General features: G+C 38.3%; 1 long non-coding RNA gene and 2 pseudogenes across 2 annotated transcripts; 1 reads left to right on the top strand and 2 right to left on the bottom strand.

The window, feature by feature from the left end:
• Positions 1-37,035: 37,035 nt before the first annotated feature.
• LOC140625087 (V-type proton ATPase subunit e 1 pseudogene) lies at positions 37,036-37,320 on the bottom strand (annotated as a pseudogene).
• A 4,137-nt stretch (positions 37,321-41,457) lies between these two features.
• LOC140624675 (large ribosomal subunit protein uL30 pseudogene) lies at positions 41,458-137,394 on the bottom strand (annotated as a pseudogene).
• LOC140625240 (uncharacterized) lies at positions 66,850-71,809 on the top strand. 2 transcript variants are annotated; one of them, XR_012024604.1, is made up of 3 exons: positions 66,853-66,982; positions 67,296-67,668; positions 71,671-71,809. It is a non-coding gene; the product is annotated as an uncharacterized lncRNA (long non-coding RNA). The 2 variants fall into 2 exon arrangements; XR_012024605.1 differs by lacking the exon at positions 71,671-71,809 and having other exon boundaries at positions 66,850-66,982; positions 67,296-67,681.
• Positions 137,395-141,156: the final 3,762 nt, after the last annotated feature.

Genomic DNA, 141,156 nt, shown 5'->3' with positions numbered 1-141,156 from the left:
CTAAAGCACTGATGATGGTGATGATAGTGATGATAGTACCTCAAAGTTCTGTAATAAGTAACTGAGCATGATTGGGTCTTCAATTGCAGCTATTGTTATCATCTTTAAAATCATTGCTGGGCACAGGGGGGATAAGGGCAGAAGGAGAGGAAAAGAAAGAATCTTAAACAGACTCCACACCCAGTATGGAGCCCAACATGGAACTCCATCTCACAACCCTAAGATCATGGCCTGAGCTGAAACCAAGAGTTGGGACACTCAACCGACTGAGCCCCCAGGCATGCTGGGCCTTTCAAATAAAGGCCAAAAGCTTACACCTATCACCAGACACACTGGATTCTGTACCCTCGTTGCCCTTTTGCCTCCCTAAACCCCTGCTCCATGGTAATGAGTGCACCCGTTTACTGGTTCTGGTCCCATCATGAAAAAAACTGCGCTATAGGCAGGACTCCAAATCAGTGTAGCTACTGAGTTAACCAAGTCACAAAAGACTATAGAGCAGGAAGGGGTGGGTGTACACAGGAAGAGGTAGAGGCATAGAGGTATTCTTGGAATGCCAAAAAGGTAGGGCAATTGCTGAGGATAAGGCTAAATGGAGGATTGAGACAGGAGAAAATAGCAGGGAGTGGGAAGAGAGAACAAAGGAACTCTTATCCTCAATTATCCTGACAGTTCTGGGCTTGGCCTACATTAGCAGAGTCTTTGTTTAGATGTTCATTTTGCTTTGGCGGTAGAGGCCCCTCCTGGTGGGATTGCGGGGGGTTTGATAACCCATCGTCCCACTGCTCTCTCCCGTGGTTTTAACTGATGGGGAGGAAGGGAAGGACTCAGTACAATTAGGTTCCTTCCATACAACACAGCTGCTTTTCTTCATAGAGATCTACTTTTGACAAGTAATTTATGTTGCTTTCAATTACTATGGGCTGTTACGGGGGGGGACGGGGGAGGAAAGGACTGGAGACGAGATTGCTGGGAGTGTTCTGAGGTCGCTTGTTGTAACAGGTGGCCTGAAGAAGTGCTGACTTGAAGCGGGGCCACAGCTGCTCTCAGCTGGCTTGACTGATGCAGAAGCCTAACTGGAGCCGGACCACGCACAATCCAGGTGCACTACGGGAACAGCTGTCTCTATTTTAATTGGGGGAAGGAAGTGGCACAGATTTGAAAAATAATATTGTAAGAACCAGAGTGCAAAGGGGTGGCTTGATTCCCCTCCATTTTTTTTATTTGCTATAAATAGTTTATTTTAAAAAAATACTGAGTGAATTATGGTGTCTCTTTAGAGGGTTTTCACCAGTGCTGATGGCCAACGCTTCTCAGATTTTACTGTGCTCATAAATCACCTGGGAACCTTGTTAAATTTCAAATTCAGATTCAGTAGGTCTGGGATGTGCCTGAGACTCTGCATTTCTGACAAGTTCCAGGCAATGCCAGGTCCATGGACGACACTGAGTAACAACATTGTCAACTACACAGCACTTCGGGATAGAAGATTACTAAAAACATCGGGAAGCCGTCAAATGCTAGAAATGGACTATCAGCAGGAAATGAAAGTAAACTACATACTGATGAGATTCTAAAGGAAATTGAATGACTAAAGAGGTCATTAATATTAATAATCTAAAATTGCTCTTTTGACCTCTTAGACTCCTGATCATATACTGTGGGCTTAAAAGTACCCATTACAATTGTATCAGAAATGGCTTAGCGTATGAATATTTCAATTTCTGAGAAATTTAACTACAGCTTTTTTTTTTATTACTCTAACCATACAATCAAGCAACCAAAGGACTCTTTAAATTATTGAATTCTGCAATTTAACTATAAGCAAAGTTTTGGAAAGGCTTTTCCTCCACTTTGGCAAAATGCTTGGTTCTGATGCCAAAGTCAGTAAAAAAAAAAAAAAAAAAAAAGGACCAATATTAGTGAGAATGCACAGCATGGAGAAAACTGGGAGCAGAGACCACTGCAAATGATTCACTGCATGTGCCACAGCTGACAGGAGAATAACATCTGGCAATATTAAGCCAAGGTGCTTTCAATCTTCTCCTGTCTCCCATTATGAAATTTCACTATCACTGCTCTGTAAAAGAGAAGATGTAAGGAGAAAGCTGCCATGAGTCAGGAGGAGGAACATAATTGTCAGGCACTGCACCCCAGGGAGTTTGTGAGAGGAAGAAAGCAAGAGCAAACATTTGCCATGCCCTCCCTTCTGGCCAGTGAGGGAGCCAGGTTAAAGAATGGAGGGTCAAAGAGCAATACAGAGAACTGGGGGTTGCCAATGGGGAGACTGATGATGGATGGGCAAAAATAGGTGAAGGGGAGTGGGAGGTACAGCTTCCAGTCACGGAGTGAATAAGTCACCAGGAACAAAAGACACAACATAGGGAAGACAGTGGAAACACCATGGTGTGGCCTGGTGACAGATGGTAGCCACACTAGTGGTGAGCATAGCATAACATACAGAGTTGCCGAATCACCAAGCTGTACCCCTGAAGCTAAGCTAACATAAGTAACATTGTGTGCCAGCTATCCACAAAAAAAAAAAAAAAAAAAAAAAAAAAAAAAGTTTTAAAGAAAGAGATTGGGGATCACGCCAAACATCAGCTTGCTTTGACCTCACTTCTCCTGAGACAGAGACGTGATTTAATTGGCTGCCATCAAATCAACCTGGGGGGTGGCTCTTCCAAGGGAAGAGCTGGTGCAGTTGTTGTTGTTCACAGAGAGCCTGTGCCTGACTTTCTGGAGGCTTCCTCCGCTCCTAAGAGGCAGGGACAGTAGGTAGAGGTCTCCACGTGCATTGTGGAGGGACACCAGGCAGCTAATAATGCTGACTGGCGAGAGAGGTCAAATGGCCCAGAGACTAAAAGCACCAGGTAAGACCAGAGTTGAAAATCAAATTAGTTGCAAGCAGATTGCTGGAAGGCCCACAGGGCCATCAAAGGCAAGGGGAAGCTGGCTCTTCAGGATAATCCTCAGAAACATGACGGAGCAGAGAGACCTCAACCAGCCCTGCTCAGACCTTAGCGGCAAATAAGAAAAATTGCTAGCAGAGGAGGGGAGGCAGTACTGAGGCCCACTGTTCTTCCCCAGCACCATTGGACCAAAACACATCCACCTCCATATACCCCAATATTGTTCTGGAAAGAAAACACAAAGGGGTGGTAAAAATCTAAAAGACTAAAATTTTGGGATCCCTGGGTGGCACAGCAGTTTGGCGCCTGCCTTTGGCCCAGGGTGCGATCCTGGAGACCCGGGATCAAATCCCACATCGGGCTCCTGGTGCATGGAGCCTGCTTCTCCCTCTGCCTGTGTCTCTGCCTCTCTCTCTCTCTCTCTCTCTGTGACTATCATAAAAAAAAAAAAAAAGACTAAAATTTTATCTAATAAGAGTCTGCATAAGTTATTGCATTAAAATGGCTAAATTTAGGTGTTTTATTCCTACCCCCTCACTAACTAGACAGAGGGAGGTTCTTAGGGAAGGTCGAATCCACAGAAAATAAAGCTATTATTCCTTTGCTCTGCTCAGTGTAGTGTAAGCTTGATTCACAAGTCTGTTTCAGCCATAATGAATCATCACATTTTTTTGTATGTTTATTTATTGGGAGTTCAATTTGCCAACATATAGCATATCACCCAGTGCTCATCCCGTCAAGTGCCCCCCTCAGTGCCCATCACCCAGTCACCCCGTCTCCCCGCCCACCTCCCCTTCCACTACCCCTTGTTCGTTTCCCAGAGTTAGGAGTCTCTCATGTTCCATCACCCTCTCTGATTTTTCCCACTCATTTTCCCTCCTTTCCCTTATATTCCCTTTCACTACTTTTTATATTCCCCAAATGAATGAAATCATATAATGTTTGTCCTTCTCCGATTGACTTACTTCACTCAGCATAATACCCTCCAGTTCCATCCACGTCAAAGCAAATGGTGGGTATTTGTCGTTTCTAATGGCTGAGGAATATTCCATTGTATACATAGACCACATCTTCTTTATCCATTCACCTGTCGATGGACACCGAGGCTCCTTCCACAGTTTGGCTATTGTGGACATTGCTGCTATAAACATCGGGGTGCAGGTGTCCCGGTGTTTCACTGCATCTGTATCTTTGAGGTAAATCCCCAGCAGTGCATTGCTGGATCGTAGGGTAGTTCTGTTTTTAACTCTTTGAGGAAACTCCACACAGTTTTCCAGAGTGGCTGCACCAGTTCACATTCCCACCAACAGTGCAAGAGGGTTCCCCTTTCTCCACATCCTCTCCAACATTTGTTGTTTCCTGTCTTGTTAATTTTCCCCATTCTCACTGGTGTGAGGTGGTATCTCATTCTGGTTTTGATTTGAATTTCCCTGATGGCAAGTGACGCGGAGCATTTTCTCATGTGCTTGTTGGCCAGGTGCATGTCTTCTTTGGTGAAATTTCTGTTCATGTCTTTTGCCCACTTCATGATTGGATTGTTTGTTTCTTTGCTGTTGAGTTTAATAAGTTCTTTATAGATCTTGGATGGAAAAACATTCAATGCTCATGGATTGGAAGAATTAATATTGTGAAAATGTCAATGCTACCCAGGGCAATTTACACATTCAATGCAATCCCTATCCAAATACTATGGACTTTTCTTCAGAGAGTTGGAACAAATCGTCTTAAGATTTGTGTGGAATCAGAGAAGACCCCGAATAGCCAGGGGAATATAGAAAAAGAAAACCAGGGCCAGGGGCATCACAATGCTGGATTTCAAGGTGTACTACAAAGCTGTGGTCATCAAGTCAGTGTGGTACTGGCACAAAAACAGACACATAGATCAATGGAACAGAATAGAGAATCCACAAATGGGTCCTCACCTTTATGGTCAACTAATATTCGACAAAGCAGGAAAGACTATCCACTGGAGAACGGACAGTCTCTTCAATAAATGGTGCTGGGAAAACTGGACAGCCACATGCAGAAGAATGAAACTAGACCATTCTCTTACACCAAACACCAAGATAAACTCAAAATGGATGAAAGATCTAAATGTGAGACAAGAATCCATCAAAATCCTAGAGGAGAACACAGGCAACACCCTTTTTGAACTTGGCCACAGCAACTTTTTGCAAGATACGTCTATGAAGGCAAGGGAAACAAAAGCAAAAATGAACTATTGGGACTTAATCAAGATAAAGAGCTTCTGCACAGCAAAAAAAAAAAAAAAAAAAAAAGTCAACAAAACTCAAAGACAACCTACAGAATGGGAGAAGATATTTGTGAATCATCACATTTGAGCCAGCAGATTACCTCACTCTGAGGTGGAAACATGGAGATCTGCATCTCTGGTCTGTCCTTGTCCCTCCCCCAGGTCTGCTCGTCTGTGCACTATGCTCAAACCAAGGCCTCCCCACTGCTAATCATTAGAAACCTTCCAACCCTGTGCATGAACACTCAGGAGTGGTCCCACAGCCTATGCTTATCCAGTCGGAGGCCACTCCAGGATTTGCCCTCGTTTTGAAAATTGGTGTGACTTTATTTCCTGCACATGTTCAGTAAAAAGATTCAAAAGAGTAGGAACTTTGGAAAGAGACTCCATATTGGATTCCTCTTTGGGCATGTATCATCCACCTGGCCGTGAGCAAGCCACTTTTCCTTCAGAGACTCCTTCAAAAAAGTAGAGTTTGTAATACCTACTTATAGGACTTATAGGACTATTATAAGAATTAATTAATAATAAATCAATAAATAAGGGTCAAATTATGCTATCCCAATTATTCCATTGTGCCCACAGCTCTAAAATGGCCTATGCAACTGGGAGCATGTACGTCCACTCCTCACCCCACACAGAGTTTATTCCAAGACCCCACACATTTTCCTTTCTCCAAACAGGCAGATGCTTTCTTCTGCCATCCAGACCCGGGCTTCAGAACCCAAGGGTGGATATCTCCCTGATGGCAGACACTGTCAGCCCTCTCCGGGAACTTCCTCAGCCAAAGTCACACTCTTTTTCTGGAGGGTGCCCCTGTATCCAAAGACTGGTGGGTGCAGGGGAACAAAGGCCAATCCTATTGGCAATGCCAGCAACACTTCTGAAAGGTCATTCCAGCATCAGAGCAGGGCTGGCCAAGGGAAGCTTTGTGGTGACTGTATCACAGTCCATCTTCTCCCTCTGCTCTGTCCTATATCCCCACCTTCTTCCTATATCCTATAGGTATAGGATATCACAGTCCATCTTCTCCCTCTGCTCTTCCTATATCCCCACCTTTGGTATCCTATAGATACCAATCCTAAGAGCCCTCCTTCATAAACATCCTGCATGGTAATCTCTGCTTCAGAGTTGGCCTCCTGGGGACCCCATCTGGTGAAAATAACTTAGACCACATCCCCTGCTCAAAACCACTCACTGACCTATTATTGTTGACACTGTGTAATCATCTTAACACAAAATTTGGTAAAATAAACATTCATAACCCACTTCATCACTATTTTTGGACCACTGCTACGGGTCATAGTCAGGGTAATCCTTTAGTCCTTATCCTAAGGGTCTTAGCCCAGCCAACACAACCCAGAAAGGCCACTACTTACACAATGGCTTTAGAATTCTTGCCACACTGCAGTGCTGGCCAACACAGACATAGCCTTTAGCCTTCCTTTGATCCAGAACAAAAATTTGCAACTACCACAAGAAGGTTTTTATATCATTGTCTCCATGCTATGTGAATAAACAATGTCTAGCTGTAGGAAATTGTCAATTCCTCTATACAAACTAAGCACCTGCTTGTATTTTGCCCTGCTGTATACAAATGGACCATTTTAGGAAATGAGTAGAACAAATATGCTCTAGAAACTGCAATACAAGCAGTGCCCAATTTGCAGATAGGTTGTGTTGCCTGAGTTGATTTGCAAATTGGCTATTTGGAACTCAGACTGCATTATCCCAAAAAGCAGTGTTATAAATGATGGCCAGCATCATGTGTTGCCCACCAAACCCTAGTAAATTCACAACTTTTACACTGCCTTTAATAATGGACTGTTCTTCACGGGGAAAATACCCTTTTTCCCGGGCATAAAAAGGAAACCATGTGGCACCGGGAACATGAATATCTCTCTCATTCACAGCTGTACTCTCCTCTCTGCCACACGTTACTGTAATCACCTGTTTCGAGGTGGCACTGAGGCCCGACAATGAAGGAATATTAAAATGTGGGATGGAGTGCAAATCAATGACTCTTTTCCTCCCTTTCCTCTAGAACTTGGGCACAAGTATAATGTAGACATTTTTTGCATATTTTTTTATTGGAGTTCAATTTGCCAACATAGAGTATAACACCCAGTACTCATCCCATCAAGTGCCCTCCTCAGTGCCCATCACCCAGTCACCTCACCCCCTCGCCTACCTCCCCATCCACTACCTCTTGTTCATTGAAAATGAGTGGGAAAAATCAGAGAGGGTGACAAAACATGAGAGACTCATAACTGGGATATAATGTAGACTTGATGAGCTCTGGCTGTGAGTGAATGATTAGCAACATACAAGGGCTCTAAGAATGTTTTTGATCCCTAGACCACAAGGAGAATCTTCTTTAGTGCAGTATTGTACATTTGTAGATTGAAAGTATGAGTATATTTACAAAAGAGTAAATCCCAAATCCCAAAGGAACATCATTATTTTCTATGTATCACCCTAACAAAGAATATTGGAGGCCAGGAAGCCTGACTGACCTCTGGTTTGACTGCATTCCCCAACAATACTGTCTTGTCACATATTTGCAAAACAATATCCTTCTTTTTTTTAAGATTTTATTTATTTTTTCATGAGAGACACAGAGAGGCAGAGACATAGGCAGAGGGAGAAGCAGGCTCCCCATGGGAAGCCTGATTCAGGACTCAATCCCAGGACCCTGGGATCACACCCTGAGCCAACCACTGAACCACCCAGGTGTCTCACAAAACAATATCCTTCTAAAACACTTTTACAAGCCCCCCTCCCAAAGCAGAATAAGTATATCTGTAGCCTAATGCAGCATTCCAAAATGTAATCCTTTAATCAGTAGCATCAGCAAAAGAAGCACACTTGTTAGAAATGCTACTTTTGGATAACGCCCCACATCTATTAAATCAGAAATTTTGAGATTGGGGCCAAGCCCTCTAGGTTATTCCATGTACACTAAAGTCTGAAAACAGTGACCTAATGATTTTTTTAAAAATGATGTAAAAAAATCAAGATTAGTTTCTTTTTAAAGAAAAGTGGCTAGAAATACTGTCAATCTAGTTATTCTACATATAACATAAAATATTACTTTTAGAAGATGCCCAACAATTCAGCTCAAAAATATGTTTATTCTATGTCTAATATGTGCAAGCTATACCTTGTCTGCTAAGGAATATTAAAATGTGAGATGGAGTGCAAATCAAAGAGTCTTCAACCTAACGAGGTTGAAGGGAGACAGGAAGAGTTAACAGGAATTAACTAATATGAAATAGATTTTTTGTAGTTTTATGGAAAATGTAAAATAAAGTGTCATGGAAAAAATAAAGAAAATATTTTTAGAGGAAGAAATCAAAAAAGGTTTTGAGCTTATGTCAGAATCATGCCTTGAAAGATAGGTATATATTTTGACAATAGAAGCCATGTTGGGAGGAAGGGAATGAAGGGCCCCACAAAACTAGTGAAGGAAGAAGTTTCCCAGGAAAGAGGCCAACATGAGCAAAAGCAGGGTACAAAGGTTCCTCCGTGGTGTAGCATAAATAGGTTATGCTTGTGATTAAATAAATTTTCCTCAACTCTTGGGACATCTGGGTGAAGACTGGAACAGCCAAAGATCAGAGACCAATTACTGTTGTCATAAGTAATTAAGTGCAGCTACCCCAGTGTGACTTACTAATAATGTTCTTTCTATGTGTACCATGACACCAAAGCACTTGTTCAAGGAATCAGGATGAACACAGATGGCTTAGACACTGAGCAGATAAGGTGAACAGATAGGTGGGGCATGAGTACCTTACTCAGTAGGCTGGATCTTATTTAGAAGGCAGCAGTATGTTTGGAGCCACACACACACACACACACACAGACACACACATGCATGCACACGCACACACAAAGGCATGACTCTCCTAGCCTGTAAAATTATTATTGCACAATATGTAGATGGATAGACTAAAATAGATGGAGTCAGGCAAATAGGTTAAAATGTTATCAAATTAGGACAAACAGGAAGTACAAGAGCACAAGAGCTCAAACTCCTGTGGAACAGAAAAGGAAAAGAAGGGGAACCCCGGGTGGCTCAGTGGTCTAGCGCCTGCCTTCAGCCCAGAGCGTGATTCTGGAGACCCGGGGTCAAGTCCCATGTCGGGCTCCCTGAATGGAGCCTGCTTCTCCCACTGCCTGTGTCTCTGCCCACCCCACCCCTCTCTCTCTCTCTGTCTGTCTCTCATGAGTGAATAAATAAAATCTTTAAAAAAAAAAAAAAAGGAAAGGAAAAGAAAGAGTTGCAGGATGATCAGTTCAGTTCACTAATATCTAATTGTCTATGATAGACAAGATATATATTGCTGCTTTAGAGAAAACCAAAATTGCATAGATTACCCTTTATTTTAAATAAATTAAAATCTGTTATGCAGGAGTATAAGACCAGTATAAAATTATAATAAATAATAAAAATAATTCTAACAAAGGAACCATAGTGCCATGGAGGTTTAAATGGTTGCAAGGTCACATTTTTATGGACATATCAGGAGTTATTTCATGGATAAAGTATTGGTATGGCCATGAGCCTTGAAGAATTAAAAGTGTTAGCAAAGAGGTATAGATAGGGCTTTCTAGGTATGGAAAAAAATAGGTTAAAAAAATCAAGGTGGGGCGCTTGAGTGGCTCAGTGGTTGAGAGTCTGCTGTCATTGGCTCACGGTGTGATCCCGAGGTTTCGGAGATCTAGTCCCACGCCAGGCTCCCCGGAGGGAGCCTGCTTCTCCCTCTGCCTCTGTCTCTCCCTCTCTGTGTGTGTTTCTCATGAAAAAAATAAAATCTTTTTTAAAAAATAAAAAAAATAAAGGTGAGATGCCTCTGTGGCTTAGTTGGTTAAGTGTCTGCCTTCAGTTCAGGTCATAATCCAGGAGTCCTGGGAGCCTGATGATAGTCTGCCTCTCCCTCTTCCCCTCTCCTCTCTAGCTCGCACACATATGCTCTCTCTCTCTCAAATAAATAAATCTTTTTTTTTTTAATGAAGGCAAACTTGTACTGAGTTAATAATGCAATATATTTGGAAAAGGTGGAAGATGAGCTTGAACTCCTTAAGGGAAATGCAAGTCAAAACTTCAATGAGAAACCACTTTGTGAATTCACAAATTCACAAAATTCACTTTGCAAATGCATAAAAAGTTCTACATTAAAAAAAAACTACAAGTGTTGGTGAGGATGCAGAGATAAATCTGAACTTTTATATGCTGCTGAGATTATAAAATAGTGAAGTATCTTTGTAAAACAGTTTGTTAGTTCCTTAAAAAGTTAAACATAGACCACAGCCAATATCATCCTTGATGGGGAAAAACTGAGAGCTTTTTCTCTAAGATCTGGAACAAGACAAAGATGTCCACTTTTATCACTTTTGTTCAACAGAGTACTGGAAGTCCTAGCCTCAGCAATCAGACAAGAAAAATAAATAAAAGGCAACTGGAAAGGAAGATGTAAAATCTTTTGCAGATAACATGGTACTGTATGTAGAAACTTGAAAGACCACCAAAAAATTACTAGAATTGATAAATGAATTCAGTAAAGTTGGAGAATACAAAATCAATATATAGAAATCTGTTGCATTTCTACACACTAATAATGAAGTAGTATAAAAGAAAGTAAGATAATAATCCTATTTACAATTGCACCAAAAAGAATAAAATACCTAAGAATAAACTTAGCCAAAGAGGTAAAAGACCTGTACTCTGAAAACTATAAAGAACTGAAGAAAGAAATTGAAGACAACACAAATGGAAAGATATTCCATGGGATCCCTGGGTGGCGCAGCGGTTTAGCGCCTGCCTTTGGCCCAGGGCGCGATCCTGGAGACCCCGGGATCGAATCCCACGTCGTGCTCCCGGGATCGAATCCCACGTCGTGCTCCCGGTGCATGGAGCCTGCTTCTCCCTCTGCCTGTGTCTCTGCCTCTCTCTCTCTCTCTCTCTCTCTCTCTCTCTCTCTGTGACTATCATAAATAAATAAAAATTAAAAAAAAAAAAGGAAAGATATTCCATGCTTATGAATTGGAAAAACTGATATTGTTAAAATGTTCATACTACCAAAAGCAATCTACAGATTTAATATAATCCCTATCAAAACACCAATAGCATTTTTCACAGAACTAGAACAAAAAATTCTGAAATTTTATGGAATCACAAAAGATCACAAATAGCCAAAGCAATCATGAAAAAGAACAACAAAGCTGGAGGTATCACAATCCTAGATTTCAAGATACATTACACAAAGCTATAGTAATCGAAACAGTATGATGCTGGTATAAAAATAGACACACAGATCAACAGAATGGAACAGAGAGCCCAGAAATAAACCCACAGTTATATGGCCAATTAATCCATAGCAAGGGAGGGAAGAATATACAATGGTAAAAAGACAGTCTTCAACAAATGGTGTTGGGAAAATTGGACAGCTACATACAAAAGAATGAAAATGGACCATACACAAAAATAAACTCAAAGTGGATTAAGGACTTAAATATGAAACCTAAAACCACAAAAATCCTAGAAGAGAGCATAGGCAGTAATTTCTCTGACATTGGCCATAGCAATATTTTTCTAGGTATGTGTCTTCAAGCAAGGGGAAAAAGAGCAAAAGTAAGCTATTGAGTCTACACCAAAATGTGAAGCTTCTGCACACTGAAGGAAACATTAAGGAAACAAAAAAGCAACCTACTGAATAGAAAATACTCATTTTCTATTAGGGGTTATATCCAAAATATCTAAAGAACTTATGCAACTCAATACTAAAAATACCCCAAATAATCCAATTAAGAAGGGGCAGAGACATGAACAGACATTTCTCCAAAGAAAACATACAGATGGCCAACAAAAATATGGAAAGACACTCAACTTCAATTATTGTCAAGAAAATCCAAATCATTGGGCACCTGGGTGGCTCAGTCAGTTAAGCATCTTCCTTTTGCTAAGGTCATGATCCTGGGGTCCTGGGATCAAGCCCTGCATTGGGCTTCCTGCTCAGTGGGGAGTCTGCTTCTCCCTTTCCCTCTGCCTGCACTCTGCCTATTTGTGCACACTCTCACTCTCTCTGTCAAGTAAATAAATAAAATCTTAAAAAAAGAAAAAAGAAAATGCAAATCAAAACCAAAGCTGACAGCTACAGTTATAACATAAAACATGTCAGGGCACCTGGGTGGCACAGTTAAGTGTCCAATTTTTGGTGTCAGTTTGGGTTGCAATGTCAGGGTCATGTCGTGAGATTGAGCCCTATGTTGGACTCCACACTCAGCATAGAGTCTGCTTAGAGAATCCTCTCTCCCTCTCCCTCTCCCTCCCACTCTCTTGCTCTCTCTCTCTCCTTCCCTCTTTCTCAAATAAATAAATCTTAAAAATATATATATCCCCTATTACAAAGGGAAAAAATGGGACAGAACATGCAAGTGGATAAGAAAATCTTTCAACACCAGAAAAAAAAAATGTTATACAAAGAGACTCCATTCTCATAGGATGATGAATCCTTTCTATCATTGTATATGATTGACAGCACATAATACAATGTATTGTTTATATAGACTAGTATTATTGTGACATTTGAAAAAATTAATCTTATTTCTTATATAGTGACAATGACTAATTCTATTTAAGAGAATTAGTAAGACTTGTGGGAGCAAGAAAGAAAAAAACTTGGAATAAAAATAAAAGATTAATGATATAAAATATAAAAAAGACCAAAACTTCTACTCATTAAAAATAAAGGTCTAAGGATGGATAGGTCTTTTTGGGAGAGAGAAATGGTGTAATGTTAATAAATAACTAAGACCACAGACCTTATCCAACTCCTAGTTTTCTTCCATTTTCACCACTGAAATGAATATTATTTTAATGATACTATCAATGAAATGAATGATACTATAAAACATTATCAGAAAGAATAGTCTGGTATAATTAAAGAAAGAAGGATATGTACATAATTAAATAAGAGTATATCTAAATGATGCAAGTCCCCATATTGATATTATATTACAAAGCATAAGATACAGAATTCATATAGTGTTAATAAATCTCAAATGATAAAATACAGGCAAATTTCTTAAATGGATATAGTGGTTCCAGAAACTATGAAGTTTGACTTTAACTTGGAGAAAACTTCAAAAAATGGCCTATCAGACTACTGAAGAAAACAAGAATATAATAATAATAATCACTGGAAATAAGATGAAATACAGTCTTCCCAAACATATGGCTTTAATTTTTACTAAACCATAAATTAATATAATAATAAACTCCTCTTTTAGGATTTTCAAAACATCTTAACAACCATAAACCAATTGCTGAGGAATAATATCATATATAGCAGGCAGCAGAAGGAAGGCAATTATTCCCATGTCACAGGTCAGTTCATAGAATTAAAATGCACAGTGCATACTAGAAAAGATGCCATATTCTCATTTCTCTTTGTTCCTTCACACTAAGCACAAATACAAACCCTAGAAATAATGCAGAGGTAACTAAAAGAGAACCCCGAACAAATAAAGAGGAAAATACACTGATTATGGAATCCAGGACCAGAGAAATTTAATAGTAGGGTTTCTTATGACCTCCAAATCTACAGAAGAAAATAACCCAGGCCTAGTATTTCCCAACACCCTACCTATCAACAAAAGGCAGCCCATACGGGTTCATTTTTCACCCACATCAAATAGGAGTCCTAACAACAACATCAAGAGAACCCAGCAAAACTGAAAGAGGAGATTGGTCAGAAAACCCATGGACAGTAAAAGGCTAGAGAACGTACTCTCCTCTGCTGAGTCTGAGGCAACCCTCCCCCACTGAGACTCCCTACACAACACCAGGAAGGGGAATCCTACCCTGTCCAGTGGCCCAGCTCAGGAAGCACCTTAGAGAATCTCCTCCTTCACGTAGCACCAATAAAAATAAGTGCCTGGCCTAGAAGCTGCTTTTCATCCTTGTGAGTCAGAACCCCTTCTCCCAGCCAGAGGCACCAGAAGTCTGTACTGCGGAAGTTGCTTGATGCTTCAGGCAGTGCCTTCAGGAACCCATGGAAGCCAAGCAGCACCAGACACTGAACAGATGAAAACAGCACCATTAAAGTTCTGAGAATTAAACATCCACCAAAATCACAACCCAAAAAATAGGCCAGGATCTGAAAACTAAACCTTAACAAGACAACTGTATACTAAAATAAAGATTTAAATAGGACCCAGATTTCCTAACATAATCAAAATGTCTAGAATACAACAAAAGAAAAAAATCACTTTTCAGACCAAGAGCCAGGAAAATCAAAACTTGAATGTGAAAAAAAATCAACTGCACAAACAACAAGGTAAATTAGATGCTGGAATTATCTGACAATGATTTTAAGGCAGCCATCATAACAAATACTTTGACAAATTACAATTTTTTTAAAAAAGCGAGAGAGAGGAGTAACATGAAGCTTCATATAAAGAACATGAAAATGTCCCCAAACAGTGACAAAAAAACATTTCAACAAGCAATTACAAATTCTTTCAAAATAAATGAAAAAAAAGCAAAGTCTCAGCAAATAATAAATTTGTAAAATACTAATAATAATAATAACCAAATAAAACAGAACTGAGAAGTTCAATAACTGGGGTAAAAACCTCATGAATGGGCTCAGTGGTATAATGAAGATAACAGATGATAAATTCAATGATCAATGGAATTTACACAATCTGAACAACAGAGAAAATAGAGACATCCCTCCCCCCCCCAAAAAAAAATGCCTCAAGGACTTGGACAAATAGCAAAATATCCAACATTCTCGTCACTGGAGTCTCCAAATAGGAAATAATGGGGCTGAAAAGGTGCTTGAAGAGATAATGACTGAACGCTTCCCAATTTGACAAAGGGATAAACCTACAGATCCAAGAAGCTGAGCACACCCAAATATGATAAATCCAAAGAAATTCAATCCAAGATACATTATACTAAAGACAGATAAAAAAGCTTAAAAGCATCCAGAGAGAAATAACACATGTATAAGGAAAACTAATTTGAAAAATAGCCAATTTCTCATATAAAACCATTGAAGCCAGAATAAAGTGGCATAAATTTTTCCAAGTGCTGAAAGAAAATACTGTCAACTATGGATTCTATAACCAGAGAAACTGTCCTTCAGGAATAGAAAGAAAAAAAGGAAATTCTCAGATGAAAGAAAACTGAAATAATTTGTTGTAGCAGACAGAATTTTTAAAAATAACTAAGAAATTTCACAAACAGAAAGAAAATGATGAAAGAAAAGAATTTTGAAGCACTGGGAAGGAAGAAGGAACAACAGAAAGAGCACAAATGTAAGTACATACAACAGACTATCTCCTCATGAATTTTATAAACTATATTTGATCACTGAACAAAAATTGTAACATTCTCTGGTACTCAAGACAATGACATTTAAAATAAAGGAAGTAAACAGGGGATCCCTGGGTGGATGGCTCAGTGGTTTAGCGTCTGCCTTCAGCCAGGGACATGATCCTGGAGTCCCAGGATCGAGTCCCACATCGGGCTCCCTGCATGGAGCCTGCTTCTCCCTCTGCCTGTGTCTCTGCCTCTCTCTCTCTCTTTCATGAATAAATAAATAAAATCTTTAAAAAAATAAATAAATTTCTAAAAAAGAAAAAGAAAGGAAGTAAACAGCAGTAAGATATACATTGCAAAAAAAGTGATGAAATATTGATATCACTATGATAATAAACATATGTACATTGTAATACACAGAAGAACCACTAAGAGATCTATACAAAGAGATGTGTAGAGATGTGTTTAAAAAAAAAAAAAAACACTAACAATGAATCAAGATAGAATCCTAAGAAATGTCCAAGTAACACAAAGGAAGGTAAAATAAAACATAAAAATGAGAAACAAAGGAAACAGAAAACAAGGAAATGACAGACATGTTCTAAAATATTAATAATTGCCTGAAATCATCAATTAAAAGGCATAGTAGATAGAAAATATGATGCAATTACATGCTGTTTATAAGGAATTTACCTCAAATCAACATAGGTAAGTTGAAAATAAAAGAATGGATAGTGATATGCCATACAAAATTAATTTTTTTAAAAAGTCAGAAGTGGCTATATTAATATTTGATAAAATATACTTCAGATAAAGGAAAATTACTAAGGAATTACCAGGGGTGAAGAGGGATAATACATTATGATAAAAGGTAAGTCCACTAGAAGGAAATAATAATCTTAAATGTCTACAAATCAAACAGGCATCCAAATACATGAAGCACAAACTGATTGAGATAAAAGTAGACAAATGATAGTTGGGATGCCAACATCCCATATTCAGCAGATAAAAGAACTACTAGACAGAAAATCAGCAAAATATCTGAACAACACAGGAAACCAAAAGGATCTAATTTACATATATAGAGCCCTCCATTCAACAACACAGAATACACTTATTTTTCCAAGTGCCCATGGAACATTCACTGAGATAAACCAATCCTGGGTCACAAAACAAACCCCAAAAGTTTAAAAGAGTTAAAATCATACAGGGTATGTTCTATGATGACAATGGAATCAAACTAGAAATTGATAACAGCATGTCAACATAAAATCTCTATGTACATGAAAATTAAATGACACATCTTAGTAATCCATAGGCCAAAGAGGAAGTCTCAAAGAAAATTTAAAATACAAAGAACTGAATGAAAAACTATGATACAATATATCAAAATACATAGGATACAGCTAAATATTGCTGAAAGGAAATGTTATTTTTTTTTTAAGATTTGTTTGTTTTAGAGAGGGGGAAGGGTAGAGGAGTAGGGAGAGAGAGTCTCAAGCAGACTTCACACTAAGCATGGAGCCAGATGTAGGGCTCAATTTCACAACCCTGAGATGACAACCTAAGCTGAAACCAAGAGTCCAATACTTAACCAACTGCACCACCCAAGCAACCCAAGAGGAAAATTTATAGCACTAAATGCTTACATTAGAAAAGAGAAAATGTCTTAAATTAAAAACTAAACTTGTTACTTCAAGAAACTAAAAAAAAAAAGTAAAAAAGAAAAAATATCAAAATAAGCCCAGCTCAAGTAAAAGAGAAATAACAAAGAGCATAATCCAATGAAAGTGGAAATAACAAAACAATAGAATGAAATCAATAAAACAGAAAGATACTTGCTCCAAAAAATTATATTAAATTGGCAAACCTCCAGTAAGACTAACAAAGATAGAGAGAAGACACAAATCCACAAATTTAACATAAAGAATAAAACAAAGGATATCAAAACAGATCCTATAACTATTTAAAAATAATAAAGGAATACTATAAACAACTTTGTGTTCATATATTTAACTATTTAGATGAAATGTACCAGTTCATCAAACACCACAAACTACCAAATTTTAATTGACTAAATAAAAATCTGAATAATCCTATAACAAAATAATAACTTAAAACTTCCAAAAAAGAAATCTCCAAATTAAATGTTAAACTCCACCAAATGCTTAAAGAAGAATTGCACAATCTCTTCCAGAAAATAAAAGAGGGAACACTTCTAAGCTCAATTTATGAGGCCAGTATTACCTGAATATCAGTCAGACAAGGAAGGAACAAAAAGCATAACTGCAGACCCATATCTCTCATGAACTTAGATGCAAAAATCCTCAAAAACATTAACAAATCAAATTGTGTATAAAATGAATTAAACAACACAATCAACTATAATTTATTTCAAGTATAAAAGGCTGTCTCAAAATTTGAAAATCAATGTAACCCACCAGAGTAACAACTAAAGAAAAAAAAAATTCTCAGCAAGTTAGGAATGGGGAAAAGTACCTTAACTAGATGAAGGGTATCTACAAAAAAAGTCTTAGGAAACAACACACTTAATAGTAAAACATTGACTGCTTTCCTCCTAAGATTAAGAACAAGACAAAGATATCCACTCTCACTTCTCTTATTCAACATAGTTCTAGACACAGCAATAAGGCAAGAAAAAGGAACAGAAGACATACATTATGGAAAGTCGGAAATAAACCATCCTTATTTTCAGATGACATGATTTTTTGTGTAGAAAATCCCAAGATATATATAAAAACACCTGCAGAGCTAAGAAATGAGTCCAGCAAAAGTGGAGGACACAAGATCAACACACCAAAATCAACACCTTTCTATATAATAAAAATAAATAAACAGAAACTAAAATTAAAAACAGAATACCTTCTACAATTGCTCCAAAGAAACTGAAATACTCAAGTATAATCTTATCAAAGCATGCACAGGATCTGTACGCTTAAAATTACAAAAGCATGTTGATAAAAGAAATAAAAAATCTAAAGAAACAGAGAGACATATCATGTTCATGAATTGGAAAAATTAACATAGTAAAGATGCCAATTCTCCCTATATTGATTTATATAGGTTTAAAACCATTCTTATTAAAATCTCACCAAGATGTTTTATATATAGATGAGCTTACTTTAAATTTTTTGGAGAGGCACAGGTTCTAGAATAATTAAACCAATTTTGAATAGGAGAATAAAGTAGGAAGAGTCACTCTGCCGATATTATATATATCTACATTATCAAGACAGTGTGGTGTGTGAAGCAACAGACAACAGATCAATGAAACAGAACAGGGAATCCACAAATAGACCCACATAAATACACATTTATTTTTGACAAGAGTGCAAAAGCAACTCAATGGTGGAAAAAAAGCGTTTTCAACAAATGGTCCTGGAGCAACTGAACATCCATGGGAGGAGGGGGGGAATAACTGAATCTCAACCTAAATCACATGCCTTATCCAAAATTAACTAAAATGTATCATGGACTTCAATAGAAAATGAAAAACCATACAACTTTTAGAAGAAAATTGGAGGAAATCATCTGGATCTAGAGCTAGGCAAAGGGTTCTTAGACTGGACACCAAGACCACAGCTCATAAAAGGAAAAACTGATAAAATGAACTCCATCAGAATTAAAAAAATCTTGCTTGCAAAGACCTATTAAGACTTTGAAAAGACAAGCTATAGACAGAAAACTAACCAAACCAACAAAGGACTAATAGCTAAAATATATATATAGGGGATCCCTGGGTGGCTCAGCAGTTTAGCGCCTGCCTTTGGCCCAGGGCGCGATCCTGGAGTCTCAGGATCGAGTCCCGCATCGGGCTCCGGCATGGAGCCTGCTTCTCCCTCTGCCTGTGTCTCTGCCTCTCTCTCTCTCTCTCTCTCTCTCTATGTCTATCAAAAATAAATCTTTTAAATAAATAAATAAAATTATATATATATATATATAAGTTCTCAGAACAAAAACCATAACAATCAATCCACTAAGAAAATGAGCAAAAGGTATACATAGATGTTTCACTCAAAAAGATATACAGATGGAAAATAACATATGAAAAAAGTTCAAATCTTTAACCATTAAAGAAATGCAACTTAAAACTATAGTGAGATAGTACACATCTATCAAAATGGCTAAAATTTTTTAAAAATAGCCACAATACCAAATGCTGGCAAGGATACAGAGAAACTAGATCACTCATGCATTGCTAGTATGAAACTCTGAAAAAAAGTTTGTTTCTTCAAATACAAAGTATGCAATTACCACACAACAGCAATTCTATTCTTGGGCATTTATCTCAGAAAAATAAAAATCCATGTCCACACAAAAACCTGTACATAATTATTCATGTTCATAATAGCCCAAAACTGGAAATAACCCAGATGTCCTTTGACAGATTAAATACAGTACATCCACACCATTTAAGACTCTCAGCAATAAAAAGAACAGACTCTTGATACACACAATAATTTGGAGTTTTATCCAGATAATTTTATTTAGTGAAAAAAGCCAGTCCCCAAAAGTCCACATACTGTATTATTCCATTTATATAACATTCATGAAATGACAAAAATTATAGAAATGGAGAACAGATTAATGGTTGCTGGAGGTTAAGGATGAGGTTAGGGAGGAGAGCAGAAGGAAAGTGGATGTGAAATATCCAGTATCTTGACTGTGAAAGTGGATATACACCTGTGATAAAACTGCACAGAACTTGACACACAAATGCAAAGGTGTGCAAACCACACTGGGATTTCTGAACAATGAATCAAATTAATATCAACATCCTGGTTATGATAATATACTATAGTTTTGCAAGATATTACCACTGGAAAAAACTGAGTAAAGGACATGTAAATCTCTGCATCATTTCTTACAATTGCATGTGATAAAATCTAAAATTACCTTAAAATAAAATGCTTAATTTTAAAAAATACATAATGCATATAAACTGCTTACCACAATGCCTATTTTAGAAAAAAAATGTAGGCTGTTAACTGTTCTTTTTTTTTAAGATTTTATTTATTTATTCATGAGAGACAGAGAGAGAGAGAGGCAGAGGGAGAAGCAGGCTCCATGCAGGGAGCCCGACGTGGGACTTGATCCTGGGTCTCCAGGATCAGGCCCTGGGCTGAAGGTGGTGCTAAACTGCTGAGCCACCCAGGCTGCCCTGTTAACTGTTCTTAACCGACATGTGCAGTTCTGGCAACAGTAATTTAAGACAACTGTGGGTATCAAGAGAAGATCTTAATGAGAGTGCTTTACAAGACCTCTAGAAACCATGTCGATATTTTGGGATTGAAGAAACTGCAAATATTTACCATGAAAAAAAAATATATTTACCATGGACTATGGAAGACCAAAGGGAACATATCAGTCATTAGAAGAATCAAAATGACAGAAGTTGCATACTCTACTAATTATTAGGGCATTCTAAGGTTTTGCTTTGATATAAAAATGGAACTGTAACCATTCAAGCTGTCTCTTAACTGAAAAGTTGATCTCAAAATGTTTGCAGTAACCACACAGATTCATTAGGTAGAGACTCAAATCAGGACTATCTGGCTGCAAACTCCAGGGAACACATTTACCATCCTGACCCAATGCCCAACTTTCAGAGATGCCAAGAGGGGATTCATGTTTGCAGTCAGAATCTGAAACTTTAAAGGTCATTTCCAGTCACAATTCTGTGATTCTGCATGACAGAAATCAGAAAACCTTGGCAAAACTACAGCTAAACCTAATATTAAAAAGTAAGAGAAGAGTGTGTGGGGTTAGGAATAAAACTTGTGATGAAATGAGTCATCTTTCAGAGTGAAATATCAATGAGTTTCTAAATATTATAGCTTAATTGAGCATCATGTATTCAAGTTAGGTAGTTATGAGAACCAAAAGAGATTGATTAAAATGTTAGCCTCTTGAAAAGTAACCTAATACTGGAGGAACAATAAATAAATACCAGCCATTTAGCTCGTAAGGAAATTGTGGTGATCAATGAATGAGTGACCACATAGCCTTTCACGATCTTGTAATAAAAGTAGCTCTACAAGCATAAATCGCCATTATGATCAGGTCTTGAACCCCACAATATTTCATCAGACTGTCTAATGGGCATATTTAGTAGCTGCCTACAGGAGCTGATAGGATTCTTGAATGTTGTAGTCATGTTTCAGCACCCTGGCCGGCATAATCATTTTGCAACAATTCACCACAATTAAGCAAATGGAAATTCTCTCACCTTAAAAGCTGGTCTATTAGTAGCTCTTGATATTTATTACACAAGCTTATGTATCACTAGATCCTAGAGCTAATAAGGCTTCCAACTAATATTTTCAATATTCACTAAGGTAATCGATTTGTCCAATTTTAAGCAGCAAGGCTCCATAAATGAGATATTTGGCATGGAACCTGATTTAAAATGCATGCTTTTCTCAAGTGATTGAATAGTTGTAATGAAAATTTATAATTTGTAGTATATTATAGGCGGAAGTGAATTGAATTTCTCTATCAAAATTATGCATGGTTCAAAATCTTTTGTGCTCTAACACACAGAAACTGGCAGACAAATGCAATTACATTAGATATGCTGTCATCCAGAACATCTGAAGAATGCTATTTATCCAATCTCATCAATTTAAACTTACTCTACTACCATAGCGGAGTACAAATACCAGGGCATGACCACTGCGTTAATACCATGAGGCTATCCCAAATGCCATTTCTAGAAATCAATGGAGAGAATTTTATTGGGTCCAGGCTATTTCACTTGAAGGCAATTGTCAAAATCAATCTGTGTCTAACTTAGATTTCTAACTTAATTTGTAAGTTGATTTATACCTACAACGCTTGCAGATTAGACAGCTGGTTAAGAAGCATTGATTTATTCTCAGAAAAATGGACCTTTCAAATAAATTGCATTATTACTTTGCACAAAAATTAACACGCAGTATTTCCAAAACATATAAATTATTCAGTAGAAGTAAAAAAGGACAGCACCCTTTTTGTTAAAAGCCATTTCAATGATGGTATTGCTTATGACAATTTCGTGGCATTTAGAAAATCCTTGACTCGTCAGAATATACAGGTTGTAAATTTATTTAAAAGATTCCACTATTGATGTAAGGTTCAGTTTCTATAAAGATAGATAAATATCATGCTACTTGAGCTTTGAAATCATCTCTAATATAAAAGCAATGAATTGTTTGTTAAAAGGCAAACATGTGGCTCATTTCACCTACCAACGCTATTTAGCTATGGTCATTATAAACCTGCATGTCATAAACTGAACTTTTTTGAACTAAAGACCTTCATGTGTTCTGTCCCAGATTATGGAAACCAAATTCTGTTCTCAACTTAAAAAGCGGGAACCCTAGCCCTGGAACCTAAGAAATAAGAAGGGTTGAAAAGACCTCAGATCATGGGTTTCTTCTTAATAACTTCAACTTACCACTGTACTTTTGAAAATGAATACAAATTTTATAACTAGCTACAAATTAATTTTGTTTTTTATCCCCCAAATGATAGCACTAGAATTAACTGATTTTTTTTATTACAGTAAAAGTAGGATTCTATGTTAGGCTGAAATCATAAACAATGGTTAGCTACATCTTTTAAAAAATACTTTGGAACGCCTGGGTGGCTCAGTGTTTGAGCATCTGCCTTTGGCTCAGGTCATGGTCCCAGGGTCCTAAGATCGAGTCCCACATCAGGTTCCTCTCAGGGAGTCTGCTTCTCCCTCTGCCTATGTCTCTGCTTCTGTGTGTGTGTGTGTGTGTGTGTGTGTGTGTGTGTGTGTGTGTCTCATGAATAAATAAATATTTTTTTAAAATACTATTTGGATGTCTCCCAACTTGGTCAAGTGATCTCTGTCCTATCCCAACCAGAAATATTCACATCAGCAGATTAGAGGATGGGGCAGGTGTCCTTCCAGCCCTGTGCCTGTTAACTGTCTGCTTTATACTCACACAATGTATCATTTGAAACATTTATCCCATCCCTTTATTTAACAACCCCTCCTCTGGCATCAATATCTTCGCCAGAACCAGAATCTGGAGTGCTACATCACATCCATCTCCTGCAATTATCCTCACCGCCACAGCTCCTTTCCCCCTACCTGTTCTATTCTTTTATCAACCCAAATTCTAGCACTCCTAAAATAGATCAAACACTGTCTCCAAATCAAGGCAGACCCTAAAGACAGACTACTGGCTTATGATGTCCATTAATTTCCAACAGCATCTATTCTAATGTCTCTCCGAGACCCCATCTCACTTTAACCCACTCTGCTCTCAACGGAAAACTCTGGTCTGCTATTGCACATAGACAGTGAAGCTATGGAACATGGACTTTCTCAGTTTTCTGCCCATCTCACCTCCTTTCTACCCATAAGGGTAAAGATGGTCTTCCCAATTTTCCATTCTACTGCTCAGGATTAATTGCACTGCTTACGCTTTAAGCTCCCTCCTTCCTAACTGTTTAATTCTCTACTGTCCTGGTTATTCTATCCTGTGTCTCTCCCCACACCCCCCATTTCCTGCCTGCCTCCACATAGTCAAGTAGAAAAGCCTGTGTCAGCCCTCTTTTACCTACCATGCATCGCCTCCTTCTCTTGACAACCATATTTCTTGGAAGAACAGTTACATCACTTACCATTTGCCATACCCACATCCTCATTTCCAATTATGTTCAATTCACTCGAGCCATTTTTAGCACCTAGTTGCACAGAATGTACTTTGGCAAGAGTGAAAAATGACTAATCCCATCACCAACTACCATGAATTCTTTTCATTGTACATCCTACTTGTCCCCTCTATGAGTGTTAACATTGTAGAAGACTGCTTTCCATTCTTCCTTGAACTTGCACACACCACCTTCTCTTAGTTCTCCGCCTTTGGCAATTCCTTCTCCTCTTCTTGGGGCTGCTTTTATTTTCCTCAGTCGCTAGGTACAAAGATCTATCACTGGCTTTCTTCTAATTCAACTACAATAATATAATTAACTTCCGTGCCTTCATTTACCACATACGTAGCTCCCAAAATTATTTTCCCAAAAATCTACTGAACACCTTCTGTGTATAGGCTTTCTGCGGGGTGCTGGGGTTAGATCGTATGTCATCACTGGGATCTTTCAATGGCATCGCAAATCCAACATCACAAAAATATTTTGTCCTAATATCCACTTACTTTTACACTTCTTTTCTTGCACATTGCTACTACCCAGTTATCCTGGAAAAAAGAAAAAACATAATTATACTAGTTCCTTCTGTCTCACGCCCAGAAATCGCTAGCCAGTCAACTTAATTGTGTTTATATTTATTACCTGTCATTTCTTCATCACTCCTGCAATATCATGTTATTTCTTAAATTGCTCCTAAGATCTGCTCTGCATCTCTACTTTCACGACTTTCCAATCCATCCTCCACAGGACTATTTTGCAAAAATTAATGTAATATATGGCTTGCTGATCACATTCTTTATGAAGACCTCAGAAAAACGTGTAAACCTCTTGGCAGAGTATAGAAAACCTTCCATCACTAGTTCTAGAAAATAACAGCTACACTTTATCAGTGCTTGCTATATGCCAGACATTGTGCTAAGCACTAAAAACACATTACATTATTTGTTACCGATAATCTGCGAGGAAGAAGATGGAACTATTAAGATGGTTAATTTTTTGTCAGCTTGACTGGGCCTCACGGTGCCCAGATATCTGGCTAAACATTATTTCTGGGTCTGTCTGTGAGGGTGCTTCTGGAAGAGAATAGCACGTAAATTGGTAGACAGAGGAAACCAGACTGGGACTTCTGTCATCAGCACTCCTTGTTCTCAAGCTCTTGGATCAGACTGGAAGTACACCCCGGCTTTCCTAGATCTCCAGCTTGCCAATGGCAGATCATAAGACTTCTCAGCCACCACAAATACATGAGTCAATTCCTCATAATTCATTCTATCTATCTATCTATCTATCTATCTATCTATCTATCCATCTATCCACCTATCTTATATCCTACTGGTTCTGCGTCTCTGGAGAACCCCTAATACAATTTTTATCCTCATTTTAAAGATGATGAAATTGAAAGCAGACAATCTAATAAATCAATTGCTTGAAGTCACACAGTGACTAAATGGCAGAGGTAAAGTTTAACCAGCTGGTTATCTCCCAGAATGATGCTCTTAACTACAGGGCTATACCACCTCCTTCCCTGCTCCAGATTCACTCTGTTCTAGTACTCTGCATTCTGGTCTTTTACAAGATCCCACCACACTTATCCAGGTCTTCATCTAGAGTGTCTTTTCTTACTTGCACCATTTGAGAAAACGCGGACTCATCTTGAACTTGTCCACAAATACCATCTCTTTATGGCTTATAAATCTGCTCTGAAAGCAATTCCCAAACAGAAATTGCAAAAATGTCATTAACAGGGACAGGCTTTGGTATAACTCCATAGCTTCTCAAGGTATGGGATTTTAGGAAATGGCTTTTATTTGGCACAAATAGGAAAAGGATATTTTTTAATGAGCCTCATTAGTTTATATTTACATCTCATAAAGTAGGTAATAATTTGGCCAATACCTTGGAGATGATAATAGGACAGGCAAATAGCCTTCTAAAATCAACACATTTATATTTATACATTTACCAAAAAGTAAGAGTGAAACAACCTTGGGACAATATCTTCAAGTGAGAGAACATTGACTTTGGAGTCAGACCCAACCAGGATTTTAAATTATTTCTACCACTTACTATCTATGTATCCTAGAATACGATACTTAAACCTCTGAACCTCAGTTTCTCTATTTTTAATATAGGAGTAAAACAACTAGATCATAGGGTTTTTACAGAATTAAGTGAGAAAATGCTTATAAAAATCCACACAGAGCTGCAAGAACAGATAAATGTTAGTTGCCTGCCAATCCCTATTTATCCCCTTCCCTTGGTGCCGCTACTCAAAAACATCAGAATCAGCTATATTATAGGCTCTTTAATAAGACCTCACTGGACCGACCAACCCAAGTATTTGTCACATCCATTACTCTACCCTGACAAATCCGGACTACCACATTTAGGGACTGGAGACAGCAGGAAACTCAGGGATCATTTGAATAAACATGGCAGATCCCTTATGAAAAGCTGCCAGAGTTAAATATCACCACTGATTAACTCATGCTCAATTTATATCTGCATCGCTACAGAGGGAAAACCTCCCACTCAATAGTAGCATTTAAGTTAACCCCGTCATCCTTTTAGCAGGAAGCAACAGACAGGACTTGAAAAACACTGGTGAGTAATGTTGAAGCCATTCATACACTGCTCCTCTGCACAGACTCCAGAGGGGGGGTGGGGCACCACCACACAAGCGAAGCTAAAAGAGCTCTCCTCTATGAACCTAGAGCATGTAGTTCAGAAGCAGAGGAGGAACATGAGCTTGAGCATGAGACAGAGAAACAGAAGAGACAGAGAAACCAGACTCCCAGTTTTGCCTCTGAACTTGAAAGCAATCTGGGTGGTAACAACTGGGATGACTTCTGGCAAGAGAGGTGGAATCTTCAGGAGCTCGGAAACACAAAATTGAGACCAGTATGACTGTGGCAGCTGCAAGCCCCACACAATTAGAATGTTGGCAAGTCAAGCAGAAAACAGAGCCAGGAATAATACTGAGTAGCAGCAGAGTCTCTAAACCTGACCATTCCTCCACATGTTTTAAACATATGTTTAGCTCAGCAGGGGTCATGGTGACAGCTGAAAAGCCCCTTCAGAAGCTGTCAGAGATGGCATTCGTGAAAGCCTCTTACTGCCTTAATGTGCCAATAAGGGTGTTTTCCTCTCATGTTAGCAAGAAATATGCCTGAGAAAATGCAGCATACAGGCCCAATGGGGTGAGTGAGCCGTCACCGACAGGCCAGGATATCTCCCTTAGGCCAGGCCACTGGAGACCGCGGCCTCTAGAGACCATCACCTCATCATGACACTGTCTGACTTCCCCACAAGTCACCTAGGAAATACCCAAATGTCACTGGAACAGTTCGGTTTTCAGGTCTCCAAACAAAACACCACACCATTTGTCTCACAGTGTCTCTCAATAAGAGTATTTGGAATGGGTAATTTGCTATCCTGAAATGATCAAAAAATCAATTCCTGGGGCACACCTGGGTGGTGACATCAGTTAAGCATCCAACTGTTGGTTTCAGATCAAATCATTATCTCAGGGTCATGAGATCAAGCCCCACATCAGGCTCTTCGCTCAGCAGAGTCTGCTAAAGATGCTATCTCCCTCTCCTTCTGCCCTTCTCCCCTCTAAAATAAATAAATAAATCTTTAAAAAAATTTTTTTAATCAATTCCTGTTATTATTACATAGAACAGGAAAGCCTCTGGAATAGCTACATCAAGAGTCAAGAGCTACAAGGTCACAGAATGATCATCTTCCTTATTTGGTCCCTTCTTTTGCTTAACTATTTTACAAAATAATAACACAACATAGCTCTGGCTCTGCAAATGTATTTTTAAATTTAAATTTTATTAAAACAATTACAAAAATAAATTGAAATAACTGTTATTTCAATAAAACAAAACAAATAGATGTAATCATCATTTCATTTAATCATTTGAAATTAAAAGACGCTTCATAAAAATTCACAGCAACAAACACCACTAAGTCACTATTCCTATATCTGAATGAAAGGCCAAGGGCCACATTTCAACAAATTAGAATAAGATTAATTTTGCAAAGACGGAATTAAGGATCCCAAACTCTACCTTGTTAGTATCATCATGAAAATTCACAGTTATTATACAAACATCTGGAAACCTGTGCCTCTGGCCTCCTGTCTCCCCACTCCCAGGTCATTCTTTCATTCTCTGTTGTAGAGTTGCCATCCAAAATTCAGTCTCAAAAGCCAAAAACAGGGCAATTTATTTTAAAAACTTCATCAAATGTTGGGGTGATTTTGAAAAACTGGAAGACAGTTCCCTGTGGGAATACAAACATGATAACAAAGTCAAACCCACTGAAGGAAGTTAGGTTCTCACAGTCAGAACATAAAACGTTTCCTACAGCCCAGGACCACAATTCTGTCAACAGAATCACAAGAATAAAAGGCAAACCATTTAATTATTTGCCTTGAAATAAGCCTGAAAATTGAAGATGTATGCCCCAAGAGGAAAGATACTCAAATGTACATTTATTTCACTGAAGTTTTTCAAGGGGTGGAGGTTTACAGTATAAATCATTTACTGGGTTACTAAACTGAATAAATCCATCAAACACATTTCCAATTATTTACTAAATGTACCTCTTTCAAATATCAGAAAGTACTCTTATTCCTCACGTTCTAAAATTCAAACTAGACATCATCCTTTCCAAAACTTTGATTGATCAATTTTTTCCCATTTAAATATTTCTTTTCTAAGTCTTTCAATATTGAAAAGATGGCATATACTAGTGCTTAAAGCTATCCTATCTGGTTTCCAGTCCCAACTCTGCCACAGATTAAGTGGAGTCCTTGAACAGGTAATTCTCCTTCTCCTACATCAATCTCCTACAACCCGTCACCTTTAAAAAGACTAATAATAACAAAAGCCCATCTTGTTGTTGTGAGAGTTTTAAACAGATGAATTCACCATGTATTAACCACTATTATTATTATTATTATTATGAATATTGATCTCTTTTATCTGTTCTTAAATGGATCGCATTTTCTGGGAAACCAATCCCTTCTATTTACCTACTTTTATTTGTTTTTACCATAGTAGAAATGGGCTAAACCTCAAAAAATTTTAGATGCAATCAATCACTGGAAGCCAATTGAAACAGCAAAGTTCAATGAGCAGAATCTGTTCCAGCCAGACAATAGACGGGCAGGGGTGAAAAAAATAAAAAAGTTGCTAGAGACAGCTGATTGGTTAAAGAGAAGAGCCATTAGCAGGCAAGAAATCTTCATCTTCTAATATTCTTCCAAACAAACAATGGAATTTTTTTTCCTTTTAAGGATCCAAGAATAGCTTAGAAAAATGTCACATTTCATCATATTATAGTATTGGTTACTAAGCAAAATATTTTCTAATGACTGACAAGATAACAGTAGAAGTTAACAAGCAAGCTCTTTCCTCAAAGCTACAAATTTTTTTCTTTTCACTAATCTTATGATTCATAAATGTTTCAATTATATTGGGGAGATTTTTTTTTTCTCTTCGGTTTCATCTCCTATAGAGAGTGGTACAATATTTTTCCTGTGACTTATCATCATGGTGGTAATAGCAACCACTGGAAATCCTGCCCACAAATATTCACAAACATAACATTTACATACCACAAAAGACCCCAAATAACCAAAGTCGTCCTGAAAAAGAAGAATAATGTTGAAGGTATTATAATCCAAGATTTCAAGATATACTACAAAATTTTAGTAATCAAAACAGTATGGTACTGGCACAAAGCCAGACACCTAGATCAGTGGAATAGAATAGAGTCCAGAAATAAACCCACACTTTTACGGTGAATGAATCTATCAAAGAGGAAGCAAGAATATGCGAAGGGAAAAAGACGGTCTCTTAAGCAAATGGTGTTGGGAAAACTGGACAACTATATGCAAAAAAATGAAAACGGGCCACTTTCTCACATCATATGCAAAAATAAACTCAAGATGTATTAAAGACCTAAATGTGAGACCTGAAACCATAAAATTCCTACAAGAAAACATAGGCAGTAACTTCTTTGACACTAGAAGAGAAAATATTTTTTCTTTTTTTTTTTTAATTTATTTATTCATGAGAAACAGAGAGGGAGGCAGAGACACAGGCAGAGGGAGAAGCAGGCTCCATGCAGGGAGCCTAACATGGGACTCGATTCCGGGTCTCCAGGATCACGCCCTGAGATGAAGGTGGCGCTAAACGGCTGAGCCACCCAGGCTGCCCAGAAAATCTTTTCTTTCTAATTGAAGAATTACAGCTCAACACCTAATAATAATAATAATAATAATAATAATAATAATCTGATCAATAAGTGGGCAGAGGTCCTAAATAGCCATTTTTCCAATGAAGACATAGATTGCCAACAGATACATGGAAAGATGCTCAACATCGGTAATCATCAGGAAAATGCTAATCAAAACCACAATGAGATACCACCTCACACCTGTCAGAATGGCTAAAATCAAAAACACAGGAAATAACAAGAGAATATGGAGAAAAAGGAACCCTTTGCACTGTTGGTGGGAATGCAAACTGGTACAGCCACTCTGGAAAACAGTATGGAGGCTCCTCATAAAGTTACAAATAGAATTACCATATGATTCAGCAATTCCACTACTGGGTATTTATCCAAAGAATTCAAAAATACTAATTCAAAAAGATATATGCACCCCTATGTTCATGTCAGTATTATTTACAATAGCCAAATTATGAAAGCAGCCCAAGTGTCCATCAAAACATGAATGGAGAAAGAAAACATTGTACAATGGGATATTAGCTATAGAAAATAATGAAATCTTGCCATTTGCTACAACATGGATGGACCCAGAGGGTATAATGGCAAGTAAAATAAGTCAGAGAAAGAGAAATACCATATGATTTCATTCATGTGGAATTTTGGAAACAAAACAAAGAAAAAAAAGAGAAAAACAGAAAAACAAACTCTTCATTACAGAGAACAAATTGGCGGTTGCCAGAGGGGAGGCACATGGGAGATGGATGAGATAGGTGAAGGGGGATTGAGAGCACGCTCAACTTGATGAGCACTGAGAAATGTATAGAATTGCTGAAACACTATATTGTTCCCCTGGAACTCATATAACGATATGTTAATTATACTTGAATTTATAAATAAAACACCTTACATATGCACACCCTTCACATTTGTCAAGAGACTTTCCTTATATTATGCCATGTAATCTTCACAACAACCAAACAGAAGAAAAGAAAGTCTATTTCTCCAGCACATGAAGCCACTGAAGCCCAGATAGATGGTTTCTCTCATTTCTCATGCAATTCTTTCCCACCAGTGACCCTGGGCCTTACATCCAGGCGGTATCCATGACCACCACACATGCTACAGTGCTGCAACGTGGACCCCTGTATTCTATCTCCTTATCTCGTCTTGGTGACAAAGTTATCTGGCTTAGGGCTTATTAAATTCTAATCCAGCCCCAGTGTCCCAAATAAGATTGTCAAGGGTGGGCAGCCCTGGTGGCGCAGCGGTTTAGTGCGGCCTGCAGCCCAGGGCATGATCCTGGAGACCCTGGATCGAGTCCCACGTCAGGCTCTCTGCATGGAGCCTGCTTCTCCCTCTGCCTGTGTCTCTGCCTCTCTCTCTCTGTGGTGTCTCTATGAATAAATAAATAAATAATCTTTAAAAAAAAAAAAAGATTGTCAAGGGTTATTTAACCTCTGTCTTTCTACCAGCTTGTGGTGAATCATGTGCATGGCCATCTCCACCCTCCCCCCCCCCCCGTGAATTAGATTAGAAACCAAAATAACAGTAACAATATTAATTATAGCAACCACAAGGCAGCTCCACGACAGACCTTTTATCTACAATATATTTCATCCTCTCGACAAGCCTGCAAGGTAAATCATTATCAAATACCAGTTCCTTTAGGATGATATCAAATTCCAAAGATGATGTCTTTTATATTAATAAACAAAAACCTCTTGCGTGGCTTGTCTCTCATCAAATAAATACCATCCACTCTAGGTGAACATCTAAGAATAGAGAACTGCACACTAGCAATCTCTCTCCTCTGAGATTGGGTCCATTTCCCTCTTCTCTGATTTACCCCTAGGGGGCAGTACAGTTCTGATGATAGGGCTGTGGAGTCAGCATCCGGGGCTGAGATTTCCTGCTGTCAGTTTCAGTTACACAGACTAGGACAAGTTAGTTATCCTCAGCCTTAATTTCTCAGGCACAAAATGAAGAAACAGGACCTACTTCATAGGATTGTTATGAGGATGAGATGAGGAAATGACTAGTATATAACAAGGGTTCCATCAGTACTTGTTTGCTGTTATTATCATACATTATTGTTATTTTAGCCTATCGTGTAATAATTTGTTCAAATATATTTTAAGCACCTAATATTTGTTAGACAGTGGAGGTGGTAAATCTAAAAACACAACCCAACCCCTCATCTCTGTAAGTTTACAGTCCAGTCAGAGAAAAGACTTATAAATTATAAAGAGAATAGTGCAGTAAGACCAATATACTGAGTACTGCAAAGGTACAAGAAGGGTGGATGGCTTCACTTCCAACAGGGGAAGTAAAGGGCAGGGAGCAGTAAAATTTCTTGTCACTGTTGGACAATGAATAGATAAAACTGAGCTGACAATGAATGCTCACCTCCCGATCTCTTGCCACATCCCTCCCACACACCCCCTACCCGCCATTGGGCTGCATCCCTAGCTGTTTGGACAAACACACATGACGTGAGCTTAGCCAATTAGGTTTTCCTGACTGGCCCTTTGATTCTTGAGAGAGAGAGGTCAAGTGGATGAGCCGGAGAATATTCCTGTCCCCGACAGCAGAGGGTAGTGGCCAGTGGCGTGGTGGTGAGTACCCAGGGACATCAATGCTAACACAGCAGGAATAAAGACCAATTCTAAGCAGGCGGTGCCAGTGGAGTGATCCCAGCTGTGTCCTCAGCTGCTTAGCCTCCCTTGGTCCCCAGTCTCCTGGTGAATCAGATCTCCAGACCTCTGGCCAATTGTGAGAAACCCAATATCTTTCCAACAATTATTTCTTTGCCTCTGTTGGACAGAGGTTCTCTGTTACTTGAAACCAAGAACCCCAATTGGCACCTTGGGTTATCAAGTAAAACTTTCCAGCCTTATTGGAACTATGGCTTTGGTTTTCCAAGTGGCCTCTAATTACCATTTTCTTCTATGTTAACTAAGATACTATTTTGTTGCCTTTTTCAGGATAAACAGACTTTATTGTGAAACTCTATCTTAGCAAAATGGGTATCAAGGAAAGTATTGTCTGAATTTTCATTTATCAAAAGAACCAACTGTTCCTACTTGCCACAAAAAAAAAAAAAAAAACAATTCTTCTGTGATTCATCCCTCCACACAAGAGTCTTAATCTTTTCATTTTATCATAAGCAATGAAGATGAAAGCAAAAGATACACAGAAGAGCAATGTAAGCAAATGAAGAAATAAGAAATCATGTATTGATTTCTTGTAGGAGTCAACAACCCACTCCTATCCTTGTTTTCTTCTTAATAGCAGGTTGACCAAACTGGTATCTTTTATTAAAAGGCAAACAGCAGTTAGACACCCTAAGTGGAAGCTTCAGTCACAGACACAGCTGAGCCCGTGGGCTGAGGCCACCGCTGGAAGATTGATGAGGTGGAAAATGTTGATCTGAAAATGCCTACCCCTCTAGGAGGCCTCCGGTGGCCACCAGGTTGGTCCTGGTGCAAAAGAAAGAGATCTGGTACCGTGAACTACTGCAAAAATAAAAGAGAGAGAGAAACAGAGAGAGAAAGATTAGGTTTGCTTCTCTATTTGGAGTGTAGGGTATAGAGGCAACAAGACCCAAAGAGAATATTTAATAAGACCTTTTCATCACTTTCATATCCCCAAGCTTCTTCCTCCCCCCCTTTATCACTTCCCAGCTGTCTCCAGATTTTATTTTGTATCCACTTTAGCTATGAGGTCAGAGTTAAGCCTTCAGGAATGTGTCTCTCTATAGGCAGAAACCTGATTCCCTCTGAAAAAAACTCTCAGTAGACCTTGGGAAAACTGCAGTTGCTATCACATGTACAGAGAGAGCTTTTGCAGTCATTGGACTTTAAATGTTCTGTTTGTTGGACTGCCAAAAGGTTACTGCTCCCTGGAGAACTGAGCCAGTTCCTCTAAACCCCTCCCACTGACTCATATGTTTGTCTGGCTGCAGCTGCTAAAAAAGATGGGAATGTAAAAGCTGCTACACAAGTGCAAAAGCAATAACCCAAACAGTGGCAATATCCTCAGGTCTTGAATAGAAAATATCCTTTCCGAGACAAGCAAGGGTAGGGGAAGGAACGTGAGAGAGCAAACAGTGGAATACAGAACGGATAAAGATGAAAAGAAACAGGAAGGAAATCACGAGTTCTCAGGGCTGGAAACTATTTTGCTCTGTGACCTTGCTAAAGGCAGTCTCATGGATTTATTTTTTTCCTCCTGTGATTAAATTTTCTTTGACCTAGATTTATGTGGTGGTGGATATTGATAACTTATCCACTATCACAATGTTATAATCATACACTTCAGCAAAGCCTAATAATGCTCATTTCACTATTACTTCCATCCTAACAATATCCCAGGAAGCTAGGACAGAAGATACTTCCCACGCCAGATAGAAATTTCTTAGCTCTCACATCCTTGTACACAAATCCCATGTTTCATTCAGCAGAGCCCAGAAAAACAACTGGTAAACCCGCACCAACATATCCCAGGATGCTGACCCCATTTCTGCAGCCTCTGTCGCCCCCACCCCGACCCCCACCCCTATGCAGACTCCCCAGCGTTCTCAAGTTTTCCCATCCCCCTCATCAAACAGGAAAGTGATCTAATAAGCATTGATCCAGGTGTGAAGGAGATAACAGTGCTGCCATTCCCGGCCATTCCACCTTCAAAAAGAAACAAAGGGAAAGAATAATGTTCACCACACAGAAGTTGGCAATAATAGACACTTTTATTCCTAAGTATGGGAGTTAACAGGAGAAGAGAAGCCTTCCCTGAAATCCCTCAAACCATGTGGTTGAGATACCTTAAAGGTACAGTTTTCTAAAATCCCAAAACCTTTTCCACTGATGCCTACCATGACACAAATAAATCCTCAGCATCTGATCCAAAAACAGTTGTAACACTGCAGAATAAAACCCATGCCCACTGATGAGAAATGTCATCTTTAATGTTTGTTCCGAGATCCTCTACCTTACCAGAATCTGTCTCTTCCATAAGCTTTCTTCATCTGTTACCAAGAACAAGGGTGTTCTTACAGCTGATTCAGCCTAAGAGAGCATTTCAGAATTTCACTATCTGTAATCTCACTTTCTTGTTGTGGTTGCAGTCCTATCACCAAGCACCTGATCAGTAGTTTTGCATGAAGGTCTCTGATAATAGGCTACATCATCAAGTCCACTTGATTTTTTTTTTTTTTTTTTAAGATCTCGATTAGGTGGGTCTTGTCAAATGCTCCATGGATTCTTTTTCTGCTGGTTTCAGTAGATTTCCACAAAGATCTGAAACTATTTATAAACTGCTTCACTTCCTGGAAAGTTTTTGCTACTCTAAGGAAACTTCTAAAGTATTAGAACATCCCTTTGGAACTGGTCACATTGGCACTGATCCCATTCTTTTCACTCTGGGGGAAATGGTTTCAAAACTCATATTTAATCATCCTAAATTGCCTATTTTATTTTGTAAAACTGTACCTCCGCAGCAAAATTATAAACTCTTAGAAGGCAAAAAATATGCCTGCCGTTTGTTCGATTTATCTTCATAATTATTCCTCCCAGTGTCTACCACAGCTCCCATGCACACACAGGGTGTACAATAGCATTGAGATAATGAGTGCTGAACTAGGTAATTCAATATTTAATGCTGTGTTTTCAGTGGCCAACTTTTTCCATACAGACAGATGAACATGGAGATGTTAACATAGCTTGGGCTTTGCAATACAAACTGACACTTGTCTCCTAGCTAAGAAATGTAAAAATGTACTGCTAGGGAAGGAATTCTATCATTTGCTACCTGAAACACAAGCTAACCATCTCCGGCTTCTCAGTGAAGCCTTCTACATCTCAGGGAGCTCAGTACTCTCGCCCTTTAAATCACCAGTGAATGTGTGTAAGAAAACTCTGTGTTTTTACTTTTTTTTTTCAGATGCATTATGGCATCAGATTTTTTTTTCTTCATGTGTATATTATTTCTACTTTAGGCCATTACTTCCCACAGTTGTGTAATATATGCACACTAGAGTAAGTTAAGAGCTTATTATCTATCATTTTTTGGTGTACATTTAAACTTTTTTAGTTTAAATACTTATTTTATATTTATTTTTCTCCACAGAAAGCCAAAAAATAATTTATTCCAGTAGATGGCAGAAATAAGAAAGTCATCCTGAAAATATACTTTGGTGTAATTCTGTTGGGACAGATATTCCCTCTGAACATGCCTTGTCCTTTGACCGTTTTTAAACACTTTGCTGATTCCCATGTTGTGACCAGGCAGGAGTCATCTTTAAATTCACAGGTTCCAAGGACAGAGCAATGTAGTTCCCAGAAGAATAGCATCTTCTATCTCAGAAGAGTGCATAAACATTTTATGGAGTCAGCACAGTTTAGGTTAAGTAGGCACATAATTCATCGAAACGTATAAAAGGAGACAGGAAAAAATACTGCCTTGTGGAATAATATATTCAAATGTGGTGTGAATGTTTAAGGCAGCTGATAGCCAAAATAGGCGAGTCAAAGAAGGCGGTCTGGTTTCGGAGTTGATTCTAGAGGAATTCTCTTCTTGACCTCAGTGACTGAGGAATCTAGAGGAATTCTCTTCTTGACCTCAGTGACTGAGGCCTGGAGACCAGGTCTTCCTCCTCAAGGCCAATGACACTTGAGGTACCAGATGGTTTCATTTTTCAACTGTGGTCCAAAGAGTGAGTTGAGTTGGGCAAGCATTGCAATCAGCCCAAAGAGATAGCAGAAAATTGAACAGGTTATCAACATGATGATGATAACTCCCCAGCTGGGACCCTAAGGGATGAACCAGGGCATGCAGAAGCCAATGAAGCCCCAGAACACGCTCACCATGAGGCCCTTATGTGCCATGGTTACTGTTGGAGCTACGAAACCTGCCCAGCTGCCTCGCTTTGGTCCCAACTGGAAGTTATTTTATATTTAAATTACCCTTGTTAGAGTAACCTATGCATCAGCATTGAATACAGTTTTGCCTGCAAAATTATAGCTTCTTTTTTATTGCCATTAAAATCCAAATAAATCATTAGCCTTAATGGATACTAAACAAGTTAAATCAAGTTTTTATTATTATTATTACTATATTAAATTATATATGTTTTTATATATATATATATAATTATATTAAACACAAGTTTTTACCAAGTTATAATGGCTACTTTCAACAGTTATAATAGTTACTTTCAAGAGTTAAATGGGATTTGGAAGACTCTATGACCTAGGCTGGATCCTAATCTTGAGGAGTAACATTTAGGACATGCTTCAGCTCTCTTGGGCAACTTTAATAGTAAATATATATTCATGTATAAATATGTATACACATATTAATATTTATGTTCAATATTTTTTAGATAAGATCCTGTACAGAGTGTCTTTCTCCCTTATGTCCCAATCAGATCCAATTTCTTTTAATTTAAAAACAACAGAAGAGTGCCTGGCTGGCTCATTCAGTGGAGTGTGCTACTCTTGGTTTCAGGGTTGTGAGTTTAAGCCCCGTGTCGGGTGTGGGGCCTACTTAAAAAAAAAAACAAAAAACATGAAAACAATGGAAAGCAAATTGCTTAGGGAAACAAAACAAAACATCTGTTGATCACTTACCACATACCAATATCTTCTGTGATTTTCTCCTGACAACCTTGCCAGATAGCTATCATTTGTATTTTATAAATGAAGATACTGTTATTTTCTGCAGCTCTTATGACCAGCAAACAAAAGAGCAAAAGCTGCCCGATTGCTAAGCCAGTACTCTTTCCACTACACCAGATTCCTGGAGGACCCAACTGAGAATCACACCCAAGGCAGCTGTTTGCACAAAACTCTCTGACTCTACAGAGTGTTTGCAGATATTTATTTGTGAGATATTTTCTTAGAAGAATAAAACTCATTTTTCCCATAAATAAAATATTAATGTTTCTGTCACCAGCTAGTATACAGAGCCTGCTTTACATAAAATGAGTTTAAATAACTTACCTTTTGGGATCTTTTTTTAAGACTATTTTTTTTTTTTTTTTGAGAGAAAGGGTGGAGGAGAGTGAGAGAGGGAGAGAGAGTCTCAAACAGACTCTGAGCACTCAGCCAGATTCAGGGCTCAATCACACAACCCTGAGACTGCAACCTGAGCCAACACCAAGAGTCAGATGCTTAACCAAAGGTGACACCGAAGTGCCCTAGGATTTTCTTTTTTTTAAGAAGAAAACAATAGTATTGCTAATATACGTACAGTATTTTGACCTAAGTGTCTTATCATGTGGTCATATAAACCTTGTGACATACTCTTTCTCAATATACAATCAGATTAAAAAAGTGACAACAGGTCCAAAATAGAGTCACTTATGGTAATCCCCACATCACCAAACTGAGACTTAATTGCAGTTTCAGTTCTCAGGAATGGAATCTTAAATCAGACAATCACGAATTGCCTGATCGGCACTAGTTAAGTAACCTTCCTGACAGGCCCCTGCATTCTCCTAAAGGAAAGTCATCCTACAATAACCAACCTGCTTTGCCTCATAAAACTTCCTTGTTGCCACCCTTTCTGCCTATAAAAGTCATTCACTTTGTACAGCACTCAGAGCTCCTTTCTATCTACCAGATTGGATGCTGCCTAATTCATGAATTGTTCAATACAGCCAATAAGATCTTTAAAATGTATTCAGTTGAATTTTGTTTTTTAACAAATCATAGAAGATGAAGATTAGAAGGAGTCCTATAAATAGGCTGACCAACTCTCAGTCTGCCCAGCACTTTGTGGACTCCTGCGACAAGAGACTTTCAGTTTTAAAATTGGGAGTAAGGGGTTCCTAGGACATGGACCTCCAGTGCAGAAACTGGGCAAGTCCCAGGCTGACCAAACAAGTTGGTTTCTTTACATGTCATCTCACTCAATCCTTCATTTCACAGGTAAAGAAGCCAAGGTCGAGAGCACAAATCAGATCAAGTGGTTAGTGACCTATGACAGATTTTTTATCTTACTTACATATTTAATCACTAGTTTCATTGTTTCTCATGTATATACCCATTAGGATCTGTGTATCAGGAACCAAATCTCTGTTCCCTTTGTATTTTCAGCACTGGTCCAATTTCTGACCCAGTGTGCGCAACCTGATATATGCTTGTTGGCTGCTAGTGAAGAATGAAATCGTGTGGCTTAGGGGAACTGAGATCTTATTCAAGTTATATTGGACCAGAAAGACAATGATACATTACAGATAGAAATCTGGGAGCTTCACAGAGTAACAGCTTTGCCATTTTTTCCTTTATTTCCTAGATAATATATAATAAACATGTATTGCTGTATAATGAAAAACAAGCATTAAAAAAAATACTTATCAGTGCTTTGTGTTTTCCAATTAGCCAGAGAAATTGTTGGTCCAGCAGGTGAAGGATAAATGTCATAGGATAAATTCCTACCTCAGATTTCCTGGTTGCCGGGTTTCTTGCCAATAGAGCAGCAACAGAGCACCTTCCCATCCTCCCTCACTGTGCCTCACCTGTTGCCCTCACAAATTATTTGTGGAGACAAAAAAGGGCAACCAGTGAATAGACTCTGCTCTGTTTTCTTACTATATCAATAAACATCCCCTAATTCCTGTTCATATTAAAATCTGAACTGGCAGGAGAACATGCTTAAAAATTGATGTGGCGTTTGAGATATGAGATTTCAAAGAAGGGAGGTTTTCTCCAGCTGTGCTGCATCTCCACATCTGCCAAAATGCTCATGGTTTGACTTTGTGCATTCTGAGCTACATTCCTCCCTCTTAAAAAGATGAGAACCATGTGCCAGAACTCATTAAGAAATTACCCAGTAAACACTCTGGCTCTCAAGTGGCTTTCTGACACCAAATAACTTTCTTTGATCAGTAGAATGGTATATTACATTCACTATAAACCTTTAAGGGGGAATTACTGCCAACAAATTCCAACAGAGATGAAAATACAAGAATTTTGAAGTTGACCCACACTGCTTCTTTATTCCACAGTACACAGTGATTCAAAGAGTTTAATTCATTAATATTTAACTTTGCAAGCGTCTCTACACCCACTTAGAAACATCCTCTTTTATTTTTTTTTCCTCCTTAAAACTTACTGAGTAACACTGTCCTATAACTTGAAATGATACCCCGGGCTTACTTTATTATAGCGCAAAAGTAGATTTCCGGGGATCAGTAGGCTGCTGGTTGTTATTTAATGTGTGCAACAACTCACAAGTGGTGGTGCCTGTGTGGATTTCCCACTCCTATCCCTCTCTCATTTCCATACGTTAAAAATGAGCAGTTTGTGTATACTTAGAGAAAAATGCCTATCACCAAAGGGCAGTCTGGACTGAACGTTCCATGGGGAGCAAGGCTAACTCTTTCTTTAGGAGAGCCTATCAAGGATTTTCTCAACAAAGACCGGAGATGCTTTTAGCATCAGTTTATTACAGTTACTTTCTTCTGCTTTATTGGCTACTTTTCTTGGAGTTACTGAGCAGAACAAACCCCCAAACCATGATGCTTTTTATGACAGCCTTGATGAGCTCAATACCAAATACAGTTCTCACAGCACCATTCGTACTTTTTGGGAGAAAACACAGAAACAAACTCTAATCCAGTGGTGCCCATATCAGAATCACTCGGAGAGATTGGCCAAATTAGTCAAGCTCACTCCCATCCCCAAGATACTCGGAAAGGCACTCATCTTCATCCATCTGCACTCCCACTAAAAACCACTGCTCTTGTAGCCACAGCCTATTTACCAAGGATACCACAATCAGCTGTCGTCAGGAGGCCACTAGTTAACCTCCAGGTAACAGATGTCAACATCTGAAATGTGCACAGCCTGTGATCCAGCAAGCCCCCTTGTAGGAATTTATCCTACTGACACTTGCACAAGAAAGCAAAACTATGCAAATGGAAATATGAAATTTACCAGGTTATAGTAAATAATAAGAAAAACTAAATAATGAACTGATTAAATAAATTATAGTATCAAAGTGTTGGAATTCTCCTATTCGTTTTTTTTCCCATTTGAAAGCAGTCATTTATTAACTGACCAGATTACAAAAATAATCCTGGTAGATACCTTAGTTCATCCTTCTTTTTTTTTTTTTTAAAGATTTTATTTATTTATTCATGAGAGACACACACAGAGAGAGAAAGAGAGGCAGAGACACAGGCAGAGGGAGAAGCAGGCTCCATGCAGGGAGCCCGATGTGGGACTCGATCCCGGGACTCCAGGATCATGCTCTGGGCTAAAGGCAGGCGCTAAACCGCTGAGCCACCCAGGGATCCCTTAGTTCATCCTTCTAATAAGCCTATTGAACCAGTCTTCCCTGTTGCCAGCATCTCCACCTTCTACAAAATGAGTGGTCTTTTTCTTCATTCCACCGCGTGGAGAAGATAATTTGAAGGGCCATAAACAGTTGTTCACTTCTTTGAAATGTTTTCCAACAGTATAGATCTCGTCAATCAGATCCTCCATGCAGATGTGTTATATCTGTCAGGGCAATTCACTTCTTGTTGATCTTGCCATAACCATGCTTGTAGATCAATTCATTCGCTGACTTCAGGTTTGGGTACCCCCATGCTATATATGGTTCCACAATCCTTAGCATGTTAACCAAAGCCTTGTTGAGCTTAACAAAGGTGCCATTGAAGATCTGGCAAAGGCAAAGAAGCTGCAACACCTTTCGAACCTTTGGGCTCACACCATTGATACCTCTGATCCTGGTGACCAATGCCAATGTGGGGTCCGCAGGCACGTAGAAGTTGCCAGCTTTTCTCGCCATCCTCGCCATTCGAATCTGAGTTCTGCACATCTGCCTGTATTCCTTGTGGTAATGCTTAGCTTTTTCTTTTTCTTTTTTTTTTTTCTTAGCTTTTTCATAGATAAGCTTCCTCCTTGCCTTTCAAAGCATCCTTCGGGCAAACTTTTCTCTCAGATGCTTGATCTTCAACTCTGTGAAATTCCTTCGCTTTTTCTTAAGGGTTTCTGGCACAGCAGGAACCTTCTTTTTCTTCTCTTCTGCACCCTCCATGGTTCCAGCCAGAAAAGAGGCGGAATTCTTCTATTCAGCTGTTAAAAAGGAAGTGATAAATCTATATTAATTTATATGAGAAAAATAATTCTGTTTCTCAAAGATTTTGATTGTCTCCAAACAGGCTTTTGGCCATCATTATTACATAGGAGCAGCACTGAGAAAAGGGATCTTGGGGCTGGGCCTCTGTAGCACATTGGTAAGAACACCTAAAAGGTGTTCTTGTCACATCAAAGCCACAAGACTTGCAGGAGAATTTCCTGGCCTGTGGGGCATAGCACACTGGGATGATGCACATTTGTTGTAGCTGTGCCGAGATCTTGCCCCCTCAAAGTGGCCCAACAAGGCACAGGGCTGCTTAAGCCTGTTGCCTCCAGCAGTGAGCAGCCTCTTCCGTTCAGTCTGACTGTTGCACCACTATCTGTGGTTCCTTGTGTGTGGAGGGGAACACGGTTTTGGAAGTTGTGAATTTCAGGAACTGCAGAAGTTACCAGGATCTTGTGTCACTGTTTGTGTCAAAGGCTAATTTCTGAAGGAAAGAGAACAACATACTGACTGTAACTAGAGCATCCTATGCAAAAGAATGAAGATAACTGGGGTTATTTGAAACTTCCTTCATCTCTTACCTTAAAATCACTTTGAAATGCTAAATGAAAGAAGTCAGACACAAAAGATCATATAATACGTGATTCTATTTATGTGAAATGTCCAGAAAAGACATAGAAACAGAAAGTAGACTGGTGGTTGCCTGGGGCTGGGGGTAGGAACAGATTGACGGCAAATGGGCATGAGAAATCTTTCGGGGATGGTGAAAATGTTCTAAAATTGGACTGAGCTGATGGCTGCACAATGCTGTAAATTCACTAAAACTCAATGAATGGTGCAATTAAAACCAGTGAATTTCATGATATGTGAATTATATCTCAATAACGCTCTTAATAAACTTTGAAGTAATGGTAAACAATTTACAATTTTAGCCATATTACTTAGATGTCTATACAGCAGAAATAGATCCAAGTCATAAAAAGCAAATTGCATGTATTGATATCTTTTTTCATTTAAAAAAAGAAGATATAATTTAAAGAATCAAAAAAATGTATTGAATCTTAAGTATACACAGAAAATGACAAGGAGGAAATACAAGGAATGTTGCTTTTAGAAGGTGAGACTGGAATTTCCTTGAAGGGCATTTTTTACTTCTTACTTCGTGCATTTTTGCACCATTAAATATTTTTAAAGGCAAATGTTCCTTTTATTTAAAAATACAGAAGTTATCTTCAATGTCTACATTTTTCTTTTGCTCTTAAAAAAGTCTGTCATTGAGGTTCTCAGAATATAGGAATTTATAATTAAATATTTCAATTCCAGAATAAAAAAGTAAAGTATCTACTGATTATAGAAAATGTGATTAAATATAAGACACACTGTCTTTTGACAAGTGCACTACAGTAACATTTTACAGAGTGTGCTATGTGTTCTACCGACGGTATGGAGATAGTTTTAGGTCAGATGTTGGCAAGCTTTTTCTTAAAGAGACAAATAATAAACACATTAGTCTCTGTGCACCATTCTGTCTCTGTTTCAATTACTTTGTATGTCAAAGCAGCCACAGACAATTCATAAATGAACAGATGAAAAGAATAGATCATAATGATCACTGTATTAGGTGGGAGAATCGATCTTTTTTTATTTTAACATGTGCCTGAATATGTATTAGAAAAATATAACTGGCACACGAAGCCCATGTGTTAGAGATTTAAAGAAAAATATTAAGTAAATAATAGAACAGAAGGTACCTGGGTATGACAGTCATGGAAAAAAAAAGAAATCATAAAGATATCTGCCAATGAGAAATATTTGGGAAAACTGCATTTGGTATAAACAATAATTTCTTATTAACAATAAACAACGGAATGAAGAAAATCTCTCCAGACGAGATAACTCTTATTAGAACCCAAGCCAAGACAAATCTCCTGAAAGAAATATCAAAATGTAGATCAAAAAGCCCCCAAAAGTAGTGGTCCTAGACTAATTACTAGATCATAAGTTACAAACCTATTACCCAGAAAAAAATCCATGAACACTGTGCTTTCTGAAACACTTCCAAATTCAGAGACTTCAGCATGGTGAAAGGATAGAGTACATACACAAAGGCATCATTCCAAGATTTTTTCCAGGCACTTCAGTGCACATGACCCATGCTCAGCACTAAACTCAGCAAATCAAACAGGCAGACCAAGAATCCAGTGCCTTCTGGAAACTGTGCCCTCCTCACATACCAATTGTGATGACACAGCAAACTGTGTAGTGTCAAAATAAAGTAATGTTGTCTCCGACTGCTGCCCCCACTCAATTCAACATGCCACAATCCAGGCCAGAAAAAAGAACAGAGTTTTTAAACCTTTTGTTTCTTCATGCACTTTCCTAAACACAGCCATAATTCACAAACTGATAGCTAAACCATCGACAGAATGTTTTCTACTTTGGAAAATCTGAATCAAGAAAGGGCAGAGGAGAATAGATGGTGGAGAGAAAAAGGAGCTAATATTTTTGAGCATCTATGTGCCAGGTACTCTACATATCCTATTTTATGAAGTGCTTTCAGCAAATCCATGAGATACCTGTAATTCTCTTCATTTTAGGTAAAGGAAATGGCACTGTTTGCCTAGATTTATCTCCCGTGTCTCCTCTAGACAAAGCTTTTGTATCAGTAACACTGAATAGCAAATATTGATCTGTAAATATATTATTTCATGTTTCTTTTAGCTTTTCTTCATGCTGCTAGAATGTTCTTTCCATATCTATATTCAATTAAATTGTACCTGGCTTTGAGACTCAGCTTCACGAGGACTTTCCCTGAGAAGCCTTCCTAATGCCCTCCCCCATTCCTGATTCACACTCACTATAGTGTTAGTTTCACAGGACATCACCACTGTGCATAGCTCCATGGCACACTACTGTAATTGCTGATTTAGTTGCCAATCTCCCCTTGTAGATTAAAATCTCTGAACTTTCATTTCAATTTCATTTCATTTCAATTTGACTTCTCTCCTCAGAGCTTAAATGCTATGTCTAGCATAAAGAAGGAACTCTGTAATCTGTTGAATGAATGAATGAATGAATGAACGAACTGTATTGCCCAATATCTTACATGTAAATGGTAGAACCAGGATTTGAACCTAGTCTCTCTTTTCAATATACCACTATGCAAGTACCAAAAAAAAACAAAAAAAAAACAAAAAAAAACAATCAATTAATTATTTACTAGTTGCTCTTTAGGTTATAAAAGTATTGTCTACTCAATTGCTCCAAATTGCCTTGGAAGTCCTTCAGGAAGTACCATAAACTAGCTTACACGGGACAAAACAAGGTGTTCTAAAGTGTTCTTAAATTCAACGAAAATTTAAAAAAAAAATCAACGAAAATTAGAATTCTGTTATATAAAAAAAGCTAAAAATAAATAAATAAATAAAAAATAAATAAATAAAAAAAATTTAAAAAGCTGATTTTTTTTTCCTCAGGATTAAATTGCCAAAGAACTAGGAAGCAGTAGTGTGGTACTCAAAAATAAAACCACCAAAGTCAAATAAGTGTATCCTCGTTAAATCCCTCTAACCTCATAGCAGGCCAAAGTATTTCTGTCATTCCATTTTTAACAAACCCTCAGGAAGGTCCAAGGTGGAAGCTGGCTCATATCAAATTGCCTCTGAGATTTCCCTGGAGTAGTTCATAATCCTGAGCACCTAGGAATCTATATATACTGCACCACCCGTGTCTGACTAGGAAACAAGCTGAGCTCACCTTTCACACCACGTTTGTTTGTTATTTTGCTGCTCTTGGTTTTTTTCAGATAGTTTTGTGCTGTGGAACGTGGTGAGACCTGAAGGCCTTTGCCAGAGTGAAGCTCCATCCTGCAGGGGCATAAGCACCCAAGTGCTATGGGCACTACCACCACACTAAGCTGTGTGTCCCAAACAAAAGTTTAGGGACTGATATTGGGCAACAAGAAGCTTTTGCAAGATTATAATCAAAATAGTGATCAGACTGATATTTGAAATATTCTAACTGGATCATTATTATTGTTATTATTGTTATCATTACTGTTATTGTTAGTATTATTACCTCCACAATAGCGTGTTCTCATGCACATTTGCCCCAGAATGGGAAAAAGAAAGTACAATTACAGTTGGTGTACATGAAATAACCTTGAGTAGACATGTAAAAATGTACTTAAAAGTTGAAACAATATCTATCATGCCTGGCGTGAAGAGAAAATGATTGGCAACTGTCAATTCCACTGTCAGTTCCACTGAACTGACAAAATTAAAAAGTATTTCTTGCATGCCCACTATGTGCCAAAAGCTGCTATATCTATCTATATAAAGAAATAAATAGTTTTGTTGGCTTCTCAGGCAAAATCTCTGGGGAAATTTTGGGGGGATCATCACCACTGTTTAATATTCTTAAGTTTTTCTGCTTCAATTTTTTAAGACATAGCACATTCATAAATAGTTAAATAGAATGAATCTTATGCTATGTTTTCCAAAAAATATACTTTTTCCATTGACCAAAATATTAGTATCCCCTCTCTATGGCACTGTCTTTTAAGTATCAAGGTATTTGAGAAATTCAATTAATGGTCAGAAGTTTGGAGAGCACATATCAAGAAATAAAGGAAAACTGGTTAAATTTAAAGGACATCGTATGAAAGTTTGAACCATATTTGCCCCCAAACTATCCCCAGACCAAATATGCTCATGCCTTTAAGTCACAGGGATCTCTCTTCTTGTTTTGTTTTTTTAATTAATTAATTTTATTTTATTTTATTTTATTTTTTATTTTATATTTTATTTTATTTTATTTTCTTCTTTTAATATTGATGTCAACTGCCTACACTCAAACACCCTTCATGAAATGTGACACAAATACCATTATACCATGCAATGTAAGCTGCATTACAATTAAATATATTATAGTTTTCATTTACATTCTCACCGTGCCTCCTTCAGGATATACCCTCTTCAACTTCATTGGACTTAGGCATTGCTCAATGCCTGTGTCTGTAACAGCAACACATTTAGAAACCAATTCTTAGGGGCACCTGGGTGGCTCAGTGGTTGAGCATCCGCCTTTGGCTCAGGTCGTGATCCTCGGGTCCTGGGGTCAGGCCCCTATCAGGATCCCTTGGAGGAGCCTGCTTCTCCCTCTGCCTATGTCTCTGTTTCTTTCTCTGTGCCTCTCATGAATAAGTAAATAAAATCTTAAAAAAAGAAAAGAAAAGAAAAGAAAGAAACCAATTTACAATGGTCGTAGATGCAGTTAATTCATTTAATAAGCATTTATTGAGCCTATGTGTATGCTATTGTTCTAGGTGCTAGGAACTCAACTAAAGATGTTGTTGTGGAAACAAAAAGGTAACAGATAAATTCAATCTATGTGGTATGGGTTATGATAGAAGACGTGAACCCAATCAGGCTTTCCTGGTCTTGAAGAACCTGTGTAAAGTAACCAGTTAAAAAATCATGCTAAGCTCATCCACACTGAGCTAATTAGAAGGAAAAATTAGCTCAATGGGCTGTTCCAGTCAGTGGGCAATCTTTTTCTGACCTTTACCCCATGGACAGGTCCTATGGGAGATACCATAAACAGCATATAGCCTCTTCACCCAAGGGCCTATCATCTAATTAAGGCAATAGGTACACATTTACAATGATGCTTCAGCCACAGAAAACGTGAGATCAAGTCCTAGACTTGCCACTTACTAATTATATGATTTGGGACAAGTTGGGTAGATCAAAGCCTCAAGTTTATCGGACCTATAATGGATAATAGTATATATTTCATACGATTGCAATAAAGATGCAATGAAATAATGCCACGAAAGCACTTAGCCCAAGCCTGAGAACTCAGAAACCATTAGCTATTTCAAAAACATCATTAACATGATTAATCTTACAGTGAGTGCTCAAATATTCAAAAGAACAAGCAGTCGTTTTCAAATGTGGTTTTTTAAAAAAGATTTAGCAGAAACACTGAGATTTGAGCTCCAATTTAAAGGCAGCATTAAAAAAAAAAAAAAAAAAAAAAAAACCTATCCATGATGGAGCAAGCTGCAGTGAGGAAACTCAAGATAATGTCAATTTGTCCAGCAGATAATGAGAAGACAATCTGAGCAGAGCTTGTGTCAGGAAGTGAAAGAAGGAGGACCTGAAAGGCAAGCTAGTGCCAGATCACAAGAGGGCTTCACTGCCAGACAAACAAGTTGGAGCTTTGTCCTGTACATGATGAGGAGTGAAAGATTCTGTCCAGTAAAGTAAAATGACCAAAGCAGTGCCTTCTAAGAAAAAAAGTGAAAGGGGGGGAGGGGCAAGGTAGATAAACCAGTTAGAACGGATTGTAGCCATCCTGCTGCATGGCAGTAAGGACATACCTTGCAGCGGTGTCAAAGGAGAAAGCTGGAGACTGGAAGCTTTTTGAAGGATTAAAAGAAACAAATAAAAAAGGTTGTCAGGCCACATTTTCCTAATGCGTAGATAAGTCTCTAAATTTAAGTTATGAAATTCCAGAGATACATTGATTCTCTCAGGTATTTTAATGACTGAGAATGGTACCTTGCTCACTATAAGCATTAAATCAGTGTTGGTGCTCACAACGATGTGCTCTGTATCTGTTCACTCACGTCGCGAGAAGCATTAGTCACAATAGCCAAAAGGTGTAAATAATCCAAACATCCACCAATGACTGCATAAACAATATGTGATAGACACATACAATGGATTATTATTCAGCCTTAAAAAGGACTGAAATTCTGATCCATACTACACTTATGGATGAACCCTGAAGACGTTAAAGTAAGTGAAGTAAGCCAGACACAAAAGGACAAATACACTAAAATCTCACTTTTATGTCCTACCACAAGTAGTCAAACACAGAGACAGAAAGTAGAATGGTGGTTGCCAGGGACTGGAGGAGAGAAGAATGGGATGTTATTGTTTAATGGGTACAGAGTTTCAATTTGGGATGATAAAAAAAAATAAAAGTTCTAGAGATAGGTAGTAGTGATGAATGTATAACAATGTGAACGTACTCAATGTCACTCAAGCATACACTTAAAATGGTTAAAATAGTTAGTTTTGGATTACGTGTGTTTTACCAGAATAAGAAAATGTGAATAGTATGAATCTGATGTCCTGAGAAACAGCATGTTCACTCAAAAACAAGATGAAGGTAAGGCCTGCCAACGCATTTAGCCTCACTGCCCAACCAAAAGAGACTACCCTTCTTCCCAGGTCAAACACCATTAGCTAGGATGTCCAACTGGAAAAATAGAAAGGAAAAACACCAACCATCACCTACACCAGAATGCTAATGGTAGCCCAATGGTGCATACCTCTCTGCTTTTTACCTGCCCTGGTCTGATACTAAAGAAAAAGTAAAGAAGAAAGAAAAAGGAAAGAAAGAAAGAAGAAAGGAAGAAAGGAAGAAAGAAAGAAAGGAAGGAAGGAAGGAAGGAAGGAAGGAAGGAAGGAAGGAAGGAAGGAAGGAAGGAAGTTATTTTACCAGTCAAAGCAACCCCTCACCTTGGCAATTCCACTTGACGACAAAAGAAAGGAAGTTTGAGGAAAGGAAAATAGCTTGCTGATGGCCATGACAAATGCTCTCTATATAGACAAATTCATTGAGTTTTGAGGGACCAAAATTACTTAATATACTTCTATCAATTAAAATTTCCCAAGTGGATACTGTTTTCAGCACTATGCTGGACAGAATGTAAATATAGCAGAAGTTTAAGCTATGGTCCTTGCCTTTTAAGATCGTATAATCTACTTGAGGGGACAAGAATCATACAGTGATATAATAATGAACATTATGAGACAGAATATAATTAGGTGCTAAATTGTGTAGTACAGATTATGAGTACTCTAGGAGGTCATAAAAATGTCTAACATCCTGTAGAAATGAATAATGGGTCAGGAAATCTTTACTCACTGCCCACTTGTAGGAGCAAGCAGAGGAACCTATAAAATGGAATGAAGGCTTTTAAAATATCTATTCTATTTCAATTTTATGTGTAATACACCTCCTCTACCAAACAGTCCTTTGCTTAACTTTTTTTTCCAAATTTGCTTTTTCTTCTCAGCCCGTTTACAAGTAATTAGAAAATGCCTCAAAGGAAAAGAAATAAATGTGCCAACCACCATTTGAAAGAATGTGTAAATTACCGTGAAACAGTGGTACTCGATGAAAAATTAGTAAATTCGGGCTTCATAAAAATAAACCTTTTATTCAAAGCTTGGTTTGCTCAAAGCCAAGAAGAAGTAGCTATACAGACTCCACTCCTTCCCACATGAGGGCTGATGAGATCCAAGGACAATTTTATTCATTTAGCTTCAGAATTCAGACCATCTGCTTTAAAATGGGAATTTCACATCCCTCTGCATGACATAGATCAAAACAGACAGGGACTTTGTTTCTATAAGGACTCAAACTGCGAGTGTGTATATCTTTTTGTTCTGGCCAACCTCACACGTTAAAAGTTGTATGGCTTTGTAGCTTAAGCAGTGAGCTGAAGAAGCGAGGCATTAAATTCTATTTCCTATAATCTCTCCTCACTTTCTTCATCCCTTCTACCTGAGTAGCAATCAGACATATTCTTCTCTATCAGAACTGAGCAAATATAGAGGTGTTTGGTATTTCACACTCAACTATTTGCACCACGTTAATACTGGCAAGCCTTGGGAGTAGTTCAGGTAATACGCTGCTGGGTAACAGGCTACTCCAATATTTTGTGACTGAAAACAGCCGTTTTGTTTCACCCATGATTTTGCAGATCAGGAATATAGGAGGGCTTAGCTTGGTGGGTCATCTCACCCACCTGGTGCCTGCTGGTAGCTGAGGCCAGAGGACCCATAGTCAAGACAGTTTTCTCACTTAAATGCCTTGCAGAGCTGTGGTGCTTCATGCTCACTCGTGTGCGCACATGCATGCACTTGCGTGCTGTCTCTCTCTCTCTCTCTCTCTCTCTCTCCCTCTCTTTCTAGTCGTCTCTCACTATATGGTGTCTTATCTTCCAGGAAGGGGTAAGGCAAGAAAAGGTGCCCTGGCCACAAAATTTGAGGAGGCACTCATTCCCAAGTGCAGCATCTCTAGTTGTCCAACCCTAAGAGTGAATGCCTCTTTAAAGGAAAATGACTAACGTATGAAATTGAAGGAGGTACTTACTCTCAGTGTTGGTGCAAATGTACCTGGGAGTGAGTCCCCCTTTATATGTTGCACCCTAGGCACCTCACTTGCCTCATCCTAGCCCTGGCTGATGCCAGGCCCTCTCCACGTAACCCAGTGGTGGTGGGGCTTCTCACAGCATGGTGATCTCAGAAGAATCATCCTTCCGCCATGGTGGTTATCTTCTAAGAGGTAGGGAGTTCAAGCTGCCAGGCCAGAAAAGGTCCATGCATAGAAATGATGCTATGTTACTTTCTGTTGGTTATTTATTCTACTGGTCAAAGGAATCACTGGCTCTGTCCAGATTCATGGATAGAGAAAGGGACACCATCTACCAGTGAGGGTGGAAGAAAGTCTCATTGCAGAAGAGCAAGTAGTAGGAGAGACACTGTTGTAGCCATCTTTGGAAAATGCACTCTTCCACATATTCCTTTATAAACTGCTTCATATCATTCCTGGAACACTACAGCATCCTTCTAATTAACACCACAGCCTCTAAACTTCACCTTTCATTTAGCATACTGAAACATACTGCTTGTTAGCAGGTCTTCCTGCAATAACCATCTTATTAGTACCCTTGCTTAAAATGTCCAGTGATCCCCCTGGCTTATAAATAAAACCCATATACTTCTACCTATCATTAAAGTGTCCCATGATTTGGTGCCACCTCACCTGTTGTTGGTTGCACCATATCCTCCCAAAAGATACGCCCAAATCCTACCCCCCAGTACCTGTAAATGGGCTCTCATTTGGAAGTAGGGTCATAACAGATGTAATAAAGTTAATATGAGGTCTGGAGTAGGTTGAGCCTTAATCCAGTGACTGCTGTCCTCATGAAAAAGGAAAGAGAGATCTAGAAGACAGGAAGACACAGAAAGAGACGGAGTGATGCATCTACAAGCCAAAGAATGCCAAAGAACTGCCATGAGCCACCAAAGTGGGGAAGAAGCCACGAAGGATTCTTTCCTGGAGCCTTCAGAGGGGACGTGGCCCTGCCAAAACCTGATTTCAGACTTCTGGCCCCTTGACTATGACACAACAAATTTCTGGTCTTTTAAGCTATAAAGTTTGTGTTAACTTGATATGACAGCCTGAGGAAATTAACATCTCACCCATTCAATTCTACCCCCCAGGGCCTCCTAATGTGCCCCCTTTACTTAGGCAGAGGTCTGTGTCTTCTCTGTCCCTACCTGCCTATTAATTACTACACTTTGTCTTTGTCCTTAACCTCAACTAAAAGGACAACGCAAAGCAGTGTACACACCTATAAACTACAGCTAAGTTATAACTGGCACCTTCTGGTACTCTGGCAGCCAGGCAGGGCTACTTGTCCCAAAACCTGAGTCAGAGTACACCTGGTATAAAGAGAGTTTCACACATTTGTTGACTTAAAAAAAATGTTGAGAGGATATTAAGGTTTTTTAATAAATGTTTAAAGTTAGAAGTAAAACAGTTCTTTCCCTGGCATGTTCTTTGTTCATCAAAAAAGAAAAAAAAATGTTTAAGTGAGAGACTAAATTACAGAAAGAGAACATGCAAAGCCATAGAGGTCCTTCCTTGGCTACTTATCTCTTAGCTCAGAAAAATCTGTGAATTACAGTGACTTTAATCACCTAGACCAAAAATGACTTACAATTGGTAATTCAATAGTCTGGAACTTAAGCAAGGTTGTCCTCATTATTGTTCCCATTTCAATTGTTGAAAACAGTGTATTAAAAGCACCGTGAGGAATTAGGGAGGTCATTTATCCTTTCCCAAAAACTACTGTATATGGTAACATGTGCAAAACAAATACAATTCTTGTAAATATGGTAGGAATAGGACATCTTATAGCACATGCTGATCACTCAGTTATGAACATAAATCATGCCAGAGATTGGAGGGACAGTATCTCAAGTGTAGGAAGTGATCTCCCTGCTGTATCCTGTTTTAGTCAGTTACCCCTGGAGCCCTGAAAAACCCTGGTGGGTATCACACATCTGTAAGGGAAATAGACAACCTGGAAGGTATTCAGGTGAGTGAGCAAGATGGAGAAGAGGCTTGAGGAAAAGTAGCAGCATACAGTGATGCTTAACTTGAAGATTTATATATATATATGAAAAAAATATATTTATATATAATATATGCATATATTTATACATATATTTATATATTTTCCATATATATATAAAATCAAACTTAGTTCTTGTGCTTCAAAGAGTAAAGCTAACACCAATAAATGAAAGTTTTAAGAGGATGAATTTTGAATTGTCATAAGACAAATTCCTAAAAATCAATTTAGTCATTGTGAATAGTCCCTGGATATGTTCGTACAAAGATATGTAACTTCTCAGCAATAGTATCTTATTTATCTTCAGAGCCCTAGTGCATTCTACAATTATTCCCATGTACTAAGTGATTAACACACATTTGATAAATAAAGAGAAATCCAAACCCAGGATTCTAACATTTTAGAATTCTAAAAGAAGTTCAACCATGAGTCAGTCACTGGGGGGTCACATAGTCATAAGTTTCCTTACGTTGGATGTGAATCCCTCAGGAAAATAAAGGAGGATCCCAAACACCTGTTAGGAACATTTTAGGCATTTTCACGCAGTACTTAGGCGTAAATTGTGAAACACTTAACAAATTCAAAGATTCAAATACTATTATTTACATATCCACCCAACCTGTCACTCAAGACAAAAGTGAGCTGCAATCTATCAAACCTTTAGCACAAACATTACCCTCAATGCTTTCAGAGTCATTCAAAAACATCTCCTGAATATTGACTGTGTGCCAGGCATGTCTAATACTTTCAAACAATTTAGCAAGGTAAGTATTAATAACTTCACTTGAAGACCAAGGGAGTTGTGTATGTTGTCCAAGCTCGGTTTGCCGCTAACTTGTAAAGAGCATTTGTGCAAATTTTTTTTAAAAAACAAGATACTTCTTTCTCAAGATATCTGACTTCCATTTGTCAGAAAATGCGTCATAACATACTAATTTTACGAGAGCAAGAAACTTTACTGTCCTCTGCCATAAAATTGCCACAATAAATACTCAAACTGATAAAATCTATGGTATAAATAGTGTACCCTTTAGATAGGTTTCTTTGTGCAACTGCACACTCTACCCAACAGTAAATGACAATTCTGTAGGAGCTCTGATAAATGAAGCACCAGGAATATTACTCCAAACTACTCCCATTGACTCTCAACTTAAATAAAAATGATCAAGAATTGACATGAATTAAATAACCCCCTGGCTGCATATGACTACTGTCTCCTTCAGCATTGTTTCATACTCAAAGCACTCATAAAATGTATTTATGTAGATATTAAAATGTATCACTGAATACACAGAAAGCAACTAATGCTGAATGAATAAGAAGGATTTCTCAGAGAGCCCACCATCAGCATCTTCCAGACAAGAACTGCTTCTCCAAAGCTTGTTTTTACCTAACAGGCAAACTGGAAAATATTCTTAAGATCAGTATAAAATAGCTGCTCTCATGTCAACAAACACTCATTCCAAACCTGAAGGTCTTAATTATTACAAAAACAACCTGAATCAGATTTCACGAAGATGTCAAAGTGCCTCAGATCAATATTCAGGCAAGTTCTGGAAGGAAGATATTTAGATAACAAAGGTTCCTGTGAAAAGATTTTGCCTTTTCCTAGGGGAAGATATCTCACAGTGTGAAATGGCCTGAACACCCAATGAAAATAAAAATTCCTTATAAAAAGCAGTGTGTGTTTATGCGGTGTTGTATTTAGCCAAACCACCCTTTTTGAGTCTCTATTAGGTTTTGGGTTACATACTGAGAACACCGTGATGATCAAACTCAGACCATGTTCTGTCCTCATTCCAGCAGGCAAAATTAATGTAAAAAAAAAAAAAGGAGTGTGATATGTACCACAATAGAAATCTAGCGAAAGTGTGATAGGCCCACTTGATCTCGCCTTGTTCTGTTCTCTATACATGATTTCCTAGAATTTAGGTAAATAAGGCTTACAAAAATATAAGTAAGCTTTAACACTAAGTTAAAAACTAATCACTACCATCATACCTGTCACACAGTAAATATGTAATAGATGTGGAATGAATAAATAAATGAACTTTCCAGCTTACAAATTAGAGTTGGGCTGTAAGCAAACATCCACATCAATTATAAAAGAAGTGCTCATGAATACAAAATATTGTTAAATAGCCGGAAGCCTAAGGCAATTTGAATTGAGAAAAGAGGCCATTTAAATAACAAACCTCATACTGACCAGCTTAAAACATACATAAATTATTTGTGATGTCTCTCAGGACTATTTAATGATATATTTCCAGCACCTCGGTAGCACATTTATTTTTATTTGCAAAGCCATGTGGACTTCTTTTTTTTTTTTTTCTCCCCCAAATCCCAACCAGATCTATCAATCTGGCTCTGGCAAGAGTGATCAATTACAAGGAGCTCTAATAATTTCCATTGGTTTCAGTCATCCAGACAGAGAAGATCTGGGGTTAAATGCAAAAGAGAGGCAGATTTCTTAGTGTAGAGGGGAAGTCTATATTCACGAATTCCAACTTTTCAGGTGGTTCACATGAGATGAACTTTGCAGCTACCACAATTTTAAACACCATATACTAACCAAGCCTCTCCAGAGAGATTTTACTGAAATAGAAACAAAATGCAACCTATGTTACTCACTTTTTCTTCTAATTCTGTGTTTTAAACTTTTTAAAATTTTATTTCACATTCTACTATAAATAACCCGAGGATGGGAACACGGTCAGCGCTGTTCTCGCTCTTGAGCACCTGCAGGGCACCACATGCAATGCAGCGCTTATAACCTCTCTGTGGGGACTGTCCTAGCCAGGAAGCCACCTCACACACGAAACTCAGAAGTTGGCACTTTTTTAAACATCCTTTTAGGCGATGTCTGATGTGAAGAAGAATCCCAAAACTCTAGAATTCAAGGAGACCTTCCCACTTTTCAAATACAGTTATTATTCAGGGAGCCTGCTTCTCCCTCTGCCTGTGTCTCTGCCTCTCTCTCTGTGTCTCTCACGAATAAATAAATAAAATATTAAAAAAAAAAAAAGAGTACATCACAGATTACTATAGTCACAAGGAGGCAGGCAAGCAATGCAATGGCCCAGTATTTTTGAGCCCAGTAGTTTAAGCCCAGGGAGTTGGGCCAAAATTCAGGACTCAAAGTCCATTCGAGAAACATGAAGCCTAATTGGGAGTTTATGAAAAGAACAAAGCCCAAGCACAAATGGCTGTTTCTAGGAATGGCAATGGGGAAGTTTCCAGGATTTTCTCTGGGGCTTTAAACAACTGGGGTCCTACAGGTGGCCCCTCACACCTCTAGGGACTGCGGGCTGCCTGCAGGCCCACCTGGCCCACCTGCGCAGGTGCAGCCCCGGGGCGGCAGGTGAGAGGGAGGAGAGAGGCGAAGGCCCAGGGCCCTCTGGCTGGTGCGGGAGCCTGCAGCTTGGCCCACCGCGCCTCCTTTCTTCTCTTCTAAGATTCCATAGACTCCTCCCAGAAAGTTTGCAACTGTTTTCCAGTAAGTGGTGGTGGGAATTAGGATGGATGAAGCTCACAGGCTTAAAAAAAATTGTTGGCAATAACTGTATTTTATTTATTTTTAAAAAGATGTTATTTATTTATTCATGAGAAACACCAAGAGAGAGAGGCAGAGACACAGGCAGAGGGAGAAGCAGACTCCATGCAGGGAGCCCCATGTGGGACTCCATCCTGGGACTCTGGGATCACGCTCTGAGCCAAAGGCAGATGCTCAACCACTGAGCCACCCAGGCCTCCTTGTGCTCTTTTTTTAAATATATATTTTATTTATTTATTCATGAGAGACACACACAAAGAGAGGCAAAGACACAGGCAGAGGGAGAGAAGCAGGCTCCAGGCAAGGAGCCCCATGTGGAACTCGATCCCAGGACTCTGGGATCAGGCCCTGAGCTGAAGGCAGAGGCTCAACCGCTGAGCCACCCAGAGGTCCCCCTCCTTGTACTCTTAATTAGAGTCAACATGAGTACCTCTTCACTCAGCTATGTTCATACAATCACAGATAACTATGCTAACACCAGAAAGAAGCCACCCCAGCATCAAGAGATAGTCCTATTAGTCATTTGTGCAGCAAAAGAATTTTACACCAAAATGAATAGTATGTAGCCAACCACCAAACATTACACGTTTTGACATAATCATTGTAACCGTAATCATTTTGACTATGTCTCTTATTAATACCCAGTATTGAAATGTAAATATGTATAATTCGAACTTCTCTTAGATGAAGTCCCATTCATATTATAAATGTTCTCAAATATTAGTCATTAACAGAATAAATAAAATTCTGCATTACCATTTGGGAAATACATATAACTACCCCAATAGCACACTAAAAGAAGCTCCATTTCTCAGCAACTCAATGAAATTTTGGAACTATTTATGCCCACGGTTTTGTTAGATATTGGTATTCAGTAGTTTAAGTAGAACAATTAAATAGGAGCAGACTGTTTGAATTGCACAATTAAGGTGGCAAAAAGCAGGTTCTAATATACTATGAATTTTGTATGCTGAACAACTGATATGTTAGTTCTTGATTCAAAAAGAGAAATAACTGAGTTTCAATTTCTTTTTGAAAGACAGACATTACATTTGCTCTCTGGGACTGATGAATAAATACAGATTTCTATCCTATATTCAGTAAGTGTATATATGAAGATTTGATAACAAACTGCAAAGACAGAAATGTTAAAAATCCAAATATATTAGCAACATAAGAAAATCATAAAAAGAGGTGCAAATCTTTCTGCCCACGAGTCCCCTCCTCCCCGCTGTAATAAAAGCACATTTTAGGGAGCCCGGGTGGTGCAGTGGGTTAAGCCTTCCTGTCTTTGTTTCCCCTGAGGTCATGATCTCAGGGTGGTAGGATCGAGCTCAGGGTGATAGAATCGAGCCCCACACTGGGCTCTGCCCTCAGCGTGGAGTCAGCTAACATTTCTCTCTCCCTCTCCCTCTACCCCTTCCACTGTGTGCTGGCTTGCAGTCTCTCGCTCCCTAAAATAAATAAATAAATCTTTTTAAAAAGCACATTTTTGCACATAAAAATCTTGTTTTAAATAAATCATTAAAGAGCAGTTTCCTCAGGTACTTATAGGGTGGAATTTTTGTGCTCTTCTAGCTTTTTTCATTAAAAAAGTTTCTCATAACCCCTACAAGTTTGGACACAAAAATATTCCTAAATACTTTTCTTCCAGGTCTACATAATTTTCCCCAACTTCATTCTTCTCCTCTATTGAAATCAAATGTACATCTGTTTATTTTTTTTATTTTTTTTTATTTTTTTGTACATCTGTTTACACAGAGGCAGCACAGGGCTAGGCCACAACTAAGTAACTACTCACATTCATTCAACAGATATTAATTGTAAATATATGCAAACAATATATTAAGTGCTAGAGTACTGGGGAGTACAGAAATAAATTTAAAAATAGCCAGCACTCCTAATTTGTAATCTAAACAAATAAAATGAATACAAAAACAAATAAAATTGAAAAGTAAAGAGAAGGAATGGAATGGGATGGAATGGAATGAAATAAAATGCTAAAAGGAAAGGAATAGGAAAATTATTTTTCTACCCTTGGCCCCTTCTTCCATAAATTATCATACTATTGTTCTACATTTTTCTATATTACTATAAAAAGCTTAAGGATGTAGTCAATCCTTTTTTTTTTTTTTTTTTTTGCAACATCTTTAGCACCTGCCATAGTGGAGAATATAAATTGAAGGGAGTGAATAAATAAATAAATAAATAAATAGTAAGATGTTACACAAGAGAAACAGAAAAATGCTATGAGCACTAAGACCAACACTGTGCCTGTAACTACCTCAAACATTAAAGAATCCGTTTATTAATGGTTACTGAAATAAATCATGTAAATATTCTCTCATTCTTATTTCTTGAAATCCATCATTTATGCCTTTGAAGTGGGGACTTAAGTTTTAGAAGTGGCAGCCTTATTGATCTTTACAGTAAAAACTAAATCTTTCAAGAGTGGCTCAGGCTAGATTTCTAGATTTATCATAACAGGATGTAATTTTGCATGTAAGTATGCATGTAGTTTTCTAAATATTAAAATATTCTTTTTAATCATATTCCTCATGGAGAAATTGTCTGAACAAAAGCCAAAAGCTGAAGCAAGGCCTCAAGCTTCTAAACTGTTTTCACTGAGTGAGAGGGGATCCTGACATCTTATTACTCAATCCTACTGGAAACTCTGGCAATTCGCAGCCCATGGGTGCTATAGGTCTGAAGCCCAGAACAGGGTGCCAGAGGTCTGAAACCTGGAACCTGTTATATAAAACCCTGTGCTCAAATGCACACATCTGACTTCCACCCAGGAGATAGCTCTGACCTCTTTAGAAATTGCAGAGTAAGCCAAGAAATCAGCTCCAAGGATTATGTGCTCTGCTTTGCTTCAGAGGCCCCAAGTCTACATCCCAATGGTTCTGAGAAGTTTCCAGGACCAAACCTAAGAACAAGAGGCAGAGACCTGAAGGCTCAAAGTGACCCATGCTGGCTACCCTGTGGATACAGGCCAGTTTGCACCCTACTCTCTGAGGAATGCAAACGATACTATGTCCAGGATTGAACTGCCTTACCCTCCTTGAATATAAATTATTCATTACCCCCTCCTTTTGTACGTTTTGCCCTCCACCTTCTGTGCGTTTCGTCCTGCTTTCACTTTTCCAGTATTCCTCTGAACTACCTCACTTGCCTTGTGCTCTGCTGCCCTCAGAAATGTAAATAGGAAGCCAGATCTATTAGCTAAAAAACTGACTCAAAAATTTATTTTCAACATTATCTTCAACATTTTCCACATCAGGGGGCTGGGGGGAAAGCAGCTCCGTGATGTCTTTGAAATTCAGCTTTTTAGAAAGCTACGGCTTAAATTGCTGTTTCAAATCTTTGCAACCGCGTGTTCTAACTTTTTCTGATTGCACGCCAACATTGCACTAAAACACAGAATCTTATGAAAACTCATTTCTTAAGTCAGTGCCTTCACATGAACAGCAGGGGGCAATAGCATACCAGGAATTGTGGAAAGTGTCCCAGGCTCTCAGAAACCCTGTTGAATTGCTGCACTGGGCTTGTGTACCCCCCACTGATGATCTCAGCTCTCAGATGAAGTCTTTTGTTTTGTGTCCTATTTTACAATGCACTGTTCAGTTTTCTATAGGAGTTGTGACTTACTCAGGCAGCAGTTCACTGTGACAGTTTGGCTTAAGAAGAAGGTTGCGGGAGAAAGAAAAAGAGGAAGGAGAAAATTAAAATGCGGCCCAGTGCGACACAGACACAAGGAAGAAGTAATCTTGCAGACACTAAAAGTTTGTCCCTTCTCTGTTCCCATCCAGTTGACTCCTGAACACTGTTTTTCAGGATTGCAGACCATTCTGGTTGCCCACTCCCCTCACCCCATACCACTGCCATACTCCCATTTCATTGTACCCCCCGATACACAGTTTTCTGTTAAAACAACAGATGCCTTTATAAAAAGAAAAAAAAAGTGTTTTAAGCCAAATACTTGACTTTTTAAAAGAATTCAAAAAACTCCTATGTCATGTTCTGGCCTTTAGTCAAGCTTCCCAGTATAGAATTTTATTTTATTTTATTTTATTTTATTTTTTATTTTATTTATTTTATTATTTTATTTTAATTTTTATTTTATTTTTATTTTTATTTTTATTTTTTATTTTTATTTTTATTATTTTTATTTTTTATTTTATTTCCCAGTATGGAATTTTAATGTTTTGATGTTTTCTGAATATTTTTCGCCAAGATGCATTTCACTGATACATTTCATTGTAAAAATGCTTCCCTATAAACTCACACCTTCAGGTAAATAGTGAAAAGATGTAGTTGTGAAGCTATAGCTGATGTGTTCGGGGGGGTCACATGTAAAATAGAAAAATATTATAGATTTTTTTAAAAGATTTTTATTTATTCATTTGAGAGAGAGAGAAAACAAACCACACCAGTGGGGGAGGGGCAGAGGGAGAAGCAGATTCCTGGCTGAGTGGGGAACAGGAATGAACCTACTTTCATGCATAAATTGAGATGTATATAATACATCCAATATATAATTGGATGTATTATATACATCCAAAATATAATTATATAGGAATTATATTTTGGGTATATATATACCCAAAATATAATTCCTATAAGCCTGGCTTCCAGGTACCTGAGTGGCTCAGTGGTTGAGCGTCTGCCTTTGGCTCAGGGCGTGATCACGGGGTCCTGGAATCAAGTCCCTCATTGGGCTCCCTATGGGGAGCCTGCTTGTCTCTCTGCCTGTGTCTCTGCCTCTCTTTGTATGTGTGTGTCTCTCATGAATAAATAAATAAAATCTTTATTAAAAAAAAATGTCTGGCTTCCTCTCCTACCTAGGTTGGAATACCCAGAGTTATTCATGTATTCCTATAGAGTTATTGAGTTATGACTGTGGAGTGGCAGCAGTAATATGATTGTAATATCTAGCACCAAAATTCCTCTTGAAGGAGTTGTCTTGTTAACCTCGCTGACCGACAGGGCCCTATCTGATCCTCTTTGATTTGCCCCCTCTGGCCTATCCTACTGTCCTCCTGCATACTCCACTCTCTAGCTTCATCAGCCTCTTTGCTGTTCTTGGAAAACATACCAGTATGTTGCTCCTGGGGGCCTTGGCTCCAGCTGTTCTCTCTCATCAGGGTAAATTTTACCTCCCTTGTCCAAATGATTCATTCCTTCACCTACTTCAAGAGTTTGTGCAAAAGCCACCTGCTGAGCGAGGTCTTCCCTGACCACCTATTTAAAATGAAATATAGCCCTCGCCCCTCCTCCTTTATTTTCCTCAACAGGACTGAGCATCATCAAATATGTTATATATTATATATATAAATAAAATATGAGATGAAATAGCTGAGACCAAACACATCAACCGGCAGAGGGCTTGCCCATGCTATTAGAAAGACAAAAAATGTTCGTTGATTCCAAAGCAAAACCCAACCCTATGCTTCACTTAAAAGGCATAAAAGAAAATAATTACAAAATAAAAACAAAAGAATTCAGAAATGCCAACGGAAGAAAGGATGGGCAAAAGTATACCAAGAAAATGCAAATAAAAAGAAAGAATTGCGATTTTTACATCCAAATAAGTAGTGTTCAGTCCAAAAATTATGACTGAGACAAAGAGCACGTGACAATGCTAATGGCTACAATTCACAATGAAAATAAAACATTTATGAAAGATATGCAGCAAATAATACAGTAGCTTCTTTCATAAAGCAGAAACCACAAGAGATTCAGAGAATAAAAATATACAAATAATAGCAAATTTTAGTAAACGTCTTAGTCCAAGACAAAAAAAATTGTACAAAAAATCATTTACAATAATTGACTCTTTACATAAAGACACATGTATACCTAAAATAATTACTTAAAGAAAAATACAAATAACATTCTGTATCAACGATACAAAGGTAAAAATTCAATTTACCCAAAGGGTGCAAAAATACAGATGTTTATAGCAGCATTATCAACAATAGCCAAACTATGGAGAGAGCCCAAATGTCTATCAACTGATGAATGGATAAAGAAGATGTGGTGTATTTATACATATATATATATGTATATATATATATATATGTATATATATATATATATATAACGAAATATTACTCAGTCATCAAAAAAATTGAAATCTTGCCATTTGCAACAATGTGGCTGGAGCTAGAATGTATTTTGCTAAGTGAAGTAAGTCAGTCATAGAAAGACAAACACCATATGATCTCTCTCATATGTGGGATTTAAGAAAGCATATGAACATATGGGAAGGGGGGGTAAAAAACATACCCTAAGAGAGTTAACAATAGAGAACAAACTGCAGGTTGATGGTGGGAGGTGTGCGGGAGGATGGGCTAGATGAGTGATGGGTTTAAGGAGGGGACTTGTGATGAGCACTGGGTGTTATATGTAAGTGACGAATAACTGAATTCTACTCCAGAAATCAATATTGCACTGTATGTTCACTACGTAAAATTTAAATCAAAAAATAATCCATCACTATCAAAACATTAAGAAAGCCTTCTCACCTTGATTTATTTTTTCTACTAAACATAGCTTGGCTTAAATGGAAATACCAACTGATACCAAGAATTTCTAGGAAAAATATAATGAAAACATGACATCAGAGCCTACAAGATAAGGCTTAAAGTGTTCATAATAAAATTCATAAATTTAAATTTTTATATCAATAAAAATCAGACATCACACGCAAAAAGTTAGAAATATTTAAGTCTTGTTTTGTTTTTATCCAATTTGGATTTAATTTTCTTTTTTTTTTTTTAAGATTTTATTTATTTATTCATGAGAGACACGGGGGGAGGGGGGAGCAGAGACACAGGCAGAGGGAGACACAGGCTCCATGCAGGGAGCCCAATGTGGGACTTGATCCCAGGACCCCAGGATCACACCCTGAGTTGTAGGTGGCGCTAAACCGCTAAGCCACCAGGGCTGCCCTTAATTTTATTTCCAATTAAACAACCTAGATTAGAAAACAATCTGAAAAAACTAAACCTAGTTCCATTAAACCACATTTAGCACTTTTTATAATAAGCTATAATATTGGTACCATTATTTCGAAGCTATATTTTATAGGAAAAAGTAAGTAATTTTGTTAATATTAGTAGGTACCACACGTTTCAGCAGAAAAGTGATGAAAGATAAAGTCAAAGTAAAAAATTCTATAATGTTTCATTAGAAATGGAATATTGGCACAGACTTATGATTTATTTTTACCTTTCTTTGAAAAACTACATATTGCCTAGATCTTGCATTGTAAAGTCTGAAAAATAACAAGCCGTTTAGCCATGAACATCCTTAAATGCATGGATTGTGGTCACCAAATATGATTTGCACTGAAAGTAATGAGGACTTCTTTGAGAAACGGCTGATTTGGGTCTAGAGCAGTGAATGTTCCAATATCCAACAGCATCAGAAAGCAAGGAAGCTATCAAGACACTTGTGGTCGTCAAATGAACATAGGGCAAAAGATGGGCAATTTGAGCTTTAAAATGAATAATTACTGCAATTATATAAAAATGAAAACAGAGTTTCTAATAGAACCAATGGAAAATTCCAGAAGCTACAGGACATTCAATAGGGTAGAAAGATGTAAAATGACATATAAAAATCATTATCTTCAGGGCGCCTGGGTGGCTCAGTGGTTGAGGGTCGGCCTTCAGCTCAGGGTGTCAGCCTGGGGTCCTGGGATGGAGTCTTGCACCCTTCTCCCTCTGCCTGTGTCTCTGCCTCTCTCTGTGTCTCTCATGAGTCAATAAATAATTAAAAAAAAAAAAATCTTATGGGCAGCCCCGGTGGCTCAGCGGTTTAGCGCCGCCTTCAGCCCAAGGCATGATCCTGGAGACTGGGATCGAGTCCCGCCTTGGGGGTCCATGCACGGAGCCTGCTTCTCCTTCTGCCTGTCTCTCTCTCTCTCTCTCTCTCTCTCTCTCTCTGTCTCTCATGAATAAATGAATTCTTTTAAAAAAATCTTGGGATCCCTGGGTGGCGCAGCGGTTTGGCGCCTGCCTTTGGTCCAGGGCGCGATCCTGGAGACCCGGGATCGAATCCCACGTCGGGCTCCCGGGGCATGGAGCTTGCTTCTCCCTCTGCTTGTGTCTCTGCGTCTTTCTCTCTCTGTGTGTGTCTATCATAAATTAAAAAAAAAAAAAATCTTGTTTAAAAAGCTAAATGGTACTTTGAAAATAAATAAATATAACATCACCTACGTGGAATTCCAGCAAAGCATACAAAAAAATAAATAAAATTCAACATGAATCACATAATGAAGAACCAATGGGAGTATCCAAACTGAAGCATATTCTGGTAAACCACTGGACTGAACTTTTCAAAAGAGTCCACGCCAAAAAAAATAAAAAAGGCTGGGGAAGTGTTCTAAATTTAAGAGATCTCAAGAGACTTGATAACTACATGCGACCCGTGAGCCTTGTTAAATCCCGATTTGTCTTTTACAAACAGCAGTAGGGTAAGCAAGGTTCTGGCAGGGGAGGGGGGGGTCAACGACGGAAGAATACGAAGCGTACGCTGGATCTTAAGAATGGGGGTGCATGCGGGCTCGGTGCATCGGGGCTCGGTGCGTGGGGGCTCGGTGCATGCGGGCTCGGTGCGTAGGGGGCTCGGGGCACGGGGGCTCGGGGCGTGGGGGCTCAGTGCATGCGGGCTCGGTGTGTGGGGGCTCGGTGCATGCGGGCTCGGTGCGTAGGGGGCTCAGTGCATGCGGGCTCGGTGCGTGGGGGCTTGGTGCGTGGGAGCTCGGTGCATGCGGGCTCGGGGCATGGGGGTTCCGTGCCTGCGGGCTCGGGGCATGGGGGTTCCGTGCATGCGGGCTCAGTGCATGCGGGCTCGGTACATCTGGGCTCGGAGCACGGGGGCTCGGGGCACGGGCGCTCAGGGCGTGGGGGCTCGGTGCATCGGGGCTCGGTGCATGCAGGCTCGGGGCATGGGGGTTCCATGCATGCGGGCTCGGGGCATGGGGGTTCCGTGCATGCGGTCTCGGAACATGGGGGCTCGGTACATCGGGGCACGGGGGCTCGGGGCGCGCGGGCTCCCCACTCGTCGTCTCAAGCCCCGGGTTGCAGCCCGCGGGACAGCAGTCCTCGGTAGGAGGGATTCCGCAGGCGTTCGGCAGCGTCTAGAAACGTGCTTGGTGGTCACGGGGGCGGGGGGCGCTGCTGCCGGCATCCAGGGCGTCGAGGCCAAGGACGCTCGGCGGCCGGGTTCAGAGGGAAGGCAGCCCCCGCCCCCATCATCAAGCCTAACGCGTCAGGAGCGCCGCGGAGGAGCCGCGGGGCGGGAGAGGCCCTCGGTCCTGGGGGTTGGGGAGCCAGCGGGCCGAAACCACTGACAGCGTCCCGCGAGCCGGTGAAAACGCCGGAGACGCGAGAGTGCAGGGGACCACGCTCGCCGAGGCTCCGCCCGCGCCCCGACCCCGCACGCCGCGTCCTTCCGCCGCCGCCGAGCTCCTCCCTCGGCCCCCCGCCCCCCGCTCGGGCCGCGCCTGCGCCCTGAGCCCCGCCGGCCGGCCGCCACTGCGCAGGCGCCGGCAGCTCGCCGCCCCCGCAGCGCTGCTCCGCCAGTTCGGGCCGGCGCGGGAGAGGCTCGGGTCGGAGGAGGCTGCGCGGAGCCCGCGGAGCCCGGGATGGGGATGTGCGAGGTGAGTTGATGCGGTGCGGAGCGCGTGCCTTCCCGGCCGGGACGCGGGGGACGGGGCGGGGGGCCCGACCCCGTGACCCGGGGCGCAGCTGCCCGCCCCCCCGCCCGCGCCCCGCGCCCGCCCCCGCCCCGGCGAGCCCGACCTCCCTGGAAACCGCGCCCGGGACTTGGCACGCGGTTCCCGCCCGCGGCCCGCGCCCGGCGTTTGCAGGATTTGCAGAGCGGGAACGGCCCCTGTCGCGGGTGTGTGTGTTTCGACGGCCTCTCCGAAAATGTAAAAACAAACACACGTTCTTGGCTGCTGCCCTTGCAAGAACAGGCACGGCCAGGGTGGACCAGACGGCGCTTCACCGGGCACGAGGCCGGAGCCGCTTTGCCAGCCCAGGCCCGGCCCGGGCCCACCGCAGTGATGCAGCAAGGACTTCGACTCCTCGAGGGCCATCACCCGCCCGCTCCTGGGCTGCCCCAGTGCCCAGACCAGTTCTGCACCCCCTGGGCCCCGACCCTGCAGCTCTGCTGCTGCTCCCCAGCGGGCGGCCCCCGGTGAGCTCCTGCAGGCGGCAAGGCCACCGAGAAAGCCCCCAGACCCGCAGTCCACCCCTGCTCGAAGATGCCACATGGGTTCCTATCTAGGAATAAAAGGGCAAAGTTCCTACGTCGTGAATGAATTACAATAAAAGTGAGACAGTAAGTCAGACAATCGTGTTTTTATAGCATTTTTTTTCCTAGCGATAAATGTATATATGTCCACTATGGTAATTGGGAAAATACTGAAAAATGTATAGAACAAAATAAAAATCCTCCATAATCCAACTGACAAAAAAAAAAAAACACTATTATGCTTATGTATTTTTTTTTTTTTTAGATTTTATTTATTTATTTATGAGAGAGGCAGAGACACAGGCAGAGGGAGAAGCAGGCTCCATGCAGGGAGCCCGACCTGGGACTCGATCCTGGGACCCCAGGATCATGCCCTGGGCTGAAGGCGGCGCTAAACCACTGAGCCACCCAGGGATCCCCATGTTTATGTATTCTTTAGGCCCTGTTCCAATACATACTAATAGGACAAATAACTGAACTGGATTTTTAGAAATATATATATTTTTTGAGACATTTCTTTTTTTAAAAAAAAGATTTCATTTATTTATTCATGATAGACTTAAGAAACTTTTGTTAAAGTCCAAAATACAGAAAAGTGTGCAAACTATAAATGTGCAGTTCATAAACTTTCAAGGACTAAAGCAGATATCCTTGGAACCACCATGCAAATCAAGAGATAGACCATCCCTAACCCCCTTCATCCCCCTGCCCAGTCAGAGGCAACCTCTCCCCCAAACATAACCATTGCCTCATCCTCAAATACATAGATTAGTTTTGTATGATCGTGAATTTCAATGAAATGAATCATCCATTAAGTTTTCTATAATATTTGGTTCTTTCACTTTATATTATAATTGAAATTCATCCATGTTGTTATTGCTTGTAACAGGTTATTTTTTCCTTACGTTATTTTATGCCGTCTGGCATTCCATTATATGAATATAACACATTTTGTCCTTTAAACTATTATTTTTTAAGTAACAGTATTGCGAATATAATGCATATCATACAATTCATCTATTTAAAGTGTGCAATTCAGTAGTTCTTTAGTATATTCACAGAGAGATCATCATCACAATTGTAGAACGTTTTCATCACCTCAAAACAACTCCAAACTCATCAGCTACCACCCTTGTAGCTCCAGCCCTAAGGAACCACAAACCTACCTTCTGTCTTTATAGGTTTGCCTATTGTGGACAGTTTATAAAAATTAGATCGTATAATAAGGAGTCTTTTGTGTCTGGTCTTTTATTTATACTGATCCTGGATGTTCATGTTATTTCGAGGTTTGGGGTAATTACAAATACTACTACTGGGAACATTATTATACATATCTGTATGTTATATGTACCTATAGATAGATTGTATCACATAGATACATATTTCTATTGGGATATATATATATTCCTAAGAATGGAATAGGTTATGCTTATACTTTAGTTGATAGTGCCAAACTCTTTTAAATTTACACCCCAACCAGCAGTGTATAGTGAGTTTTCATTGCTCCAAACCCTCACCAACATTTGGTGGTTGTGTGGTTTTACCCTTCTCTGATGACTAAAGAGAAAAGAACATCTTTTCATGTGATTACTAGTCATTTGAATATCCTTGTTTAGTAAAGCACCTTTTGAGCCTTTATTTTCTATTGGGTTTTTGTCTTTTTCTAGTTGACTTATTTATGCTAATGTGAGTCCATTTTCCTTTATAAATACTGCCTCAAAAAAACACCTTTCTCTAATCTTGTGGCTTGCATTTTAATTATCTGTTGTTAAATGTTAATAAATGTAAATGTTTTATTTTTATTAAAGTCGAATTTATCAGTCTTCCTTTATGGTTCATGCCTTTGCTATCCTGCTAAAAACACCTATGTGACATGTAAGAATTTACATCTATATTACATGTTATATCTAAAAACATACTGTTTTTCATTGAGCAGTTAGATCTCACTGTGTAGAATGGATCTTGCAGTAGGATATGAAGTAAGGGTTAATTAATTAATTAATTAATTTCAATATAGTTATCCTACTGACCACGGTCCAAAAAACCGTCCTTTTTCCACTGCTCTGGATCACTGCCTTTGTCATAAATCAGTAGAAAGACAAATCAGTGTAGATGTTGGAATTAGTAGGGAAGACTTTAATTTTTTTTTTATTTATTTATGATAGTCACACAGAGAGAGAGAGAGAGGCAGAGACACAGGCAGAGGGAGAAGCAGGCTCCATGCACCGGGAGCCCGACGTGGGATTCGATCCCGGGTCTCCAGGATCGCACCCTGGGCCAAAGGCAGGCGCCAAACCGCTGCACCACCCAGGGATCCCAGTAGAGAAGACTTTAAAACAAGCATGACAAATGCATCAAAGAATCTTAGTAAAGGGAAGATAAATTAGATGAAGAGATAGGAAATTTCAAGAGATACAGATAATATTTTAAAAAAAAAAAAAAAAAGGAAATCCTAGAACTGAAAAATACAATACCTGAAATTATTTGGTAGGTTTATCAGTGGTCAGACACAACAATGAAAGGATCGTTAAACTTGAAGACAGGTCACTAGAAATCATCCAAATTTAAATATACTGAGAAAAAGATGTTTTTAAATAAGCAAAGCATCAATGAGCTGATGGAATGGTAGCAAGTGGTCTAACAGACTTGAAATTGAACTCTTCAAAAAGCAAGGAAAAGAGTATGAGAAGAAAATTTTATTTATTTATTTATTTATTTAAAAGACTTTATTTATTTATTCATGAAAGACACAGAGAGAGAGAGAGAGAGAGAGGCAGAGACACAGGCAGGGAGAGGCAGGCTCCATGCAAGGAGTCCAATGTGAGACTCGATTCCAGGACTCCAGGATCATACCCTGGGCCAAAGGCAGGTGCCCAACCGCTGAGCCACCCAGGGATCCCCAGAAAAATATTTTAAAGAAAATATTAGCAAAAGATGTCTGAATTTGTTCAAATATATTTATCCTAGGATGTATACTTGTTTTCAATGGAGACTTAATCCCAGTATTTTAGCTTGCTATGAATGGAATTTAGAAGTTAACATAATCCGCAGGAATGAGCAGAAGGACATTTGAAGCTCACTCAAAATGTGGAAAACCACCTTATTGGTTGAAACCGCTTACTTTTCTAAATGTTGCCTATTTACTAAAGGCCCGTACCACCACCCCAATCATAGTAACATCAAAATGGCCTTAGTTTTTCAAAATCTCCCTCGGTGTATAACACAGCCCTGCATATCTTGAGGACCCCTCTCTCAGGTGACCTGCCACTGCCTCCCTTGTCCTCGCCCTTTTGAACCGTATCTTCTAATGCTCACATATGTCAAACCAGACAGACCTCTTTCTATCCTAGAGCTTTCTCTCCCCAAATGCTCCTCCCTCAGATATCCAGATATCTGGATAATCAGATATGACTGATACTCAGATCTTTGTTCAACTGTTATTTCCTCAACAAGACCTGTGGGTTAAACAAGACAATACAAAAACCTTGCTCCTTCTTTCCTTCCTAGTTTATTTTTATCTATAGCCTTTATTTGAAATGCTATGTATTTTAATTATTGAATTTGCTATTGTCTCACTTTCCCCACCACTAGAAAAACAACTTCCTGTGAGGGGGCAGGGAAATTTTACCATTTGCTTTCTGTAGTGTCTTTAATATCTTAAATGAGTAAAACCTTATCATTGTTAACATTTTTCTCAGGGCTGACATGTAGGCAACTTTAATTTGTTGCTAATAACTCCCTATATCTTTCAGGGTATTCCTTCAGTTTTCATGAATAAGTAGGCCTGGTAGTGCTCCAGTAATTTACATTTTTAAGGTATGCTTGAGTTTCTTAGCAAAAGGAATTATAGCAGTCAAAGCTCCAGCTTTTTAATCAAGGAGAATAAGAAATATGATATGACTGTTTCCAAAGCAACAAAAAGCTTTACCTGATTAAGTAGACTGAGGGTTCCTCCTTATTAGATTGAAGTATCCAACCAAATTGCTGAGGGCCCCCTCACAAAGAAAAACTGCTTAGAGCTAGCGTCACAAAAAATTTGCCTATTCAATTTTAAGCTAATTTGAACCCAACTTTTTTTTTTTTCTCTAGGCATTCAGGCTTCAGGATGGATGATGAATGTTCAAAAAGAAAAGAGATGGAAAATCATCAAAATTACCATAAACTGTGCTGTCAACTGAATGCATGTTCCTTTGTAGCATATGCAGAGTCAAGGAAAATTATATTTCTGCATTATATAATCCACCAACATCCTCCTAACCTATTGTCCTAATCCTGTTTTTTTTTTTTTTTAGGTTTTATTTACCTACTGGAGAGGGAGAGGAAAAAGCAGACTCTCCCCCTGACCCTGAGATCATGACCTGAGCTGAAGTCAGAAGTCAGACGCTTAACCGACTGAGCCACCCAGGTGCCCCTTAATCTAGGTTATTCTTGAAAGCAGTGCCTGAGACAAAGGTAGGCACATTCTATTTCAAAATGTGATCTCAGGGAGCAGGAATGAAAGGAGTGAACAGGGGAAAAAGGAAAGAATATAAGCAAAACAGGTAGTGTTATGGAGTAGTCCACCACTGTTAATAGATGACTTAGCATGTGCAGATCCTTCTCAGGATTCTTATTCAACTTTGTCTCAGAACCACCAACTCCCAAAGAATGAAATGGAGTAGGATTTATCTCTCAGCAGCAGCTCGTCCTTGTTGAAGGCTGCTCCTAAGGGGTGTTAACTGCTACATCTCCATGGCGATGCAAAGACTTGGAGAGCCGGTACCACAGCATCACACACTGCTGCATCAGAGAAGCCTTAGGACCGGAAGCTACATTCCTGGTGCATACCTGAAGCAAGGCACTATCAGCACAGAGCGGGGCAAAACCTGCTCCAGACAGTTCACCAGAACTGTGGCTGGAATCGGAGGTTAGAGAACATAGGACAGTGCGTAAGAGGTATCTTACAAGCCTATAGAAGGTGCTCGCAGCCTCATCTAAATCTGTATCCTCCTTTCTATAGTCAAAATTCCAGCATCCAGCACTGTGTGGCTCAGTTGGGTAAGTGTCTGCCTTTGGCTCAGGTCATGATCCCGGGGTCCTGGAATCCAGCCCTATGTGGGCTCCATGCTCAGCACCAAGTCTGCTTGTCGCTCTCTTTCTTCTCCCCCAACTCATGCTTTCTCTCTCTCTCTCTTAAATAAACAAAATCTTAAAACAAAAATGTCAGTGTCCAGAACAAGGTTGGCAAAAGGGGTAAAGTGCAAAGGTTAAATGTATTAGAAGATGTATTTAATAATAGTTCTAACTATTAGAACTGAGTTGAATAAAAATTGACTTGGAAGATTCAACAGTGATTCTACTTTAAAAATTGGACCTTTGCATAGAGATATTAGACATATTCTCATGTAATCTCTCAAAAACAATCATGAATTGTCTGGGGGGAAGTGGAGAAATAAAAATAACAATTTCTTGTGTCTCTGAGCTTTATAGATCAACATCATTAACTTTTCCTAAAATATTGTTTTTTACTGTCACACAGCACTAGTGATACAGAGCTTATAACGAATTAAGGGAAAATTGGTAGAAAACCAGGAAGGAAAAATATTGGGATAACTTCCAGCACATAAAGCGTTGGCATTAATATTGTTTGGAATGGGGAGGAAACGTCATGCTTTAACTTAAGGTTTCTCAGTTAGGCTCCAACTTACTAGAAATGGTTTTCTCTCTTCCTACACCTTGTTTTTTGTTTTTTGGGGGTTTTTTTAAAGGATTTTATTTATTCATGAGAGACCCAGAGAGAGAGGCAAAGGGAGAAGCAGGCTTCCCACGGGGAGCCTGATGTGATGTGGGACCAGATTCTGGAACTCCATCACAGCACCCTGGGATCGCGCCCTGGACTCAAGGCAGATGCTCAACTACTGAGCTACCCAGGTGTCCCTCTGCCTACATCTTGCAGTGTTATCACCATCCTCTCTTATTTGGTCTGGAATTGCCCAAGTAAAAACTTTTGAGTTACTCAATTCTATATATGTTGAAATCCTACTATTTCCTGTGTACTGGCACCATACATATGAATAAGACATAATATAAAATAGTACATCCAAAAATTTTAAGATACAGATTCTTTTAAGGTTCACCCAAAACATTCACCAAAACTAACCATATGATTGATCACAAATCAAATCTCAACTAATTTACAGAGGTTGAAATCATATAGAGTATGAATTAAACCAGAAATCAGTTACGTAAAAATAAAAAAAAGTCCCAAGTGCTTGTAATTCAAGGATCATATTCCTAATGAGCCGCAAGTCAAGCTATAAATCATTGTGGAATTTAGAAAATATTTTTAAATGAATGCTAATGAAAGTACAATATATAAAAACTTGTAGGAAGCTGTGAGAAATGCTTATGGGAAATACATAGCTCTAAGTACATATATTAGAAATTTTACAAAAAGATTGGCTGTCAGTGTTCAGGAAGCTAGGGGAAAAAGAATGTGTGAAGTAGCTTTTCAGACATTGGACAATTGGCAGCAAAGGACAGATCACTATAGAGGAGGAGTAAGGTGACCCTACAGTTGCCCTGCTTTTCGGAGTTTAAGCAGTCTGGATCATGTTGCAGTCTTGCTGAGTGAAGGAGGCAAAGACGAGACTTGAGCGAAACTGAGATGGCTTGAATTTTCAGGGCACGGTACCAGGGAGGAGGAAGTTGTGCAGAGAAAGAAATTTCAGAAATCCGCACACACATCCCTTTGTGTTCATTGCTGAACACCAAGCTTAATTCCCAAAACCAGCATGAGATTGGGAAAGCATTTAATTTCCACCAGCCTTGTCCTCACTGAGAACTCCAGACATTCACTAGGACCCCAAGAAGAGTACACCGTGTAAGCAGGACTAAACTAGCCTGACAGTAAAATTTCTACTCTAGACTTGCCCCCTAACATAGCTTAAAAATAAGCCGTAGTTGTATGGAGCTGACTCCTAGGTATCTACCTGCTAGAACAAAGTCCAAATGTGTTAGTTCTGGTCCTCTAAGAAGCACATGCAAAGACAGGATTAGATTCACAAGAGATTCATTTGGAGAAATGGTTGTGACCATTAAAATAGGAAGCCGGAGAAGGTATAGTAAGAGTCTCAGACTGCAACACAATAAGAAAGTCATTTGCCTAACCACAGAGAGAGAAGATGAAGGCATCTCATGAAGGGGCACCTATCGTCTTGCCAAAGAGGGGCTTTTGTGCCACATTGCACCACAAGGGGAAGTCCATAACTTTTCATAAAGTACTACTCAGGCCCATATGACTGCATTGGTAAGTTCCTCCAAATATTTAAGTAGAAAAAAATACCAACCTTACACAATTTTTCTACTAAATAGGAAAACACAAAACACTTCTAAATTGTTTTATGAGACAAGCATAACTTTGATTCCAACACTTGACATTACAAAAAAGGATATTAGAGTCAGACAACATAAAAGACAAGATTGTCAAATCAGACTCAGACTCAGGAATAAGAGATTTTATCCATTGTAAAGTTTTGCTAATAATCTCAAGAATATAAGCAATCAAAAGGACAGGTAAAGCAGAAGTCTTGAACAGTGTCTACATTTTCCCAGATCCTTCCTTCTGGCATTAGATGAGCTATTTGACTAAGCTGGAAAGATATGGTCTCTAAGTGAATACACTTCACACAACATGGGGCATTTTAGGTCATGACACTTCTCTATTTTATACCCAGATAATTATGTAAATTATGTGAGTGACATTTTCCTGGGGGCCATGCCCCATAAATTCAGACTTTGGTTTTGTTTACCATAGTCAATCCTGAATCATGGGCTTCCTGCTAAAAGTACCTCATAGATAAGGACTCACCTCCTAATAATTGATACTGCTTTATTTACATGAACACTGTTATCGTATGTTTACAAGAAGATTAGCCTGGGTTATCTGGATTATCTTCCTTCTTTCTTTCCAGGAAACACCCCCCAATATGTTTCCAAGAGATAAATTAATTGGAGGTTAGCTACTTAACTCTCTCCTGCTCAGAAGCCAATCAATCTCACAAACATAGATGCTAAAGTATTGAATAAAATATTGTCAAATATAATCTGGACTATGTAAAATGGCTAACACATCATGACATTGGTTTAATATATGAAAATTAATGTAATTCACTACATAACAGAATAAATGATAGAAAAACATGATACTCTCAATAGATACAGAATAAGCAAAAGACAATCAACACCCAGCACATAAATTATCAGTAAACTAGAATAGACAAGAATTTTCCTAACCTGATAAGGATATCTACTAAAAACTTACTGCTAACATAATAGCTTAATAGTAAAACATAAAACCTTTCCCCTTAATACTGGAATTAAGGCAATGATGTTCACTTGCATCACCTCTTTTCAACATTGCACTTGATGGCCTATACAGGACAGTGAAGGGTAAAGAGGGAGAGAGAGTAAAAAAAAAAAAAAACATATATTGAAAAGTAAAATAAAATAAAATTGTTAACCATGTGATTGTGTAGGTAGAAATCTGAAATCATTACAAATAAGCTATTAGAATAACTGAATTTAGCAAGGTCAGAAAATCATAATACTGGGTCACTATCAAAATCAATTGAATTGGACAGCCTGGGTGGCTCAGTGGCTCAGCACCACCTTCAGTCCCGGGTGTGGTCCTGGAGACCTGGGATCGAGTCCCACGTCAGGCTCCCTGCATGGAATGGAGCCTATTTCTCCCTGTGTCTGTGCCTTTCTCTCTCTCTCTCTCTCTGTGTCTCTCATGAATAAATAAATAAAATTTTTAAAAAATCAATTGAATTACATATCAGTACTGGATCAACTGGGAGAAAATAAAATATTTTAAAACAATAGTATTGAAAACATCAAGTACCTAGAAGTAAACTAATTGTAATATTTATGATTTTTCTGCATGGTAAACTATAAAATATTGCTAAGAGAGGGGCACCTGGTGGTCACTTGGTCAAGTATGTGACTCTGTTGGGGTCATGAGTACAACCCCAACATTGAGCATAGAGCTTTAAAAAGTATTGCTAAGGGAAATTAAAGAAGATTTAAATAAATTGAAGTATAAATAATGTTAATGGAAGGAAGACTCAATATTTTTAAAAATCAATATTTTTAATTTGCTCCAAATTTATCTATAGAGTCAAGGTAATCCCAATAAAAATCCTAGCAGGTTTTTTTTTTTTTTTTGAGGAAATTAATGAACTGGATCTAAAATGGAAATGGAAACAGAAAGGACCAAGAACAGCCAATATTCTTAAAGAATAAGCTGGAAGGCTTAACACTACCAGATATCAATACCCATCATACAGCTACAGAAATTAAGACAGATAGTGTTTGCACAAAGATACACTAATAGACTAATAGAATAGAATAAAGGATAAAACTACAGGTATTTTTCTCTTGAGCAAATGCTTTGTTGCTACACCAGCATCTATCCGCACCCAAGCTCATCTCCTCATTCAAACTGGACAGTAAGCTTCACGCCTTGAGGAAGAGAGGCCATAGACAAATCATCAGAATAAACATGCAAAAGAAAAAAGTTAGTTTATTGACTTTTGAGATTCCAAAAACCAAAATCATGTCATAAAATTTAGGGCTAGAGGGATATTTGTCTGGCTAATCGCTTCTATGCCCTACCCTCACTTTCCAAACTCACTCAAAGGAAGAAAAAAAAACATCTCAGAACTAAGTGAAAAGAAAATAAATCACAGTTGAGAAGAAGCAAACGAGTTAACAGCTGGTGAAGGTTTCTGATGAGAGCTTCAATATTCTAAGTTAGAGCAAATAAGAACCCCCAGAAAAAAATTTACGTGAAACAAGAATGGAGAGACCAGTGCTCCACCTCCTGTCTGGTTATCTTGAGACACTTCCATAGTTTTGATGCTGTGATATTAGAAACTGTAGTAGAAATATCTGCATTGAACAATCAGGCAGGGACACCTAGCTGGCTCAGCCTTTGAGTGTCTGCCTTTGGCTCAGGGCGTGATCCCGGACTCCAGGATTGAGTCCAACATCGGGCTCCTTGTGGGGAGCCTGATTCTCGCTCTGCCTGTGTCTCTGCCTCTCAATCTCTCTCTCTCTCTCTCTCTCTCTCTCTCTCATGAATAAATAAAATCTTAATAAAAAAGAACAATCAAGCAGATGGATCCTAAACTACTACACAGATATCATGGCATCATTGAATCAAACCAATGTTTTTCTTGATTTGATTGAAAACATTTGAGAAATTACCCCAATAGCTGACAGACCTGAGGGACCTCTTGGGCGAAGATGTGGTATGAACTCTTTGAAGAGGTTCTGGATGGAAACGCAGATATCTCAAAAGATGTCAGCATGGAGGGTGATATCAGTGAGAACCGGAAAAGTCAATATGAACAGATGCCAATCCAGAATCAAATACATCCCCTAAACCATGACATAACCCAAGTCTGGAGCTTAGCTACAGCCTGGGTGGTAGAGAAGACATTGTAGTAAATTATCTTAAAATATAACGTCTATATACCTGGACAACTATTAAAGTGAAGGATTTGGTGAATGTGTGTGTGTTTGCCGTCAGGCAGAATGAGAGATTAAGGAATAAATTAAGTTCAGTTATGGAAAAAATAAAGTCACTTCTCCCACACATCCGAGGGTGTGACTTACAAGCCCATAGCTAATATACCAACACCAAAGTTCTCAAGCAGGACTGCTGGGCAGGATTGCCCGGAGCAAACCATCTGTATTCAGTTCTTTCAACACAGCCTGCAGGGCACATAAGATGGGGAGACATTTATAAAATTCTGTTCTGTGGAACACTAGCTCCATAAGCTACAAATTGATGTTAGGAGAGAAACAAAGTTAGGAGGTTTCTTCAGTGCCAAAATCTCAAAGCCATTCATATGTGAATGTGTAGGGCAACTCTCATAAAGACATGACTTGACCTGGCCCATGTGGCAGAGTTGTGATACATGGCCCAGACCCCCCTTCAGGGAAGGACTTGTTCCTCATTTGCTGGGAGTACTGTCGGCAGGCAGCCTACGGCTCACAGCTCTCTGAGAATTGCCCCAGCCACAAAGAACCAATTTACCTAAGGTCCCTCCTCTTCATGAGGTCGCCCATATCCAATGACCTACTAGTGCAAAGATACGTACGAAGTTGTTCTCTCTACCATCTCAGGACAACTCTGAAGGTCATTCCAACTCCAGATCTCCCCCATGGCATTGGCCAAAGCTGCTGTTGGACCTGCCCTGCAACTCAGCTTCTCCCTTTCTTCCTCTTTTCTACAAGTATTGGTCCCGTTGGCTCTTCTTAATAAACATCCTACAGAAAAAACTACATCTCAGAGTCTGAAACCTGGAGAACCCAATCTGAGATGCCCCATTTCCCAATTCTATTTGCCCATTAAAATCTTTCTTCTCAAAAAATAAAAAATAAAATAAAATAAAATCTTTCTTCTCCAAGTACCTAACAAACATACGGTTGAAAAAGCATAGTTTGGATGCCTGAAAGTACAAGCATGAGAACTGAGTATTTGTGTGGAGGTTGGGGGAGGGGTGCCTGAGACTTGAACACCAGCCTGTGAATTCCTTTGATATTTGAAACCAGCCCAGTTTAGAAATATAACTGTCCAATTTTTAAGTGCTACAAAATCTATTATCTATTGAGGTAGATGGAGAAGGTCTAAGTATTATATGACATATGCAAATAAATTTTCTCTTTCTCTACAAAAATGCTTAAATCTCTAAGGTGATCAGTGGTAGTAGATAAAATGCACTCATTTCCATCAGACTTATACAACTATTTTGCATTCGACAGATATTAATATATATTAATATAAATATATTTATATTTATTTATATATATCTGAATATAAATATTCAGATATTTAGTAGGAGGAAAAAAAATACAATGAAAACCTTTGAGAATCAGTTTTCAAGAAATAAAAACTGGGGCAGTATGGTTTCCGCAAAACTGAAAAATCTTCAGAACTTTTTATCCTAAAAAGTCAGATGAATTATAACACACTTGACTTATTACAATATTTGTGTTTGGCAAACCACTGAGTAAATCATTCCAAGGTGTTAATTGTATTACCAAAAAAAAAAGATGAATATTTTTTTTACAAATCTTTGAAATAATCACTTTTTTCATTTTAACACTACTTTGGAACAAGGAGCTGGCTTGAAAGACCTAACACCTAAATGATCAGAGACAGTGAACTATCAGACTGCATGATCAGCATAGAGCAATTCCCAAATAAGAGGAGATGCATGCAGCCTCTACAAATGTGGCTTGGGAGGAGTTTGCTTCAGCTCACTTGAATAAGCTACTGTCTATGGCTCACAAGGGTCCCGTTCTTAATGAGGTGGTGCGTAGCAGCAGCACACTGTGAATCCAAATAGCAGATGGCAACACTGTTGAGTAGGCTGGCAGTCTGATGTCTAGCCACCAACTGGCAGCAATCATTATTAAACTGATTCATGTGCCCAGGGAAAATCTTCATATGAGTCTTAGCAAATGTGAGCAGTAAGAAGCAAATGATCTGTTATTCCTATCATCTATGGCTACTACGTATATTTTAAAAAATATTACCCCCCCAAGGCAATCCACTTGAAGAAATGGCATGTCCCAGTGTGAACTGGAGGCCTTATTCCTTTCGTATATACTCATGTACCTTTAAACATGACAGCTATGATTTCTCTATTGGGTAAATAGCTTTTACTTGAAGGAAATAGCTTCACAGCATTGACCCTATGGACTCAAGGCAAATATTCAGTGATAGGCAAGCACTTACAGATTCTCCAAATAAAGCTTCCGTGAAAATGGGACTGTGGATCTAGTGATAACATATTCTGTCTCATATAATGAAGCAATGGCCTAAATTGCTCATGGTCCATCTACTCAAGGCAGGTAACTCATCCCTGGGTGAAAAGCTTGTTATTGTAACTCTTGGTTAGGAATGCAGAGTGAGAGAGCCACTAGATTTAGAAAACTGTTCTCATGTAAGGACCTTTCATAAGTAAAAAAATCTGGAAGGGATTCATTTTGAAAATTCTGTCTTTACAAATCAAAATGCTAAGCAAGCAGCATTTTTTATTCTTTTCAAATGTTAGAAGGATCTGTTATTTGTCACAAATAAAGCCAATTTCTACAACGCTATATATTAATAAAGAAGGCTTAAAGTAAGACTTTTACTGAAAAACAACTGCTGCTTCATTCATTTATAATAGGCTTGCACTTATATTAAAACAAAACAAGCCTACCTGTTCTCTAAATCTTTATTACATTTGTTTTCTAAAATTAAGATACTAGGTTTCTCTTATGTCATGTGCTTATCGTAACAAGAAGAGAACACTACAGTCAAATGCCAGGTATTTCACATGTCATAATCACGAATGCTATTATATAGTCTTTTATGGTAATTTTTTAATAGAAGTAAAATTTTAAATCTTTTTAAAGTGTTGATTTTTCTGAATAGATTCTCTTTGGTTCTAACAATTTGATCAACCAATTCAAGCTGAAATATCATTTACAACTTCTAGACAGAGTTCCTATGTCCTGAGTCAAACATGAGGGTGATTCTTTCCTAAAGTTAGATACCCTAGCCCTGACAAGAAAGCTTCAAAAGCAAGTCCATACACCATCTCTTGAATCTTGCAATAATTATCCCCAAACAAGAAATCAAATGCCAGAAGTTATTATATATTTTAATACTTGAGGCCAAAAATACAAATCAATGAAAGGTTTACTAAGATTTGCTTATCTCTGTTACAACTCATTAGACAACAAAAGTCATGTTTTTTAAGCAAACATTATAAAATGCTATGTATTAGAAAATAAAATAGGATGATGAATGTCTGTCCCTGGGTATCAGACCCTACTTATGGTAGGTATAAAAGAAAGCCAGCAATAAATATGTTAGTTCAAAGGACATATTTCCAGGTATTCTGATACAAAATGATAAAAATTTGGAGGTGAATAGGTATATTGATAGCAATATTACAGATCCTCAATTTGAGTAAATTGGCCACATTACCAAAAGATGAATATTCTCTTTTAGAAGAGTTCTAGCATTCATGAGTTAGAAATGCTAGAAATTCATTCCTGAAAATTTGTATGTACCAAGTTATTGTTTTCTCCCATCTTTTACTAAAATGGCCTTTATCAAAGACACCTATTATATCATCTTGTCAAAATTGAAATTTCATTCTGTGGCTCTTGCTTTGACTCTCAAGGGCATTTAACGCAACTGAACACTACCACCATCTTGAAACACTTTCTTCTTGGCTTCTAGGACAGCAGTGCACTTGCCTGGTTTTCCTCTTCTGTTACTGCAATGTATTGTCAATTTTCCTGCTTAGCTCTTAATCAAAATCCTAACCTTTGGACATCTGAATATTCAAGGATATTCTGCTATGTACATTCTCATATCTGAATGAACCTGGACATTTTGCTATGTAAACTCTAATCAGGGCAAGGACTCTGTGTGTCTGGTTTACTGCACAACGTCTAGTACATAGTGGCCATTCAAATATTTGTTAAAGGAGGGCAGCCCCGGTGGCTCAGCAGTTTAGCGCCGCCTTTGGCCCAGGGTGTGATCCTGGAGACCCAAGATCGAGTCCCACGTCAGGTTCTCTGCATGGAGCCTGCTTCTCCCTCTACCTGTGTCTCTGCCTCTCTTTCTCTCTCTCTCTCTCTCTCTCTGAATGAATAAATAAATACAATCTTAAAAATAAAATCTTTAAAAGACAAATATTTGTTAAAGGAATGAATGAATACTGGAACAACATACCTAGTTTGAATAGATGAGTGTAAGCATGATGATAACGACCTGGAAATTAAATAGTTCTTAACATTATTTCATTGAGGCAGGTATAAAAACCATAACCCTCATCTTTTTAGAAAAGGAAATTGAAGTTTTGATTGGTCAAGTAACTTGCTTGATAAAATGCAGCATCTAAGTGTCAGAGCTGAGACTTGTACTGCTACTGTCCTTTTCCAAAGGCCATGGTCTTAATTCACTGCTGTACTTTTTGATGAGTACAAGAGAAAATGAGGAATAGGAACCCTAGTTCAGCTTACATATCTCCAGGTCCCTTGCTCCAATGATACAGTTTTGAAGTTGATGGCTCTGATGATAGTAGGACTACAAATGCTATTTTTCTCACATTCAAAAGGAAAATGACCTGCATGATCTCACAGTGATGGGAGAGAGCCCTGAGTGAGCTCCAGGCTGAGCACAGGGCCTGCTTCAGATTCTCATTCCCTCCCACTCTGCTCCTCCGTCTCCCACACTGCCCCCATGCTCATGCACACATGCACACACACACACACACACACTCTCTCTCAAATAATAAAATAAAATCAAAAAAAGAAAGAAAGAAAGAAGAAAAAGAAAGAAAGAAAGAAGAAAGAAAGAAAGAAAGAAAGAAAGAAAGAAAGAAAGAAAGAAAGAAAGAAAATGACCTGTTTTCTTATCTGTAAAATAGAGGTTAAAATACTATTAGTCTATCTTCCCTAGCTTGTTATTTTGAGGATAAAATAACAAATACGTAAAATACAAATTGCCATACAAAAACATGAGTAATTTCCATTCATTATTATTGATATTGTGAGGGACTAAAAGAGGTGGACAGGTAGCAAATCTCCCTACTGACAGGGACAGAGTGGAGGAACAAGAAGACAATCAAGAAAGAGCTAGAATATCCCTTGCTTACCAAACCCTGTCAGTTAGGCAAATAGAAGAAAAGAGAACTAATGTTCTCCAGTTCCCATGTAAAAGGTAATGAACACTCATTACACGATTAAAATAATGAAGCAAATTAAAAGACCATTGACTTAGCCATACTACATTCAAGAAAGAAAGAAAGAAAGAAAGAAAGAAAGAAAGAAAGAAAGAAAGAAAGAAAAGAAAAGACAATCATAAGGACAAAGTCTGCCAATGCTGTGAAAAAAGCCTGGTAACTCTGCAGTTAATTGGTTTTTTACCTGTGTGATTTTATCTTCCATTGACTCCAGAGACATTACCATTAGCATATCCCAGGGATGATTGGAGATAGAGTAAGCAGGGGAAATTAGGTTAATGAGGCAGCATGGAAGAAGGCAATTCTGTGACCTCCTGGTCTTCAGAATATACAGGTTTTTAAACTGTAATCAGGTAGCGCAGTTAGGAATACTCACAAGATTTCTTTTCACCACTGGGTTCCGGGTTGTAGTATTCAGTTATTATACAAAATGGTGACCAGGTTCAACTTAAATTCTAGGATTTCACTTAGAAGTTTCCTATGAGTACTTTCTTCCTTTGTTAGTAATATAGTCATCAGATCTCCCTTAGGGAGATTAAGGTCTGTCACTACAGACACCCAGATTCTTGGTCATGCTTGTGTCTCCACTGTGGACATCACACAAGACATTTCACCAAAAGTATTTCTTAACCCAAAAAGTACAAAGGTGGCCTTGTGGGTAGAGCTTTGAAGTCAGATCGATATCTGAATATCAATATCAGTTCACATACTCAGCAAATATGAGTTAACTTCAGCCTCACTATGTTCCTTATTTAAATACATACAGCCCTTCACAAAGCAGTTTTAAAGACCCACGATAATACACTTAAAGTTATCAGATTGCCTGGCAGAGCCAGTTTTCAATAAAGCACGGCAGTGATTATTATCAAAGTTGTTAATCATTGGAATGGTGGTCCCAGAATTGGCTGTAATTTTATTTTCAACATGTCTGGGGTTTTGTTGTTGTTGTTGTTGTTTTTGTTGTTTGTATAAAAAGAGAAATCCATAAGTGTGTTTACATAAAACCTATTCTAAAGATTTAAGAATTTATGGGACAATCACTCCCCAATTCTCTTTCAACTTTATTTATTAATAGGCACAAGGAACACTAAATGCCAACTATGTGCTAAGTACTATGAGTCTAAGATCTAGAGTAGAAACAAAAATAAATATAATACAGACTCCATTCTAGAAATATATAGAATAAAGAAAGAGTAATTTCAAGAAGAAAATAAGCATCATAAAAGAGGCATAAATAAAATACTATGAAAATTCGGAGTACATGGTTCTTCTGCCTGAAGGAAACTGGGAAAGAATCATGGAAGAGGTGGTATTTGATCAATACCTTAAGGTAAGCACAGAATCTAGATATGCAGAGATTGAGGAGGAAGTAGACAAATGAATGGATGATTCATAAATGATTCATTCATTCCAAAATCCTCCCATGGCTCTACTTTCTGGAGAACAGGCCTTATGGTGCCTACACTCTGGCAGTGAATAGCAAGGCCACAAGAAATTGAAGTGACGAGCAAGAAACATGGAGTGGCTTATGATGGCCAAAGGGAAGAGTGGCCGATAATAAATTTGCAACCAGGTTCATGGAAGGTATTAAATACTGAGGTAAAGTATTTGGACTTTATTCAAGTCTTTTAGAAAAAATGTCAAAAATATCAACCTCATATTGAAGTTAAAAACAAAGCTAGAGGTTTGGCTGAAAGGACAAGCCCAAAGAACATTGCTAAAAGATAAACTGAGGTATATTAAAAATTGTTGAGAGTTCATCTGAGCAAAAATCAACTTAAAGCAAGCAGCCCCAAATCAGAAGTGGTCGGGAGCACTCTGCCAACAGGAACCAGAGGAAAGACTTACATAGAAAGATTGCAGAAGCAAAGACAGGAAATTATCGATTGGCTGTGGCTTACAGCCTAGCTGACAGTTTGTGGTTGGTTCCCCTTCATGTTTTGGTTTTGTGACCTTGAGGTATTTATAGGCTTAGATCCTGGTTTGCTTATTAGGCTACCGTGGCATTAGAGCTACATTAAGCTAATGACCTCCTTGTTTAATTAATTTAACAACATGCATATTAAGATTAGGGGAATGGGAACAGTGTCTCAAGTTCTTTCCAGCAGTGTTTGAAATGTATCAGAAGAAAGGAGTCTGGAGATAGGGACAAAACTGATAGGCAATTTCAGGAGATCAGGAGTGCGGTAATGAGGACCTAACCTGAAGCTGAAAGAGACAAATGAGACACCATGATGGTGCTTCATGACCCTTCATAACTCTGTTCTCCCTCCTACCAAGACAAGGAACTTGGTTAAATTAAAAAAAAAAAAAATTCAAGTCCTGTCTCTCTCAACATTTGTACTTTCAGGGATGTAAACATTTCCATTTTAAAATTATACATGAAATAAATAACAGGTGATGGAAAACTCAGTTAATCTGGTAAACTCTAATGCAAGCCCAAAATGTGTAAGACAGCAGCTTCCCAAACTACCCATTATTTTTCAACCCAACATTGCCCCGTCTGCCTGCTTCTATCTTACCTGTGTCTTCTTCAGAGATTTTCAGCTAACTCCTCCCTTGAATATGAAATCAGTTGACAAACACTGAACCCCTTTCATGGCTGTAACCAGCAAAGCATATCCTGCTAACTTTCAATCTGGCTCATTTCTGTGTGATGACACTTTCTTGAAGCTACTAATATTATCTCTATGAGAAAAAGCCCTATGTGTGACTTTTCATTATAAAAATATCCACTGGGTACATAACATTATTCAAGAAACCATGAAAGCTTGCAGAACAAGTAAACAGCTGAAAGAGCAGCAAGACAAGATACATGTTTCCTAATAAAAACATGGGAATACATTTTGTTATCTGGAAAAGTAGAGAGGTTATCTGAAGAGATGTGTAAGGTTAAAAAAATATCATGAGAAATATGTTCGCACATAACTATAGATAAACACGCGAATAAAGATATATAACATTCAAATCCATCATATTCACATCCTCTCAGCGTCTGCTTATTTTCACTTCCCCGCACTCGCCTCCACTCTATTATTCATCCAGTTATAAGATTAGAGACCTGGGAAGTTCATTTAACCTGTCCTTTCTCTCCTAATATCCCATACTTAATTATTTAAAAGGTTCAGGTTGTAGTCTACTAAGTTCCTCATGCTCCTACCTAATTTCAACCAATGTGGTTCCCTCCCCTTCTGGTATAGAAAAAAGTGCACATTCATTGTGTTATAAAGGCCCATTAGGTTGAACCATATTATAGCCTTACCTCCTATTCTTCTGCCTTTTGCTCCCTTGCACCTGCTGTTCCCCCTGCTTGGAATGAGTCCTTCCACTGTGGAGGAACCCCAACAAGAATGCTCAAAGATCCCTTCCTCGGTCAAGCCGATGGTGCTCCCTATTGCCCAAGCCTGCTCTCTTAAAACACTTGTTATTTATCCTCAACATTTTCTGTAATGTACCTGTCTCTACCACTAGACTTAACGAAATTCTTAAAATCAGAGGTGCTAGGTCTTCAATCACAGTGAGAATCAAAACCGTGTGCCATGGGCACCCAAACATACACAGTTTACTGTCAACATTAAGAATTTTACTGCTCAACCCTCTTCATTAGCAAAACTTTACTACTGTAGGAGACTCCTTCCCAGGAAGATAACATTGCAAATAATTTTACTGTTCATCCCAGGAATTTCTCTAAAATCCATCAAACCAGCAGAAAATATCAAACAACAGTTCACACATAAGAATCTTTGGTAGGGGCACCTGGATGGCTCACTCCGTTAAGTGTTAGGTTCTTGTTTATGACTCAGGTCAGGATCTTGCAGTTGTGGGATGGAGTCCCACATCCACCTCCACGCGTCAGATTCTCTTTGCCTCTCTCTGCCCCTCTCACTGCTCATGCGCACTCTCTTTCCCTCAAATAAAAAAATAGATCTATGTAAAAAAAAAAAAGACTCTTTAATAAATGTGGATGAAATAAATTTCTTTAAATGTATTGCAATTAAAATAATAGTAACAGAATATGAATGAAACAGATTTATTATCAAATAAAATGTACAAATTAATTACAGTCCATTCTACTAATTCTTTCTCTGCAGTGTCTGGCAATTCCTCCCACTTTACTAGCATATTGAAAAGGAGGAAATATTCATATTTTCTGAGCTCAGCACAAAAATATTCTCCAGTCTTTGATCAGAACAAAGGTAGGGCCAACAAATATCAACAAATAGTCAAGTCCTGTACTTGAGTCTATGCAACTATCAGTGAAATGAGAATTGTGATGGTGTTTTTAAATATCTGAAAAATTTTAGGGCAAAAAATAAGCACACATATACTAAGTGGTTTAACATATAATATATGCTAGTATTCATCAGGCTTTCATTCCCCCACCTCATTTTCTCTGTCTACTTATTAGTTTGACCCAATGTTTCATCCTTTTGCTAATTCCAAGAATCTTTCTCTGCCCTCTAGATATCATGAATTGTCATTGTTACCAATCTATCGATCACAGCCACTAACTCAAGGAATGAAGGGGTAAGCCTTGGTGCTGCCACCAAGTGCTCCCTCCTACAGAATCCCAAGGGGGGGCTAGGCAAATCAAGAGCATAATCTCTGGTTGGGTTTGCCAACATATATGCCAAAAAAAAACTCATTGCAAGAGAAGTCAATAATTCAAGGGACAAAGACTTGGAAAAGAAAAAGAAATTTATTTTGGGTGCCAGCATCTGGGGGAAGTGGCAGGCTCAAACCTTAACAACTGGCCTCTCCCCCAGCAAGATGGGCACCTAGAGCTACAGGAGAGGTTCAATGAGGTCTGTGCAAGAGAGCAGTTATCATAGGTGGCAGCTGGGATGTGTTCAGTCCCTGATCATGGGCAGGGAATGGGACGTGCAGGGTGTAGTCTTCTAGGCATTCCATTGCTATCAGGGCTTTTCTGCTCTGGTAGTTGGAATGTTCAGTCATTGCAAAACATCTTCATCAATGCTGCAAGAAAGTGTGATAAGAAATAACTATTGAAGTCTATAGTTGAGCAAAAGTCTGGCTGACATCATCAGCAAAATCACCTATATATTCAGCTTTTCCTCTGCTGAGTTTCTTTACCTTCTTGCTTTAACTGAAAGTTGGCAGTGCTCTGGGAACACAACTTACCCTTGATCTTCCTCTCATACTCTATCATGGGTTCTTTAGATAAATGGATAATTCTAGGCCTGGGGCAGGGGGAAATATGCAAGATGATCCCGGACTATCTTGTCAAACATATAACAAGGAATGTATCAACAAGCACCAGGATCATGTCAAAAGGACTCAGAGCTACTTAAAGAGGCTTCCAATGATCAAAGAAGAGAAGGTTTTGGCATCACTAAGAATAATGCCTATCATAGATTAAAGAATAATAAATATGTTTAAATCCATGAGTTCATAATTATACTAAAATTAATAATAATTGGTCAACATTAGAGGATACTAAAGAACCATCTCATTATTTCAAAAACAGATAAAGGAAAATGATCATGCATTTACATGAACTATACCACTCCTGTACCAAATGTTAGATGAGGAGAAATTTCTGTTCATAAAAATGTTCTAAGGGATTTCCAGTCTCAGCCATGCATGATAAAGTAGCTGGTATTAAACTAACTCTTCTGCCAAAAACAACTATAAAAGCTGGATGACATACATAAATCAACTGTTTGAAGGCATTGGCAAGAAACCAGGACAGGCAGGACTCCCTCAGTCCCTGAGAGAAGGGCAGCACATATGGTGAGCTCTACATTCATGCTACAGTTTTTTATGAGGGCATTTTTCAAATCGTGATACAGGGAATATAGCTCAAACAGAAAGTGACAGTCTTATTGGATTGAGGAAAAAGAGGTCTAAACTCAGGACTGCCAAAGCGGCTTGGAATTGAGCTTCAAAATCCCAGACAGGAAAGGAATTGAGAAAAGGATCCAAAAATCTGCATTCAAATTCCCCTTAACTCATATTAATGCCTCATGCTGTTAATGTATATGGCACCACTAGCCCAAATGGTGGCAGGTGGGTAAATGAAATTAAACTGTTGAATTCTTATATTGGTTAGCAACTAGTAAAGCTACTAATTTAAGGTAGACCACCCTAAGATATGGGTGTATATTATAATTATATGGAAAACACCAAAAGAATAATTTTTTAATGTATTAAAATCCTGTAGAGGGAAACTGGTATAATAAACACCACCTGACTCATCCAAACTAATTCAAGAAAAGAAAAATAAAGGATCAAAAAAAACAGATGGGATAAATAGAAAACAAATAATAGGTTGGCAGATGTAAACCCAATCATTTTTGTCAGTTTGGGAAAGGTATAACAAAACATCAAAGGTTGAATAGCTTATAAACAGAAATTTATTTCTTACAGTTCTGGAGGCTGGAAGTTTAAGATCAGGGTGCCAGCACAGTTGAGCTCTGGTGAGAGTCCTCTTCCAAGCTGGAGACTACTGATTTCTGATCATATCCTCATATGGCAGAGAGCAGAGAGAGAAGCAAGCTCTCCTTCGTAGACTACTGATCCCATTCATGAGGGATCCACTATGATGACCTCATCTAATCCTAATTACCAGAACATTCAGTCCATCTTACCAACTATGTCAGTAGATATATGAGATGTGAATGGACTGAAAGACCTTAATTAAAGACAAAAGCTGTCAGATTGAGTGTAAAAAAAAAAGAAAAAAAGAAAGAAAGAAAATGTTTATAAGACACATGAAATATAAGGACACAGAAAACTTAAAATGGGAAAAGAATGGAAAATATATACCATTCAAAAATTAAATAAAGGAAAGCTAGTATAGTTTTATTAATACCAAGTAAAGTAGACTTCAAGTATTACTAGAAATACAGTGATACTTATAAATGATAAAATAATCCATTATATAGGAAGCTAAAATATTCCTAAATTTGTGTCATCTAATGTATAAAGGGAAAAGAGATAAATCCACAATCATCCTTGGAAGTGTTGCAATAATTGACAGAATATACAGAGAAAAATCAGTAAGAATAGAGAAGATTTGAACAACACAATAAACCACCTTAATCTAATTCACATACAGACAACACTGAGCCAATACCTGCACAAAATAAAATTTTTCACAATGCACTTAGACATTTACCAAAATAGACCAAAGCAAATCTTAACAAATTTCAAGAACTGAAATCATAGAGTATGTTCTCTGACCAAAGTGGAATTAAACTAATGGATAATTACATAAAGGTAACTAGAAAATTCCTAAATATTTGGAAATTAAACAATACATTTCTAAATACCTATGAGGAAGAGAAAAAAATTGCAAGGGAAATAGAAATAATATAAATTCTCACAAAGTCACTTTCATAAGTTGATTTGCTTTTGAACTACTCATTTCAAAAAACAGCTTTTGAAAACTTTTAGAGGAAGCTTATGGGTTTCCAATCTAAAGTAAACTTTTTCTCCCCAACTACAGTTCGAGCAATTGCCAGACTTATATTTGTAAATAGCTGCTAAGGGTCTGATTTTTTTATAGTACTTACTACCTAATAAGCTATCCCCACTACAGTTTTTAGGGTGCTAACTCACGACAGCAGACTCCTGGACCAGAGCCAAAGGACTTTATTACTTATAGTACAGTGGGAGCATGATCTTCAAGTTTATGGTTCTACTGGTTCTCTGTTTCCCAAATCCTATGGGGGTGATGTGGAGCATCTCAGGTACATGCAGCCCACAAGAGTGACCAACTCCCTGGTGTGCCCCAAACTGAAGGGTTCCTGGTATTTCAGGACTCTGCAATAATCAGAATAATCTCAGGCAAACTAGGACAAGTTGGTCACCTGTGCTGGTCTCACAGGATTTTGTATTACAGCTGTGATGCCCTGAGCTTAGGAAACACCAGACTTTTAAAGGAGACTGCCGACAAATTTGTCCAACCTTTGCTCTAGAAAAAGACATTATCTTTATTATCCTGGACAGCAAACACATCTGCCCTTTGCCTCAGAGAGAGACACTGTCTTTATCTTCCAAAGCTGTTTGCCATACAAACATACTTGAAAAGATATTCCAGAACCAGAATCTGTCAATGTATCTGTGTAAGAGACATGCAGAAATGCAAGAGATCTGTGGGGGATTGTCTCTCAGTAAAATTCTTGTAAAATTACAGTATAATTATACTATAATCATCTGTGTACTAATCTGTATCTTGGCTGTGAAAATAAAAAGTCTCACAAACTTTGATCAAGTTCCCTTTGTTAAGAATCCAATACAACTATCTGGTCAATTACTTTTTGACAAAGTAGGAAAGAATATGCAATGGGAAAAAGATAGTCTGTCCAACAAATGGTGGTGGGAAAACTGGACAGCAACATATAAAAAAAATGAAACTAGACCACTTTCTTACACCATATACAAAAACAAATTCAAAATGGATGGAAGACCTAAATATGAGACAGGAAACCATTAAAGTCCCAGAACAACAGGCATCAACTTCTTTGACATCAACCATAGCAACTGCCTTCTAGGTGTGTCTACTAAGGCAAGGGAAATAAAAGCAAATATAAACTATTGGGAATTCAAAATAAAAAGCTTCTGCACAGCGAAGGAAACAATCAACAAAACTAAAAGGCAACCCGAAGAATGGGAGAAGATATTTGCAAATGACTTATCTGATAAAGGGTTAGTATCCAAAATATATAAAGAACTTCTAAAACTCAACACCCAAAAACCAAATAATCCCATTAACATATGGGCAGAAGACATGGATAGATATTTTTTCAAAGAAGACGTACAGATGGCCAACACGACACATGAAAACATGTTCAACATCACTCATCATCAGGGAAATGCAAATCAAAACTACAATGAAGTATCACCTCACACCTGTCAGAATGGCTAAAATTAACAACACAAGAAACAAATGTTAGGATGTGGAGAAAGGGGAACCTTCTTACACTGTTGGTAGGAATGCAAACTGGTGCAGCCACTCTGGAAAGCAATCTAGAGATCCCTCAAAAAAGTGAAAAATAAAACTATCCTACACTCCAGCAATTGCACTGCTGAATTATCTACCCAAATAATACAAAAATACTAATTCAAAGCGATACAGGCACCCCAATGTTTAGAGTAGCATTACTTGCCATAGCCAAACTATGGAAACAGCCCAAACGTCCATCAACTAATGAATGGGTAAAGAAGATGTGGTGTACATATACGATGGAATATTACTCAGCCACTAAAAAGAATGAAATCTTGCCATTTGCAATGATGTGGCTGGAGCTAGAGAGTATAAGCTAAGTGAAATAAGTCAGTCAGAGAAAGAAAAATATCATATCATTTCACTCATATGGGGAATTTAAGAAACAAAACAAAAGAGCAAAGGGGTAAAAAGAGAAAGAGTGAGGCAGACCAAGAAACTGACTCTTAACTATAGAGAACAAATTGGTGGTTACCAGAGGGGAGGGAGTGGAGGGATGGGTGAGATAGGTGATGGGGGTACGCCTGGGTGGCTCAGTGGTCGAGCATCTGCCTTCGGCTCAGGGCATGATCCTGGAGTCCTGGGATCGAGTCCTGCATCGAGCTCCCTGCGGAGAGCCTGCTCCTCCTTCTGCCTGTGTCTCTCTGCCTTTCTCTGTGTGTCTCTCATGAATAAGTAAATAAAATCTTAAAAAAAAAAAAGAGAGAGAGAGAGAGAGAGAGAGTTGCCTGGGTGGCGCAGCTGTTGAGTGCCTTTGGCTCAGGGTGTGATCCCAGAGTCCCGGGATTGAGTCCCACATCCGGCTTCCTGCAGGGAGCCTGCTTCCTCCTCTGCCTGTGTCTCTGCCTCTCTCTCTGTCTCTGTCTCTCACGAATAATAAATAAAATCTCTCATGATAAATAAAATCTTAAAAACAAAAACAAACTAACCAACCTATATTGTACACCTGATACTAATATAACCTTGTATGTTAACTAACTGGAATTAAAATAAAAACTTAAAAGGAACCCAATACAAAGTGCTTGCTCACTAATTTTTTCAATAGGAAGGTTGTGATAAAGGCATCTAAGTATGCTGAAAAAGATGAACTATCTATTTTACCTCAGTGGCTAAGACTTAATAATAAATAAAAATATATACTTATTTCCACTGTTTTCATTATTCAAGGATATATACTTACTAAACAGGTTTCTGGGAAGCTACCAAGAGATATCAGGGCCCAAGAAAAAGGCAAAGGAATTCAGGAGTGGGGAGAAGTAAACCAGAAACAAACAAACAAACAAATAAAAACAAAACAACAACAAAAACCATGTCCCTTTTGTTAAGTGAGGTGTATGACAGGAGACTGAACTAACCTGGACTTTATGAAAATGTGTGCAATTAATTTCCCAGACTTCATCAGCTTGTAGTTCTCTGCCCCTCAATTAACTGTAACAATTCAAATTTCACTTGTTGTTTCTTCCACCCAGGAGAATTTCAGGGAGTTCCCAGGGGGATGTTTTATAAGCCCTCACCAAGTCTCTTCTTGCCATGCTTCCCCATTTACCCACTGGCATTCCACTGTCTACCACCAGCTGAGGCCTGGGTCCCACAGGAGTACTAAGTCTCTTCATACTCAGTCATGCATTAGTCTTCTATCGCTGCCTAGTACATTACCAGAAACATAGTGACCCAACACAAAGGAATTATCCCACGCTTCTCTAGGTCAGGGGTCCGTCATGGCTTAACTGGGTTCTCTGCGTAGAGTCTTACGAAGCTGAACTCAAGGTGTCTCTGGCCTGGGCTTATAGCTGGAGGCTGGAGGAAAGAATCTGCTTCCAAACTCCTTCAGGTGTTTAACCACATACGGAACGAGGTCCATGTTTCTTTGCTAGCTATCAAAAAGGGGCCACTCTTAAACTACTTAAGGCCACCTGCCTTCCTTGGCACAAGGCCCCCTTCATGGTCAATCCGGCATCAAATCCCACCTTGTGCTTTGATTTCCAACTTCTTTTTCTGCTCCGACCTCCAGAACACTCTCTGCCTTACAAGGGCTCATCTGATAGGATCAGAGCTACCTGGATAATCTCCATTCTTTAAAGGCATCTAACTTGGGACTTCAATCTGCAAAATCTCTTCAAAGATGTACCTAGATTACTGTTTGAATGAGTAACCATGAGATAAAAATCTTAGTGAGGGTGAAGGGAAAGCATCTTTAGAATCCCATCTACCACAGTTACCTGGCAGGGAAGAACTCTCACTGCTGCATCTGCTTTAGAAGGCTCCAGAAAAAAAAAAAAAAAAAGGCAGTTTGTGCATCTATGTATTTAAGAGTTTTGAGACTCATACTCTCGTAAGACAAATATTTTCTCAGAAATCTTTGCCCATCAGAAAAACAAATCTTTTGGAAAGATGGCCTTACAGTATGCCAGGCTTGCCCAGACATGTCTGAATTCCAGTTGAGTCTACACAGTCCATTCTTCGGCTACATTTACACACCATTGATATGAGATCTCTGAGCTTCCTGTCGTCAGAACACTGAGCACGGAGTGGCTGCTCTCTGTGAAACAGAGTATGTTTCTTGCTGAATAGTTAAATGTCTGACTTGTAGTTGGAGATAAACAGAGATTTATGTTTCCCTAGTTCATGTGCCTCCTAGAAGGACAAGCCTCAGGGTTTTTGTGCTTGGAAAGGGTGAGGGCAAAGGAACAATTAACCAAACACACTTCCACAAAGGTAGGTAGAGAAATAAGGTTGTTTTTGCAAGAAAGTCTGCAGGCCCAGAATCAAGTAAAAAAGTGAGGCTTTGTTTTCTGAGTATGGGGTAGAGAATAGCAAAATCGAAGCCAGATAGAGTTTGGGGCGCCTGGGTGGTTCAATGGGTTAAGCATCTGCCTTCAGCTCAGGTCATGATCCCAGAGTCCTCGGATCAAGCCCTGTGTTGGGCTCCCTGCTCTGTAGGGAGTCTGCTTCTCCTCCCTCTGCTCCTCCCCCTGTTTGTGTGCTCTCTCTCTCTCTCAAATAAATAAATAAAATCTTAAAAAAAAAAAAAAGATAAAAGCGTTATGGGAAGGAATAGTCGTGTCCTCTCTCTTCACATTTTTCCAGCCAATTTGCTCTAAACAGACAGCTCAAATGTGGACTCTGATCGAATTGTAACGGAGACAGACAGAAATGTAAGGGGAGCAGTTGAAGGCCATAAACAATCTTTAATTTTTTTTTTCTTGTTAACAGGTGTCAGCTAAGATCTTCCTTGGCAGAAACTAACTCTAAATGTAGGAAGGACCACTACAGCTCAAGCTGTATGATATGTGTCTTATTGTATTTTTTGAAGTCTAAGATCCACATAATTACATTCAGCATCAGTTTACAAAAAGAAAAATTGTTACATCCTGACTTCTGAACAAATATGGAAAAACAGCAAAGTGGATTGTTCAACGTGTTTTATGTTTTCAGGGAGCTGTTCTATTAAACCAACCAGTTAACAGACTGCTGATAAAATGAACCAACAAAAGCAATAGGGAATTTAATTGCAGAATTTTATTTTGCTTTTATGAGTCTCAAGATTATTTACGTAGGAGAGAATGATGCATATAAAGAGACACCTTCCAGGTTTGTATTATACTCACCCCAAAATTAATGAAAAGCTCTGAGCAAGAACTAGGTTATGTGTTCATCCTGAACCCAGAAAAAATGATAAAAATCTCCTGTGAGATTTTGTTTCTAACTCCATAGTCTCAAGTCAGGAAAAAAATAAAATAGATACATATATAGAGAAAAGGAGAGGCTATTTTCTGTCGGTATAATTAAGGTATTAAAGGGACTTTCACTAGGAAGTTTAAATCAAATCTAAATTGTTGATAGATAAGTATATATAAAGCATTTTTTAGTAGGGAGTAGTAGGGAGGAGTAGCAGGGGAGAGGGAGACAGAGACTTAAGCAGGCTCTGTGCTCCAATGCAGAGCCTGATGCAGGGCTCAAGCTCAAGACCCTGAGATCATGACCTGAGCTGAAATCAAGAGTCAGAGTCTTAACTGAATGAGTCACCCAGGCACCCCTAAATCATTTTGTTATTTATTTTTATTCATGGCTTCTGAAAAATGTATGCAAGTAATATAATTCAGGTAAAATTAGAAATAATAACATTTGCAGTAAATCACTTAAATCTTAGCTTCTATTAACCATAAAGATACAAATGGTGCTGTAAAAAGTGTGATTTCTGGGAACTACAAAGAAAGCTTTGGGATATGTCAGAACTGGAAGTGAAATAGACTCAGATGTGATGCTTAACTCTGCCCCTTTTTGACTGTGTAGCCATAAATAATTTCCTTGGTTCCTCTGAGCCTCATTTCTTTATCTGTAAGGTGTAAATAACACCTTCCTTTTTTTGTTCTGCATATAACTTACATGTCTTCTCTTCATTCATTTGTTCTAAGATAGTGTGACAGACACTGACTAAATGTTTTCAAACCCCATTTCCTATTTCTGACAGTGAAACTACATTTCCCAGCAGCCATGCACCTTGGTGGCTCATGTGACCTTCTCTCCAATAGGACATGAGTAGACGTGCTGTAGCTCATCCAGTCTAAGGCAGTTTCTTTTCCCATCACAATTCATGTGCTTTAATCAGTTTCTTTGCATTCTAATATCATATTACAGGTACTTTAACAAATAATGCATTCATTAATGTAATCCTTATTTTTTAATTTAAAATTGCCTTTGATGTTCTTAAAGTTGTATTCTATGACTGATAACATTCAAATTGATAAGATTTTCATTGAAAAAAAAAATGAAAAGAGAACAACATCTAAGCCAAATGGGACACAGGGACAGCAGTGTGAATCAGGACTTTTCCGGGCAAACCAGAAAAATATCTACAATCTAACCAGAGACCAGAGAGAGAACGAGATGGAGAGACAAATAGATATTGATTTCCTACACACATGTCAACCCTCCTCCGACCTGAAAGATATCATGTTTTTAATGATGAAACATTTGCAGCAAAAAGTAAGAGGCATCAATTATGAGAAAACAAATGATAATTTCATATCAAACCACTGTTGACTTTGGATGTGTTTTTTTGGTCTACCAATTGCAATACTATCCCTATTTTACTTTTTAAGAAATCAATAAATTTCCTATTTCCAGCATTTTATAGCCAACTGTCCTACGAGAAAAGCAAAACTGCTAAATAAAATTCCAAACAGACAGGGGGAAAAAAAAATCACATACCTGAGGAATAGATTTACACTCACCCACAGAATAACGAACGATGGGTTTTAGAGGAGATAATGTCCCAACACTAAATTCACTCCTCTTAAATGTAAGCTCTCTCCAGAATAATTACAAGACCACATTGGAGAACCTTTGCAAGTTAAAGAAAGAAGAAATTTAGGGACAATTACTATTTTTTTTTTTTTTTTTTTTTTACTCTTCAGGGACAAAATTCTTCCAGTTTAAGTGGAACAGATCTTCCCTCAATCACATCCTCAGCTCCTCCTGAGGTTACAAGGTCACAAACACTCTCGAGAAGATCCACATCAACATAGTCTAATGGTTACTCAGCTTCATAGAACCAGGTCAGGAAGAAAAAGATAAGTTCTAACGATTCATTGAAATTATCTTTGAATTCAGAATTTGTTTTCTCATAGCAGGAATTATTTTTCTCAAGAACCACAAGAGGGAGTACTCTTACTTCTCTGTCACAATCCATCTAACACCAAATAGATGCATATTATCCTTATGCTTGTCTAAAAATGATAAGACATATTATTAAACACTAGGGAATCTTCTTCTTTATTCATCTAAAATTCAAGTGATTATCTGCTTGTCTTTCATTGATTCATATTTATTATAACCAGTATATTTTCTTAGCCACTCATGATAAAGAGAAAACAATATTTCATGCTGATTCTTTCTCTCATGTTTATTATCTTGAAATTGTGAAAGAAGATTTCCTTCTCGGATTGTGTTCAGCAAGTGCAAGATAGCAATGCCAATTCTCCTTAATTAGGAGGAAAGTTATCTAAAAATAATAATACTATTGCTTTGAGCTGAAACCATAAACACGATTCTGTCAATTATCATCATACATGTGCACATAAGATAATGAGGTGGTGACTAATACTTTCTTCAATAGCCAACAAGTAGTGAGAATCATGAAACTACTGGCCTTATGTAAGATACCACTTTGTATTAGCAAAAGTAATGAACACCAACTACTAAAATGAGCAACCCAAAATATCCCTGGACTCACATACACACACACACACACAGAGTTTATCTCCTACTCAAGTCACTGTCTGATGGGAGTTGGGTGACTAGCCTGGGCTGCTCTCTTCCAAATGATGACTCAAGAATTTAGATTCTTCCTATTGTGTGATTCCATCATCTTCCCACTGAACTGTCTCTTGACTAACAAGCAAAGAGTGGAATAATTTTGAGAAAGAGAGCTGGAAGTGGTATACTTCACTTCTGCCCCCTAATCTTTCTCTAGGGCTCAGTCTATAACCAATTTAATTGCAGGAGGAGCTAAAAAGTGAGGCTTCCTGTGAGCCTGGAAAGAGGACATAGAATCACTGAGATTCTAGACCAGAAGTTTTGAACATGTGGCCCATGGGCTGTCAAAGGTCTGTTGGCTTGGATGCAAAATAAATTCTGTCCTAACCTCTACTTGAAATTTAGCATATACCCTTCAATTATATGTAGGTGTAGTAGATGCTTCTTGTCTTCAAAGGCATATCCCATCTGATTTCAGTGTAGCTGACATAAACAATTCCATCCATATTGTCAGCATCTCTCCTCAAGTATGACATCTCTTTGTTTTTCTGCCTCAGGAATTTCTCTGAAGTCTTGGAAGGTCACGTAGATGCTCAGTAGATACAAAAGTGCAGAAGTGTTAATAACCATGGGAACAGCCCTCAAACAATGTTGAATAAGAGTTGTTATGTAAGCAGGCTGGACATTAGTTCATTAGTGAGATAATTCTGAGGCATAGTCTACAAAGTTCTTCAACACTCACAAATCTACAAAGTTCTTCAGCACTCAAAAGGATCAAGTCCCAGCACTTCTCAGCAACAACCTGCTCAATAATATGCCCTTTGTTGGCTTTTCTTTCTCCCCCTCTCTCACTTCAGTTTCCTGGGTCTATCTTCCAAATAAACTACATGCACTGAGTCATTGTCTCAGGCTCTGCATTCATGAAAACCAATTTAAGAGTTGGAATGGGAGGTGGCTCCAGAAAACAGCCCCTCAGGATAGGATTTTGACCTGAATCACCCAATAGTCAGATAGCAACCATTGCATGAGGTAAGTGTGGGAGGGAAGTTACCTCCTACTGTGCTGTGGCATCACAGTGACTAAGACTCTCATATATGGTATGTTGCAAGGAGGTGCAGGTAAAGGGCAAAACATTAACATATGAAATATCTCTAATACTTGAATGGTATGGGGCAAATGTAATTAAAAGAATGGAAAGCATTGGTGGATGGATTCTGTTAACTGCCTTAGAAGTCTTGAAAAAAGGTTGTTTTCTATTAAAAAGTATTTTCAAGGGACACCTGGGTGGCTCAGTGGTTGAGCACCTGCCTTTGGCTCAGGGCATGATCCTAGGGTCCTGTGATTGAGTCCCAGGATTGAGTCCCAAGATCAAGAACCAGGATTGAGTCCTGCATTGGGCTTCCCACGGGGAACCTGCTTCTCCCTCTGCCTATGTCTCTGCCTCTCTCTGTGTGTCTCTTATGAATAAATAAATAAATAAAAATCTTTAAAGAAAATAAAAAATAAAAGTATTTTCAAGGTGTTCAGCTTTCATTAACTCTCTACCTGAGATTCCAAAGCAATTCCTGTATGTTTTAGGGTTTATTTTTTGTATAATAGCAGCATCTCCAGCAGCACTTCCAGGTACCCAATACCAAAATCTATTCCACTTATCTATTGCTAGATAATAAAAAACCCAAAATACGCACGCTAATTTTGCTTAAATATCAACAATTCAGGAAGGACTCGGGACAGTTTATCTATGCTCCACTCAGCTTTGACTGCAATAGTTTGAAGGCTGGGAACTGAAATCATCTGAAGTCTTGCTCATTCGGATATCTTTTGACATCAACATTCTGGAGATATACTGGACTCTTGGCTGTGAGTATCAGTTAAAACACCTACATATGTTCTCTGTAAGTGACCTCACAATATGGTAGCAGATTTCCAAATGTGAGTTCTTAAAAAAAGAGAGCCTTATGGAAGCTGTATTGCCTTTTCTATATGACCCGTTTGTTAGCTGCAAGTCACTAAAATGACATTGAACACTATTCAAGGGAGTGTAGTTAAAGTGAACCTTTTTATGGAAAGAGTGTTAAAAAGTTTGTGGACATATTTAAAAACCACAAATATACACATACTTTACATGAAACAAACTTACAATATCTCCTATTTCTCATTGATTTACCTGACTGGTGGCTTGTATTAATGCAACTCTTAATACTTCCTTAAAAATACAAAATATGGAGCAAATATAAGATTCAGCAATATACTAGGGATTTTCCATGAACCTTTTCAAACAGCATGATAATTCAAGAACTTTACATGCGTAATTAAAACTACCTGGATTGGCTCAAGAACAGAATAGAGATGACAGGAAAATGGATGTGTGGGACAATACCAAAAGGTCTAATATTTGTGTATTTGGAGTTCCAGAAGGAAAGAAAAAAAAGGGGGGGCTCAGAAAAAAATCTGAAGAAATAATAGCTGAAATGTCCTACTTTTTGTGAAAATCAGAAATGTACAGATTTTAAAAGTTCGGTAAACCCCACATAGGATAAACACAAGAAAGTTCATACCAAGACATATTATAATCTACCTTCTGAAAATTAAAGACAAAGAAAAAATAGCAAAGTAGAAAGAAAGAGCAAGACATTAACTATAGAGAAGAAACAATTCAAATGTTGTTTTTTTATATGACATCCTGGAGGCCAGAGGAATTGGTTCAATTTTTTCAAGTGCAAAATTTTCTTCAGGAGTAAAGATAAAATAAGTACTTTGTCAATGAAAATGAAAGAAGTTTATTGTCAGAGAACTTGCCTTAGAACAATTGTTAAAGGAAGTTTCTCAGATCAAAGGGAAGTGATATCAAAATAAAACTTATAATATCAAGAGTAAAGGGAAAACCACAGAAATGGTAAAGACTTGGGTAAATACTACTTCTCCTGAGTTCTTTAAAATACATTGATAGGGACATCAGGGTGGCTCAGTGGTTGAGCGTCTGCTTTTGGCTAGCATCATGATCCTGGGGTCCTGGGGTTGGGCCCCTATCAGGCTCCCCTGAAGGAGCCTGCTTCTCTCTCTGCCTATGTCTCTGCCTCTCTTTCTCTGTCTCTCATAAATAAATATTTAAAAATAAATAAAATAAAATACACCGATAGATTAAAACAAAATTTATTACATCGTCTGATCATTTTTCAGTGTGCATTGATGTTACATGACAACTACAATATAAAAGGGAGAGAATAAAAAAAGGGAGAGAATAAAAAAAGGGAGAGAATACAAGAATCTTTATATTCATAAGCTTTCTACATTCTAACTGAAGAGGTAAAATACTGATTTCAAATAAACTGTGAAAAAGTTAGGTATGTACAACTCTTGAGCACCAATACACTACAAAGAGAGAGAGAGTCAAAAACAATAGAAAAATGAAAATGAAATATTAATAGCTCATATAATTCAAAAGATCGCAAAAAAGGGGAAACAAAAGCAAAAAAGGGAGAGGAAAAAACAGAAAATAATAAAATGATAGATTTCAATCCAAATATAGTAATGATTACATTAAATGTAAATAGTCTAAACATAATTTAAAAGATTGATTGTCAGAAAGGATTTAAGAGGAAAGTTGGTAAGCTAAAGATAAAATGATGGAGGGGCACCTGGGTGGCTCAGTAGGTTAAGCATCTGCCTTCAAGGTCTGGTCATGATTTCAACATCCTGGGATGAAGCCCCACATCAGGCTCCCTGCTCAGTGGTGAGTCTGCTTCTCCCTCTCCCCCTTGCCCATGCTCGCTCTCTCTCTCTCTCTGTCTCTCACTATCTCTCTCTCTGTCTCAAATAAATAAATAAAATCTTTTTTAAAAAAAATAAAATGATGGAAAAAAGTATAACATGCAAACACTAATCAAGAGAAAACTAAGGTGATAAACAGGAATATTACATACTATTAAAAGTGTCAATCCACAAAGAAAGAAAACAAAACAATCCTAAATGAACAACAAAGCTTCAAAATATATAAAGCAAAACTGACATAATTGAAAAGGAAATAAACCCATAATTCTACTGGACAATCTCAAATTCTCTCAGTAGAATAGATAAATAAGCCAACAAAACTCAGGAATGATATAGAAAAACTGAACAACACCATCAACAAAGTGGATTTAATTCACATTTATACAACACCCAATAATAGCATAGCATATGTTCTTTTCAAGTGCACATGGAACAATCATAATGTAGACTAGATCCTGGATTACAAAACAAAACAAATTTTTAAGAACTGAATTCATACAAAATATGATCTCCATAATACAACTAAACTAGAAATTCATAACAGAAAAGTAATAAGAAAATTTCCAAACACTTGGAAATTAAATAACATACTAATAAATCATCCATAGGGAAAAAAGAAAAGAAAAGGTAGTTACAAATATATTGTACTGAAAAAAATTAAAATCCAAAATATTAAAAGTCAGGGGACTAGCCTAAAGCCATCTATTGAGAGAAATTTTAGCATTAAATGTTTAGGTTAGGAAAAAAGAAAGATCTCATATCACTAATCTAAATTTTCCATTAAGAAACTAAAAAAAATAAAATGTTTTTTAAAGCATAAGAGGGAAATAACAAAATTAAGAGTAAAAATTAGAAAAAGGAAAACAATACAGATGAATAGATTGGTTTTTATTAACCATTACAAACGTTAATAAAATTGATAAAGCTCTAACCAAACTTAAAAAGAACAAGACAGAAGACACGAATTGTTACAGAAGTGAAACAAGAGATATCATTATAGACTCCACAGATACTAAAGGAAAATAAGGGGGATCCCTGGGTGGCGCAGCGGTTTGGCGCCTGCCTTTGGCCCAGGGCGTGATCCTGGATACTCGGGATCGAATCCCACGTCGGGCTCCCAGTGCATGGAGCCTGCTTCTCCCTCTGCCTATGTCTCTGCACCCCCACCCCTCTCTGTGTGACTATCATAAATAAATAAATTTTTAAAAAAAGGAAAATAAGGGAATGCTATGAATAATTAATAGCACATGAATCCAATAACTTATATGAAATGGACCAATACCTCAAAATCACAAACTACCAATACTCACCCAAAATGAAATAGATACTCTAAGTAGTAGTATAACTATTAAAGAAACTGATTTTTTTAATTGAAAAACCTTTTTTTAATTTTTTAATTGAAAAACCTTTCCAAAAAAATGGTTTACTGGGTGTTTGAAGAATATACCAGTTCTATAGTCTCTCCCTAAAAATAGAAGAGCAGGGAAGACTTATCAAATCTGTTTGTGTGGCCAGCATTCCTGCGATATCAAATCCCAGACAAAGAGGACAAGAAAATAAAAGAAAATTGCAGACCTATATCACTCTTGAACATTGACACAAAAATCCTCTACAAAGTACCAGCAAATAGTATGCAGGAATATATATAAGGAATAATGACCACTGAACATCATGGCCAATCAATATATCTACCATCTCAATCATCTAAAGAAGAGAAATCAAGAGATAACTAAAAGATACTTTGAGAAAATTTAACATTTCTTCATGATTAAAAAAAAGGGGGGGGACTCAGCAAATTAGGAATAGAAAGTAATTCCCTGAACTTGTTAAAGATCATCTACCAAAATAAATAAATAAAACCTCTCACTAACATCATACTTCTTTATGAAAAGCTGAATGCTTTCCACCCTAAATGAGAAGCAAAACAAAAATAGCCACTTTTACCACTCCTATTCAACATCAAAAAGATTGGAAAAGGAAAAATAAAATTGTCCTTATTTGCAACAGACAAAATGTCTATGTAGAAAATACAAAGTAATCTACAACAGTAAAACAAAACAAAACAAAACAAAAATCCAAGAACTAATAAATGAGTTGTGGAAGGTATCAGGATTTATAATCACAAAAATCTTATTTCTATATGCTAACAGTGAACAACCGAAAACTGAAAATAATTTTTTAAAACATAATAGCTCTAAAATAATGAAATGTTTAGGCATAAATCTAACATAGTATTTGCAAGACCTGGATGCTGAAAAATCACACAACATTAATGAAAGGAGTCAATGCAGACCCAAATAAATGGAGAGAAACATTGTGTTTGTGGATTAAAGATTTAACATAATAAAGGTGTTAATTCTCCCCACCTAAAATTGACCTATAGATTTAATGTAATTCCAATGAAAATCCAACAAAAAATTTTATGAGTATATACAATCTGGTTTTAAGATTCATATGGAAAAGCAAAGGAACAAGAGTAGCCCAATTTTGAGAGAGTAGAATAAAGTTGGAAATAATTTAAGAATTACCATAAACTGTAATAATCAAGGAAGTGTGTTATTGGTAAAGAGATATACGCGAATATCAATGGAATACAGAGACAGACCAACACAGATATGGCCAGTTGATTTTTTACCAAAGACAAACCCTTACATCTTCTTTTTAAAAATATTCTATTTACTTGTTTGTTTGAGATAGACAGCATACACATGTGAGAGCATGAGCAGGGGGAGGGGTGGAAGAGGAGGAAGAAGCAGATTCCCTACTGAGCGGGGAGCCTAATGTGGGGCTCAATCCCATGACCCTAAGATCATGACCTGAGCCAAAGACATGCTTAACTGACTGAGCCACCCAGCACTCCTAAACCCTTACATCTTATATAAAGATGAACTCAAAATAAATTCCAGATCTAAATGTAAAACATAAAACTACAGTTTTTGGAGAAAATTTTCATGACCTGAGGTTAGGCAAAGTTCTTAGACATGATACCAGAGATGCAATTCATAAAAGAAAAAAAAATGATAAATTGAACTTCATAAAACTTAAAAACCTTTGTTTTGTGACGTACTTTTAAGAGAATTGAAAGACCAGTCATGACCTGGGAGAAAATATTTAGAAGTCACGTTTCTGAAGAAGGATTTGTGTCCAAAAGATGCAAAAAACATTCAAAGAAGTCTCAAAAAGCCGCCAATAAGAAAGCAACACAATGTAAAAATGGACAAAATATTTGTACAGACACTGCACCAAAGACTTGGTTTTCAAATAAGCATACAAAAATATCCTCAGATTATTATTAAAACTGCAATGCGATACCACTTCATACCTACCAGAAAGGCTATTGTAAAAAAAAAAAAAAAAAAAAAAAGATAATACCCAGTGTCGGTGAAGATGTAGAGCAACTGGAACTCTCATCCATTCCTGGAATGAAAAATGGTTTGGCCACTCTGTAAAATAGTCTGACAGTTTCTTACAAAGTTAAATACATCTTCCAATATGACCCTAAAAATCTCACTCATAGACATTTACTTTAGAGAAATGAAAACATACGTTCACATAACAAATGTTCATCCAGAAGCTCTATTCAGAATTGCCCAAGACTGGGGCGCCCGGACGGCTCAGTCAGTTAAGGGTCTGACTCTTGATTTTTGGCTCAAGTCATGATCTCAGGGTTGTGAGACAGAGCCCTGCATTGGGCTCTGTGCTGGGCGTGGAGCCTACTGAAGATTCTCTCTCTGCCCCTCCCCTGCCTCTAAAAATAAAAAGAATTAAAAATTAAAATTTTTTTTAAAAATTGCCCCACACTGGAATGAACCCAAATGTCCTCAATGAGTGATTACATAAACATGCTGTGAGACATCCGTACAATGGAGTATTATTCGACAGTAAAAGGAACAAACTATTGCCACATACAAAAACCTGGATGAATCCCAAATACATCATGCTAGATGATGAAGCCAGTCTTAAAAGGTCATGTTGTAACTTTCTAGACAAGGAAAACTATAGTGATGGGAAATAGATCCGTGGCTGTTCCAGGTCCTGGGGACAGGGAGCGAGTGTGACTTCAAAGGGACAGCATGAGGGATTTGGGGGTTATGGGGTTGGAACTGTTCTGCATCGCGATTGTGATGATGGTTTTGTGAATGTACGTGTATGTTAATGCTCATGGAACTACATGCCAAAACCATATGCCAAATTTTATTGCAGGTCAGTTTTAAAGATTAAAAAGTAAATAATTTTTTAAAATTGGACTCCAAGGACAAATAAGTTGCCATTTTCAGCTCTCTAAGTGCCAGAAACTCTCTAGCTCAAGAGTTTAAACTTATCATCTTATTAATCTTTACATAATGGTGTTATTTAAGTATCCTTTTCTACCGATGAGGACATTGAAACAGAAAGAGATAACTCGCCCATCATCGGACAAATAAGTGGCTGAGTCAGGATTTAAACTCCTCTCTCTGCATCCAGGTCCATCCCAATCATCGCTTTGGACATTGAAACAGAAAACCAATTTTGGAAGAAGACTGATAGTAGGATATTTCTTTCTGATGGTTAAGAGTAGTATAAACTAATATTTATTACTGGCATCAAAATTGAAAGGAAAAGTATTTTAGAAGCCTACCAACTCTCAAGATACTTAAAAACTGTAAAACTAAAACTTTCCTTTATCTACAATGCAAAAAGCTAAGAAACTCAAATAACTGAAGGATTTTTTTTACTGCGATTTACTTTTATGTGAAAAATATAAATGACAAGTAAATAAGCTGATATCAGGAATTTTTGAGGCAATTTTCAAAATATACCATAGGGTCAGCATATTTTCAGCCCAATTTCTTAGACTGCCTTCTTTGAAGTGCAGAATGAAAATCAATAAGTATTTGACCACCTACTATTTATGTTCATTATAATAACTGTGTTACTTCAAGATCCTGAAGTGCCTTCTGAATCATTAAAGCAAGTTTAAAATTTGTCCAGATGGTTTTATGACTGTTTATTCAATCATCCCCCCCAAAATTGGAAATCTATTACTATATGGTAATTAGCCAGATTATTAAATCAACTATAAAATCCCATTCCTTCAGTCATTCCAACAACTAGGAGTTCCCAGCGTATATTGTAAAAGAAAAATTAAAAGCTACAAAAGTAAAAACGAAATCTTTGTTTTCATTAAATATACTTCCTGGTTTCTGATTTTGAGCTCCATGATGAAGATCATCAAAAGCTTTCAATTCCCATTCTTCTTCCATATAATCCTAGGGTTGGAGTTCACATTAAATTATTTTGAAAATAATTTAAACTGCTGTGAAAGAGAATGCATTCTCAGCTTCTTTTCTTTGCATCCACCATAAAATGCTTCTGTTTGGGGATGCTGGGAAATTCTGCCAATTTAATTTAATTCCTTAAAATTCTTAGTATTATGCCAACTATTGTATTAGGTTTCGAGAATAAAAAAATTAAGTCAAGCAGGAGGCTTACTCTCAAGTTACTCATTAGCAAATAGGATGACAAACATGTAAAGAAATGAATACAAAATTAGACTTATCTCTAGAGTTTGAGAGAGACACAAAGGAAGGAAGAAGCGACTTTGGGGAGGTATAGAAGGCAGCTCAGATCATAAAACTATTGAATGGATCATAGCCCAGCTGTACCTACATGACTCTCCTCTCCTCCCCAGGGGCCATTATTCAAGTGACCATAAAGAAAACCTATGAAGTCTTTAAGAAAGTTTTATGAAAATATGTATTAATCCAGAGGTCACCAACCCCCCTCCTCCCTGCAAAGGACGACACAGCGATTATTTCATACTCTACACATGATCAATGAGTGAAAGCAGCTGTAGACAATAGGTAAACAAAGAAGCGTAGCTATGTTCTAACAAATATTTACAAAAACAGGTAAAGGCTATACGGGGTCCACAGGGCATCATTTGCCAGCCTCAGCATTAATCAAGTAAATACAACTTCATGTCTGAGCTTTAAGTATAAAGTACTTGGTCCTTCGCTGATGAAACAATAAAGGATTAATGTCTATGAAAAATCTGACTTCTTACCAATAAAGTTACAAAGACCCAAATTCTTCTGTTGCTGAAATACAAGAGCCTTCTCCTTATAAATAAAACCTCTCCTCCAAAGAACTTTGTTCCTGGCCTAACAAATTGTTCTTTGCTCCCTAAACTTCTGTGTATATTAGAAAGCGCTGAAATCAAAGAGGAAGAGTTTCTGTAATCATGTTCTTCCTCTTACTCTCAGACCTTCTGTTTTGAAGAATCTTAGGATTTGAACCAGTGGAAATGTGTGTGACCTGTGTGTGGAAGTGCTTCTATGTTTCAGGGTGGCTAATCAGGTCTTTATCCCTCAGCAACTCACAGTTTTATGGCATAGCCCTGCAGAGAGCTTTTCAGCAAGTCTTAATGGAGCTAAGTCCACTCCCTGGGTACATGCTTTGAGCTTGACCCTTTGATTTGAGAGTGACAAGAGCTACCTGTCTACACATGATCCCAAACTTCTTTCATCACAGTGTCTGAAGAATAATAACAATTGAAACGGACACTGCTAACTCCGTGACAGCAAACAGGGTGTCAGGGAAGTGTGAATGCCGTGGCCAGATTACCCTAATTTGTGGCTAAATCTGGGATGTTACTTTCGAAAGAAGGCATTCTGGCATCATCTAGAGGCACTAAAATTCAGGTGAGTCAGCGGGTCAGTAATAAGTAGTACAGCTTTTTTTCAACGGCTGTTTTTTAAAAACATAGTAATTATCATTGAATACAAAGTGCATCCTGCTTAAAAAAAATATTCTGATGCTTTAGCAAAGGTAATGCTTTTATTTTATTATAAACTGCCTACATGCACTTCTGAGGCTGTGATTCATCTGAACAGTTTTTCAGTTAAAGAACATTTTATTCCAGAATGAAAAAAAAAAAAAAAACCAACACTGAATGCCCTACAGTGGTGTGGGGTTAGCATAAACGTGGAATGACAGGCAGTTAAACATAAAACTAGAAGAAGAATATAATCTTACAGCATATCAAAGCTGCTGCATGATTTCTTATGTACAGTATTTTGGTTTTCATGACCATGATTTCAGGGGCCATATGATGAGTCATGGTCCTGTTTATGGCGCTTCCATTTTGTTCTCCCTTGTAACTATGATGGGAATCTGAAGAGATTTTTCAGCTCATTCTAATTTTCTTCCCTGAAGCTGCTACTTACTGTCTGCCGCTGATGCTCTTTGCAGAAAGTATTTTGGATAGCTCCAGATTTCAGAATCTTAAGGATATCTCCTAACCAGAGTGCCAGGGCCTAAAAGCCCTTAATTAAGTTTCTAATCACAAGCAAGATAGTCTTGCGTTAAGAGCCCTTTGAAAGTAGCAGCAACCATGTCATTGTGCCTCTGCCATCCTGTATCCAATAAGATTCTTATTTTAGGATCAAGGGTAATTCTTTCATTGTAGAGAGTGAAGAGGAACTCTCAACAGTCAGTCTGAAGAACAGAACACAGTAGAACAAAGCACATTTCCTTTGCCCTCCCACATGGCTCTAGAAGCCCATTTTATTTAATTTAACAATTACACAGCAAATACTACTTTACGAATGGCAGGCTGTTTAATCCTCATGGCAACCTTATGACATCATCACTACTGTCATCTCCAATTTACAGAGGAGAAAATTAGACACAGAGTGAGGCACGGGGACTTGCTCAAGGCCACCAGGTAGTGAGCCCAGATTCAAACACAGGATACTCAGCTCCACCACTAGTAGCAGCCAGCTACTGTTCCTTTCTTGGAGGAAGTCTCCAGCATCTCCAGCCTCCAGCAGGGCTGGAGGGAAATTTGTGATGAGTAATGCACCAAACAAACAGTCCTCTAGAGTCACCACATTTTAGACATACTTAAAACACCCCCACGAATTGTTATTTTGAATTCCTTCGGCCTGTGTAGAATTTAGGCTAAATAAAAGAGAAAACGACCTTGCATGTCTAAGATCATCACGGCTGGTTTGACAAGGATGGTCCCCTCACACATCATGTTGTATCATCGGCCTGTTCAATTTTGCATTTGCCCTAGGTTTACCTATTAGTAATTAGTAGTAATTGCATTAAAAATGCTACAACAGGGATGCCTGAGTGGCTCGGTGGTTGAGTGTCTGCCTTCAGCCCAGGGCATGATCCCAGGGTCCTGAGATCGAGTCCCGCATCAGGCTCCCTGCATGGAACCTGCTTCTCCCTCTGCCTGTGTCTCTGCCTCTCTCTCTGTGCATGTCTCTCATGAATAAATTTTAAAAAATCTTTAAAAAACAAAAATAAATAAAAGTGCTACAACAGGTCTAGTGAACTTTCACTTTTCCAGCTTCAGCTTCTACTCAGCTAGGAGCTGTTAAGATCCTGTGCGTGAACAGAGTTTCCCACTTTAACCCATGGTTAAACTTGATAGATGCCCAAACCTTTCTAGGAGGAGTGTAACAAACACCAGTCCCACGAGGAGATCATGCAGGACACTGGGTAATGAAAGGAATGCGCACACACATCATCTTGTCTCTTGCTGCCCTGCTGGCTTAGTGGCAGTCCAACCAGTGGGGTGCAGCTGATTTGGTAATTTTCAGGATCTTCACTCCAGCCCACAGGATACCTGAAGCTGCCAGTGTGCCACTCCATGAACTCTTCAAAAAACAGGGGCTGATATACATGAAATATTCAGGGGAAATAAAGGCAAAGCTGTCCTAACCTATACATTGCTGATTAAAGTATTCAAATTAAGTATCCCAAAAATAAGTTTATTTTTTTCTTTTTTTTTTCCAAAAATAAGTTTAAAAAAAAGTATTCAAACAAGACAAAAAAAATGTGGCTTACATCAATTTAGTATGCAATCTTTTTACATTTGCCTTAATATATGTGGACGTATCTTATTTATTAAGAATTTTAATTTTAAATAGTTTTAATAGACTTTTATTATAGAAATTTGCCAATAAAACCAACTTATCACTCGATAAATACTTATTTCAACAATTATGCAACTATAATTATCAGTATCCCATTTTCACTCTCATAATGTTATATGGTCACCGGATCTGAGGAGGAAATTCATTACCCTGTGAGGCAGGCTCTCCCATTTATAGATAGAATTACTAGAGACTTCTTCCTCATACTTATTCAGTATCTGATTCCTGGTAAATTTTCCTTAGTTTAAGTTCTACTTTTTGTACCTACACAAATTAAATTCTAGGACCTCTTCCTGGGGGAAATATTTAAGTATATTGCCTTCTGATTCCTGCCCAGCCAAGCAGATTTTGCAATGTTTACCATTCCAGTGTATCTACTTTTCCTGCCTTCTTCTTGTAAGAACTTCTAGAATGTTCACTCTAGCATTTAGCAAATAAACATTTTCTCCTAAACAGAACAGATAGCAAGAGGTATTTCTTTTTAAAAAGTATCTATCTTTTTCTTTGTGGTGTCATTGTCCTCATTTCTTCTCTCTAGTAATTGTTTCCTACAGAAGGCAGTGAAATATCTAAGCTAAAAAAAACTAACAAGAAAAAGAAGAAATAGAAATATTCTTTCAGGAAAAAAAATAACATCAAGATACAGAGAGGCAGATTTCAATATGTCACCTATAGAAAATTGGTACAGGGTTTTTAAAAAATTTAGAGACCTAAAAGTCTAAAAGTTTAGGCTTTCAGTTTAGATCTGCCTCCTACAGCTTTGGAGGGTTACATAAAGTACGAAAACCAGAACAGATTGGGAGTACTATGCTAGCATTAGCGATTATTATAAGGCATCTTTTTTAGATCTCATTTTATATACCACTTCCCGATCAAGAAATAAAAAGAGAAAAAATAAAAACATAAACTGTTAGGAATATAATGAAGAAAAAAAAGAAATATAATGAGAAATGATAATAAAGAATTCAAATATTTTTGGGGATCACATTCTATACTCTATGACAATAAATTTGAAAATTCAGATTAAACATATCATACACTAGAAAAACAAAAATTACTGAACTGATTCAAGAGGAGGTAGGAAATTTGAATAGATCCTTGGACCCAAAGAGGGAGAAGGCAGGAGTTGTGGCGAGCATACTAATTACCTCTACTCAGAGCACCTCACTGGACAGAGACATTGAGTACATACTTTGTGGAGACATCAAATGAATCAAACAAGTATGAAAAAAAATGAAGGTTTTCATCCAATAAAGCAAGAGGACTAGGTGATTTTGAAGAAAGTCTCCATCAAACTTACCTTCTTTATTTTTCTATCTTTTCTTTCTTTTTCTTTCTTCTTTCTTTCTTTCTTTCTTTCTTTCTTTCTTTCTTTCTTTTTCTTTCTTTCTTTTCTTTCTTTCTTTCTTTTCCTTCCTTCCTTCCTTCCTTCCTTCCTTCCTTCCTTCCTTCCTTCCTTCCAAGATTTTGTTTACTTATTTGAGAGAGAGAGAGAGGGAGGGAGCAAGTGAACAGGGAGAGGGGCAGAGGGTGAGGGAGAGACAAATCTCAAGCAGACTCTGCACTGAGCACAGAGCCCTACACAGGCCTTGATCCCTTACCTGAGCCAAAAGTCAGATGCTTAACCAATTGAGCCACCCAGGGGTCTCTTCATCAAACATTTCTGAATCAAGGAATTCCTGTTTGCTCTTATAACCAATTCCTAGCTGTACTTAAACTAGCCTAGTGAAACTTGAAATAGCATCTATGAATACAGATGCCAAAATCCTGCAGTGTTATATAAAATTATTCCAGAAAGCAATGAAGAAGAATAAAAGCAAATGTGTTACATATCAGTAAGAGAAGAGCAGTTCCATATTAAGACATTTATTAAAGCAGAAAATCATATGATCATATCAATAGATACAGGCAAGACACTTAATCAAATCCAACCATATTCCTGAAGAAAATATTGTAGAAAATGAAAAAAAAACATTTCCACAACGGGATTTTTTAAAAACATCTAGCATAAACTAGTTGTAAATGTAATTTTAAATATTGGGACACACAGTTCCTAAAGACAAGAACAATACAAGGAGGCCCTCCCGTTATTTTAAACAACTATGTTTCTGCCTAGAACAAAAACCCTTGAAGGTTGGTACAAAATCTGATTCATATATGTATCACACTTTTAAAGTATTCCATAAATGGTATTCTTATGTCCCAGAATTTGCTTTTAGTGAAAGAAAACCTCAAATTATTCAGTAGACTAATTAAGTAAAAAGTTTATTTACTACTAAGTAAATATTTTCATCTCCATGTGAGTCTATGAGTGAGAAATTTTCAGCAACCCCAGCCCCAGATAAACTGAGAACCATGAATTTCATAATGTCCTTTATCAGGTGACACCCATTAGTCTGTCATTCATTCTATCTTCTACGAAAGAAAGAAAGAAAGAAAGAAAGAAAGAAAGAAAGAAAGAAAGAAAGAAAGAAAGAAAGAAAAAGAAAGAAAGAAAGAAAGAAAGAAAGAAAGGAAAATACCATTTAATCATTTATCAGAAGGTCTGAGCAGTCCTCCAGATATAATCACTGATGGTCTCTAAGGACGTACAAGTCAAGAAGTTCTCACTAGATCAAATTCTTCGGATGCTCTTTGACCTGCGTTACCTTTTCAACATCTTATTAGAATCTGTCTTGTCTTTATATCCTTGAAAACTGCTCCATTTTGTTTTGTCTGCACCGAGACAGAGGGTTCACTGGACCCCAGCCAGTGACCAATCACCTTCGGTCAGTTTCTAGAGAAGGGAGGTTTGCACAAACACCATTTCCAGTAATCACAGCAATTCTAATAGGATCTTTTCCATTGTTTGCTCATCTAGCCAAATGCCTTCTTGCTTCCAGGTTTATTTCATGTGCTTTTCTCTGTAGCTGACATAATGCTGTCACTGATACTTAGTGGCCACTTTGGGGAAATGTTGACAAAAATAAGATTATTCATCTGAGAGGTACATTCAAAGACAAGGTAAGAAACTTTCATGGGATCTGTCTTGTCATTCTAAAAGAGAGTTCACTTTGATAACACAGTGAACTTCCGAAATTAAAAAGTTTCAGCATTTTAAATTGTACATTTCATGGAATTGTCAAGGATCTGAGTTATCACTTACACTGATTAAGTCTCGCAGTCTCTCTATCTCAATCTCTCTCTGACTCTGTCTCTCTCTCTCTCCTTGCCTGACCATATGTGTGTGCAAGCACAAAAGTGCCCACAGGTGAAGACGAATTTTCCCAAATGTAAGCCCATTCCCTCCTTGCAGAAGGGGAGATAATTAACCTTTCATGATAATTTTATATTTGTGTGAAACCAGCTACTTCTTTTTTTCTTCTTCCTTCCTTTCCCTCTCTTTTTCTCTACTCTTGGGAAACTTAAGAGATTAATTGATCACACACACAAAAAATTGTTGTGTACTAATTTACACATTTTAGAAGTATCTACTTCAGGTAGTCAAGAATTTCAAAAAGAAAGAGAAATGTTAGGTGTGCTTCTTTTGTATGTTTTCCGCAGCTAAAACAGTAACTCCAAGAAAAGGTTTAACTGTGAATTTGGTTAATCATCTTAGAGTCCAGATAAGAAGAAAAGCTAGACAGAGCTTTTGAAATTAATTCAAGAGTCTTAAAATATGTCTGATAAATGGATGAGCCCTGGAATAATTAGAGTGATTTAATTTTAGCTTAAAAACACCTCCATGTCTTCTCCCCAGTTTTGTGACCATGTAAAAATTAATGTTTGCATAATATTTTAATTAGTACAGGATCTGGGTTTAATTTGTAATGATTTCTATTTTAAAAAATTTCCTCCATTAGTTCCATGGGCCTTGGAAGGTGTAACTTTTTTCCAGAAATTGCTTAAAATTTTTTAAAAGTATAAATATATTTCTGATAAGTGAAATTGAATTGACAGATATTTTTAAGAGATTAGTTTTGTGAACTTTTCTAATGATACAAATCGTAGCATCATTCTGATTTAAATTGTACTCTCTAGACCTCTAGATGTTCTAAAATTTTAGACTAATGTTAAATCGTGTTATGTAATAAATAATCATTGCATACCTGAGTAATTTCAGGTAATTTCAGCAAGAAAAATAAAATGCTTTGGTCATTCAACGTAGTTTTGAATTTCCCTTGTTTTTTACATTTAGATAGAGAATGACTACAGACTAAGGAGATGTGCAAATGTCTATAAATGACTTTAAATACATTTTAATTTATTATTTTAAAATTAAGTAAAATATTTAATATTAATATTTAAAATATTTTAAAATTTTAATATTAATTAAAATTTTAATATTTAAGTAAAATAAAATATATGTTAACAAAAATTACTTATACTGATCTTGGTTTCTAATCTTCTATTTTTTTGTTATGGCTAAAAACATGAAGGTTGGTAAACTTAGTTGAAAGTGGTAATTAATAAAATTGACTATGGAGAAATCATATATGTATTCAAGACTACAAACATGATTTGTTTTGTTTAAAGTGTTTTATTTATTTACATAGTATCTATATAAGTAAATTATATATAAATACCTAAATAAATATATTCTTAAATATTCCTAATAAATACATATAATCTCTACACTAGCCTTTTTTTAGTTTACATGGAGTAAAATTCACTTTTCTGAGCACAGTTCTATGAGTTTTAACACATACAGATTCTTGTAAGCTTCACAAAAACAGAATATAGAATGATTTCAAAACTCCCCCCAAATTCCCTCCTACTGCTCAGGAGGGACTCACTCTTGCCCAACACATAAGCCTGGTAACTGCTGCTCCACTGTCCCTGTAGTTTTGCTTTTTCCAGAATGTCACCTAAATTTAACCTTTTAAGATTGACACTTGAGCGTGGTATGAAACATTTGAGATATAACTATGTCGTTATGAGTCTCAGTAGTTCATTTCTTTTCATAGCTGAAAAGTATTGCAAGGTTTGTTTATCTGTTCATTCATTGGAGAACATTTACTTTGCTTCTTGTTTTGGTTGATTATGAATAACGCTATTATAAACATTCATGCCCAGGCTTTTGTGTGAACATAAGTTCTAGTTTATCTTGAGTAAGTACATAGGAGCCAGCTATGATTGTATAGGTTTAACTTTATAAGAAACTGCCAAATTTTTCCAGAATAGCTGTTCCATTTTGCATTGGCACAAGCTAGGATGTTGTTAGTTCTAGGTTGTTTTGTTTTGTTTTTGTAAATATCCATTATTGTATTCCGAAAGTTCTATCCTCCTGGTTTGTGAGATTTTATCATAAGTGGACACAGTTTCATCAAATGACTTCTCTTTGTCTATTGATATGATCATGTGGTTTTTCTTAAGTCTGTTGGTATAGAGAATTACATTGATTTCTGAATGGTGAACGATGCTTGCATCCCCCCAAATAAACTCCATTTGGTCATGTGTATTTTTAAATATAATATGTTGGATTCAATTTGCTTTTTTTGTTGAGGATTTCACATGTATGTTCATGAGAGATATTGGTTTCTAGTTTTCCTTTCTGATTTGGATATCATGACAATGCTGGCTACATAAAATGAATTGGGAAATGGTCCTTCTATTTTGTGGAAGAGATTGCACAAAATTGGTGTTATTGTTTCCAAAAATGTTTGGTATAATTTGCCAATGAAATCATCTGGTCCTGGAGTTTTTCTTTTTTGGACTATTTTTAGTAACAAATTCAGTTTCTTCAATAGATATAGGATTCTTCAGGCTCTCTATTAAATATCCTTGTTTGTATCTTTCAAGAAAGCATTCCATTTCACCTAAGCAGTCAAATTTATATGCATAAACTTGTTCATAGTAATCCCTATCCTTTTAACGTCTGTGAGATGGCAGTGATTTCCTTCATTACTAATATTAGTATTTTGTGCCTTCTCCCTTTGTTCTTTATCAGTCTTACTAGAGATATACTGATTCATTTATCTTTTCAAGGAAATATCTTTTGATATTTATTGGTTTTCCTTTATTGTTTTGTTGTTTCCTTATTTTCAATTCCATTGGTCTGTCTTCCTATCTCTATTATTTCATTCCTTCTGCTTGTTTTAGATGTAGTTTGCACTGATTCTCTAGTTTATTAATGTGAAAACTTACCTTATTGGTTTCAGACCAATATCAGCATTGAGTGCTATAAATTTCCCCCTAAGGATTGCTTTAACTACATCCCATAAATTGTTATATGTTCTATTTTCACTTTCTTCGAAATATTTTCTTGTTTTCCTTGAGACTTCCTCTTTGATCCATATATTTTTTAAAAGATTTATTTATTTATTTATTCATTAGAATACACAGAGAGGAGAGAGAGAGGCAGAGACGCAGGCAGAAGGAGAAGCAGGCTCCATGCAGGGAGCCCGACGTGGGACTCGATCCCCGGTCTCCAGGATCACACCCTGGGCTGAAGGCGGCACTAAACCGCTGAGCCACCCGGGCTGCCCTGATCCATATTTTTATAGAAATATATTATTGAATTTACAAATATTTAGGAATCGTCTAGGTAACTTTCAGTTGTTGATTTCTATTTTATTTCTTCTATGGTCAAAGAATATAATTTGTATTATTTTGTCTGTTATAATAAGTTTTTTGTGAATCAGAACATGGGCTACCTTGGTGAATATTCTATGTGCACTTGAATAAAATGTGTACTCTGTTGAATAGAGTGTTCTACACATGACAATTAAAAATTAGTTACTAAGAATTATTTTCATTTATTTTTTATTTTTTTTAAAGATTGTGTTTATTTATTCATGACAGACACAGAGAGAGAGAGGCAGAGACACAAGCAGAGGGAGAAGCAGGCTCCATGCAGGGAGCCCGATGTGGGACTTGATCCTAGGACTCCAGGATCACACCCCGGGCTGAAGACAGCACTGAACCGCTGGGCCACCTGGGCTGCCCATATTTTTAATTTTTATTGTGTATTTTCAAAATATTAAATTGGTTGAAAGTATTATTCAAGTCTTCTATATCCTCGGTGATTTTCTACCTACCTTATATGTAATTACTGAGAACAGAATGTTAGTGTCTGTAAGTGTAATTGTGGACTTGTCTATGTCTCCTTTCAGTTCTATCAGGATTTGTATCATGTCAACCTGAGCTTTTTAAGCTCTCTTGTTAAATGCATACACATTTAAAATTATAATGCCTTATTGGCAAATTAAGACTTTTCTCATTGTGTAAAGTCCTTCTTAATTCCAGGTAATTTTTCATGTCTTGAAGTCTATTTTGTCTGATATTAGTATATCCACTCTAGCTTTTTTTTTTTTTTAATTAATTAGTGTTCACATGGTACAACATTTTTTTAGGCCTTTGCTTTTAACATATCTGTGTCATAATATTTCAAGTGGGGGCTCTTTTGCAGACAGCTCTTGTTTTTATAGCCAATCTGACAATCCCTGTTTTATTATTTTTTTAAGATTTTATTTATTTATTAGAGACAGAGAGAGAGAGAGAGAGGCAGAGACACAGGCAGAGGAAGAAATAGGCTCCATGCAGGGACCCTGACATGGGACTCGATCCCAAGTCTCCAGGATCACACCCTGGACTGAAGGTGGTGCTAAACCGCTGAGCCACCCGGGCTGCCCTGCTTTTGTTTTTAATTTTAAAAAAACTTAAACATTTAATGTAATGATGAATATGCTTGGATATAGTCACTTTCGTTTTTGTTCTTCTTTCCCTGTTTTTCTTTTCTTTCGTGTTACTTGAATATTTCATAGTAAAGCATTTTAATTCTTGGCTTTTTTACTATACCTCCTCATATTTTTCTTTTCAGTGGTTACCCTAGGGATTATGAAATACATGCCTAACTTTTCATGATTCATTAACTTAAACTACAAGCTTAAAGTTAATATCTTACCACTTCAGATAAATATAGAAACAACTATCACAACGTGTGCATCACTTTTTTCACCAACATGCTGCATTTGTGTCATATATTACATCTAACGCAAATAAAGAAATGGATAGAAAACCCCATCTCATTATACTGTAATATTTAATTTCAAAAACCATGCATTTTAAAACACTTCAGAGGTGATTGTAACTTTATTTAGAAAAGAGTTCTTGCAGATGTAAAATTAAGGATCTCAAGATGAGATCATCCAGGGTTACCTGACTGGGCCCTAAATCCAATGACAAATGTCCATAAAAGTTACAGAAGAGAAGATACAAATATGAAGAAAAGGTCAGGTGACCATGGATACAGATCCTGAAGTGATGCAGTAAAAGAAACCAAGAAATGCTTACAGCCTACAGAAGCTGTGAGAGGCAAGGAAGGATTCTCCCCTAGAGCCTTTGGAGAGTGTGTAGTCCTGTAGTACCTTAACTTTGTACTTCTGTGAGGGAATATATCTGTTATTTTAAGCTACCAAGTTTATATCAATTGTTACAGCAGTCCTAGGAAACTAATGTACCCAGATATTTACCCTTTCAGTTTCTCTTCCTTAATTTGAAAAATTCCAAAATTCATTGTTATCATCTCCCTTCTACCTAAAGAAGTTTTGAGCATTTTTAAAAGGCAGGGTGTTTTTGTTTGTTGTTTGTTTATTTTAAGATTTTACTTATTTATTCGTGAGAGTCACAGAGAACGAGGCAGAGACACAGACTGAGGGAGAAGACTCCCGGCAGGTAGCCCGATGCAGGACTCGATCCTGGGACTCCGGATCAGGTCCTGAGCCAAAGGCAGACGCTCAACCACTGAGCCACCCACGTGGCCCAAAAGGCAGGGTGTTAAGGCAGTAAATTCTCTTCAATTTCCTTCACTTGAAAATGTGTTTATGTGCTTTCATTCCTGAAGGATATTTTGGCTGGCTATAGAACTTTGGGTTCCCAGTTCTTTTTTTTTCAGCACCTGAAACATGTTAGACTATCTTCTGATCGCCTGATTTATGATGAGAACTATTTAGTCATTTGAATTGTCGACACTTTTCAAAGGCTGTTGTCAGGACTTTTTTTTTTTTTTTAATATTTGATTTTCAGAAGCTTGATTCCAATGTGTGTGAAATATTTTTCTTAAGTTTATCCTGTTTGGAATTTGCTGAGATTCTTGGATGTCAGTTTATTTTCCCTCACCAAATTTGTGAATTTTTTCGGCCATTCTTTGCTCAGTAACAAAGGTTCCTTTTTACCACTAAGATACTTTTCTGAATTTTTGGCATATTTCTCATTTATTTTAACAAAAAGTTTCTTATTTTTGAGAAAATGTGTTATTAACAATCATTTTTACTTATTATTATGTATTTTCAAAATATTGCCTGAAACTAGATTAATTATATTAAGTGTAACATAACAAAATATTTCAATAACTGAGTACATTTTTATGTTAAAGGAAACATACTCATGTTCATGTATACAGACTAGAATAATTGAAAATATCTGATTTCTAGGTTATTTAATTTCAGTATCTATGTTAATCAGGGATAGTCATAGTATACTTTATGGTACAAATCAAAAGGCCCTGGAGGTTTATCAGTGTCCTCACTGTTCATAATATATCTTACTCCACGGTAAAATGTATTGTCTTCCACCTCAAAAGAGAACTTCACTTTCTTCCATTCTGCTGGGCCTCTAGAAAAAAACATCGTAGAAAAACTGTCCTTGAGGCTTAATGAATAATACAAAAGAAAGTATCAATAAATATTACAAATTATTGCTTTAGGGCAGCCCCGGTGGCTTAGTGATTTAGTGCCACCTTCAGCCCAGGGCGTGATCCTGGAGACCCGGGATTGAGTCCCACATCGGGCTCCCTGCATAGTGCCTGCCTCTCCCTCTGCCTGTGTCTCTGCCTCTCTCTCTCTCTCTAGCTGTGTCTCTATGAATAAATAAATAAAATCTTTTTTAAAAAAAACAAATTGTTTTAATAAATAATACAAGAGAAAAACTATAGAGTATATAATCTTCAATCTACACCTTTCAACTAAAGAGATATAATTCATCCCTGAAACACTAAGAAACTATCCCAGACTTCAAGCTGAGGATCCTTAGGAATCCTCCAGAAGAACATAATTTTGAGAGTGGAGATAGTTTCTTAAAAAGATCTTCAGAACAAGGGGACAGTTGTGCATAATAGCTTCCATTTTCTTTAAGATTTATTTACTTATTTGATGGAGATAGAGAGAGAGCATCCATGAGCAGGAGGTGGGAGGTCAGCCAGAGGGAGAGAAGGAAACTCCCAGCTTAGTGCGGAGCCTGGCTTGGGACTCAATCCCAAGATTCTGAGATCATGACTGAGTCAGATGCTTGACCAACTGAACGACCCAGACACTCCAGATAGCTTTCATTTAAGACCTAAGAACAAGATCCAGATGAGCAGAATCACTGACTTCCATGCCTTAATTTGTATTATTTTGTTCTCTATTTCCCTAGATATTTTCTTTCCTCTCTTCTGGTAAGAATGCTGGTTGTTAACAGACATTTACTATTTCTTAATTACATGATACCTGTAACATTTCTATGCTTACCATGTTTTTTTCACAAACTTACATACTTCTTAGCATGATTCCAATACACGCCCAGAATTTGATTGTGATTTGGTTAAAGTGTGCAATCAAAACTGACTGTTGGGTCTGTACTCATTTTACTTTGGGTGCTACCCAGGTTCATCTGGTACCCTTTCCTTGCTACAAATCTGACAAAACAAATTCTTTGTTATAATTCTTATTAATTGGTCTCATTCACCAAGTAACTTATTTAGGTGGAAAAAAGAAAAACAGAATAGACCAGACGACTTAATAAAGTCTCTACTATGTCAAAACTAGAAAGGAGTTTTCCTTTTGGTTGTTGGGAAAAAAAATTCACAGAGGAATTAGACTTTGCAATCAAGCTTTCACAGAAATAGAGGACAGAAAAAGCTAGGGGACAGATAGGATATATTGAGAGATTGCCTGACTTTTACAAACCTTGCAGGAAAGGTGCATTAGTTAACCTAAACCTTCATCCCTGTCCAATTTACAGATTGCAGTCAATAGTCTTTTGTGCTTCAAATCCAATACTAGTTGTTAGAAGCCATCCAATGATCTGCTTTCAGTAGAAATACTCATATATAGATGTCAAATAGAATAGGTCTGGCACAAATTCCATTGCCTGGTGCCAGGCCAATTCTATTTGGTATCCACATATGAGTATTTGAAGCACAAAAGACTATTAACTGTAATCTGAAACCTGTAAATTGGACAGGGATCTATAATATCAGTAAACTAATAACTTGCCTTCAGGATAGTTCTTAATATCGCTCTGAGTCCATTTTGACCCATTAATTTCCCTTCTAAGAAAAATAGACAGATAATTTAATTCAAAGGGAGAAAACAATTCTGAGCTTCAATTTATTTTTAAAAAATAACCACTGGAAGAATATTTTAGACTGTATTCTTCATTTCACACATTACATGAGGCTTCAATAGTAGGGAGTGGTATAGAGAATGCAGAAGCCATTCAAGGTAGAACATGTGCTGCCCTAGAACTTAGGGAAATAAAGGTTGTTCTATTACTATAGACCTCTCTTAGATCGTTACCTATACTAAACTAATCTGGGAGGCAGATGTAAAAATCATAAAATTATATAATCTGGCTCATATTCCCATATCTAGTTGTGTGGCCTTTTCAGATTAGGAATGGTACCAATTCTCTTGATTTAAGTTGTTCACTCTTGGCTCCTGCCTTAGAAGTGATTACAAGCTTGTATCATAATCTTTCTCTTAGTAATTGTCTGTGTTGCAATTCTCAAACGTGTGCTCTCCAGAGTCTTAAATTCTTCTGTGCAGTTTTTGTTCCGTCAAATGATCCAAACATAATCTTCCAACAACATGAACGAGAAAATCTGTTCCTAATATAGGTTGTGATGACTACTCTCAGAAACTCTTCACATGACCACAACACATCAAACAGTGACGTAGATCTCCACTGATCATGTCTCTAGATAATAATGGTCTATCATGTGGCTTAGTCTGGAATCCTGAGAAGTGAAAGCAACATAATTTGCAGTCCTTACATTAAACACCACTGGGACCAGGCATGATTTCCTGTCCCAATACCAGGGTAAAAAAAAAAATAACTACCTTCTTGCTCCAGAATTACTTGCTCCCAAGGAGCTGAGCCTGTGAGCCAACTTAACAACTTACTTATTAAAACTAGCAATTTGTGGGACATCTGGATGGCTCAGCAGTTGAGCGTCTGCCTTTGGCTCAGGTCTCGATCCTGGGGTCTGGGATCGAGTCCCACACCAGGCTCCCCGCAGGAAGCCTGCTTCTCCCTCTGCCTATGTCTCTGCCTCTCTCTGCATCTCTCATAAATAAATAAAATCTTAAAAAAACAAACTAGCAATTTGTAATCAAGCCTCTCTTTAAAACCCACATCTTGCTGGGTATATCAATCCAAAGCTATAATATCATACACTCTGTCCAATCGCAACAAGTTACCCACCTTTCAGAACTCAGCTTGCAATCTCCCAACCTCATGTGCTCTAAGACCCCATGAACACTCTTCCATAATTTCCTCATTTTGAGAAGCTATCAATATTTTTTAAGTTTCTATTCCCCCTCATTGCTGTAAGTCTAATGAACATAGTGTTGGTTGCTCACTGGGCGCCTCTGGGACACAGTAGACCATTGACACTACTAAACTTTTCATCAAAGTTCCTTGTTCTTACCCTGAGTTATAAAATGGGCCTTTTTGCCCTTGTAATAACTTATCTGACTGGTTTTCTATGAAGTGAATAATTATTCCTTGAGTTTCCTCAGAAGTTTATGAAAGACTATCATCTTTCATAAACTTCTGGGATCGAGTCCCACACCAGGCTCCCTGCAGGAAGCCTGCTTCTCCCTCTGCTTATGTCTCTGCCTCTCTCTCTGTGTCTCTCATAAATAAATAAAATCTTAAAAAAACAAACAAACTAGCAATTTGTAATCAAGCCTCTCGTTAAAACCCACATCTTGCCACCTTCAGTGATCCTCACCCTTCTGGCTCATCCCTTAGCTGTGAACACTTCAGTGGATGCAGGTAAATCTGGGCGATGGTAGAAGAATGAGATTATTCATTGCCCTACTCTTTTGCCAAACTTTACAAAGTTCTATTTTGTTGAATTATCTTGACATGCAAACATATCAGGGTATTTCCCGACTATATAACAAAGAGAGATCCACTGACCACTTCCATGCTTGCATATGATGCAAGCATATCTTTCTGGGAGCCCATTACTCTATGTTCCTCAATCAATTTCATAGTCTCAGAATTCCCAGTCCAAACACCTGATGATGTAATTATCTTCTAGGATTCATCCACATTTTTGTTAAAGCAAATGTGCTTTTGTCTTAAGTTTTTCTGAGTTTTGGTGGCTTGTCTTCCCCGTCAATTTCCGATGACGTGGTATGTAACAGCATGAAGTGTTGGGGCTGCTATTGGTTCCTTTCTTCGTATTTACAGACTCTCTTGCAGCCCAAATTCCCCACACTTATTCAATAGAGTCAAATTTATCTTCAGAAAGTTTATAATAAGGGAGAGTTACATGTGATCATGCCTTTCTCACCTCCTTGTAGGGATGGCTTCACAGCCTTACAGCCTGAGTGTGTGGAACTGCTGAGCTAATTAGGGCCAATTAACTATGTAACATGATTATCAACTGCAACAAAGCACTTTTATGTCTCTTTAAAAGACTAACTATGAACTGAACTCATTTTAATTTGTTTATTTTATCTAGAAGTCACCTCTCTGTGCCCAGCCTCTTTCTTCTAGGAATGAAGGAGGGAAGGGAGAGGTAGGAGGTCTCTGCTCTTTCTGAGGGTTCCTGGGTAGGCCGGGTTGCTATTGAAGTTTAGGTCTCTTATTACTAATGATCTGTCACCTCCAAGTGCAGTCACATATTTAATTCTTAAAGACAGGAAAGTGGCTTTCTTTTGTTAGGAAAAACAGCTATAAGAATAATTTGCTAGGCCTTTCAGGGCAGGAATTTTCACTGAAAAATGAGTAGCATATAAGCAGCCCAAGGTACACTATTAAATTTATGCTCTTTCTTCATATTGTTTAGCACAGTTTAATTATATATTTATTGAGGAGATTATTCAGTGCATCTGCTCCACTAGCATATCTTCTCCATGTCAGGGACCATATTTGCACATAGAAAATGGTGCCTTGGCATATAACTGGTACGCTTTCATCACAGAATAGGTTCTTGTTAGGACATAGAAATCCCTCAGGGAAGACCCTAAATGAATGAATAAAAGAAACTACACAAGTAGGAAGGATAGCAGTCATCTGTAGGCAATGGTCCCTAAGTTGTGCTTATCTTCTCCAATATGTTGTATAATGAAAAAAGAAAAAAAGCAAGATGGAGCAAATTTTTCATAGATTATACTACATTAGATAGATTATACTACATTAGATAGATTATACTACATTTGATTCCATCCACTCTTTTGGTCTTAGAAGTCCTGCACTGCATTTTATGAAACAAAGGTATGAAGAGATGATAGTTTCCTGTGTTTATGATCTTTAAATTGACATTACTGGTGAAGGAGGACTTCCACCACCTCCTTCCACAAACTAATTAAGTTCTTTCCAGTTGACCTCTTAACTCAGGCCAAAGACCCTGCAGGCAAAGCATCCCATAGTGGGAACAAAAATTACTGCCTCAAGCAATAAGGACTGCCATAATGCCAACAAGACCCTGTGGGACTTGCCTCAAGACAATGTTCGACCACACCATTACTACCCATCTGCACATGGTCATGGAACTTTGTCCCACATTCTCACTTTATAAACCTGTAAGTATGTTCAGCACTTTGGGAGACAGTCTTTGAAACATTAGTTCACTGTCTTCCCAGTGTTGGCCTCACTGAAATAAATTCCTTTTGTGTTTCACCACCAGTCATTTTGCTGCCTTTGGATTTTGTCAGTGGTGAGTGGCCAACTCTGGTCTGTTCGGGACCTGGAGCCAGGTGTTCTGCACCCCTGTGTCTCAGTTACACTTGGAAAATTAAAATTGGCAACTCTAGCTTTGTCACCCAACTTCAGTTTATTTTATTTTACTAATTTTTCCTCCACATGAACTCTGGAAGTTTGGGAACTATTCATCTGAGAGATGTCAAAGTATAATTTTCAAAAAATTAAAATTATGACTCTCATACTAGTATATAGGGTACAGATGTCAAAGATATTTTGAACTCATTAATGAGAGAATCGGCAGGTTGGTAAACCTGTTTCAAAGGAGGACTAGAGAGATTGAAAGAGTCATCAAAACAAAGCAAGCTGAAATAAGATTGCTAATTTAGATACAGGGCAATGAAATTGTAACCTTTGGGGGTTATCTTTTCTACAGAACAAAAATCATTTGAATCTCTACCAGAAAAAAAGTAATTTGCAATTTATCAATCTTCTCCAAGTGAACACACAACTTTGTAGAATCTAGGCCTTAATCAGTAGTAAATAGCACGTCAAAATTACCTTCCCTTAGTGGCAGACAACTCAGGCCAGATTGATAGGCTCTCACATGGGTTTGGAAGGTCACACAGTAATCTTTCTGCCTTATTTCAAGTTCCACATAATTTTATTAATAGGAATCTGCCTCTAATATTTGGATGGAGGTTGCATGTATATATGAATGTATTAGTAAATCTGGATCTATAGATTTATAGATGTGAAATTAGAAGGTGATAAATTAAAAATTAACAGTTGTTATGACTTGAAAATAGCATTATGGGTATATAGGTTTGTGAGGGCTGCCATAACAGAGTATGCACAAACTGAGGAGGTTAAACAACAGAAATATATTATCTTACAGGACTGAAGGCAAAAATCTGTCCTCAAGGTGTCATGTTCCCTGGAAGGTGCTAGGGAAGGATCAGTCCCAGGTCTCTTCTGGCTTCTCATAGCTGCTTTGTTTATAGAAATGTAATTCTGTTCTGTACATGGTGTTCTCCCCATGTTAAGGTCTGTGTCCAAACTTCCCTTCTAGTCATATGGGATTGGATCAGGCCCACACTAGTTCAGTAGGACCACATCTTAACTAATTGCATCTGCAATAACCCTGGGATAAGGTCATGTTCTGAGATATTGAAAGTTAGGATTCAAACATACAAACTAGGGGTCACCTCATAACAGTGAATAAGTTTTTCTGACACTTTCCTTCCTCAATTTTCAGAAAAACTAAATGCCAACACCCATTCCCCAAAATATTCAATAACAGTTCTAGATGCCGTGATTTGTTTCCTAGGGTTGCCATCACAAATTACTACAAATTGCTTGGCTTAAAACAATAGAAAATTTTTTTGTCTTATGGTTTGGGAGGCTAGAAGTCCAAAATTAAGGTGTTGCAGAGCTTGCTCCCTCTAAAGACTGTAGGGAAGAAATTTTCCATGTCTCTCTTCTGTGGTTACTTTCAATCCTTGGCATTCCTTGTCAGGTATCTTTATCACTCCAGTCTCTGCCTTCATCCTCTCATGGTTGCCTTTAATTATCGTCGTTTTTTTTTTTTTTTTTAAAGTTATTTCTTACTAGTTGTTCTAGGGCTTACCATATACATCTTAACTTATCAGAATCACCTTCAGATTTATACTAGTTGAATGGCAGCATGACATACAAATGTTATTCTTATATAGGTCTATTTTCTCTTCCCACTTTTGTATTACATAAATGTGTTTTGAAGCCAACAATGTATTGTCACAATTATTTCTTTATAGACTTGTACGTCTATTAAAGAAGCTGAGAAAAGAAAGCACGGCAAGTATATATTTATGGAATTTGTTATATTAACCTTTTTATTTTGCCATTTCTGGGTCTCTTCGCTTCTTCTTGTGGGTTCTAGTTACCATCTGGTATCTTTTCTTTACTCTAATACAGCTATACTCCTATCCACTTATTTTGTGCTGTTATTGGCAAATGTATTGTATTTCTATGTGTTATAGGCTCAACAATACAATTATGTACATATATTCTTTCACAATTGCTTTGAAATCGGCTAGGAGAAGACAGGAAAAGAATATGCATTTATACTGTCTTAAAATTACATAATTACCTTTACCAGTGTTCTTTGTTTTTTCCATATGGGTTCAGCTTACTGTCTTGGGTCACAGGCAGTTTCTGGTGCCTGCTATTTCTTTCCTTGTATGGATCACACTTCCCTGGTTTTTTGCATGTCTCATAATTTTTTTCTTGGATCTAGACATTTTAAGTGACATATGACAGCAATACTGGACACCAAATTCCCTCCCCTCTCTATATGGGCAGTTTACTTTTGTTGTTGTTATTGTTATTTGCTTGTTTATTTGTTTAATGACTTGGATAGACAATTTTAGGGAAGTCTATTTCCCCTGAAGAGTGAAACCTCAGATTTTCTCCTCAGAGAACACAGCTTTGGGCATGTCCATAGTCACTCTGGGATGGTAGCGGTTTCAGCAAAGCCTCTGACTGTCTCTGACTTCTCTGTTAAATTGTCTGCCTCCCTTGGCATCACACCAAGCTCTTAGGCTCCATTAATTGCTGACTGATTGCTCTTTTGTTTTTGATAATACCTTGGGGGCATAAGATGTTCTACAGTCTAATCTAATTGAATTTGGGCCCCTTTTCAGAAATACTTTCCAAGGACAATTTTTGAGGTTTATTCTGGCCCCAGGAGGGTTTTGCTGGTTCTCTCTGGTAAACTAGCTGGTCTCCACTTCAGGTTGTTGTTTTAATATATGCACCAACTTCCTCTTTAATTGATTACCATCAAAATCTCCACTGTTTTTTGAGATCACCCTAGGGCTTAAAATTCCCACACTCTACTCCAAATAAAATCAGTTCCTTTAGGGAAAGTTTTTTAGATGTCTATTCTTATGGATTGTCTCTCTCCCGGGGCAGGGGGTTGCAGGAGTGGTGGTGGTGGTGGACAACTCTGAGCAGATACTCTGGGCACTGGGCAGGAGTAGTTGTCTCTAGTCTTCTTAGTTGGCATCTCCCAGCATGGTACTCCCAACCCAGGAATAAGTTGGGGTGAAAGTGATCAGGGCTCCAGGATTCTCAGCCTGTCATATCTGGGTAGAGACTCCTCGCTGGGAGTGAAGGGTACTCCTGACCTCTGAATCATACTCAATAGGAACTTAGCCTCTGTAACTCAGAGCGGAAGGGTATGAGAAATTCTAGCAGTGTGACTCCATGTGAAATACTTTATCCCTCAACTAAGAGTTCAGGAAAGAGGGAGTGTTGGGCTCTGCACTCAGCATGGAGTCTGCTTGAGATTCTCTCTCTCCCTCTGCCCATCCCCCTGCTGTCTCTCAAATAAATAAATAAAATCTTTTCAAAAAATTCTTTATCAATTATGTTTGTTTTGTTGGGGAGCAGGTCCACAGAACTCCTCATGGCTGCCATTCTTGATATTTGCTCTTCATAATTAGTCATTTTTTAAAATTGTAAACCTGAATTCACACATGGTAGTTGTTAAATGAAGAAAAATAAATGTTTACTAATGTTGAGTTTATGTGACATTTTGCATTAGAAATATTTAAAGAGTGGACAAGATGGCATTTCAGACTTTTTTTTCCCTCATTCCATATGGGAGATTGCCAATATTTAATAGAATATGGTTTGAAAAATGTTTTAGAAGATTCTATACATTCACAGTATCATAAAAATGTTTGAAAATCTACGTTTAAAATCAAAAGCAGACATCTGTTGGAAGGCAATTGAAAATGGATATTAATGCGATATAGGTGCAAAACCAAATTTGCCTTCATGAGTCAATCCAACTATAAGAGCTGATCCAATTATAATCTTTTTCTTAATATTCTTTAACACCAGTTATAACGAAGACAGTTCATTAAGAACCCATATCAGAGTATAAGGTCATGGCTAAAAATAAGTATATTGTCCATGTCATTTATCAATTCATTTCATGCTTTAGAAGTAGGTTCAATTTCATAAAAGTTAAAAAAATCACATTAAAGAGTTTCACTTTCACTCAAATGTAAGAGTAAAGAAGGGCTTTGTGAGGCTTTCCTATTTACATTTTCATTTATTTATATTCCCTGTGATATGTCAAGTGATTGTCAGTTTACAAAATGTGGCACCTATAAATATGCTTTAATTACTCATTTAGTTCAATCATTTCGTCAACAAACACTTATTGAGTAAATACTAAGCCAGGCTGTTCTTAATTCTGGGGATATAGGAATGTATGAGACAAAGCTCCTGTTCTCTTGGAGTTTATATTCTAATTATTGTCTTAAAGTAAATAGAAAAATGCAGAAATGCATTATGTATTGTACTGGTTACTAAAACGCACTCTTCAGATGCCCTTATGAAGACCAAGGCACTCATTTTTGAGCTACTAGAAGTATTAGTGGCTAATATCTCATAGCCACATCTCTTCCCTGGAATTGTTTCTATCAAAGGCACCCACCTCATCCAAAGTTACAATCACTGCCTAGAGCAACCTACAACCAATATTTGGTTAATGAAAAGTATGAAGACCTATTCTCCTTGTAGCAGTTTGTGGATAACTCTAAAGAGCTTTCTCCATTTCAGAGATCCATGAAGGATCGTCTGAGACATTTACTATAATTCACATAGTTTTTGTCTCTGTCCAGTTCTGCTTCCTGTATTTCCTTGAAGGTATTGTTCCTGAAAGAACTTCCCAGTACACATTCTACATACAAATCTTCATCTCAACTTTGTTTCCAGGAAACTCAACCAAAAAATGGTAGACACTAGAAACAGTTCTAAGAAGTAGACCCTAAGTGCAACCTTTGGTCTGGATCATTTGCTAAAAGGTGGGGAAAAAGCTAAGATCAGCTAACATAAGAGTAGTGAAGCTTCATAGAAGGTTGAACTCTAAGCCTGGCAGCTCTGCTACCCTAGAGAAAAGCTTCAATTAAACAGGGAGGGTAGAAAAGGAAACCATTAACAAAACGGAAATGCAACCTAATGAATGGGAAAAAATATTTGCAAATGATATATCTGAAGGAGTTAATATCCAAAATACATAAAGAACTTATACAACTCAACACCAAAAGCAAGCAAACAATCCAAGTTAAAAATAAGGAGAGGACCTGAATGGACACGTTTCCAAAGAAGACATACAGATGGCCAATAAACACTTGAAAACATGCTCAACATTCCTAATCATCAGGGAAATGGAAATCAAAACCACAATGGAGTATCACTTTATACCAATCATAATGCTTAAAATAAAAAACACAAGAAATAACAAGTGTTAGTGAGGATGTGGAGAAAAAGGAACACTTTTTCTTGTACAAGAACTTGCACTTGCACTTTTGTACTTACACTTGTACACTGCTGGTGGGAATGTAAATTGGTGCAGCCATTGTGGAAAACTGTGGAGGCTCCTCAAAAAATTAAAAGCAGAAACACTGTATGGTCCAATGATTTCACTACCGGGTATTCACTGTGGTAGTGGCACAATAAGGGGAAACAAAGACTTGGTGTTTTGTTTCGATTTGGCAACACTACTTGGAAAAGACATATGCACTTTTATGTTTATGGCAACATTATTTACAATAGTCAAGATATGGAAGCAACCCATGTTCATAAACAGACAAATGGATAAGGAAGATGTGGTATATACAATGGGATATTACTCAGCAATAAAAAAGTGAGATCTTGCCATTTGCAACAACATAGATGGACCTAAAGGGTATTATGCTAAGAGAAGTAAATCAGGCAAAGAAAGACAAATACCATATGACTTCACTTATATGTGGAATCTAACAAACAAAACAAATGAATAAACAGACAAAAAGCAGAAACAGACCCATAAATACTGAGAACAAACCGATGGCTACTGTTTGGGGCAGGGGGTACAGAATGGGTGAAGGAGAGTGGGAGATACAGGCTTCTGGTCATGGAATAAATAAGTCATGGGGATGAAAGGCACAACATAGGGACTAGTCAATGATATGGTAATAGCATTGTATGGTGACAGATGGTAGCTACACTTGAGGTGAACATAGCACAATGTATAAACTTGTTGAATCCCTATGTTTTACACTTAAAACTAATGTAACATTGTGTGCTAACTATACTCAAATAAAAACATTTCAAAAATTTTTTTCTAGGGCTGCCACAACAAAGTACCATAATCTGGGTAGCTTAAAACAATAGAAATTCATTGTCTCACAGTTCTGGAGGCTAGAAGTCCAGAATCAAGGTGTGTTCAGGGCCATGTTCCCTCTGAAAGCTCTAAAAAAGAATCTTCCTTACCTTTTCTAGCTTCTAGTAGTTGCTGGCAACTCTTGAGACTTTTTTTTTACTTGTAGTAGCTTAACTCCTCTCTTTGTCTGTCTTCATATGGCCTTCTTCCCCATGTGTTTATGTTTCCAATCTCTTTCTCCTCAAAAGAACACTTGTCACTGGAATTGGGGCACACCCTAATCTAGTAGGAGCTCATCTCAATGAGTATATCTGCAAAGATCTTATTTCTAGAGGTCATGTTCACAGGTACCAGGGATTAGGACTTCAATATATCATTTGGGAGACACAATGGAATTCAACTTACAGCACCTTGAAAGACAGAAACAAGAGAAAATCCTCCCACTGAGCATAGCTTCAGATAGTGCACTTGGCCATTGTATTAGTCAGGGTTCTCCAGAGAAAAAGAATCAATAGATTACATATAAGAGGAGATTTATTATTATAGCAATTGGTTCACATGACTGTAGAGGCCAAGAAGTCCTATGATCTTCCATTTGCAAGATGGAGAACTAGCAAAGCGAATGGTATAATTCAGTCCAAGTTCAAAGGCCTGAAAATTGGTTTGAGGGGTGGAGGAGAGTACTGATGGTGAAAGTACAGTTCTGAGTCCAAAGTCCCAGAACCAAGAATATCAATGTCCAAGGGCAAGAAAAGATGAATATTTCAGCAAAAACTGAAAGAGTAACAATTTATCAATTTTAAATGGCCACCATGCTCCAAATTACAGACACAGAAATGGATTTGGAGAGAAGAGGATTGGTTTGGGATGTTTCTGTTGTAGACCATATAGAACTTGTCAGCACCTAGCACCTGGATCAGTACTGGGCACAGTGTAAGTGCTCAATAAATGTTATAGTTGGATGAATGACTCTAAGTTCCGGCACTTGCTGTTGGATAGATTGTGATGCCATTTACTGAAGTAGGGAAGGAAGGCTGATGGAGAAACTGCTTTGGTGAAGTGAAGGAGGAATCAAGATGGTTTTCTGCATTCTGAAGCCCTCCTTCTGGGGACTTTCTCTGGCACCTCAAAAGCTGCCTGGGCCACAAACAGGTACAAACTAAAATATCAGGCACACAGCCCTCAATCAGTGGGAAATATGAGAGCTGGTGAATAAATGCCTCAACTTCCCTGGTCCCTGGGGAAATAATTCTGAGGGATATTCCACTTTGTTTTTGTTTCTTTTTTTTTTTTCCAGAGAATTCTCAATGAGAATGAGCCCCATTTGACTACAGTGACCATAAGCTTTCATTAATGTATTCCTTTTTTTAAGATTTTATTTATTTATTCATGAGAGACACAAAGAGAGAAGCAGAGACATAGGTAGAGGGAGAAGTAGGCTCCTCGCAGGGAGCCCAATGCGGGACTCGATCTCCGGACCAGGGATCATGCCCTGAGCCAAAGGCAGATGCTCAACTGCTGAACCACCCATGTGTCCCTTATTAAAATATTCTTTATTGGCTTCCCCCATTATCCTGTCTCGCTTTCACTAACATCCTCACTCGTGCTTTGTGGAATCACCTTCTACATAAATGGTTGCCTTAGACTTTGGTTTAGGGGAAACATAAACTAAGAAAAACAATAACAATGATAGACTTTGAGTCTACAGATCGCCTTTGCCTAAAATTCTCTTCCTCTTCTCTCCATCATTCAAAGTTCTTCACATTCTTTAAAACCCATTTCAAAGCTCATCTTCAAAAAACTTTCTCTGGCTCCATACCCCAAAAGAACATACCATTCTGTGCTATTTTTCTCTAGAAGTGTTATTTGTTGAGCAATTTGGAGTTAATTTTCCACATGCTTTATCATCATGGGCTCAGGACCCTTACCGTGCCCTAAGAAGTCTTGTGGTGCACACATATAGGCCTCAAAAACAAACATATTCTCTTTCTTTCTCTGGATTATTTCCTCAGAATAAATGGCACATTTGGCTTTCTACTTTGGCATGATGAATCTGGAGATTTGGGTTTGAATATGGGGGAAAGAGGCCATTTAGACCTATAATTTGTGCAAAAAAACTACAGAGCTCAGCATACTTGAATTTTTCCCAAGGGGTCCCAAAACTACACATAATGATTACACACTACATAGCAGCTTTTGTCCTATGTATATATTTCCAAGTCTTTGAGGCCAGGAGGATTTGGTCAAGATCCCTCTCCCTGTGAATCCCAAGGGATGTATACACCAGGAGACAGAGCCAAACAAAATAAAGCACCCATTTCTTGTTAGCAGAATTTGTCCCTAAACCCCAATGCAGGAAGCTCTGGATATCTGGGCTTGATTCCCCCTGGCCTGAACCTCCAAACCGAAATCTTGTAATAATGGACTTTGAAAACCCCTTTCTCATAAGCCACATGGAACAAAGACTAAAAAAGAGACTTCTATAAAGTGTATATAAAAGAAGAAGAAAGAAAGTTCAGTTGAACTTTCAGTTCAACTTATCTTTCAGTTGATCTTATCTTGTGGGAGTCACCCTAAGGAAGAGGGAAGCTGAGACCAATATGTGAGCAGGGCTCATCCCAAGAAACCATCCACTACTTCTGAAGCAGGGGCAGAAAAAGCATATGCATGGGACACATGCTGGGACCTTGTAATGCACACTGATCACAGTTTACTAATAAACATGACCCAGTCAGAGTCCTTGAATCTAACTATCAGATTAATAATTCCTCTATTTGGTAGAAACTAAGAGAGGTGAAAGAGAAGAGCGAAGAGTTTGAGTATTTGTGCTCCCCTAGAAGAGTACACAGCTCACATATTTTACTCACTGTTGGCATAAATACAATGCCAGCTATTGCATCTCTTGGTTTTCTTTTTGTCTCAGAACATAAGTCTCCATATGTTTGTTTTCTCTTCCCAAGCACATTATAAAATCCTAAAAAGAAAGAACTCTCACCTGCTTCCTTTGTGTTCTCCACAGTGCTGGAGATGTGAAAGGAACAAATAAAATTCTTTAGATCACAATTATTATAGCAATTGTATTTCTTGATGGCTTTACACATGCTGATTAATCCTCAAAACCATTCTATAAGGTATATGCCATTAACATTCTCATTTTATAGATGAAGGAATTGAGACTCAGAAAGTCCAAGTAACTTCCCTAAATCCATATATCTAGAAAGTGGAAGAGCCAGAATTTTAATATTTAACCCATACTGTATGAAAAAAATGTGAAACAGTTGGGGCACCCGGATGGCGCAGTGGTTGAGTGTAGGCCTTCAGCTCAGGTTGTGATCCCGGTGTCCTGGGATCAAGTCCCGTGTCAGGCTCTCTGTAGGGAGCCTGCTCCTCCCTCTGCCTGTGTCTCTGCCTCTCTCTGTGTGTCTCATGAATAAATAAATAAAATCTTTAAAAAAGTAAAATGTAAAACAGTTACAGAGAAAGAAGAGAAGGCTGGGTGGAGGGAGAGCTGTCTACAGCATGGGAACTGTATCAGCCAAGGTTTAACCAGAGGAGCAGAACCAGTATATGCAGCACATATATACATGCATATTAAGAGGGTTGTTTTTTTTTTAATTTTCACAAGGAATTGTCTTATGCAATTATGGAGGCAGGCTAAGCAAGTCTGAAATCAGTAGGACAGAAAAGCAGGAAAGGAAGATCCCAAGCAGGGTTAGAGCTCATGGGCACAGTCTGAAGCCAGTGGAAGTGAGGAAGGAAGGTCCAGGGGAAAGGGAGAGTATATTGTTTCTACGTCTCTTTTAAAGGACTTCCAACAGATTATTAGGTGCACCGAAAATAACCCTCATTTTGATTAATTTAAATTCAATTGATTAGAGATTTTAATCTGTACAATCCCTTCACAGTGGAAACCAGAGTAGTGCTTGAATGAATAATTGGAAAAAAGTACAAGCTGTGAAGCTACAATCCATCAATTTGCTTAAGAAAATATCTCTTATATCCCATCTTAACCAGAAATATATTGGAAAAGGAATTCTGGAGACTGTTGTTCACCTTAGCCAAGCTACCCCATCCCAAAGCCTCACATTAGGGATGCAAGAGGAATTTACAAGACATAGAGCAGAGGTTATGTGGATGGACAACCGAGGCAATCCCATGGGCAAGAACATAGAAGAGGCAAAGTACTCATGGCTACTTTTGAAAAGGTCATTGAGGGGAGAATGTAATCATAAAATCCCAATGGGGACTCCAGTGCAAGATGGCAATGGCAAATGTTCAATGCTTATGAGGGGAAGAAGAGACCTGCTGGGATTGGAAGGTACATAAAGGATTGGGAGCATAGGAAGCCCACAAGGCCAAAGGACAGGGAGAAGGTGATGGAGTAATGAAACAGGCCAACAGTTCAGTGTTTCTGAAAAAATTAGCATGAATAATTGAATGACCTACTAGATACAATTGATTCTCACTACTTTTGTTCTATAAAGTCTCTGTGAGTACTGAATTAGCACGTACAGGACCTTTGCTCCTGGGGAAATCCAGGATAAGTTTCCATGAGCCTCTGGTCATAACATTTCCATCAACTGATCAATGCATAACTTTGTTTTATGTGCTTTTCTGTTTAAAGACACCTTATCTAACATATATTGTTGACTAACATTGAACTCATGGCCCATAGCACTATAACTTACTCCTGAACAAAGTGTATATAACACATGCATTCCCTCCATTTTCTTCCAGGTTTCTTGTGCTTAGGAACACATATACTTATGGGCCATCAAATCGTAAAACCACCAACTAAAAGCACACACACACAGACCCATGCGCGCATGGCATTAAATAAAATGAAAAAAGCATACTTGTTCACAGTATGAAGAAAGCTGAAACAAGAAGGCAGAGCATCACTTGGTTTGACCTCAGCTGGGATGTGCAAATCAGAGGACTCAAGTTTTTCACCATACTATGCATCTCCACAAATGACTGTGAAAACACAAGTATTAATTTGGGGGTTACAAGTACATTTTAGTGAGCAGGTGATTTCACAGATTCAGAGGCTGTGAAAAATGAGGATTGAATATATGTGAAAGTTCACCCTTGGATTACTGCTAACGGTTAGAGAATCCCAGGACCTGAAGTTGACTCCATCCTAGACATATTTGTGATCAAGTCTATAGTGCACCAAACAGAAGATGAAAATCGAGCAAGCAGTCCACGCTCCATGGTTTTCTGGATTCAGGACATCCCAACACTGAAACTCGATTTAAATTGGCTGATTTAGGGGGGGAGGAGCAAGATGGCGGAAGAGCAGGGTCTCCAAATCACCTGTCTCCACCAAACTACCTAGAAAACCTTCAAATTATCCTGAAAATCTATGAATTCGGCCTGAGATTTAAAGAGAGACCAGCTGGAATGCAACAGTGAGGAGAGTTCGCGCTTCTATCAAGGTAGGAAGACGGGGAAAAAGAAATAAAGAAACAAAGGCCTCCAAGGGGGAGGGGCCCCGCGAGGAGCCGGGCTGAGGCCGGGGCGAGTGTCCCCAGGACAGGAGAGCCCCGTCCCGGAGGAGCAGGAGCTGCACCGACCTTCCCGGGCGGAAAGGGGCTCGTGGGGAGTTGGAGCAGGACCCAGGAGGGCGGGGATGCCCTCGGGCTCCCCGGGACAGTAACAGAGCAACTGCGCGCCCAGGAGAGTGCGCCGAGCTCCCTAAGGGCTGCAGCGCGCACAGCGGGACCCGGCGGGACCGGAGCAGCTCGGGGGGGGGGGCTCGGGGGGGGGGCTCGGGCGGCAGCTCCGCGGAGGGGGCTGCGCGGCCCCGGGAGCAGCTCGGAGGGGCTCGGGCAGAGGAAGAGGCTCCGTGCGGAGGGGGCTGCGCGGTTCCAGGAGCAGCTCGGAGGGGCTCGGGCGGCGGCTCCGCGGAGGGGGTTGCGCGGCCCGGGAGCGCGAATCCACCAGCGCAGGCTCCGGAGCACAGGGCGCCGGGACACAGCCCAGGATCCGGCCTCCCCCGGGACAGACAGAGGCCGGGAGGGCCCAGGACAGCAAGGAGGCTCCTGCCCCAGCTGAGCAGATCAGCGGCCCCGCCCCGGAGCATCCAGGCCCTGCAGACGGAGAGCTCCGGAGTTCCAGGTTTCCAGAGCTGCCCCGCCACTGGGGCTGTTCCTCCTGCGGCCTCACGGGGTAAACAACCCCCACTGAGCCCTGCACCAGGCAGGGGCACAGCAGCTCCCCCAACTGCTAACACCTGAAAATCAGCACAACAGGCCCCTCCCCCAGAACACCAGCTAGACTGACAACTTCCAGGAGAAGCCAAGGGACTTAAAGAACACAGAATCAGAAGATACTCCCCGGTGGTTCTTTTTTTGTTTGTTTGTTTTTGTTTTTGTTTTTGTTTTGTTTTGCTTTTTGATTTGTTTCCTTCCCCCACCCCTTTTTCTCCTTTCTTTTTCTTTCTCTTTTTCTTCTTTTTTTTTTTCGTTTTTTTTTCGCTTGTCTTTTCTTTCCTTCTTTCTCTCCTCTCTTTTTCTCTTTTTCCCAATACAACTTGCTTTTGGCCACTCTGCACTGAGCAAAATGACTAGAAGGAAAACCTCACCTCAAAAGAAAGATTCAGAAACAGTCCTCTCTCCCACAGAGTTACAAAATCTGGATTACAATTCAATGTCAGAAAGCCAATTCAGAAGCACTATTATACAGCTACTGGTGGCTCTAGAAAAAAGTATAAAGGACTCAAGAGACTTCATGACTGCAGAATTTAGAGCTAATCAGGCAGAAATTAAAAATCAATTGAATGAGATGCAATCCAAACTAGAAGTCCTAACGACGAGGGTTAACGAGGTGGAAGAACGAGTGAGTGACCTAGAAGACAAGTTGATAGCAAAGAGGGAAACTGAGGAAAAAAGAGACAAACAATTAAAAGACCATGAAGATAGATTAAGGGAAATAAACGACAGCCTGAGGAAGAAAAACCTACGTTTAATTGGGGTTCCCGAGGGCGCCGAAAGGGACAGAGGGCCAGAATATGTATTTGAACAAATTCTAGCTGAAAACTTTCCTAATCTGGGAAGGGAAACAGGCATTCAGATCCAGGAAATAGAGAGATCCCCCCCTAAAATCAATAAAAACCGTTCAACACCTCGACATTTAATTGTGAAGCTTGCAAATTCCAAAGATAAAGAGAAGATCCTTAAAGCAGCAAGAGACAAGAAATCCCTGACTTTTATGGGGAGGAGTATTAGGGTAACAGCAGACCTCTCCACAGAGACCTGGCAGGCCAGAAAGGGCTGGCAGGATATATTCAGGGTCCTAAATGAGAAGAACATGCAACCAAGAATCCTTTATCCAGCAAGGCTCTCATTCAAAATGGAAGGAGAGATAAAGAGCTTCCAAGACAGGCAGCAACTAAAAGAATATGTGACCTCCAAACCAGCTCTGCAAGAAATTTTAAGGGGGCCTCTTAAAATTCCCCTTTAAGACGAAGTTCAGTGGAACAGTCCACAAAAACAAAGACTGAATAGATATCATGATGACACTAAACTCATATCTCTCAATAGTAACTCTGAATGTGAACGGGCTTAATGACCCCATCAAAAGGCGCAGGGTTTCAGACTGGATAAAAAAGCAGGACCCATCTATTTGCTGTCTACAAGAGACTCATTTTAGACAGAAGGACACCTGCAGCCTGAAAATAAAAGGTTGGAGAACCATTTACCATTCGAATGGTCCTCAAAAGAAAGCAGGGGTAGCCATCCTTATATCAGATAAACTAAAATTTACCCCAAAGACTGTAGTGAGAGATGAAGAGGGACACTATATCATACTTAAAGGATCTATTCAACAAGAGGACTTAACAATCCTCAATATATATGCTCCGAATGTGGGAGCTGCCAAATATATAAATCAATTATTAACCAAAGTGAAGAAATACTTAGATAATAATACACTTATACTTGGTGACTTCAATCTAGCTCTTTCTATACTCGATAGGTCTTCTAAGCAAAACATCTCCAAAGAAACGAGAGCTTTAAATGATACACTGGACCAGATGGATTTCACAGATATCTACAGAACTTTACATCCAAACTCAACTGAATACACATTCTTCTCAAGCGCACATGGAACTTTCTCCAGAATAGACCACATATTGGGTCACAAATCGGGTCTGAACCGATACCAAAAGATTCGGATTGTCCCCTGCATATTCTCGGACCATAATGCCTTGAAATTAGAACTAAATCACAACAAGAAGTTTGGAAGGGCCTCAAACACATGGAGGTTAAGGACCATCCTGCTAAAAGATAAAAGGGTCAACCAGGAAATTAAGGAAGAATTAAAAAGATTCATGGAAACTAATGAGAATGAAGATACAACCGTTCAAAATCTTTGGGATGCAGCAAAAGCAGTCCTAAGGGGGAAATACATCGCAATACAAGCATCCATTCAAAAACTGGAAAGAACTCAAATACAAAAGCTAACCTTACACATAAAGGAGCTAGAGAAAAAACAGCAAATAGATCCTACACCCAAGAGAAGAAGGGAGTTAATAAAGATTCGAGCAGAACTCAACGAAATCGAGACCAGAAGAACTGTGGAACAGATCAACAGAACCAGGAGTTGGTTCTTTGAAAGAATTAATAAGATAGATAAACCATTAGCCAGCCTTATTAAAAAGAAGAGAGAGAAGACTCAAATTAATAAAATCATGAATGAGAAAGGAGAGATCACTACCAACACCAAGGAAATACA

Source organism: Canis lupus, chromosome 35 (assembly GCF_048164855.1).
Source record: "Canis lupus baileyi chromosome 35, mCanLup2.hap1, whole genome shotgun sequence".
NCBI lineage: Eukaryota > Metazoa > Chordata > Mammalia > Carnivora > Canidae > Canis > Canis lupus.
The sequence above is the reverse complement of the archived record's forward strand: the minus strand, read 5'-3'. Positions and strand labels throughout refer to the sequence as shown.